General features: G+C 37.2%; 7 protein-coding genes across 11 annotated transcripts in view; 3 read left to right on the forward strand and 4 right to left on the reverse strand.

Annotated features, from left to right (window-relative positions):
- Nucleotides 1-2, forward strand: part of LOC121388295 (39S ribosomal protein L52, mitochondrial-like) — a 6836-nt gene extending 6834 nt beyond the window's left edge. The window contains exon 5 of the mRNA XM_041519578.1: nt 1-2. This exon is cut by the window's left edge and continues 1069 nt beyond it. The gene's annotated coding sequence lies outside the window, so the exon portion shown is untranslated.
- Nucleotides 3-2152: 2150 nt separating this feature from the next.
- LOC121388271 (alanine--tRNA ligase, cytoplasmic-like) lies at nt 2153-30888 on the reverse strand. The gene is made up of 23 exons (XM_041519545.1): nt 30797-30888; nt 29969-30132; nt 28365-28553; nt 26534-26679; nt 25826-26017; nt 24908-25052; nt 23186-23331; nt 21619-21727; nt 19712-19750; nt 19349-19460; nt 18175-18299; nt 17532-17676; nt 16143-16312; nt 14252-14365; nt 12446-12583; nt 11488-11628; nt 10332-10444; nt 9437-9545; nt 7416-7541; nt 6176-6295; nt 5218-5304; nt 4649-4762; nt 2153-3624 (listed from the first exon to the last, which is right to left on the reverse strand). Exons 2-23 carry the CDS (start codon nt 30110-30112, stop codon nt 3451-3453), a joined length of 2898 nt encoding a protein of 965 aa, XP_041375479.1. The 5' UTR covers nt 30113-30132; nt 30797-30888; the 3' UTR covers nt 2153-3450.
- A 7292-nt stretch (nt 30889-38180) lies between these two features.
- LOC121388692 (regulation of nuclear pre-mRNA domain-containing protein 1B-like) lies at nt 38181-55142 on the reverse strand. Of its 2 annotated transcripts, none has more exons than XM_041520146.1 (8): nt 54982-55142; nt 51740-51869; nt 48750-48856; nt 48355-48461; nt 47027-47153; nt 43964-44139; nt 42646-42818; nt 38181-40856 (listed from the first exon to the last, which is right to left on the reverse strand). In XM_041520146.1, exons 1-7 carry the CDS (start codon nt 55130-55132, stop codon nt 42672-42674), a joined length of 945 nt encoding a protein of 314 aa, XP_041376080.1. In that variant the 5' UTR covers nt 55133-55142; the 3' UTR covers nt 38181-40856; nt 42646-42671. The 2 variants fall into 2 exon arrangements, with proteins under 2 accessions (XP_041376080.1, XP_041376082.1); XM_041520148.1 differs by having other exon boundaries at nt 42628-42818.
- A 380-nt stretch (nt 55143-55522) lies between these two features.
- On the forward strand, nt 55523-85118 carry LOC121388113 (DNA-directed RNA polymerase II subunit RPB3-like). The gene is given in 9 exon segments (XM_041519335.1): nt 55523-55543; nt 55545-55609; nt 58102-58151; nt 58885-59006; nt 62092-62220; nt 79734-79782; nt 80715-80883; nt 82450-82487; nt 83193-85118. Coding segments are annotated over 9 exon segments (822 nt in total). The 3' UTR covers nt 83372-85118.
- LOC121388112 (serine/threonine-protein kinase Nek6-like) lies at nt 63101-87530 on the reverse strand. Of its 4 annotated transcripts, none has more exons than XM_041519332.1 (6): nt 87404-87530; nt 83632-83726; nt 78962-79091; nt 74913-75048; nt 69260-69440; nt 63101-65119 (listed from the first exon to the last, which is right to left on the reverse strand). In XM_041519332.1, the coding sequence occupies exons 3-6, from the start codon at nt 79048-79050 to the stop codon at nt 64488-64490; spliced, it is 1038 nt and encodes a 345-aa protein (XP_041375266.1). In that variant the 5' UTR covers nt 79051-79091; nt 83632-83726; nt 87404-87530; the 3' UTR covers nt 63101-64487. The 4 variants fall into 4 exon arrangements, with proteins under 4 accessions (XP_041375266.1, XP_041375268.1, XP_041375265.1 ...); XM_041519334.1 differs by having other exon boundaries at nt 87394-87491; XM_041519331.1 differs by lacking the exon at nt 83632-83726 and having other exon boundaries at nt 87394-87526.
- A 1865-nt stretch (nt 87531-89395) lies between these two features.
- LOC121389550 (type 2 phosphatidylinositol 4,5-bisphosphate 4-phosphatase-like) lies at nt 89396-110142 on the forward strand. Its single transcript, XM_041521220.1, has 8 exons — nt 89396-89621; nt 92570-92760; nt 98164-98270; nt 99433-99532; nt 100835-100884; nt 103955-104045; nt 106314-106368; nt 108650-110142. Exons 1-8 carry the CDS (start codon nt 89540-89542, stop codon nt 108733-108735), a joined length of 762 nt encoding a protein of 253 aa, XP_041377154.1. The 5' UTR covers nt 89396-89539; the 3' UTR covers nt 108736-110142.
- Nucleotides 110143-122460: 12318 nt separating this feature from the next.
- LOC121389307 (acyloxyacyl hydrolase-like) overlaps nt 122461-144179 on the reverse strand; it is a 46639-nt gene continuing 24920 nt past the window's right edge. The window contains exons 5-17 of the mRNA XM_041520903.1: nt 143372-143436; nt 142698-142758; nt 141605-141675; nt 140457-140505; nt 139418-139561; nt 137274-137351; nt 134264-134463; nt 132701-132776; nt 131078-131233; nt 127447-127506; nt 126567-126669; nt 126032-126108; nt 122461-123870 (exon numbers count right to left, since the gene is read on the reverse strand). Coding sequence (XP_041376837.1) covers nt 123736-123870; nt 126032-126108; nt 126567-126669; nt 127447-127506; nt 131078-131233; nt 132701-132776; nt 134264-134463; nt 137274-137351; nt 139418-139561; nt 140457-140505; nt 141605-141675; nt 142698-142758; nt 143372-143436 — 1275 coding nt within the window. The 3' untranslated portion in view covers nt 122461-123735. The remainder of the gene's footprint in view (nt 123871-126031; nt 126109-126566; nt 126670-127446; nt 127507-131077; nt 131234-132700; nt 132777-134263; nt 134464-137273; nt 137352-139417; nt 139562-140456; nt 140506-141604; nt 141676-142697; nt 142759-143371; nt 143437-144179) is intronic.

The raw sequence follows: 144179 nt of genomic DNA on the forward strand, positions 1-144179 counted from the left end.
AATAGTGTTTGAGATTCTAATGACCACTGGCTACCAAAACATTCTAAGACAACCAAACCCTTTTTCAATTTCACAGTTGGGAGTCACGTATTGATGAATAGAAATCTTGGATGTCAAGATACTAATAAACTAACCTGTGAATTGACCAAAACAAATCTGTATTGGCAGTTTTGTTTATTTATAGACTAGACATTTAATGTGTTCATGAGATGTTACTAATGGCCATTTGTTTGTAATCTTGTAAAGATAACCATATTGCAGAGTATGACAAATATTTTCAAAAGTCACTAGCCACAGGGCTAGTGGGTTTGTGAAAACCACTAGCCCACCAAAATAAAGCACTAGCCCAAATTCCTCCACAATTATAACTGGATTTTTATATAATTTTTGTAACATTACACATTTACGAGTATAACAGTAAAATAAAACAAACACTTAAATAATGTAACTTTCAGTTTTTTGTCGTGTCGTACGTTTGGTCTTTTGTCAAATTTGATCCATCGTCATTGTCCCGTTTTCGCTTTTGCCTCCCCCCCCGGGGAAAAATAATTGAACAAACTCATGGTTGGTATCTAAACCCACTATCAAACTAATTAAATTTAAATGAGGGTACGACAGTGTGACACACGGTAATAGATGGTTCAGTGTAGTTATATATTTAGTAATTGCTCAAATACAGGGCATTATGCCGTGTTAGACCGATATCAAAAGAATATAACGGCGACATCTAATCCGTTGTTAATTGATGAACAAAAAAGATATTATCTTGTATCGACAGCAGTGACGTATTATCCAAACCACTACACGTAATAGGCCAAGCCGAGTCATTGCATATGCGGTTACCATTAAAGTAAATTGTTTTCCTGATCGCCGATAACCACATGTCAGCGAAGTGTTAAATTAGAAAACAATAGATAAATAAAACAAACACTGAAATTCAAAGCATGGCTGGGGTTTACTTGATTGAGATTAACCTGTCGTCGCGATTTGTGATTTCCAAGTTCTTAGCCTAAAACATATGTGTGAGATTAACTACCACGTGACGTGTCTAACCAATCAAAACACGCATGTCATTAGACTTATTTCCTGTGCCAGAAACTTGAAAGGGAAAGGTAAACAATGCATGCTGTAACTGACAATGTAGAGATAGTATGTTACTGCAGTTTGCAGACCTAGCTCAAGTGGATTATTATTATATACCGATTGCGTTGTTGATATTATTCGATGACAAACGTCACAATCAAATTTATTAAACGAAATTTCAGCCGAGACAAAAAGCAGAAAAGGAAAACCCCACGATCGAGTGATAACGAGAGGAGGTGGTAACCACTAGCATTTCTCACTAGCCCGAACTTAAAAAACACTAGCCACGGGCGTCGGGCTAGCGGATTTGTCGAACTCTGCATATTGTATAAAGTATTGTACAACATTATACAATAAATATTTCATTTATATTGAACACTAAATGTACTACTAGAATTGTTTGTGATTTATTTCTTCGATTCCAGTTCACTTACTGGAAGACAAAGGTTTAAGTTGTGGTCAGAAGGATGAGGCTATTGGGAATTTATCTTCAGTGGGTCCATACATCCATGTTTTTGTATTGATCATGTTCTGAAAATGAATCCATCCGGCACATATTTCTGTCGAGTACCACACATTCAACAATGAAAAGTAATGACCAATGTGCCAGATGTTGCTCTACCTTTGATGAATAGATACGGCACATATTTGTTGGTACGACACATTCAACAATGAAAAGTAATGACGAATTTGCCAGACATTACTCTACCAACGACACACATTCAACAATGAAAAGTAATGACGAATTTGCCAGACGTTACTCTACCTTTGATGAATCGATATGGCACATATTTTTGTTGGTACCACATACATTCAACAATGAAAAGTGATGACGAATGTGCCAGACGTTACTCTGCCTTTGATGAATCGATACGGCACACATTTCTGTTGGTACCACACTTTCAACAATGAAAAGTAATGACGAATGTGCCAGACCTTACTCTGCCTTTGATGAATCGATATGACACATATTTATGTTGGTACCACACATTCAGCAATGAAAAGTAATGATGAATGTGCTAGACGTTACTCTACCTTTGATGTGGGACAAAAACTAGGCCAATACATCCCAGATACAAAATTTTATTCATAATTGAGACGAAAATAGTTTTAATAATTAAGAGAAATAACAAGAAATCTTAAAACCCCTGCAGAATGAATATGCCTAATAGTTCCAGCCATGTGTATTCATAAGTTATTTCAACAAACTGCAACAGTGCAGTGATCTTTAGTAGATGAAGTACAAGCAATTATCTGAATGAAACCAGTCGGTAAGCACAGCGTACAAATAAATATATGAATGTAACCCGACGACAAGCACAATGTACAAAGTTATCTGAATGTAACCCAGTCACTGGTTACAGAAGACGCTGAACAATGAAAGGAATCGAAGGTTAGGACAAGTATGAAACAACTTGCTGTCATTTACACTTCAAGATCTGGCCCCATTTCATGAAAGAATCCTCGCTAAGGTCAGCTGTACTAACGTATGGCCAGTTTTACGGCTTGCGCATGTAAGCATTACAACCGTTCACAAAGCAACATTACTGGTGTTGCAAGTGCCCCTCTAACAATTAAATCAAAGAAATTTAATAAACTGCTGATTACTATTTGGAACAATTCTGATTCATTCGTCAGTATATCCCATATTTTTGTGTGAAGGTTGTATGGTCTAAACTGTTTGAACACAGAGTTTTATAAAAGGTATGTGTAGATCAGATACATTTTTACACAAATGAGTTTGTATCCTTAGAAAATCATCATTTGCCATTTATGTTGGTGCCTCGAACCAATTTTAAATTTTCACATTTTACTATGACGATGGTAATCATAGAACGGGCCTAATTCACTAAACTCTCGCAACTTTGCGATCTCACAGTGCAATGCTAAAAGACTTACAAAGAGGATGCTTTGTTGTCTAGCAGAGCCTGAGAGACCTTTGTGAATTAGGCCCCTGGCTAGCAATAGTAACAAAATGTTACGGTGTGATGGTAGATATTTTTAACCATACTAGTGCCAAGATCTAAAATTCTTTTGTGAAACAAGGCAGTTTTGTAAATATTTCTCTTGGACCAAAAAAACTATTAAATCCACATAGTCACTGCTAACCATGTTTATTAATTTTTTCACAGCCAAATCTAATTATTGGAAACGTGAGCGTCAAGATTGTTTATTCAGGCCTCTGATAATTAAAAATGTAAGTAACCTAGGTTGCTAAAACCACAATGTAAATTGTGTCCAAATTTTAATATGTGAATGAGAAATAGGAAAAACTAGATTTGCGTAAATAATACTATCATTAGTTCAATTTTCAGAGGCCTGGTATTGCTGGAATTCTCCCATTGTTTGTTCTAGTCGAGACCCTTATCATGAGAGTTTGAGCTGTGCAAAGTTTGTTGCTAGTTTGATGGCTTCGTCCAGTCCCATCACATTTGAACCGGTTGCCTGAGCCGACAGCTCTCGTCCGCCTCCCTTTCCATTAATTATTGGCACAACCTGGTCGACCCAGTCCTTTGCAGAAAGACCATTTGTAGCTTTCCCCTGCAACAAAAAAGGCTTCCAATTATCTCTTGTGTAATAAAATTATACTTGATTTAAGGGTTAATCATATATCTACAGTAATGTTGAGCACACCACCTATAAACAAGACCCCAAGATGCGAACTTTGTGATGCGAACTTCCATAACAAGATCATCAGCATTAATCAGTAGGTAACAAGATCATCAGCATTAATCAGTAGGTGTCCACCTGGCATAAAGTACAATTATCGCTATCATCATGACGAAACAAATTTCAGATGATCAACACAAGATTTTTACTATTTCCTCCAACAGTCTTCACCAGAAAAGGTCAGTCATCACTCGTGCTTGCTTCCCCTCACCTGGTGCTGTTTCAGAAAAGTGATCTTCAGCTCGCCTTCAAGTCTTCACCAGGAGCAAAATCATGGCGAGTTGAAGATAGCTCCTTGAATGAGATGAAGTTTCTAATGAAATTCATTCATTTTGTTTATTCCAAGGCAATCAATTTGCAGCTCTCCTAAAACTTTCAAGGCAAGTGTGGAGGAGAGTGTGAGTGATCACATGCTTTTATTGGTGAAGACTGTTCTAAATCCTGTTTGATATCACTTAAGGATTGTCTGTTGTTTCTTTTGCGTTCATCAGGATATGAACAAAAAAAATCATCCGCAAACTGTGTGAATCGACGAAGCCATTCTCACATAAGTTTGCGGATGATTTTTTTTGTTCATACCCGGATGAACGTATAAGAAATAACAGACAATACTTATAATTAAATTTGAATGATACATGCTAATAATAAAACTAAAACGTCATACTTTATTTTGAATTCTTTTTTATCAATAAACAATAACTTGCCCATATAAAATGACGTCATCACATATGACGTTCCCTGACGACGTAATTTTTATGTTCATCGAAAAAAGGAACAAACTCCCGTTGCTACGTCTGGACCAATCGGATGACGTTACGTTGTAATGAATGTAACAGAAATTTAATTATACATACGTATTGTAAACTACAAACAACAGCCAGTCGGCAATTCCTACCTTTGGAACACAGCTCATACACAGGATTTTACCAGCATCAGGATCAGTGGAAAAGAAAATGGCTGCTGTTTCCGGACTAAGAGTTTTGTATTGTTTCATAGCTGCATCGAGAGCCTGAAAATATAGCATGCAATAGTATTCAAATGGAAGTGACGTCCAAAAATCAACAACAACTTTCATGTTTGCTTATCATTTAAGATGAGCAACAGAACTGCCCCAAGCTCAGCCAGCTAACATTTGCAAACTATTGGACTGGTTCCCGACGTGGCCATTTGGTTTACTGTGAAGAGCATAAACCAGTCTAGCGGACATTTTTCTATTCGTTTGGCTAACTCGGCATTGATGTTTGCTTGAAGAAAGCTTACATGTAATAAAAAGATACATTTCAAATTCTCCGCAGGGTAAAATTGACATGCATCATACAAAAGGGTGGAAACCATCACTTGTCAGCTAACCACAAAATAAAAGTAAAATATGATTTAAAACTTCATAGAAGAAACCTAATGTCACACACGTCGCAGACATTGACACTGGATCACACTTGTAAAACTACAAACTGAAACACTTACCTTTGCGTTGGAACCAGCCTTAAATTCATGCACAACAAATTTGGTGTTGGGGTTTTCCTGAATCATCTTCTTGGCTTCCTCGACCACCTGACAATTACAAAAAAAAGAAAAAAAGAAATGTTTTATTTAATGACGCACTCAACACACTTTATTTATGGTTATATGGCATCAGACATGGTTAAGGACTGTACAAATATTAAGAGCGGAAACCCGCTGTCGCCACTTCATGGGCTACTCTTTTTCAATTAGCAGCAAGGGATCTTTTATATGCACCATCCCACTGACATTGTAGTACATACCACGGTCTTTGATATACCAGTCATGGTGCTCTGGCTGGAACGAGAAATAGCACAATGGGGCCACTGACGGGGATCGATCTCACACTGACCGTGCATTGAGCGAGCCTGACAATTACAAGTCAGAGGAAAACATCAGTTTATAAATAAGGTTCCTTCTAAAATGAACTGTAAAAAGACACTCATTCATTCTCTCTCTCTCTCTCTCTCTCTTATCTCTTTTTCTGGGGTGTCTCTTTCTCTCATTTCCTATCTGTAAGTCTTTCTTAATCATTCTCGCAGACATGCACAATAATAGAACATTAAATTAATTTCCTACAGCCAAATTTATGAAGCCTGTTTTTCCTAAACGCAGGTGTTAAGCGTTGTAAATGTATGTAGTTACACACGTGTAAGTCTAATACAGGCTTTGTAAATTCGGCTGTCAGTGTTTAACTTTTTAAGCAATTCAAAATTAAAACTCGGCTTGAACTGCATTCTGTGGCTGTTGATTTACTATCTCAAGGAAATTAGATGAACATTTTTGAATGACAGTTAGTGAAAATCTTGACAACCCCCCCCCCCCCCGAAATCAGCTGAACAACTTCAAACACTGAAACATGATTAGGGTGTATGTCACATGCAATCTGCTAAATAACTACATGGAAACATTCTCATGTTACCTCATTTAAGACGGAAGCCTTCCTCGATTTGTCCAAGTCATCCATGACCTTCTTAAGACCTTTCAACTCTGACCTCAGACTGTCGCGCTTCCAGTAGGCAATACTAGACTGAGCAACTTCCTGTCAACACAATCAGGGGAGATAACACCATTTTGAAATCATATAATACCTTTTAGGGGTTTATAGTTAATATAAATTGAACTGTGAAGTATTAACACAAAGATTATATACTACTAAGTTTTGCTAGGAGTATTTGGAAAAACATGTCAAGTAAAGCAAATTCATTTATTGTGTTCGATGGATGATGTATCTAATTGTAGCCACGCCTTATTGTGGTGATCCAAATTGCAGTTTCATTGGTCACCTCAGGTATGTGGTATATTTCCTTGACAATTATTTAAAAGTTGCTCATTTAAACAACATTTTTATTAGCGAACTGTTGTAACTACCTTGTATAAACGTTAGCAATTGGTTAATTTATGTATGGGCAGGGTAAGCCCTTCACCTGTTTCACAAATTTAAGATGTGTACACATTGTGTATCATAACATGTCTGGTATATCTCTACCGGAAGTTGAGTAGTTTATATGGGATCAATTGTAGATTATTTATCATAAATACATTGTAAAAGTAACAAAATGTGACATCTGCAACTTGGATAATGCACCTTTAAATAATAGAAATATTCTCGAGATGGCAGCTACAAGTTTGTAAATGAGACAAAACTCACATTTTTCATCTAGACAAGTTTGGCGAGTTCTCGCTTGGACACCTCCATGGAGCATGGATTGTACATAAACCCACACAGAACAAAACATTTGTTTGTTTAATACTGAGTAAGTTTGTGAAATAGACAAAACTCACGTCATTCATCTGTACAATAAGTTTAATGAGTTCTTGCTCGGACAGTGCCTTGAAGCATGGACTGTACATAAACCCCACAAAGCATACTTTTTGTTTGTTTAATAAGTTTGTGTAAAAGACAAAACTCACGTCGTCCATCTGGACAATAAGCTTGGTGAGTTCTCGCTTAATACCAAGGAAGTTTGTAAAAAAGACAAAACTCACGTTGTCCATCTGGACAATAAGCTTGTTGAGTTCTCGCTTAATACCGAGTAAAGTTTTCACTTAATACCGAGCAAGTTTGTAAATGAGACAAAACTCATATCGTCCATCTGGACAATAAGCTTGGTGAGTTTTTGTTTAACACAGATTAAGTTTGTAAATGAGACAAAACTCACGTCGTCCATCTGGACAATAAGCTTGGTGAGTTCTCGCTCGGACAGCTCCTTGGTGCTCGGGTTTGTCTTCACTTTCTCCTTCAGCTCCTTGACCTCTCTCTCTAGAACGTCTGCTCGATGTACCGCCTGGAAATTGACACGACAGGTCAATCATTAAAAGTGCTTTTTTCTTTGTCCATTAACGTAAAGTTTGAGCACAAACCTCAGCTATATAGGTAGCCTGCCCAGGGCAAGTTAATGGTTCTCCAATACATCTGCCTGTTTGCAAGCCTAAAAAATTGAGATGACAAATCAGCCATTTAAAATCTCCTTTCATTCATTTCAAGGTTTTTGTACACACCTCAGTTGTCCGGGAGGGGGGGGGGGGGGGGGGGGGGGGGGGAAGAGGGGCAGCGAGACGTAGCCCAGTGGTAAAGCGCTCTCTTGATGCACAGTCGGTTTGGGATCGATCCCCGTCAGTGGGCCCATTGGGCTATTTCTCGCTGCAGCCAGTGCACCACGACTGGTACATCTAAGGCCATGGTATGTGCTATCTTGTCTATGGGATGGTGCATATAAAAGATCCCTTGCTGTTAATCAAAAAGAGTAGCCCATGAAGAGGCAATAACAGGTTTCCTCTCTCATATCTGTGTGGTCCTTAACCATATGTCTGACTCCATATAACTGTAAATAAAATGTGTTGAGTGTGTCATTAAATAAAACATTTCCTTCAGTTGTCAGGATAGCCTGGCCAGTACAGATAATGGTTCTGCAAAGTATCTGCTTATTCACTTACCCACCCACCACCCTATAATCAATTGTGTAACAGCCATGATGAGAAAAATGTTTCTGTTTTTTAGACACCACTAGAGCACATTGATCATCGGCTACTGGATGTCAAACATTTGGTAATTTTTTCATATATTCTTAGAGAGGAAACCTGCTAGATTTTTTTCATTAGTAGCAAGGGATCTTTTATATGCATCATCCTACAGACAAGATAACAAACACCACTACCTTTTATATACCAGTCTAGAACAAGAAATAGCCCAATGAGGATCAATCCTAGACTGACTGTGCTGATGGGGAGACTGACTGTAAGTGACTGGATTAGAGAGGTAAACTAAACCGTCCGGTTACCTTCAGGTCCAGTGAGAGCGAGGTAAACTAAAGGGTTTGGTTACATTCAGGTCCGGTGAGAGCGATGTAAACTAAACAGTCTGGTTACCTTCAGGTCCGGTGAGAGTGATGTAAACTAAACGATCTGGTTACCTTCAGGTCCGGTGAGAGCGATGTAAACTAAACAGTCTGGTTACCTTCAGGTCCGGTGAGAGTGATGTAAACTAAACAGTCTGGTTATGTAAACTAAACAGTCTGGTTACCTTCAGGTCCGGTGAGAGCGATGTAAACTAAACAGTCTGGTTACCTTCAGGTCCGGTGAGAGCGATGTAAACTAAACAGTCTGGTTACATTCAGGTCCGGTGAGAGCGATGTAAACTAAACGATCTGGTTACCTTCAGGTCCGGTGAGAGCGATGTAAACTAAACGATCTGGTTACCTTCAGGTCCGGTGAGAGCGATGTAAACTAAACGGTCTGGTTACCTTCAGGTCCGGTGAGAGCGACGTAAACTAAACGGTCTGGTTACCTTCAGGTCCGGTGAGAGCGACGTAAACTAAACGGTCTGGTTACCTTCAGGTCCGGTGAGAGCGACGTAAACTAAACGGTCTGGTTACCTTCAGGTCCGGTGAGAGCGACGTAAACTAAACGGTCTGGTTACCTTCAGGTCCGGTGAGAGCGACGTAAACTAAACGGTCTGGTTACCTTCAGGTCCGGTGAGAGCGACGTAAACTAAACGGTCTGGTTACCTTCAGGTCCGGTGAGAGCGATGTAAACTAAACGGTCTGGTTACCTTCCGGTCCAGTGAGAGTGACGTAAACTAAACGGTCTGATTACCTTCAGGTCCGGTGAGAGTGACGTAAACTAAACGGTCTGGTTACCTTCAGGTCCGGTGAGAGTGACGTAAACTAAACAATTTGGTTACCTTAGCACCTTCAGGTCCAGTGAGCGCAATGATTCTCCGGATGCCCTTGGAGATGGCTTCCTCTGAGACGATAACGAAGTCACCCACATGGCCGGCACGCAGCAGATGTCTGTGGGTGAAAATTACACAGATTAGTTCACAGTAACTAAACGGACACTGACAATATGGCTTCCTCCAACATAGAAACAAAATCTCTTACATATAATTATATGTAAGAGATTTTGATGTAAACTGATGAACAAAAGTAAAACTTATTTTCAAATTAAAAAGATTACTTCTTCCAACATGATAAAATCTCCCATGTGACCAACTTGATGAAATAAAGAGTTCTGTAGAGTAATAATAATAATAATAATTAAATTACATTAACAGGAATGACATACAAATTCTTACATCACCACACCCCACCTTCTTGTCACCAGACTGCACCCTTAAGTCACACCCTCACATCACCATACCCCTCAACCCACATCACACTCTATAGTCTGTCCCACAAGGAACGTCTTTTTTCATGCTATGGAATTTACTACAAATTATTTATTTCTGAGCCGAGTGTTTTCTAAATTGGACACAGATATAGTATATTTTTGTTATTTCATAAAAACATTTACTTTTCTTCTTACATCAAACAAAACTGAAATTATTTACACAAAAAAAACATTTTTATAGAAGGATGGGACGGACTATAAGTCCCATCATCACATGTCACCATGATATCTACCCTCCTAACCATCACTTCACCACACTTTAATTACACAAAACCATATCATATAGAATTGGACTATTTTCTACATATTCACAGACCAGTGACCATCAAGAAAAATAAAATATTCTCAGTTTTAATAACAGCACCATCATACTTGAATGTATTTATCAAAATAGCCAGAAAACTTACGTTCCTCCACAGAATTCTACAGAAGTGGAATCTCCTCCAGCTCCCATGGGGTCGGTGACAAGTTTCTCGACCGGAACCCCAATCGATACAACTCTCACAGGGTCAGGGTACACCTTGAAACAGAATCAACGAAAATTAACTTTAATGATGGAACCAGCATTCTCCAAATTATCTTAAATGAAATTAAATGTGAACAGAAATAAAACCTTTAATTCCAATTCACCTGTTACAATGTTCATACCAAATGTATGTTTCCATACTTTTAGTTTACAAAATGCTTTTACTAATTAGATCAACTTTGCACCATATGATGGCGAAAGAATATTTTATTTTTAATCCATAAAAAACCATTTAGTGCCAATTTAAGCCTGTGTTTCTTAAAGGATGATGTTTAAGCCTGATAAATGTATGTAGTTTCACATGTACGATAAAACAGACTTGGTAAATTAGCCCCTTTGTTTTTAATTAAAGCTGTAATCTTGTCTCACTATATTATAACACCATTTTCTACCGGTCAGAGTGATGTAAACTAAACGGTCTATAATTAGGAGTGGAAATTGGTAAACTGTAAAAAAGAGGAAAATCTAGAGGAGTCCCGGAAATTCTTGAAATCCTAGGTTAAAATCTGTGCCATCTGACACATTTTGGAGGAAAGGACGATTAAAATGCAAGGAAATGCAATGTTCCATGGAGGAAAACAGCTTATCCAAGAAGAATTCCCACCCCTGATAATATAAAACCCACTAGTTTTATTAAATTCATGTGTTATTGTTATTAACGGTTACTATCAGCTGCCATCATACAATTACAGGTCTGTTGCCATGTGAAAGGTTTGGAAGGAAGGAAATCATGTTTTATTTATAGATACACTCAACACATTTCAATTTTAGTTCTATGGCATTAGACATACAGTTATGAACCACACAGATAATGTAAGAGAAACCCAATTAGCAGCAAGGGATCATTTATATGCACCATTCAACAGAAAGGATAGTTTATACCATGGCCTTGGTTATACCAGTTATGGAGCAATGGGCCCATCAATGGGAATCAATCATAGATAGGATGACTACACATCAGGCAAGTTCTTTATCACTGAGCTACGTCCCGCCCCGTGTAAAAGATTTGGAGTTTAGTTCTAAAACAAAACACGTACCTCATCAAACACTGCTCTCAGACCCTGCACAGCCTTAGCGTCGGTGAGTGCGGTTTCTTTAGCAAACACTTCTTCATTCTTCTCAGCCATCTTTAGAACAATGTTTTCGACAAACTTCACTTCCTTCACAGACAAGGCACCCTGGGTGAAAGGCAAGAAAACTAGGTTTTACTGACACCTCATCACATTACAAACTTCGGATATTTGGTTGAGACATAAGAATGGAAATAACATCTGCCTCAAAGGTTACTCCTACCAATCCTCTGTAAGCATTTTCCCACAGATAGGACAGTACATACCACAACCTTTAACCCCTGCAATTATAAAAATATCCACGGCAAAAAAAAAGAAAGAAAAAAAAAAAGAGTGCCGCAGAAATTAAAATATCCATGTAACTGCCGAATGCTGTGGGCAACTCCAGTAGTTGCCTTTGGGGTACCAGTTGTATAAAAACTGGTTGGGATAGGAAAAACATTCATCAAGGAAGGAAATGTTTTATTTAACGACGCACTCAACATATTTTATTTACGGTTATATGGCATCAGACATATGGTTAAGGACCAAACAGATATTGCGAGCGAAAACCCACTGTCGCTACTTCATGAGCTACTCTTTTTCGATTAGCAGCAAAGGATCTTTTATATGCACCATCCCATAGACATGATAGCACATACCATGGCTGGAACGAGAAACATTCATCAATTCTATGACTCATTGCAAGTCAAGGTATGTCCTCAACTTTTTAGTGAGACTTATCACTTCCATTCTTTTACAAAGATCCTTTGCTTCACACACAATTGCTGATGTATAATTTGTCCTGAATATTCATCCATCCATCCTTTAACCACTCTTTCATCCATTCATTCACTCATTTACATGGGTAATAATACTGGTATATAGTTGAACATTTTACTCACTTACTAATTCACTCATGTTGGGTAATAAATCACGTATTTACCTTGGCTGTAAAATCGAATCGGAGTCTGTCTGGAGCGACCAATGAACCTTTCTGATCAGCCTCCTTCAAGACCTCGCGCAGCCCGAAGTTGAGCATGTGAGTTCCTGTGTGGTTCTTCATCACTGAACACCGCCGCGACTGTAACATGTACAAACAGAAACACTTACCTCAACTATTATAATAGGATTAACATTAAATGATTGTTACAGATTTTATATTAACCATTCATATTATAGATTATCATGAAATAATTAAATTTTCATTGCGTCTATATACTTTACGGCAATCTGATTGGTCTAGAGGTGCTTACTTTTTTTCGTTCATATCTCGATGAACCAAAAAAATTTAAGCCACGCCTACTACCCCCTTCCCACTGACTCGCACTATTTTTGTGCAACAAGCCTGAGTCATACAATGTGCACATAATTTTTTCGGTTCACACTTGCATGAACCAAAAAATAATTGTGGTAAATTCTTACATGTTTTGTGTCTTGTGACTTCATCACACATTTCTGCTGGATCTGTCAACTTGTTCAAAAGGAATAATTTGACAAATAAAAAAACATATTGTAGCAAGTGTAGCAGATACGTTTGTTGTTTTCAAGTCAGTTGTGGTTTTGTGTTTTTGGTTTTGGGGTTGTAGTTGTTTCTTCAATTCAAAATGAAGAAAATATTATTGACAACAAAGTGGTCATGGTAACGCAATTCTAGATGAATGTGATGCTTTCTAAGCTATGACAGGGCTTCTAGAATTTTCATAAAATCCACCAGCTATGGGATCAGTGATTTTAAAAATTTACTAACCACGATTAAAAATTCACTAGCCCTACAATTTTTCTAAATAATAGTAATAATCAGATATGTCACCTAAAGAGGGAGATAGAGCTTAAAAAACACTAACATTTGGGGGTTGGGGTGGGGCAGGATATGCATAATTACAAAATAGACTTAACTGCAACATTTGACACATTTTTTTCACTAGCCATTGGGCATGGCAATTGTAGTTATTTACTAGCCCAACACTGAATAGCACTAGCCATGGGAGTGGGGCTACCACAATCTAGAAGCCCTGTCTGGCATGGCAATTGTAGTTATTTACTAGCCCAACATTGAATATCACTAGCCATGGGAGTGGGGCTACCGTAATCTAGAAGCCCTGTCTGGCATGGCAATTGTAGTTATTTACTAGCCCAACATTGAATATCACTAGCCATGGGAGTGGGGCTACCGTAATCTAGAAGCCCTGTCTGGCATGGCAATTGTAGTTATTTACTAGCCCAACATTGAATATCACTAGCCATGGGAGTGGGGCTACCGTAATCTAGAAGCCCTGTCTGGCATGGCAATTGTATTTATTTACTAGCCCAACATTGAATATCACTAGCCATGGGAGCGGGACTACCGTAATCTAGAAGCCCTGTCTGGCATGGCAATAGTAGTTATTTACTAGCCCCACATTGAATATCACTAGCCATGGGAGTGGGGCTACGACAATCTAGAACGCCTGTATGACATTCACCACATACATATTATCAGTTTACTTTGTATTTTAGTCACATGTTAGTTAGGCCACATTTAGCTTTATAATAGTAATGGAAACTACTGCAAAACAGTGCTTCAAGTTTTCTGTCCCGGATCAGACCACTGGCTATCCAGAGACCGGACCGGGGACAGACATGCTCGAAACACTAGTGGCATATGATCATGTAAAAAATATTGGACTTGGACTTTGCTTCAGGTTTGCAAGTCATGTTTATGCAAAATTCAACTGTGTAATTAGACATACTTTAATTTTACAAAATATACCTCATCCAATACGAGTTTAACTGTATCTCCAACTTTAAGGACGCCCTCGATAACACCGATATGAAGAATATATCCACCTCTGACCTGTACGTTTTTAACCGTAAACTCAACATCCTGAAAAAAGAAAGACATGTTTTATTTAATGATGCACTCAACACATTTTATTTACGGTTATATGGCATCAATCATATGGTTAAGCACCACACATATTGAGAGAAGAAACCCGCTGTCGCCACTTCATGGGCTACTCTTTTCAATAAGCAGCAAGGGATCTTTTATATGCACCATCCCACAGACAGGGTAGTACATACCACAGCCTTTGATATACCAGTCATGGTGAACTGGCTGGAACGAAAAATAGCCCAATGGGCCCACCGACGGGGATCGATCCCACACTGACCGTGCATCGAGCAGGCGCTGTACCACTGGGCTACGTCCCACCCCCCAACATCCTGGAATTAATATGATAACAATCAGTATTTAACTAATCACAAATAATAACTAATAATACTAGTATTAAAATAATCAGATGTTATAAAACTTCACATCCTGCAATAAAAATAATAACAGTATTAAACTAATCACATACTTCAGAACTCGGCTTCCTGTAATGAAAATAATAATATAATTTATCATGCAACCACTGTTTCTATTGGCCGATTATGATGACTGATCCAGCAACCACTGTTTCTATTGGCCGATTATGATGACTGATCCAGCAACCACTGTTTCTATTGGCCGATTATGATGACTGATCCAGCAACCACTGTTTCTATTGGCCAATTATGATGACTGATTAAAGCAAAGTCATACATGTATACAAGCAGATAATGACACAAGTACAGTTACATTACAAAATCGCTCATTAGACCTGAAATAATAGAAATAATAGCTTTTCCCCACAATGTTTATGGACAGCAGGATAAAAATAATAACTATAGTCTGTCCCACAGGGAACGCCTTTTTTCATACTAATGAAATTTACTACAAGTTATTTATAACACTTTATATAAATTTTCTTTGTACATCAAACCAAACTGAAATTATTTACAAAAAAAAATAAAAAATTGTAGGAGGATGGGATGGGCTGGTTAATGACTATAGTTAATGTTCGGGCCTGATAATCAGGCCAATATCCTACATCATTATCTAATCATTCTTTATATTATCAGTATTAATAGTAATAGTATAAACAAATCTACACTGATGTTATGTTATTCCAACTCATTCATCAAGGAAAAGAATGTTTGTTTAAAACACTTCAGCACATTTTAAACTACAACCATTTGGTGTCAAACTGGTTGAGAGACAAAAAGGCTATTTTTACTGATAAAGTAGCAAATTATTTTTATGCACTTCCCATAGACAGGAGAGAACACACATACCATGGCCTTTGATGTACCAGTCATAGAGCACTGTTTGGAAGGAAGGAAAGAAAGAAATGTTTTATTTAACGACGCACTCAACACATTTTATTTACGGTTATATGGCGTCAGACATATGGTTAAGGACCACATAGGTATTGAGAGAGGAAACCGGCTGTCGCCACTTCATGGGCTACTCTTTTCGATTCGCAGCAAGGGATCTTTTATATGCACCATCCCACAGACAAGATAGTACATACCATGGCCTTTGTTACACCAGTTGTGAAGCACTGGTTCAAAGAGAAATAGCTCAATGGGTCCACCTACGGGGATCGATCCTAGACCGACCACACATTAAGCAAACACTTTACCACTGGGCTATGACCTGCCCCGTGTTTGGAATGAGGGGGAAAAAAGACAATCCATTGAGGTCAATCGATCCACTGAACCATCACACCTCAGATGACTCTCTACCACTGAGCAGCACCCAGACCTGATTTAGTGATCAGTGAGAGTAACTGGATTACCTGGTCGTCTTGTTTCACAAGGAATCCCTGGTCGTAGATCTGTCCGCCCTGCTCCGCGTAGAAACACGTCCTGTCTAGAAGAACTCCGCACTCCTGACCGGACGTCACTTCCTGTACAAACCGCTTACTGTGTCTCAATGCCAACACGGTACCGGTACATGGTTCAAACTCTGTCAAAACAAAACAAAGAGAGTGCTGCCGACGTCACTTCCTGTACAAACCACTTGCTGTGTCTCAACGCCAACACGGTACCGGTACATGATTCAAACTCTGTCAAAACAAAACAAAGAGAGTACTGCCGACGTCACTTCCTGTACTAACCACTTGTTGTGTCTCAATGCCAACACGGTACCGGTACATGGTTCAAACTCTGTCAAAACAAAACAAAGAGAGTACTGCCGACGTCACTTCCTGTACAAACCACTTGCTGTGTCTCAATGCCAACACGGTACCGGTACAGGGTTCAAACTCTGTCAAAACAAAACAAAGAGAGTACTGCCGACGTCACTTCCTGTACAAACCACTTGCTGTGTCTCAATGCCAACACGGTACCGGTACACGGTTCAAACTCTGTCAAAACAAAACAAAGAGAGTACTGCCAATGACATTTCCATACAAACCGCTTACTGTGTCTCAACGCCAACACGGTACCGGTACACAGTTAAAACTCTGTCAAAACAAAACAAAGAGAGTACTGCCAATGTCACTTCCTGTACAAACCGCTTGCTGTGTCTCAATGCCAACATGGTGCTGGTACACGGTTCAAACTCTGTGAAAACAAAACAAGTATTCTGAGAGTACTGCTAAAGCAATACATGTCCCTTACCAAGTCCAACATTTCAACTTATTTTCGTGCTTATATCCAATTAAAGTTAAAGCACGCGGTCCTGGGCACACTCCTCAGCTATCTGGGCTGTCTGTCCAGGACAGTGGGTTAGTTGTTAATTGTTAGTGAGAGAGAAGAGGTGTAGTGGTCTTACACCTACCCACTGAGTCATTAATACTCGCTCTGGGTGGGAGCCGGTACCGGGATGCAAACTCTGTACCTACCAGCCTTATGTCCAATGGCTTAACTATGACGCCACCGAGGCCGATAAGCTCAAAAAATTTTCATATCTGAGTTCAAGGGCCATAACTCTTGTCAAAAATGAGAAAATTCTCATGAAAATCAAACTTGGTGTGTAACTCTTTAAGACAAAGCTATCCGCAAACATTCAGCTCCATATCTTGAGGTGGACAGATGAAGACAAAACCTAACGTCCCCTCTGGTTGAACTGGCAGGTGACTAATAATTTTGTCTCATATTTATTCTTTATCTTAACTCAGCAAACATACTCTAGTTTGGCTGACATTAACAGAGTAAATTCACAGTGTGCACTAAACACGTACCGTAATTTCCGTGGATGTCGGCAGTGTATTTGTATTTTGGAGAGTCATCGGTGGGTGCCAAGTTTTTATTCTGCAGTTCGTTGATTGCATGAACATCAAGATTAATCTCGTCAGCGGTGGCACTTCCTCCTCCTTGAGACATCAGCTGGAATACACAGATACTAATATCTCAAAAACTGGTATTAAAGGGAGTGGAGTAAAATGGAGTGGAGTGCAATGCAATGCAGTACAGTAAAAAGAATATTTTTAAGCATACCAATAGGCCCAAATCAGAAAGATCTGATTCTGGTCTTTTAATTTTCAAAATTACTATCGTAACAATGATGCTTTTTTCCCCTCCACATCCCCCACAATTACATTATTACTATCCTACAAGCAATGCAACTACAATACAAGTTGTGAATTTATTTATATTATTTAACTTAATTTTTGTGCTTATATATTTAAGATCTAAGCACCCTGTCTTGGGTATAAACCCCAGTTATATGGGCGATTTGAAATATTTGAAATGACACATGCAGACTCTAAAATAAAAATTTTCCTTGACCTTGTGTACTCACCAATTAAGCTTCATATGCCCCGATCCTTGTGTCAGTATGGACTCCCAGTTTGTAATGTTACAAAGAATGCCAAAGAAACTTACCAGAGAATGTTGTTTGGCCTTTTCAAAGGCTTCCATATCAACAGAAAGTCCTTTTTCTTCTGACATGAGCAACGTGAGATCTACCGGAAATCCATATGTATCGTACAACCTCCAGGCTATATCACCTAAACACAACCAACAGAAAACTTCACTAACACTCACAACATAAGGGCAGTTTTAGAAATGACCATGGGTGGGTAGAGGCATGAGGCATTGCAATTATTATTTTATGCCTTGTTGGTCTCAGGCATCAAAGTAAGCGTGTTGCCTGGTAACCCACGTATAGGTTACATAAAAAGCAATTTGTGGAGTTCTAATAAAGTGATGTTCTCGACTTTCTAGACAGGCGGTAACCTCCTGGTAACCTGACAGACTGTTGTCAGCTTATTTTGATGCCTGGCCTGGTGCTTATAAAAGTTTTAAAGTCTAGACTCAAGACTAATAGAACCTGAGGCACTAATGTCATGACAACGCCATACAAATTCTATGTGTGTGACGTCATTAGAGATTGAGTCTGGACTCTAAAAGTCTGTTTTCAATTTTTCTCTATGCATATATAGGACACAAAACAATTGCCTCTAACCTCCCCCATGTCATTCTGGAACAACCCTAACATATTCATAACACACATAAGCTATATTATTCAAAATAACAAACACACTAAAGTCATGGTCTTGTGAACTATTTGAGAAAATCATTTGAAAATTGAAGATTGTAATCAGCTAGTATGTAAGACATTAGCTGCAGTGTAGCTGCTTCCAAATTCAAGTTTTAATTAACCAAACAAAGATAACAATATTAAGGCTCTTTAAAGTCTTGCTTTTATTTAGAAAATTTGTTTCTAATTTTCCTTATTATTCATACTTACCTAGTGCTAGCACAACAAATATGCTATTCAACCTGAGTCATACCTTCACATTGAAGAATGTGTAGTGATATCCTTGTATGGGCTACCTGTAACCTCATTCTCATATTTGTTGTGCTAGCACAGTAAGTTGAATAAGACTAATGATTTTCTAATTAGCTTTTTGACTAATTTAATAAATTATGAAATATATTTTTGACAATTTCAACTTTATTTTGCAAGTTGTTGATTCAGCAAATGACAGCTTGCACCCTGGCAGCGATGTTAAAGCAGAGACAGGGAGTTTATTACAATGAAAGTAAACTGAACCTGGTAAAACTGTGGACTCATTCAGCTTGGTAATGGTGCGTTCGAGCAGGCGGTGACCTCGGGTCAAGGTCTTCAAGAACTGACTCTCTTCTTCGTTAATTATGGCTTTCACCTGAATCAGAGCAAATATACTATTACACACTGGAGCTTTTTCTTACTGATTTTACCTAAATCATATAAACATCAATTTTATAAATTGTACATTTTTAATCATTAATGTAGGCTTTTTATAAACAAAATTTATATTTAAAACTGCAAAATGTTCAGTAAAAATGTCACTACATTAAATATGGATGTAGCCATTTTGGTCAAAATTAGCAATAATTCCAGGGGCAATAACTCTCTGAGATAAATCCTACTTACAGTTTCCGGATCCTTCTTTACTTCTGGAAATGCTCCACCCTGAAAAAATGTAACAATAAACTAAACATCTTTTCTTCTAGATAAACTGATAATTTTACCAAATGCTGTTAAAAATGTCTGTCAGTGGTTATAATAGCAACTGTTTAAATAAAAGGAAAGGATATAACAATTAAATCAACCCCTACCGAGTTGGATGTGAATCAAAGAATCTCCACATAATAGAAAGCTACATAACTTGGACATTAAAGGAACATTCCTGCATTGTAAGATGTTTCCGACTAATAAAATAGTTCTACGATTAAACTTACATATTAAATATAGTCTCTTGTTTAGAACATCAGTTTCTGTATAGTCAATGAGTTTATGGTCATCTTAATATTTGTAAAAAGCCCAAATTAGATTTTGTCTTCGTATGAAATTTTTTTTTTTTACGAAATCAAATGAAATTTAACTTAGTACCAATATTAGAACGATCAGGAACACATTTAATATACAGCCACTAATATTTTATGCAGAAAAATATATTTAAAAGTCTCTGTTAGTCGATAACATCTTAAAAATTGCAGCAAACTCTGGAATGTCCCTTTAAGTATGTACACAGAGATTGAGAGGAGAAACCCGCTGTCACCACTTCATGGGCTACTCTTCCATTAGCAGCAAGGGATCTTTTATATGCACCATCACACAGACCGGGTAGTACATACCACAGCCTTTGATATAGCAGTCGTGGTGCACTGGCTGGAACGAGAAATAGCCCAATGGGCCCACCGACGAGGATTGATCCCAGACCGACTGCACATCGAGCGAACGCTTTACCACTGGCCCAGAATAACTAGGGATGGCGTGGGGTAGTTGTTTGGTTCAAACACATCTATAGAGCATGTTTAGTTAGTAATTATTGGCTATTGGATGTCAAACATTTTGTCACTATATTTTTCCATTAGCAAGAAGGGACCACTTATATACCCGGTCCCACCGATAGGACAGCACATACAGGAACCTTTTATATATCACTTATCAGTCGTGGAGCATGGTTGGGTCGGGAAAAAAGGGACAAAATCCGAGAATAGGTTGGAGGGGATTCAATCATTCAACCCAAACAGCTCAGGAGAGTGCTATACCATCCAAGCAAAATCCCGCACAGTAAAAGAAAGAATTAGGGTACAGTAGTACGGTGTTCTCCCGCAAGACAAAGGAAGGAAGGAAATGGTTTATTTAACGATGTTTCAACACATTTCATTTACGGTTATATGGCATCGGACATACGGTTAAGGACCATACAGATATTGAGGGAAGAAGCCAGCTATCGCTACTTCAATGGCTACTCTTTTCAATTAGCAGCAAGGAATCTTTTATATGAACCTTCCCATAGACAGGATACTACATACCACGGCCTTTGATGTACCAGTCGTGGTGCACTGGCTGGAGTGAGATATCATCACAAAGAAGCATTTGTGAACTAAATTTTTTTTTTTCATATTGAGTTACCCACCCTTCTCCTTCAAGAGACTACCCAGCATACTAACAAATATTGTTTGTATTTAGCTCATCATCACCATATTTAGAAATGATATAAACAGCGATAGAAATAAGCAGAAATTTTCACTAGTCCACCGGACAAGTACATGTAGAAATCTTCTTGTCTGCCAATATTTATACTTGTCTAAGTAAGTGGTTGGTTTTATTCAATTGCAAAGACAATATTTTTGACTGCTTAAAATGAAATTACACTAAAAAAATTCATTTGTCCACTGGACAACCATTGAGGTACATTTTGCTTGTCCGAGCAGATTTTCACTTGAGACAAACGGACTAGTGGTTATTTCGAATACTGATAAACAGAATTTTCTAGTTTTGTGTAAAGAATAGCTAATTGTTTGCAGTGGGCAAGAGTGACCAGTACGTACCAACAAATCCACCACAGTATCGACGAGGTTGGCAAACATTCCGGGTTTACCATTGAGCTTCTCCGTCCCGTATCGCACAGCTCGACGTAAAATTCGCCGGAGAACATATCTGGAAATAATCAATAAGATTCAATTTCAAATTTTAACTCTCAATGTATTTACAAGACATCTTCAAATACTTATTTTTGTAAAATGGCTTCTAGCTAAGACATTGCTGATCCATTAAGAAAAAATGTACAAAAACAAATTATGGCCACAAGAAACAATCACCTTTACGGTTGCAGAGACAAGGACCGAGATGTGCAGTTAGACAGCAAAAGAAGTTGTTAGAAATAAGAGGGGCTGCCAGATCGGTAAGAAATAAAGTGGAAATAATAATAATACTATTACAAATACTCTCCCATATGGCCTTTTCTAAGTTATAGCAAACATTTAATATACATGTACATTAATAAACAAAATGCTCTAAAACCCCAATAACATAATAGTTACAAACATCACAAACATATTAAATGTAATTCACATACTACAGTGGTCTCAAAGGAAAACAAGGAAAGAGGGCCAGTGGTATATAGAACAAAAAACATTATCTCGCCTTCATGTAAAATTCTTTGATCTCATTGGTTGTTTGCCGTTGGACAAATCCCGTATCCCCCTGTGGGCGGAGCCAAATTCTCTTATACCCCGTCTGTAATTTCCAACAGTTTCCAGCCGCCCCAGTTAATGCTAAAGCAATAATTAGATTATAAATAACATTGATAATCAATCAAGTATACATAATTAATTTTATTTTTACTATAAAATACAATATTTCAATACTTTTAAAAGCTGCAATGTTGAACTCGGCCACCTAATTACAGTCGTGGTGTTATTGTATTAATGCGCGATTAGCAACAGTTGTTTTTATTTTTTATTTTATTTTTATTTTTTATTTTTTTTACTACATACATTTCTGATAAAAAAAAGTTTTTTTTTTATTCTATTTTTATTAATATCTGTTTCAGACAATTTCGTATTACAAACATTTGAAGTTAAAAACTCGTTTATCGATGGAACTATTTTTCGTCACTGGCAAGTGGTTTCGTTCGCGTCCGCGTGGTATGGCTCCGTTAATAAATTGTTAACAATTATTGTCTGGCGTTATTTTGATTATTTGGCTATATGGTTTAACATGTCGGCAAGATAAATTCGTTGTAGAAGCATCTCTCGGGGTATATGGCTTTTTATGTACCCTTTGTGTGCTCTTTTACCCCCTCGCCTTCGGCTCGGGGTAAAAGAACACACAGAGGGTACATAAAAAGCCATATACCCCTCGTGATGCTTCTACAACTTATAACAATCAACGTCTGAGCAAACTTTAATATAGTGAATTAGTCCAACATCCAGCAGACACTTACCCTCGGCCAACTCTTACCCTCAGCCAACGCTTAACCTCAGCCAACACTTACCCATGGCCAATGCCCACCCTCGTCCAATGCTTACCCTCGGCCAATGCCCACCCTCAGCCAACACCTATCCTCGCCCAACACCTATCCTCACCCAACATCTACCCTTGCCCAATACCTACCCTCGGCCAGTATTGTCCGGTCTCCCTCCGTCAGACAGGGCTATGGTCAGCGTACGTGCGTGGTCAGCCAGGACTCTGTATGCCATGTCGATACCATCAACATCTTCTTTTCCTACCTTGCCCGAGTACGGCCTCATGCCAGTTGCCTGTGTAGAAAAACAACACATAAACAGTGAGACAAACATGTGTCGCTTGGACAATATCAATCAATGGAAAAATAAGCGAACTTGAACTATTTGCTGTTAAATATATTTCTTTTGTCACTTGGTCAAGTTAAAGTTTTGTTGTGATTAAAGGCACACTGATTAATCACAGGATACTGGATGTTAATCATTTGGTCATTTGGACATATAGTCTTAAGTACAGAGGAAACCTGCTACATTTTTAATTAGCAGCAAAGAATCTTTTATATGCATTTTCCTACAGGCAAGACAGCACATACAATGTCATTTGATGTACCAGTCACGAGGCACTGGTTGGGATGTGTGTGTGTGTGTGTGTGTGTGTGTGGAACCCAATCAGATAATGGATCCACCAAAGGGGTTCAATCCAATAACCAAAGCATCTCAGCCGAGTGCTCTACCTACTAAGCCAGATCCCAACCTCGTGTTCAAGATACAGTAATGAAATACACTGCCACCACACAGGCTACTCCTACAGAAGAGCAGCAAAGGTTCTTTTATAATCACTTAATCAAAAAAAAACAAAAAAAGTGGGCGGGACATAGCCCAGTGGTACAGCGCTCACATGATGTGCGGTCGGTCTGGGATCTATCCCCGTCGGTGGGCCCATCGTGCTATTTCTCATTCCAACCAGTGCACCACGACTGGCATACCAAAAAAACCTTTGTTTTTGTTTAACGACACCACTAGAGCACAGTGATATTTTATTAATCATCGGACAGTCATAGAGAAGAAACCTGCTACATTTTCCCATTAGTAGCATGGGATCTTTTATATGCACCATCCCACAGACAGGATAGCACATACCACTGCCTTTGATATACCAGTCATGGTGCACTGGCTGGAACGAGAAATAACTCAATGGGCTGTGGTATGTACTACCCTGTCTGTGGGATGGTGCATATAAAAGATCCCTTGTTGCTAATCGAAAAGAGTAGCCCATGAAGTGCCGACAGCGGGTTTCCTCTCTCATTATCTGTATGGTACTTGACCACGTTTGATGCCATATAACCCTAAATAAAATGAGTTGAGTGCATCGTTAAATAAAACATTTCTTTCTTTAATAAAAAAAAAAGGACAGTGCATACCACGTTTGGAAGGAAATCTTTTATTCAACGACGCACTCAACACATATTATTTACGGTTATATTGCGTCAAAGATATGGCTATGGACCACACAGATAATGAGAGAGGAAATCTGCTGTCGCCACTTCATGGCCTACTCTTTTCGATTAGCAGCATGTTAGATGTACCAGTCATAGCACAGTGGTTGGCACAGGAACAAAAAAATAACCCTATGACCTGAGGGGTGCAAAATACAACCTACTTTAAAGCCATTTTTTTTAATTGAGAGAAAAGAAATTTTATATGTGTAATAAATTGGAAAAAACACATTATAAAATTTAAGAATTAACCAAAATATTTGACAAATCACTATCTCTTGATTCTTTCCCAAATACTAATACTATTCAATATTGTTTTACTATTTCAATGGCTTCAAAGGTATAAAAAGATTGGTGTTACTGTTACTTTGTTTTACCTTCTCAATGGCCTCAAACAGTGGGATGAAGAGATCGGTGTCGTAATTTGACATCTTTCTCTGGATCACAGACACAAGGCGCTCCAACCCCAAACCACAGTCGATGTGTTTCTTAGGCAGAAAATTCAACTCCGTCTTCGACTCTCTGAAATCATCATAACACAACTGACATTAGTACACACTTCATTTCATTCTCTCATTTTATTCATATGTTTATATCTAATTAAAGTTAAAGTATGATGTCCTGGACTGCCTGTGTTAGTTGTTAGTGTTGGCGCCGGGACAAGGATGCGAACCCAGTAAGAGTTTGTTTAAACTTTTTGTTTTGTTTAACGACACCACTAGAGCACATTTATTTATTAATCACCGGCTACTGGATGTCAAACATTTGGTAATTTTTACATAATATTCAGGGCTAGCTCTGCCACTCGCCCAATTCACCAATTGCGAATTTAAGGAACAACTGACGGATTTTATTTTAATTTGGCGAAAAAAATTCATGCAATAATTGATATTTGCTGCAAAAATAACCAAGTTTTGCATTTTTGGACATAATTTGGCAAAATGTTTTGCATATCCAGAGCTAGCCCTGATATTAGTAGCAAGGGATCTTTTATATGCACCATCCAACTGACAGGATAGCATAAACCACGGTCTTTGATATACCAGTCATGGTGCAATATTATTGACATATCAACAATATCTGCTGTACTGAACATGTTAAAATATCACTTAATGATTTATTAATCATCAGCTATTGGATGTCAAACAAATTTTGAGTCTTAGAAAGGAAACCTGCTATATTTTTCCATTAGTAGCAAGGGATGTTTTTATGCACCATCCCACAGACAGGATAGCACATACCACGGCCTTGGATACACCAGTTGTGGTGCAACATTACTGACATATCCACCTTACCTGTTGTACTGAATGAAGACGAGGTTCCAGATTTCCAGGACATCAGGATCATCCTGGTTCACGAGGTGCATGGCGTTCCGTCCCCCGATTCGGTCGTAGTGAATCTCTGAACACGGACCACACGGGCCGGTCTCACCCATCTCCCAGAAGTTGTCTTTCATAGAGCCTGGGATGATCCTGTCTGGGGCCAGTCTACAACACAACAGACAGCTCATGTTACAATGTGTTTATTCTCTTTAACAACAGGAGAGTGATCGAGAAAAACAGGCAAATAGATCTTCAGAGAATGTGCAGAGAGGTGTATAACTATAAGTATGTCTACTAACAAACATTCTAATGTAACAGTTATACTTTGATCACCTAGTACTGAATAATTTTCATCTCGAGTTGAAAATCCAGATAAAACGTACACACCTCTAAAATAATTATTAGAATAATGCTTTTTGTTACATGGTTATTAAGTATGGAGTCAATAAAGAAATACCTTTTTTGAAAATAAAATAAAATGTACTTGCAGAAATATCTAAATTATGTTCCTTTGTTATAGATATGCGATATGGAGCCAATATTTAGACCAGCAATTTAATAGCTTTTATTTAACCATCAAACTGTATGTTAAGAGAAATTAAATATATGTTCCCAGGTTCCTGTCCCATAAAATTTTAATTCCAGTAGGAACACTTCACACTGAAACTTTTGCACACTTACCCGAGATTTTGCCAGATTTCTTTTGCCTCATTGTCTGGTTCGAGTCCGGTTTCCTTATTGCCGCCAAAGTAGGTCACATAAAGACGATCTTTTTCTAGTTTCAGTCTGTCTGTTAACAGTTCCCAAGCCCAGGCACATATTTCTTTCTGTAAATGTTGGTAAAGAAACAGTGTATCAACTCACTCGCACTGGCACATCCTCACATTCTAAATAAATACAGAGAATATTAAAGAGGCCATCCTGAGTTCGTAGCCATTATTAAAAATAGACAGTCAAATAATCTACTCATATGAAAAAGTAAAGTAAAGTTTGTTTTATTTAACGACGCCGCTAGAGCACATTGATTTTTTATCTTATCATCGGCTATTGGATGTCAAACATATGGTCATTCTGACACTGTTTTTAGAGGAAACCCGCTGTCGCTACATAGGCTACTCTTTTTACGACAGGCAGCAAGGGATCTTTTATTTGCGCTTCCCACAGGCAGGATAGCACAAACCATGGCCTTTGTTGAACCAGTTATGGATCACTGGTCGGTGCAATTGGTTTACACCTACCCATTGAGCCTTGCGGAGCACTCACTCAGGGTTTGGAGTCGGTATCTCGATTAAAAATCCCATGCCTCGACTGGGATCCGAACCCAGTACCTACCAGCCTGTAGACCGATGGCCTGCCACGACGCCACCGAGGCCGGTCTACTCATATGAAATACACATATATGGGTAACATAAGTTATTAAAATATAATGCACTAGACTGATAAATACATTCGGGAAGAAAAAAATATACATTGTTACATATAAAATTACTAAAGACATAATGTCCATATTGGGGCACTACAAATACATTAAAGGGACATTCCTGAGTTTGCTGCACTGTAAGATGTTTAAGACTAATAAAATATTTCTACGATTAAACTTACATATTAAATATATTTTCTTGTTTAGAATATCAGTCTGTATTTTCAATGTGTTTTTGGTCGTCTTAATATTTGTAAGAAGCGCAAACTGAATTTTGTCTTCAAATAAGTTCGTATGTACGAAAAAAAATATTTTAGGAAATAAAATAAATTTAACCTAGTACAAATATTAGAACAATCAGAAACACGTTTAATATACAGCCACTAATATTTTATGCAGAAAAAATATATTTGATATGTAATTACAATCGTTAAAAAGTCTCTGTTAGTTGATAACATTTTAAAAATTACAGCAAACTCAGGAATGTTCCTTTAAACCTATGATCATTGAGAGAGATCCCACCACATATCAGACAAGTACTGTCATTGAGCTACATCTAGCATCCTCCAGCTTATGGAACACTTTGTTCAGTACCATATCATGATTCATAGCCAATTTCAAAGACCTCAACACAGTAACCAGTATGACAAACGTGTGTCATAATGATTTCATGTGCACAATGAATGACATAAGTTTGTGAAGCGACGTCATAATTTAATGCGGCTTCTCCAGTGTTAGATCTGTGTAAACGCCTATCAAAATGACGTCATTTCTGAAAATGATGTTGTTTCGTCCTCTCTGTTTAGTTACATTTGAAACGTTTTGACATAGTCCTAGGTTGTTATTCGTCAAAATGATATTTTGGACAATGTGGATCATAAACATATTATTACACTCGTGTGTGAGTTGTATGGATTTTACGAAACTCGTGTCAGGATTCATGCATTACCCGAGCGAGATATCCTGACACTCGTTTCATAAAATCAGTACGACCCACAAGCTTGTATAATAATCTCTATAAATAATAGTTGTTGATAAGACTTTTAAAACAATGGTTTCTTTGTAGCTACTGAATAAATGAGAAACTCAAACCTTATAGTAATCGCCAAACGACCAGTTTCCCAGCATCTCGAAGAAGGTGTGGTGGTAGACGTCTTTACCAACATCGTCGAGGTCATTGTGTTTACCACCTGCTCGGATACACTTCTGAGAGTTTGTCGCTCGAACCCACTTAGCCATGTCACTGTTCGGATCCACTACACCCAAAAATATGGGTTTAAACTGAAAATATATGACAAAAGACAATGTGAAAATGTTATAAAACATTGGCGGTCTTCGAGAAATGTTTGAAAAAGTCACAAGCCCTCACAAAAACTTTGGCTAGTGCCCTATGTATTATAGTAATACAGTTGATAATTTCCACTAGCCCAGACAGAAGATTCTCTAGCCAGGGGCGAGGGTTAATGGATTTGTCGAACCCGGACATTGGATAAAACATAAACCTGCAATACAGAACAAAAATGTGATAAACATACAGTCATGTATTATTGGGTACTCATTTGATAGTAGCTGTTTGTAGGGAGGTGTATCAGAGTGCAGTAATGTATATAATTGTATTACAAGTAAGTCTACTCATGAACACTCTATATCAGAAGACTACCTGCCCATGCATTAAACAGTCAATAAAAATAATTTTACTTCATCATTTCTAATTTTGTAAATTAAAAAGTTGTGTTGGATCAATGAACAAAATGGCACCTGTATTATAGTTTATATACCAAAAAACACAGGCCTCTGGGAACTGAACATTTCTGTAACCTTTTCACAGGTTTCAATAAGTAAATTCAAGTAATCCATTCATGGTTCATATAGACATTTCAAACCTAAATTTAGGGGCTTTTTAGGGTCCATATAAGTAAAATTTAGGGACTAAAACTTCGCTCTCCGCCATTTGCCATGATCTTCAAACTCGACCAAATAATTGGAGTGTTCGAGTGGGCTGTCGGAATTGACAGAGAACTGTCCTATACATTTTCATAAACATAAATATGTAGAACCCACATAGGCATAAATGTCCGATTCAGTTCAGATAATTTTAGAATATTCCATTTTATTTAGTTTGAGATTAAGACTCTTGATTAGTATTTTAGAAATGTGTTTCATTTTAAAATGACCAATCAAGCACTCCCTGAAAGTTACGAATGAATCCTTCTATAAAAAATACATTGACGATGCTTTACAAATGAATCGTTGGCATAATTTTGGCATTGTTTACACACCAACATTCGAGTGAGCACAGAGATCAACGAAATGAAAGTAGATATAAAATTATTTTTGGCAATTTATTTAATGTTTCCGGAAAAAGAAAATGTCTATTGATTTCAGGTCTTAATCAGCCCAATTTAGGGTCTTTTGTGAACTTGCCCATAAAATATAGGACTTTTTAGGGCTAGATAATCAAAATAATGACTTTTTAGGGGAACCCTTCAAATTTAGGGTCTTTTCAAGTGTGTGCGAACCTTGCCATTTCTATTTTGCATGACCAATTATGTCCATGTAACTGATGTCTTATATTTGATGCACAAACAAAAGATAGGTTAATGACTCATGAACAAAACAACAACGTACTGTTCTTGTAATTTTCATAGGCTTCAAAGTTAAAAATATAACATTAATATTTTTAAACCTAATCTTACCTGATTCATTCCCGCATTTGTGAAAAGTAGTGTTGGATCATCAAGTGGAATGGTTGAAGAAGAGTGGACGTAAATGTGATCCTTCTCTTTGAAGAAATCGATGAACAGTTGACGAATCTCCACTGCGGTTAGATTCTCGTTCATGGTTGTGATCTAGCTGTTACCTACAAATTGGCATTAATCATTAACAAATACTATTACATGTGTACACATTTTAAAAAGGAAAGGAATGTTTGTTTAACGCAACCTCAGCCCATTTTAAACAGTAAAGCTATTTTGTGGTTAACATATGGTTATTTTGACAACTGATTATGATGATTTTTGGACAGTTGGTGCAATTAATATGCAGTACATGTACAGGTTACACATTTGGCAATTAATTTATATTTTGTCAAATGTTCTGAAATTCATTTTAGAAGTCCTAATTAACATTTTTAAAAAAGATCAACAAAAGCTAGCAAGTGTTTAATTAACAACCCAGTCTGTCAAAGGATTAATCTGAATACTGAGGGGATGAGTTTTAAGTCGGCTTTAAATTAATGTTCCCATGTAACAACTATGAAACGATTGGCAATCTGTTAACACCATGTAAACAAGTGATGCAACCCAAAAGTATTCTAGGTGTTTAATCTATGTCAACACAGTCACTTGATATACATGGCCTAGATAATCGAAATCCATGCCAAAACTGAACAAGTTTCACTAGCCGGTTTAAATAATTTTCTGTAATAAAATAACGTATTTTTATTGTACTTTCAACACTGCTACATCGATCAATATTTGTCTTTGTCACATTTAGCTACATAAATAAATATATAGACAACATACGTAAACGATGGGAACTATTGTCACCTCCGTAGTTGTTAGTTTCACAGCAGTCACAAAAACGTGGTGACCGGTGTTAAAGTTATTTGTTATCCGTGAAAACTAATGGGCCTACTGAACATTGCGCTTGTGTACCATTATTCCTCATTACGTAGATAATACCAGGGGCATAGGCTAGGGGGTTCGGACGAACATACACAAGTTTACAAGATAGCACATACCACAGTCTTAGTCCACTAAAGCAAATGTATATGGTCCATTACAATATGTGTATAGTACAGTGACCTAGTAATAGTATGTGACACACTGCCATCCCAAGTTGTTCCTACTTGTGAGGTTTGATGGTCCTGTATGCATCTGTATGTATGATATGGTCCGGACAAGCATTTACTGTTATGTGCATTAGACTGAAAAGTAGGTCACAGTGACCTACAAATAATATGCAACACACCACCATCCCAAGTTGTTTCTACATGTGAGGTTCGATGGTCCTGTATGCATGTGTATGCAAGATATGGTCCAGACAAGAAAAAGTTAACAGATGTACAGACATATAAATGGACGGATCGACAGACAACGCCATACCATAATGTGACCCATAGATGGGTGTATAAAAAGAGCTGAAATGTTTATGTTAAAGAACTAATCTTTGGTTATAATGGGATAAAAAAAAGAGAAGGCCTAATTCACTAAACTTACAAAGTGCAAAGCAAGAGATGTGCTGGGACAATGCGATTCTGCTTAAGAAAGAATGCATATAAGTCTAAACATACCATCAACTGGAGGGGACAGTTATATATTACCATAATGCACCTTTCAACTGGGACAGGTGTAAGCATAGCCATCAGTTGATAGGGCTGGTGCCATCCTCTCCCCTCACCCCCCACCCCTTCCTTAATCTACTACTGAGAACTACATGCAGTTTGCCTCAATTTATCATCGGATCAACTTCTTTATTTGTAACGTCTTTCTTTTTTTTCAAATCAAATAGACTTAAAGCAGAAAAGGAATATGATAAGTAGATGGTAAAAAAGTTTTGTTTAAAGACATCACTAGAACACATTGATTTATTAATTAATCGGCTATTGGATGTCAAACATTTTGTAATTTTCAGTCTTAGGAAACCCGTGACATTTTCCCATTAGTAGCAAGGGATCTTTTATATGCACCATCACACTGACAGGATAGCATAAACCACAGCCTTTGATATACCATCAGGAGAGTGCTTTACCACTGGGCTACATCTCACCCTTCAAGTAGATGGACATTGTATACCAGTATGGACAAAATTTGATGGATGAGATTTTTAAAATTGGTCGACAGTGAACACATTATACTACAGCCCAACCTTCCATATTGTACTCGCACCAAGTTTGATAATCTTGAGGTAGCATGCTATATGGAAAATATTCTCTTTTCCCCCCATTTTTCTTCAAAGCAGCAAGGGATCCTTTTTATAAATTTACAATCCATACCACAACCTGTCTGGAAAAAGTTTTTTTGTTCAACACAAATAGAGCACATTGATTTATTAATCGGCTATTGGATATCAAACATTTGGTAATTCTGCCTAGCAGTCAGAGGAAACCCGCTACATATTTTCATTAGCAGCAAAGGATCTTTTACATGCACTTTTCCCACAGACAGGAAAGTACATACAACGACCGTTGACCAGTTGTGGTGCACTGGTTGGAACAAGAAAACACAATCAGTTAAATGGATCCACCGAGGTGGTTCGATCCTGCAATGCAAGCACTCAGGTGAGCGCTGAACCGACCAAGCTAAATCCTGCACCTATCCTAATCAAAGGTGAATTTACACAACCCACTTCATCTTAGGCTCATTAGCTTGCAAAAAGTAATATAAAGTTTGATGACCATGGCTTTTGATATATCAGTTGTGGAGCATTGGTTGGAACAAAACAAAACCTGATGACCCCATTAAACAGGATGATGGAATGCCACAACACAGTCAAAGAAAAGCAGTGTAGAAACACCATTAATAAAGAACAAAAACACCTGTTCACATGTAATTTTTAATATATTTTCATGAATCAGTATATACAAATATTATATAACATAAAGGCCTTGAGCTATGATACTCGAACAAAACAACCATCTCGACAAAACAAACCTGATTTTGATAGCCTTCTCTTAACCACAAATTATGAGAAAAGTCAAGTCATCCACTTTTAACATCCTAGTCCGATTAAAATTAAATTTTATCCTTCAGTTTGTTAGAGAGATTTTAGAAAATGACAATAAGATTCAATCCGAATCAGATAATGGAAATTAGGACTCACAAAGGTATACATAATTTTTAAAAACTGCATATACATCTGTATAACTATTTAACACAGCTTATTGCTGTGTTCACAGTAAAAGCTATTTGAAACCAAGTTGCAAATATTTACAGTAATAATTTTCAAACCGCACTCATTGTGAATATACATGTCTTTTCATTGGTTGTGTATTTGAAAATGTTCTGGTGCAGAAAATGTCTTCCTAAACATTTTAAGAACAAAAGTACATACCATAGCCTTTTGATATACCGGTTGTGAGCAAATGGTTGGGATGGGGGGAAATCCAGTCAGAAAATGAGTCTGAGGGGATTCATTCCTAAGACCAATGGACTCCAGAGGAGCATCCAATTATTAATTAATACATGTCGAAGATATATATACACTGTATATACATTTGGTTTTTTTGGCAGGTGGGTAGACATAAATAAACCACAAAATAATTTCCTATATGACATGGTTTTTTGTTTTTGTTTTTTACAACCTATAGGTTAACCACAAAGTTTGTGCTAAGACATTTATCAAACAGGGTTTTAAAATGTACCATTTTCATACTTGCCATCACTTACAGAGGAACCTAAAACTACAAACGGTGAGATACAAATTGCTAGTGAATGTTTTCAGGTGATGGTAATGCAGGTGACTTGCCCTTGTCAGATAGGTGTTTACTTATAAATCTTATCACAACACAACGCTAAACCAACTGATACAGTGGCCTCTAAACACATGTAAAGGTTACACATGCAGCAATATGATTAAAATAAAAACAAATTTCACATGATGCTTGATATATGCAATTAAATGTACTGTAATAACTGTACAACTGTTGAAACATGCAATTAAATACTGAATACTTTTAGGCATTATTTTTATGTAATAAGGCCCACTTTCCATTAACACAATTCCACGTTTCCATGAGAAGAAATGTTTTTCCATATCTGCATTTTCGCAAGCCGATTGTCGGAGTGTACTTTAAACTGAAATAAAATGCTTCACGTTATGACCTTGCTGAACTGAATGCCCGTGCGTTGTTCATGTATATGGAAAAGGTACTATGTAAATGCATGGAAATGCATGCAAAATCGTGTTAATGCAAAGCGGGTCTGAGGTAGAAAATCCTCACGAAATGCAACTTTGATTTATGACAGTAAATGTAATATGGTTGATTAGGAGTCATTAAAATTTCAACATATCACTAAAATTTTCTGAACTTAAGTCAGGTAGATCAGGGCTCACGCGAACGGGCGAAGTGAGCCCAAACTTCACTTTGACCAGCTTGACTTCACCGTGCCAGTCACTTTAAGGTGAAACTGGTGTCACTTTAAAAAAAAAATTGTAATCACTTGCAGTGTACAGAATCGCGGATGAATGGTGAAGAACTTGAGGAACACCTATTCATAGATAATAATTAGGTCTTACATGTCTTGAGAGTTTGATGCAACACTGGCTCCATAAAATCATGGAACAGGCTCACAGATAGGCTGTCTAGCTCAAACACCACCTGTGTCTGGCACTAAAAGTAGGCATACATGTGCTACCAACTGTTAAAGCGTGTAACTTTAATTCTATTGTCAGGCGTGTGTCTTTGAAATTGTACATGGGTGGGGATCTAGACTATGGTGAATGAATGTTTTAGGGAGGTTGGGTCATGCTTCACTGGAAAATATATATATTTTTTAAATTTGACGTGGGGAAAATAGGGGAATGATTTATTAGTTTCAAGCAGACTTTTTCACAATGAATAAATTCAATGTTCAAACAAAGATATCAAAATTATAAAATAATACACGCAAACCTGTCCAAATGGTCACCTGTAATCAGCAATCTCTTGCAGTAGGCGGCCAGTTTTTCCCTACCAAAAGATTTTTAATGTCAATGCACTTGTTATCAAGTGGTCACTTTTTCTAATGCACCTAGCAGTTACCTAAACTGAATCCCAAGTTACTAAAATGCCTGTGTTAAGCTGCCACTGTAAATTAAAAATGTTAAATTAAACAGCGACAAAGTGCAGCAAATAAGCAATCTTCCCACCTTCACGGATAGCAGTACCCATTCAGTCCAACATTTCCCCTGTATATCAATTATGAAATTGTTCCTGTAGAATGCATTTAATTGCCTCTGGGTAATCTAAGCTTGACTGGTAGATTAATCCACTAGGACAATATTCTGCAGGAGCAGATCCAGGATTTTTTAATAGAGAGAGTGCTCAAAATCTGTTGTTGTTTTTGAAAATAGAATTTAAAGGTCCTTGACAGGTGGATGGGATAACTTTGCATTTTTGTGTATTTTGTAATATATATTGTTTCACCAAACATAGGGAGAGCCCGGGCCCCTAGGGCCCCCACCTGAATCCGCGCCCGCTCTGCGTGGAGTAGTAGTTAAATGAAAAGAGAAGACTAACTTATGAGATAATGAATTCCAAACGGTTAAATTAGTTACATTTCATTATTTCTGAAGAAGACGGCATGTGGAAAAGTGATTTTTTAAAAACTGTAGAGCACTTCCATCAATTAGCTCTACTGACAGTAAAAAAGACAAAAAAATACAGACAGTAAAAGTTGTATGTCAGCAGCCACTTGTCTTAAGTGGTTCCTTTTGACAATTACTGATTGTTGCCGTTTAAGACAGGTTTGACTGTATTGGGTTAATATAAGTCTTTTTGCTTATTTTAAAAACTTCGCCCTCACAAACATTTGAGAGAGAAGTGACTTTGCCCTATGATTTTGATAAAGGGCATGCAATAATAATAATAAAAGTTACTGTGAGAATGGAATGTAAAATTATTAAACCACCGTTGACATTTCTGGGAGAGGTGGGTGGGGTTGTTGCTGTGTGTCATGATTTGTTTCCTAATCAGATAACAATTTGTTTAATAAATACTTATGAGATGTTCTTTGACCCTAGTTTGTACTGTTATGCTGTTTTGGAAGGTCTTTCTCATGAATAAAACAATACAATAAATAAAAACAAAACTGAAGATGCTCCTTCACTAAATGACAAGACCCTGCATGTTAATAATATTTTCTAAACATTAAAAAATGAAACATTTCATTCATGTGTTGAGTCTGAAAGTTGAAATACAGTGAAACCCCTCTAAACCGGACACCCCCAGGGCCTAGTAAAATGTCTGGTTTTAAGAGGTTATTTTCTGTACTGATTTAAAAAAAAAGGACTGTGGAAAATGTCCGGTTTTGGAGGAATTCCGGTTTTGAGAGGGTCCGGTTTTGAGACGTTTCACTGTATATTATAACTTAAACAATGTACTTCTTGTAGTGATGTTATGAACAAGGTTTTAATAGTGTATGCACTTGGTTATGTTGAAACATTTTAAAGCGAGAAATAAACATTCTTCATTAAGATTTATCCATGCATGAAAGCCGATTATGCAATACATCATTCAAACAGTAATGCTTACTCCTGCTGCAATTTTTTTAATAAAACAACTGAAATTACAATTTGAATAACCACATTGTGTTTTCCAAGCTACCAACTCGATGGTTATATATATATATTTTTTTTTAAATCCTATTTTATTGTCTACACTTCAGCATTGCAAAAAACTAAACCTTTTCAACAGTAAAACCATCAATACATGTTGACTAACTGAACAATACAGTAGTTATTCTCCAAAACATCCAGAAAATATAGCAGCATAGGTTATAATCCAAAATGTAAGTAAGTTTAAAAGCCAATGACTTTACACCAATGTGTGGTTCTCACGACAGTGGAGGAATATAATATGTAAGAAGAAAAGGTATGGCTGTATTGAGATGCTTCAGTGCATACAAGTAGATTTCAGCAAATAAAATTTATAGAGACTATTGCTTTGGTGACATGATGCAAGGACACTTATCTAGTATGCATTTATGGACGACATATAGTTACATAAACCGGTATATACAAACGATGGAAATTACACGAAGCTGTAATATCAACAAACAAAAAACCCTCATCACTTATGCACTATGAAACACATGCAAACAGCATTATGCATACTGAAAATTGATACTTGAAAGACCACGCTTAGACTGGTATGTTACGTAACAACTTCAGAATAATATCTCTATTTTGCTTATTGCTCAAACAAAATCATAAAAGATAAAAAGCTAAAAAAAAAATACATCCACAAATTTCTCACTTCTTACAGATATAATAAATTTTCCGTTAAATTCATTAGCACATAACGTCATCCCACTGGTCCAGACGTAGCAACGGGAGTTTGTACAATTTTCAATGAACGTAAAAATTACGTCTTCAGGGAACGTCATATCTGATGACGTCGTTTTATATGGGCAAGTTGTCTTAATGAGCGTTATTGTTTATGGACCAAAAATAATTCAAAATAAAGTATAAAGTTTGAGTGTTATTATCAGCAAGTATGATTCAAATTTAATTATAAGTATTGTCTGTTATTTCTTTCACATTCATCTGGGTATGAAAAAAATAAAAACCTTCAAAAAGAATAATGTGGGAACGGCTTCGCCGATTCACAGTTTACAGATGATTCTTTTTGTTCATGTCCCGATGGACGTAAAACAAATAACAGACAATCCTTTATAAAACCTGATGTTAACTCTTTCACTTCTAATTTCTATTGCAGTTCTTTGTCCTGAAGAGGTTCACCGGTAAAAAGGGTTAAGGCACCAATGTTATGTTCCCATCAATTACAGGTGCTTTCTCAAAGTTGCAGTGCAATATTTCACTATTTTAAACATTTATTACTAATGAATAACTACAAATTAATGGATCCCATATATTATTTTTGTGTATAAAAGTCAGGAATGTCCAAATTGTACTGTGCTTTAACCCTATATAAACGAACACATTCGGTACTACTAGATACTAGTTTCCTGTCTTATCATATCTCATCTGGGTTTCTACCAGAGGATATGAAGGGTAAAATTACATATCCTAAAATCTTGAAAATTAATGGATAATTTTTTTTTTTAGAAAGATTATACAGGGGTGGGAATTGGTGAACTGTAAAAAAGAGGAAATCTAGAGGGATCCTGGAAATTCTTGAAATCATAGGTTAAAATCTGTGCCATCTAACACAATTTGGAGGAAAGGACGATTAAAATGCGAAGAAACGCAATGTTCCATGAAAGGAAAACAGCTGATCAGAGGAGAATTCCCACCACTGATTATAGTCAGAGAACTGCTGTTTAACATATGTCAAAGTACATGAAAGGCAGTGTCCAATTTCAAACCCAAAAACATCTAGTAAGGGCGCTTATGATCTATTTTATTTTTATTACATACCCAAAATTTGTCAGAAAGCCTGATTATAAATATGGAGAATCCACAAAATCTGTCAAGCTGACTGTCAGCAGCTAGAAAGGACTAACAGAGACAGATAATTTTTACAAAGACAGCAAACCTGATGACAATAGTGTTTCTGGCCATCCTAGTATTTCTAATACCACAAAATGTGTTTTCCATATTTTATAAATCACACATACCTCTGAGAAGTAAACAGTTATGGAAACAAGTTCTAGTCTATTTTAAAGGGTATTTCACTATTTCAACGTCACAGACTTTTGTTTTCTCTTTTGTAACTTTATATCCAAATGTATTACAGGTTTGTAACCAAACTTACTGTTCATTTTCACGAGGTGAGTCTGTAACTTTAAAACAAAATGTGTACACAGACTTGTATAATGTATGAAGGCAGCTGATGTTAACCACTAATAGCAATAACACATAAGTTTACTAAACAATCGGAGCTGCCAACCCCTAGCCACAAGTGAGAGTAGCATTCATGACAAGCTGAGCGTAACAAATGATATTTGAGCGTAGCATGGCCGAATGTCGTAAACAACAGCAAAGGAAAAACCAAATAACTATGTCATAGTAACTGCAAACGACTGGGTCATGCTATTTTTAGCATAGATAACACTTGTCGTCGGTTAAGGGATACAGAAATACCCGAAATGTAACGGGCGATTTAAATAGGATTATGAATGACTAAAATCTTGTTTTTAAAATGGCATCAAAATGTAATAAACCCAAAATTAACTGTTATGCAATGATGTGATCAATACTAAATTTGAATGCTTATATTCTTATTTCAAGTTAAAATTAAAATTACTCTATTCCTAACTGGCATACATTCAAACGCAATTTTCTATATTCATTGTATGCAAGCGTAACATAAATAAAGAACAGTTCTTTGAAGGTTTTATAGTACGCTACACTGGGGTCGGACTACAGTAAAACTACATGTCTGTTATTGAATGTATCTTACTATAACTGTTTTACAATGGTTCTTAATTCGCAAATTATACTTTTATATGTACGAATAAAAATTTAAAAAAAAGCCACAGAAATGAGGAATTCAGTTTTTAGTTACTGTATTCCAAGATTACGTCCAATTTTTAGTATAACTGCCAGAAATCGCCCGCTTTTCAAGTTCAACTGTACTCTGTAGACCTATAATTTGTGATAAAGATAACATATAAATGCTTGCCAAATAAAACATAATTTGTTAGTAGAAACTTTGGCCAAATACACTAATCAACCAGTTATGTTTATCTGTTGCAAAGGTTATTACTGGTTTTCATTAGCGTATCATACTGGATTTGTTTTCAACTGAGCGTAGCAATTTGGGCATGAGCGTAGCAAACGTCGACTAAGCGTAGCAAACTACGCCCAAAGCATAGCAGTTGGCAGCTCTGAACAATAGTTGTTTGTATTTTGCATTAGTAAATGATGGTTACTAGTATAATACAGTGAGGTGGACTGTATCTTTAACTTAGAAAACACACAACATATCAGAATAAAACTCAACTGGATGATCGCTACTAAATTATTAAATATTACAAATACACTTGACACTAGTGCACAACTCAATGTGAATGAATGAACGTTTAACAACACCCCAGCATGAAAATAACCCAATATGAAATGATGTTATTAACACTGTTAACCCCCCCCCCCCCACCATCTGGCAATTGCTCATTTTTATACAAAGTGGCTACAACATGTAGTATTTGGCTAATCAAATTTTGTTTAAATTAGTTACTTTGTAGTATTTTTCCAAGAAATATTCTACATATCTGAAAATTGGCTCAAACAAAATTACTCCCAGTGTGATCCCTGCAACTGTGGAGATACTGTTCTCTGCAAGAAGACCAAATATTCCTTGACGACACAATTCCATTTCATTATGACGAACAGTAAATTTGTTCCTCACTATATAATTACTTCAGCACAAGCCATGTGTTGCAAAACAGAACTGTAATTGGTTCTATCAAAAGGGTTATAACCCTACTGTTATGAAATTCGCATATTATGAAATTCACAACAGAAATCTTATTGGATGTATTTAAATAGTTATAAACCAATTAAAATTCTCATACTGTTGAATTCAAAACAGAAATCTGATTGGATGTAGCAAAAATGGCTATAAACCTAATAAAATTCACATATTGTTGAATTTACAACAGAAATCTGATGTATCGAAATGGTTATAAACCTAATAAAATTCACATATTGTTGAATTCACAACACATATCTGTTTGAATGTATCAAAATGATTATAAACCTGATAAAATTAATGCCTTTTTCCTCCTGAATTCAAAACAGAAATCTGCTTGAATTATTATAATGGTTACAAACCATATGACACCTTGATGATTTCAAACCAGAAATCTGATTGGATGTATCAAAATGGTAATAAACCTAATACAATTAATGTCTTGTTCAATTCACATCCGCTGACCAGAGACGAAGGAGAATGCCCGCAGAAATATGCACAATAATCTGAAAAGAGAAAAGAAACCAATTCAAAATATATAGAGAATAACTGGTTACCGTCTTAAGATATCGGCTTTATCCTGCGAAGGTTAGAATGGCGAATGCAGCGAGGCTCTGTCGACCTGAGCAGGATAAAGCCGATTTCTTAAGACAGTAACCAGTTATTTCTTTTATCCTGCAATCCTACAGGAATATTCAGAAAATCATTATTTATTCAAGTTTTGTGTACACAAATCGAGTACCGTCAACCTAGCAAGGCTTTTGCCATAGGACGTCATACAAGATACATGACGTCATTATATGTAAGACGCTAACTACATTCTGTCATATTAAAAAAGTGTTTCTAAACTCTAATTCACAAATAAATATACAGGTTTTGTATTGTTATCGCCAAACTAAAAGTTATTTGTATTTACTGTACTTCAACAAATGATTTAAAGAGTATGTTTATTGACAATCTACTCTGAAATACTCGACTCGAGTCGAGTTGGGCTTATGTCATATGATCTATATTTTTGGTCAGTGACTGAAAATATAGAGATTTATCTAGTCATCATATATTGCCAATATATACAGTGATTGCTGGATAAATAAACATTAAACATTTGCATGATACAAGTCAAGAATCCACTCTACCAATATTCACTCAACAGTAACACACTACGTTTTGTCGCAGCAATACTGAAATTAGGGATATGATAGATAAACAAGAATTATGCAGAATTAATGTCTCACTTATCACCACACTGTGGTGATCACAGGCTACTGATACCAACAGCAACAAAATATTTTTTTATAATCACGTTTCCATAAAGAGAATGAAAGAAGGAATCATTTTTTTTAAATAACACATTTAACATATTTTAATTAATGTTACATTGTGTAAGACCATAAAATGAAATGCCATACCATAGCCTTTGATATACCAGTTAGCTAGTTAGAATGAGATAATCAGTCCTACAGCCTATTGCACTTCAGACGAGAGCTCTACCACTGAACTACATCCTGACCTACTAAGGCTGGAGTGAGACCTCTTGTTAAAACTTGAAATGTGTTTCTCATGTATTTGAAACAGTTCTAAATGGAAGGAAGTAAATGTTTTATTTAACGATGCACTCAACACATTTTATTTATGGTTATATGGCGTCAAACATATGATTAAGGACCACACAGATATTGAGAGATGAAACCTGCTGTCGCAACTTCATGGGCTACTCTTTTCGATTGGCAGCAAGGGATCTTTTATATGCACCATCCCAGACAGGATAGTACATACCTCAGCCTTTGTTACACCAGTCAGTTCTAAATATTCCGAAAAGGCAACAACATGTTCGTGAATGCATTTCCATTATCCCACTACTTCACCTGGTGTTGTGATGACAATGGGTTCTCAGCCATTCACAAACAGTTTTGAATACAAAGTGCATTTCCTCTTTTATACAAGCCAAAATGTATACATCTCCTGCACCATTTGAGTTGCTGGAGTACTAATAAACTAAATATACTGATGGAAAGAAATAAAGGATCACACAGATAGCAACAAGAAATAATGACTGCATCAAAAATCAATTTATATTGGCAGAAGTCGACTGGGAACATATAGGCAGCACAATCAACACTACAGACAGTCAATCCCACATTACAACTGGTATGATATACAGACATTACTATGCTAGTTGTGAATTAAATTTGGTCTACAATTTGAGGTGTTCCCTTATATTTTTCCATCAGTATATTATAAGTGGGTTTTTTTTCTCTAACTTAAACCAGTGCTTACTGTGACAAACACTACTACCGTTATTCTCTGATCAGATGCCAGTGTTACAAACTAAACAAATCGCCTGCTGATGGAAGGGGAGCTAATCCGCCGGTGACGTCCGGCAGTAAGGTGAGATCAGGTAGATTCTGTAAATGCGACTTCAGCTCGTTCCGAACAGCTGACACTTTCGATAGTTTAGACTGGTACTCCTGAAATTATAATACAAAGTATGACAGTAGCTTTATGCAATATTCTGGTGATTAATAGTATTCATAATAAACACTCATAGGGCTAGCTCTGGCACTCGCCAAATTCACCAATTGTGTATTTCAAAAACAAATGACACATTTTATTTTATTTTGGCGAATTAATTTCATGTAATAATTTAAATTTTGTTACAAAAATAACAGGGTTTCTGCAATTTTTGAAGTTTAATAAATAATTTGGCGAAATTTTCTGTAGACCCAGAGATAGCCCTGACTCACATATTCAAAATATGTAATGAGTCTTTTATTATATACAGTGAAATCTCTCTAAATCGAACATCCATTGGACCAAGTAAAACATCTGTAATAAGGGGTATTCGGTTTAGAGAAATTCTGTTCTGTACAAAAATTTAAAAAAGGACAACGAATGTCCAGTTTTGAGAGGTCCGGTTTACTCAGGGTCTGGTTTTGAGGGGTTTTATTGGATAATGGAAGGTCACTTGTTTTATAGCCGTTCTTTCTTGGGAAATGTAGTGTTGAAGACGGTACAGTTTACTGATAAACAACGATGTGGTGAGATTAGGCTGATCGTGTAAACATGACTTTTATCATGTTAAACATAGCAGACAACTTGGTAATCAGATACTTCTGAGATTGTACTGGCTCTAAAAGTTTTAATACAAGATTAATTATTTCCAATTACAAGTCTAGGTATTCTGCTAGTAACGTATGAATCCGAGGTCCAAGTCAAAACAAATTACTCAAATATGTTTTCATAAAGCAGATTAAGCAATCAAGCAAACTGATATGTAAATATTACAATGTAAATATTACAATGTAAATATTACAATGAAACGGGACTTGTGATATTTCAATCTGTATCTGAATGATATACAGTCTGCTTTTCAAATTGTGGAGTACATTGGTAGCTATATAATACCAGTCATTCATTAAATGTTAACATTGATAATCCATGCTTATATTCAATTACGGTTCAAGTATGACAGCTTCAAAAATATGCCACCAAGCCACCAAGGCTAGTACAGAAAGCTGCCCAAATTAGTTTTAACCTTTGACCCGACCCCAGATTTAAATGACATTACATGCAGTTTGACATATGACCCGACCCCAGATTTAAATGACATTACATGGAGCCTGCTCTCAGACTTCTGCAGCTCTCCCTTCTGCTGTTTGATGAACTCCCGCAACATTTTGGCCACCTTCTTCCTCTCCTCGAGTTCATCCGTCAGCCGCTGGTTGTAGTCCGTCAACAACTGACACGCATTGTCCACCTGCTTGACTAGTTTTACACCCGACTCCTTGTCTGTACATAAACAATACAACACTGAACATTACACTCTTATTAACTAATACTGTAACATCACTGGTTGTAGTCTGTCAACACCCGACTCCTTGTCTGTAAATAAATACAACACTGAACATTACACTCTTATTAACTAATACCGTAACATCATTGGTTGTAGTCTGTCAACACCCGACTCCTTGTCTGTAAATAAACAATACAACACTGAACATTACACTCTTATTAACTAATACCGTAACATCATTGGTTGTAGTCTGTCAACACCCGACTCCTTGTCTGTAAATAAACAATACAGTACTGAACATTACCCCACTCATTAAGTTGCAATTCACTATACAAATTTCAGATATCGCTACACAATTCTAAAAAGTTGAATATTAGTTGCTACTCAATTTTGAACTGATCACTAACTGTCGATAAGCAAAATTTTAAAAATAAAATGTTTCCCGATTATGGATGAAAATAATTTTGGAAAACAAGTTAAAAAACACCAAACTCCTCGCCTCCAAATAAACAATACAAAACCAAACACTACACACTTATAAGTAATAACACCACTTATGGATAAAACAAATTCAAAAACACCAAACTCCTCGCCTCCAAATAAACAATACAAAACCAAACACCACACACTTATTAAGTAATAACACCAATTATGGATAAAACAAGTTCAAAAACACCAAACTCCTCGCCTCCAAATAAACAATACAAAACCAAACACTACACACTTATTAAGTAATAACACCATTTATTATGGAAAAATTGATACTAAACAAAACTAAACAGAAAATTTAGCAGGATCTTGAAAGGTTGGGGTTATCAAGACCACACCTAGCCAAAAATTAATTAGGAGTGCAGTTAAAAACAACTGGGAACAGTGGTAGTGGGACATCTCCACTTAATAAAAAGGGCTTTTATCAGGGGTTACAGACAAATGCCTCATTGCCATTATTACAGCCATGGGCATCTAAAGGGGTGGGGAGGGGAAGTGGATCTAGATCTAAGTTATTTTTAGACGTTTCAGTAAAAGTATATGTTAGCTTTACAGATTACATTGCTAATAGTACATTTAAAAAGTATTGCATTAACCTTCTGACTACTGCAGGCGAGATATCTCACCCGACGTCACGCCAGTCGACATACTGTACAGTGTATACAGTGCATTTCCCAATTCATATTTCCCGCCGTTTTGCACACGACACTCACTGGAAACTTTTTTTCTTAACAGGAAATGGTTTATTCTACAGTATGATAGCTTTTGGTTTTAGACAAGTATTTTCGCGTACAACAATGGCGGCACGTCGCAGTCATTTTCAGGGATCGATAGCTGATTGTGACAGCTAATTTGATCGTTTTATCAACAACAAAAATCACCAAATATTGCAATATGAATCAGAGTTCGGTTTTTTTTTTTTAATCTGGTCAGAAAACCACTTTTATCGGGAATAATGGACATAAATACTGGACAGCTGTCCACAAATGCCTGTAAGTAAACGCAACTTTTTCTAATTTTAATTGCCATTAACTGATCTAAAATATTATTAAAATTATAAAAACCCACGAAAATAATACTTACCGATTCATATATGAACTTTATTTTATGTATTTATAAAAGTGAATATATGTCAGTAAAAATTATAAACTTGTACCCACTCAACGTAGTTTTTGTCAAAAATTAATCCAGTAGTCTAAATGTTAAGTGTTCAGCATTTGGAATGGTGAATTTCACTTGTAGAATGCAGGAAAAAGCATTTCAGAACATCTAGCTTTCAATATGTCCCCAGAAACTCAGTCAAGTGGACCTTCCAATGGTCACTCGTTTTACCATGCCTGTGTATGCCAAACTATGCCTACACGTTATTATGTGCCCCCTCTAAAAACATTCCTGGATACAGACCTAGTCTGTTTGAGTGAAAAGGAAATTGATGAATTGGCATATAACTCTATGATGAATAAAGTTAAAATTCATATTAAAATATATTATTAAGTTTTAAACCCAAACCAACTCAAATAACATTTTATGAAAACAAATTCAGTGTAAATAAAAAATGTTTCTTTACAAATTATCATCAAATTACATAAGCAAAATCCGTTTACAATGCAGGTATGAAGACAACTGATGGAACAGCCAACATAGAGAACACACAGCACTACCTTTAGTCTCACTTTACAGCATTATTGATTATTTAATGCAGTTAAGGCTGTTCTGGGATTTTGTCTTCACCCATGTATTAAAAATGACATTAATCTATATAATTTGATGGCAGTTTGTTAAAAAACTTTTTTATTTGCACAGACATTTAAAAAAAATAATTTGAGTTGGTAATGGTATGGGTTTAAAACTCAGTAATATGTTTTAATATAAGATTTAACATTATTCATTAAAGCTATACCCCTTCATAGTCCATTCCTTGACGTGGTGAGGGGGCTTGTATGTCTCAATGACCCAGAGAGCTATGCCAGCAGGAGCTTTGGCTTCTGTTAGGGACACTCAAGCTGGACTGGTCAATGGGTAGAGGCTAGACTTATATGGACTAAGGGTGATGTAACCCTAACAGAAACCTCAAGTGCTGAAGTCAGAGGTATTGGGCCACATGGCACACTCTAATAGACCACAATACCATGCATCAACAGCTATTATGACTACATTAGAGCTATATGCCAATTCATCAGTTAACTTTTCATGCAAACAGACTATAGTTGCTGTTATTACTCACTAACTATTAGTCAAAGAATAAGGATGGAAACAGATTTAGGGTAGAGGCTTAAATCCAGAGAATCTCCGACTCATGAATGACATGAGAAAAATTTTTTTTACATTTTGCAAAAACTGATCAGATTGCAACGTTCACCTTCAAATTTGTAATAAGGGGAGACAACTACTGACCTGATATTTTTTCAAGGTGAGATATATCGGACACTTCTGGCGGTAGAGCTGCAATCTTTTCTCGTACTGCTGCATCACTCGAAGCTGACGTTTCCAGATCACACAAGCGTTTTACCAGCTCTTCTGCCTGCAACGCAACCAAAAATATATTTCTAGAAATAAAGTCAATGATGCTAGTGGTTCTTTCTGGTATTTGAAGAAAACCTGGGACCTAATTCACTAAACTCTCGCAACTTTGTGATGTCACATTTGCAGTGCTAAAAGACTTGCAAAGAGGATGCTTTGTTGTCTAACAGAGCCTAAGAGACCTTTGTGAATTAGGCCCCTGGGCCCTGTTCCACGAAGCGACCTTAGCCCTAAGATCACATAACTGCACAGCTAACATATGCACTTAACGTGATTTAGCGCTAAGATCACTTTGTGGAACGGGACCCTGGGCATTAAGTCTTCAATGCATCTGTTGTTATGTTATACAACTGTGTAAGAGATGACCCATAGTAGATCAATATCATGGCCAACATACACTGGAGTCCACTTTTGAGACTTGTGGTTGGTTGCTCCATGGTGATAACCCAGTCACTGTCGCCATACCATCCAATAGTATACTGATGGAAAGAAATAAGGGATCCCATAAATACAAACATCAAATAAAGAGTGCAACCAAAACCATAATTCATAGTATCAGGAAATTGACTGTGTTACTGGCAGTCATTCCCACAGAATTGGCTTTCAGTCACACATGACATCTTTGGATTATATACCGATATTACTACAGTAGTAATTCATTAAAATTTGATTACATTTCAAAGTGTTTTCTTAATTCTTTCCATCAGTATATAAAGATGACTGAAATTGATAATTCTGTGATGTGAGAGTTAACCTGAAACTAATTATTGTGTGACGCACATGTGAACATCCGTGCGAGTGCCGTAAACAGGTTTTAGTTGAAAAATATGTTTAAATTTATTTGAAACCTGGTTTTTGAGGATGTGTAAGAAGGAGAATACTACACGTACATTCATTCCTATTGGTTACCATTTATTTTACAACAAATTGTTTAAAAATGTATCAAACTCACTTTCGTTCATTACATATGCTTTTTAAACAACTTAGACAAAATAAATGGTATTCAACGGTCACTCGTGTAGTATATCGACATCGAGTTTGGTTGTAATATGCACCACAATTTTATTTCGCTCAAACATTCGCCAAAATAATTCCACTGTTTCTCACCAATCTACAGGTTCTCCAATATTAGTCTTACAAACTGTTATAACACTGCTGGTCATGAATAGTAATCTTTATGTAGTAAAAACACTGGAGCTCACATGTGGAGGGTCAAAAACACCATCCATTGCATCTACTTCCTGTCTGAGAGTCATGAACTGGTCTTGTTTCTTCTTCTTCGGTGGCACAGGCTCCGGAATGGGTGATTCTGAAAACAAGCATCATATAAATGGCTAACAGGATGATAAAAAAAAGATAGCAATTTAATAATTAAATTTCCATTATTCATTACAATATAATGTCATCCGATTAGTGCAGCTATAGAAAAATGAGTCTTTTTAAATTATGGGTTTGATTATGCATTTATTTTCAACACAATTAGTAGCAAACAGGAACGTATTTATTCCTACACGGCATAATTTTCAACTTGAGCCTACTAAAAAACAAGAGTTTCCATCTTCTTTTTTTTAAATGCAAGACACAAGTTGATGATTACCTAAATGTCGTTTGAGTCCTCGAACAAACTCTTTATCATACACGCCGCGTTCCAACCATATCCCCAAAACCCGGCCAACCCTCTCCTTCATCTTGTCATCAGAATTCCTACAAAATAAATATAATCATGTTAATATACAGCACAGGCCAACTATTTTCAACTCGTAAATATATATGAAATTAAAAGCTTTCTGAAAATCAGTCACCTAATGGTTACTCCCTGTATAACAAAAGATGCAAGATCCATAAGCAGGGCTTCTAGAATTTTCTTAAAATCCACTAGCCATGGAATCAGTGATTTAAACAATTTACTAGCCACGTTTAAAAATTCACTCGCTCTACTTTACTTTAAGTTAATACAATTTTACTAAATAATAGTAATAATCAGATATGTCACCTAAAGAGGGAAATGAAGCTTAAACGAAACATGACACGAGACCATATTATAGCTCATTTTAAAAGAAAAATGATATAAAAATAATATACAAATAACTTTATAACAATAAAATACGTGTAGTTAACTTAAAATTAAGAAATTACGCTAATCAGTATCAAAGTACGATTTATGCATATTTCTTCGTGAGCGTTCGGAAAAAAGGGAAGTGACGTCAGAGCCGCTGTACTCTTCCATTGTTGTTAACTGTTTATATATGGAGTAAGGGGCTTACGATCTTTTCAGTCCAACAGTGCCGTACTGCGCGGCCTTTGGGTGTAAAAATAAACAGTTTAAAACGATCGGGATTGTCTTTTTATGGTTTTCCAAAGGATTGTATCCGAAGAAAGACGCGTGTATTTTATCGCAAAAGAAAAGATTGGACACCAACACCGCATAGTACTTTGGTGTCAGCCTAATTACAGCCCGGAGCCCCGAACGTTACCCGGAGACAAAAACAGTACTCGGTTGCGAATGCCGAGTTGTACATTGTACATATTTGGCACAAAGATACACCTCAGCATGATGTATTTATATATGTTAAAACAAAAATGTAGAATTTTTTATTTATTTATTTTTTTGGAAAAAAATAGATTTTTCATGTTAGGGCTGTAGGCCTACATAACAAAATCTGTATTCACCGTCCGAAGAAGGAAACGGCAATAAGTAATTAAATATGGCATATACAAACATGGGATTTGGCATGAGGATACATCTCAGTACGATGTATTTAAATATGTTTTTAAAAAACGTGTAGAAAACAATAATAATTTTAAATAATGTTTTTAATCTTCGGGCGGAATACGTCACAAAAACGTTCCTCATCGCCCGAAGCCCCAAAGCAACACGAAGTTCAATACAAAAAAACCCACTACTGTCGGTGTCGAAATAACTATTATGTTTCATCCACGGGGCTGACTTGAGAATCGGAGTGTTGTTTTAGTTAATTGGTCCTTTCTTTCCGTGGCCTGCACATGTGATTCCTGATTGGCAGGTGTATATTGCAGGGTATCGACCAGGTAAGTGATTACCACGGTCTAGACATACGTACAAAATACGTGCCAGTTTTTTTAAGATCACAGGGTATTGTGGCGTAACCTGTCGCGACTATAGTACAATGTTAATAGACATTATCAGCCTCCCTGCTTCATTACTGTAAATAATGCTGTAAAACCCTTGATTAAGTAGACTTTCCCATCTAAAATTACAAAACTGACCAATTACGTAGTACCAAAGAAAAGAAAATTATCACTTGGGTATCGTGAGTGGTCGTTTTTACTCTAACGCACCCTACCAATAGGCCTAATAATATGCTACTTTTTTTATGAGAGAAAAATACTTAACCCCATTTCGTTCTATTGATGCAAATAGAAATATATTTTTTAGTTTAAAAGTTGATTATACTCTCAAGTCATTTATGTTGTTTTACAAGCCAGGTTAATGAAAGTGAAGCGCCTTGTCGTAAATTAGAGCGTTTGTTTACACTGTGCATACAGATTTCATTATGTACAGCCCGAACATAAAAAATGCGACATTTTCTTTTAAAAAACACCCAAAAATGTTTGTCCTACATTTATATTTTTTACATATTTAAATACATCATATCGAGGTGTATCTTTATGCTAAATATGAACAGTATACACCTCGGCATTAGCATCCGAGTTTTGGTTTTGTCTCCGGGTTGCTTTCGGGCTCCGGGCTGTAAATTGGTCGACCGGTTTCTGGCACCATCAGTTTCTCCACCCTCCGACTCGCTATCCGTTTTTTCTTCAGTATCACTGTTGTAAGTAAATGTGTGTCTTTCTTCATTTACTAACGGCTCATATTGATACGGCAAAACGTTTTGCGAAACGAACACTCATTGTTTTTGGTAAGCTGTGCAAGTCTTAGATTCTTTATGAGTGGTACGGACTAATGCTTTTAAGTGTAAGGCTTCAGATCAAGCGACGCGTCTCTGACGTCACGGACCTCGTGATTGCCCTGCTTATTAAAGATCGGCAATTTCCGCTAAGAGCTCGTATCTGGGGTTCTTTTATGGAGATATTTTAAGTAATTAATTTTTTATAAAAAAATTTTTTTAGGTGATTCAATTTATAATTAATTGTACATGGTTGATGCCAAATATGGTTTACGTGACATGTTTCCTTTAAAAACACCAAAATTTGGGGTTGGGTTGGAATGGGGTCATGATATTCATATTTACAAAATAGACCTAACTGCCACAATTGACCAAAAACAAATTTCACTAGCCGTCAGGCATGGCAATAGTAGTCATTTACTAACCCAACACTGAATATCACTAGCCATGGGAGTGGGTCTACCATAATCTATAAGCCCCGATAAGAATTATTCTTATGCATTCATATAGACAGTAAAGCACCATTCCCAATGACCTAAATTCTATTTTGATCTTTTAATTAAAGAAAATATATATATGAATGTACTATATATAATAAAATAATTTAAAAATTTAAATAGCTAATGTCCAGTCCATTACATGTATAGTATTTATGTAGATGTATAACTAAGTAAATTCTAATGGTTGCAATTTAACTTACTTTCCTGTGCACTTAATTGCATCGGACAAAACTGTTGCAAAATCTCTGGACAACTCTGGACCTTTCTTCTTACTGTTTTGGATGACATCATTTGCCAGGTAGATAAATATCAACCTCTTTGCAGGTTTAGCTGAAATCACATAAACAAACAATATCATCCCAGTAACACAGTGTTCGACAAATGTCTGAAAAAGTCACTAGCCCTCACAGAAGCTTTGGCTAGTGTCCTATGTATTATAGTAATACAGTTGATAATTTTTACTAGGCCAGGCAAAAGAGTCACTAGCCGGAACTGAGGGCTAGTAGATTTGTCGAACCCCGTAATAATATATATACAGGTGGTATATGATAAAGTAACTACTATTTAACATGTGACTGGTGGTGTTGCATGGACATCATCAGTAAACATATCCCATGTATGGCATTCCTGTTTATTCAGTGCATGTACAGGGCTAGCTATTTCACCAAATTATGTTAAGCTTCAAAAACTGCACAAACCCACTTATTTTCAAAACAAAATATCAATTATTATATGTAATTATTTTCGTAAAAATTAAAATAAAATTTGTCAATTGCTTTTAAAATTTGCAGTTGGCAAATATGGTGAGTATCCAGTGTTCGAGATTAACGGTATCCCAATATCCCGGGATACCAGAATTTAATTTTGAATACCAGACTTCAATAACCCAGTATCCCACCGGGATACCCTATAATGTTGGGGTTTTTTTTTTTTAATCCTGCGTTTAATTTTCGCATGAAACAATGAAAGTCTTCATTTATTGGTGAAGTTAAATAACAATATTTTTGAGCTCGTACTCAATCCAATGCTATGCCGTAACAGTATCTCCCCCAACTCATACCCAGTCTAATGCTACACTGGAGCAATAACGGGGTAGCAATACACTGGAAACTGCTACGTCGCTACTGTTTTTGTTGGACGTTTCCTCCCTTCAAATATTTGAGATATTGATTCCACATCAGTAATGTCAGAAACACTTATAGAGTACCGCTAAATATTAATTTATGTCAATATTACTCAAAAATAGATGCAGCAAATCATTTTGCTGATTCCGTTCGATTGCTAATTTCACGAATTCCGCAATTTCAATTGCGGCGTAGCAATAGATCGCGAACGAGAACAGTGTCCTCCAAGTTTGTTACGATGTTATTTATGAATTTCATTTATAGTCCGTTCCATCATTGTATAAAAATGTTTCTGTAAATAATTTCAGTTTGGTTTGACGTAAGAAAAGTAAAAGTGGTTTGGAAATAGCAAAACAATACTATTTTTCTGTATAACTTACAAATCAATCAGTCGGCTCAGAAATAAATCATTTGTAGTAAATTCCATAGCATGAAAAAAGGCCTTTTCTGTTAGATGGAATATAAGTGGAATACTAAATTCTCAGGTGGGATACCAGATTTTAAAATGTTACTATCCAACTGGGATACTGCCTAAAAATGTTAATCTCGAACACTGGTATCAGATCTAGCCCTGGGCCGCGTTCAACCAGACTGAATGGAAAAACATCCGCTGTACTGGTTTAGACGCCTCACGTTAAAGCAAATGACCACGTTTGGAACCCAGGGCTTCTAGATTATGATAGCCCCACTCCCATGGCTAGTGATATTTAGTGTTGGGCTAGTAAATAACTGCTATTACCATACCAGGCAGGGCTTCTAGATTATGGTAGCCCCACTCCCATGGCTAGTGATATTTAGTGTTGGGCTAGTTAATAACTACTATTACCATGTCAGACGGCTAGTGATTTTTTTGTCAAATGTTGCAGTTAAAGGGACATTCCTGAGTTTCCTGCAATTTTTAAGATGTTATCGACTAACAGGACTTTTTAATGATTGTAATTACATATCAAATATATTTTTCTGCATAGCATATTAGTGGCTGTATATTAAACATGTTTCTGATCGTTTTAATATTTGTACTAGGTTCAATTTCATTTTATTTCCTAAAAAATATCTTTTTCGTACGTACAAAATTATTCGAAGACAAAATCCAGTTTGTGCTTCTTACAAATATTAAGACGACCAGAAACACATTGAATATACAGAAACTGATATTCTAAACAAGAAAATATATTTAATATGTAAGTTTAATCGTAGAAATATTTTCTTATTCGAAAACACAGGAATACACGTGTTCCTTTAAGTCTGTTTTATAAATATAAATATCCTGCCCCTACTTTAAGTAAATACAATTTTACTAACAGGAATAATAGGTTATGTCACCTAAAGATGGACATACAGCTTAAAAACCATTAGATATTGGGGAGGACAGTGACAGAAATAAGCAGAATTTTCCACTAGTCCACCGGACAAATACATCTAAAAATCTACTTGTCCAAGAATATTTTTATTTGTCCAAATAAATAGTTTGCTTTATTCAAGTACAAGGATGATGGTTTTCACTGTTCAAAATGAAACTTCTTTTAACATTTTTACTTGTCCACTGGACAACCACCAAGGTACACTTTGTTTGTCCGAGCAGATTTTCACTTGTCAGGACAAACGGACAAGTGCTTATTTCGAACACTGGAGGGGGGAGCAGGATATTCATATTTACAAAATGGACTTAAATGCATTTGAAACCTTAATTGTTTGGTTTTTTCACTAGACATTGGGCATGGACATAGAAGTTATTTACTAGCCCAACATTGAATATCACTAGCCATGGGAGTTGGGCTACCATAATATAGAAGCCTTGGTGAAACGTTTGCTGGCTGAACTTAAAGCTGATGTACCTGTACATGGAAAACTATTACTTACACCAAAACTGGGGGGGGGGGGGGGGGGGGGGATGATCATGTAAATAACACTTTTAAATATAAAACTTAAGTTCTAAGATTATGTATTACTTTGTTCACAGCCTTTAAAATGCAAACCATGTTAGACATTGTGCACAGTCACAGACTCAGAATGACTGAATCACAGTGAATGAGTTGAATGACTGGTACTAGTGCCAGTAGTGGTAGGCCTAACAGTAACACATGCTGATCACTGATCAGTATGGAAAGAAAATGTTTCTACAGCCATGATTCAGATTTAAACAAACACCATGCAAAACAAATACAACCACTGATGATGATGGTGATGATGATAATAAATAATAATAAAAATTTAATAAATATTTAATAAATATTTATTTCACTTCAAAAGATTACTACTAAACTGAAAACAAAATAACCAACTTCTCCCTACGATTCTTAAACAGATTTGCATTTTACCTTTCTGAAGTTCTCTCTGCCACACCTGTACGATAGATTTAGAATGTTTTCGGTGGTGTATTAACCACAGAGACAGGGTCTGGATGCTCTGCTGAGTGTTGTTTAGTTCGACGAGCTTCTTGGCAAAGTTGGCATCGGAAAAAGACGACATCTCGTCTCTGTTTTCGTTTACCAACACAACACTAAATGGTCCCCAAGCGGAAATGTGTTGGGAAACTACCACAACTAACATTATAGGGGTGCACTATATTATACATTTATTATTATATAGACACGCTAACTCTCTGTATAAAATATCCTTGTTAAGTAGCTATATTTCGTTTTGTACATGTTAACATTAATAGTATAAGCTATCTTAACGTTAATAAATAAACAATGTAATTTTGTCAACAGTGTTTTGACAACCTTACATTATACAAAAATAATAAACTAATCCAAAGTGCACACAGATGGCGCAATCTACTTCCGATTTTATTTCACGTTTTCAGGAGTAAATTCTTAAACGTAATTTTCATAGTAAAAGCTGTTGCTTTAATCAGTCATGCCGTATGCTAACCAGCCGAACCGTAACAATAACTCAGTTGACAGATGAAAACATAAAATTTATTATTGAAGACACCGATTTAAGGTGATTTGTAAATCAATTTGTGCTAGGATTAGGAAACTGAAACTTGTGAAAGCAAAAACATAACGAACTTGAAACTTAGGAACGTTACAATGAACTTTACAAAATCATAAATCGTGTAGACAGGCTCAGTGACTGCGGAGACATAGTGAACTCTGGACGTTAAAAAAACATTTCTTAAGTTAGGGTTAGATATATAGAGGATATATAGTGCAAGAAAATTAACATAACAATGCAGTGTTGCCACTGTTTGGGTCGAGCATATTCATTTTGTTCAAAACATTTTGCCGATGAGCCTGATTCAACCCACATATAAACTTCTCTCACCACACCCTAGGATATCAGGTCGTTTCGCCCTTATTCCCGATCGCCTCGTGTCGTTTCGCCCCCATACCAGGTCATTTCGTCCTCTATACAGGGTCGTTTCGCCCTCATGTTTATGTTTGTGAATGATGAATAAATTTGTTTACGTGACTAGTTGCAAATCAGATATAGGTTATCAATTTGTAACCCTTTATCAACCATAAACACCATTTATATACATGTATATGTTATTATGTGCAATATTTTAAAGAACCCCTCCCCTCACACCATCCCAGTTCCTACGGGCCTGATGTATTTTATATTAATAAGTACAAAGACTAGCCTACACAATGATATTGTCGATAGGACATATTGGTTATAAAGTGCTTTGGTGTGTGTGTGGGGGGTGCGGTTTTTTTTGCGAAATTGGCCTCTGTAATATCCATTGATGTATCATGTTTACATCTATGCTGAAGAAGATTTATGATGAAATATTAAAAGGTCCATTTGCTTCAGTTTACATTTAAATACATGCAGTTTTCTGCTGTCTGCCATTTTGGGTTTTTATGGAATACTCTTCAAGAGGGGTGAAAGACTCTAAAATATTAATATAAAATCAATGATCTCTAGTGGTATCTTTAAACAATCAAATAATATTAATAATAATAAAATAATATGATGTCATCACATTTGCATTTATATCATAACATGTTATTACATTCAACGGTTGTTAGATTAAGACATATCCTTTCACCCCTCTTGTCGAATATTCCATAAAAAGTCAAAATGGCAGCCGGCACAAAATTACATGCTTTTTGCCCAATGCGATCTCAGCGAAGTCGATACAGGTGACATGGTTATCATCTAGTATGTGGAATCCATGCCATTGTAATTGTTTTTTCAAGGTTTCTGTCTGAACAAAATGTGGGTAAAATCTAACGAAAAATAAAGGTAGGAGCAATTTATTGTAGTTGTCCACATTTTGTTTCGGACTTTACGTTTAAGTCTACAACCTTGTTGCCTGTTAGGTGACTATTACGACAAAATTATGGGTAAAATTATTTTTATATACCAAATTTTGCATACTAGTATCACCCCAATACATAGGGGCGAAACGACTCATAATGGAGGACGAAACGACTCATTCTAAGGGCGAAATGACTCTGGGCGAACAGGAATAAGGGCGAAACGACTCAGGGTCGAATAGGAATACAGGCGAAATAACCCGGATTCCACTCTAGACCCCCTCCAGTGTGGAAATTCCTGCACACATACCTGTAATGTTTATCTTGTACCAAAATAATGTTCTGGCACATCACCTGTACTAGTCGTACTAAAGTCTGCACCACATTGTTAATAACTACTATAAATTACTCTCCTACCTTTAATTAGTTAGATTTCCCCCAATTTTGTACAGACACAAATTGTGAAACAACCATTACAGTGAGACTAGTGTAACGATGTCACCGATATCGACTTTGCTGAGGGCAAAATACATGCAGTTTTCTGCAGTTTGTCATTTTGCTTGTTTATGGATCGATATGACGTAATCAAACAACATCATGACATGCGCTAAGATATAATGCACTCATCATGATGCCAGATTAATTACGTCACATACTTAGGAGGCTCCCACCCCTCTTGATGAATATGCCATAAAAAAGAAAAATAGAGACTGAAAAATTGCATGTGTTTTGTCCTAGGAGATCTTAACAGAGTCGATATAGGTGATATGGTTTCAGTCTCAGGGCTAGCTCTGCCACTCGCCAATTGCGAATTGTAAAAACAATTGGCAAATTTTATTTCAATTTGGCGAACAAAATTGGGTAACTTGATATTTTGTTTGAAAATAAAGTATGGTTTTGTCCTTTTTTAAGTTTATTGGATAATTTGAGGAAATTTTCTGCTCGCCTAGAGCTAGTCCTGAGTCTAATATGTGGAAGCCATGTCAACGTAATGGGTATTTTTACGATTTATGTTTGGACAAAATGTGGAGAAAATCTAATGGTAATTCAAGGTAGGAGAGTAATTTATTGTAGTTGCTAACAGTTTGGTTCGGACTTAGTTAGTTGTCACTTAGCAATGTCCAGGTGATAGATTTATTTTAGGCCTTTTATCAACATGGACAAGCATTAACATAGAGCTCTGATTGGGTTTCACTTTGATTATTTCTTTCTAAAATTATTTTTCAGTGTTGCAAATGGTTTGCGAAGAGTGTGCCATGCTGAAGTTCCAACCATTGGTAAGCAGTCATGTAACCTGGATTAATTTAGATAAATTTTGTTTTAGCATATATACACGTTTTATGTTTACAAGTGCTGGAACATCTAGAGGTTTGTTAATAATTTTTTGACTGTTATATGTGTAGTTTATGTCTATTTTTTTTGTCAGATGTATATTTTAATTGTATTTTCACATTTTGCAGTATCTTACATATATATATGTGTGTGTGATAGAGTACTTACACACTGGCGTAGGAAGTGGGGGGGGGGGGCAAATATTTTGCTTTATAATAGTGTAAAAGTGTGTAAATATAAAAGTGTGTCCCCCCACTTTTTGGCACCTTCCCACTTTTCAGATATTTTGCTTTATATTTGCTTTATAATAGTGTAAAAGTGTGTAAATATAAAAGTGTGCCCCCCAACCTTCCCATATTTTGCAATAGTGTGCCCCCCACTTTTTGGCACCTTCCCACTTTTCAGATATTTTGCATTATATTTGCTTTATAATAGTGTAAAAGTGTTGCCCCCCGGCCCCCCCCCCCACACTTTTGGCACCTTCCTACACCACTGTTACATGTTTTTAACTTCATTATATATATATATATCATGAAACTTTTTGTTCTGTTTCTTATCAGGATTTGCTACGCAAGTTGTACAGAACTTTCTAAAATTGTAGTTGGTAATTAATTGTTTTTTAAAACAAAATGTTTCATATATGTTAAATAATTGTTTATTATGTGTATTTATTTTCAGCTATTGACTGGGTTCAGTTTGAAGCCAACTCAACTGTAATGTTTGACGAGTTCATCTCACATCGACTTGGTCTTATTCCTCTCACCAGTGATGACGTTGTTGACAAAATGCAGTATTCAAGGGTATGGGTGCACATCGTTGTTATTTATGTGTACTTTGATACACACTCAAACAGCAGAGTTCGACAAATCTACTAGTCCTCTGTCCCGGCTAGTGAAGTTTTGGTCTGGGCTAGTGGAAATTATCAACTGTATTATTGTAATACATAGGGCACTAGCCAAAGCTGCTGTGAGGGCTAGTGGAAATTATCAACTGTATCATTGTAATACATAGGGCACTAGCCAAAGCTGCTGTGAGGGCTAGTGGAAATTATCAACTGTATCATTGTAATACATACGGCACTAGCCAAAGCTGCTGTGAGGGCTAGTGACTTTCTCAAACATTTGTCAAACACTGCAAATGGCTGGGTCTGTGCTTATAAAACATTTAAAGTTCAGGCTACACATATTCGAAGCTATCTTAGTTTTACAATATACCATAAAACCTACATAAGCTATGACTTAAAAACGATGCATGCCATAGCCTATGACGGTTTTATGAAATCATAGTGCTAACATAGCTTTGGAAATATAGGCCCAGACTACTAACTTCAGTAAAGTCTTCAAACTATACTTAGGAATCAAGACGGGGACAATTTTGGCGAAGTAGTCACTCTATACATTCATAATTCATTAAAATGTACACATTCATTAACCACGGTTTTACATTTGAGATCATTTTGTTGGACCCCTTTTCATTTTATTCAAAATGTACATTGTCATTCATTATTGAATGGTGAGTCCGACGGTTTTTACATTTGAGATCATTTTGTGATGGAACACCTTTTCATTTGTGGCCTCCGCGTGTGTTACAACTATAGAAGATTATGACGTCCCGGGGGATGGTGGCCCACTGAAGGCTGCTGCCAGCTTGGGGCTGTGTTGTCGCTGTCGGATTTTCCGAAACGAGTGTCATAGATGCTCAATTGGGTTCAAATCCGGAGATTTCGATGGCCAGGAAGGACATTAATGTTGTTGTTCTGTAGGAAAGCCGTTGTGAGACGTGCTGTGTGAGGCCTGGCGTTGTCATGTTGGAACACTGCGTTGGCGTTGGCCATAACTGGAACGATGTGTGGCCGGAGGATGGTCAATGTAGCCCTGTGCATTCAGGTTGCCCTGCACGTGGACCAGGTCAGTTCTGCCAGTGTGTGAGATTGCCCACACCATGACACTACCCCCGCCGAATCTGTCCACTTCCTGCAAGTTTGCCGCATAACGTTCACCACGACGCCTATACACGCGACATCTTCCATCATGACGTCGGAGCAGAAATCGGGACTCGTCACTGAACCACACCTGTCTCCATCGCAGTTGAGGCCATTGTCGATGAATCTGGCACCACTGCAGTCGGAGTCGACGGTGTTGTGGTGTTAAGATGACACCTCGAACTGGACGTCTGGCACGAATTCCTACCTCACGTAGGCGGTTCCGTACGGTCTGGTCGGATATCCTGCGCAAACCTGGTATTGCTGCGGCTGTGGAGGTGGCAGTAGTCAATCGTTCCCGAAGGTGGCGTACCCGGATGTAGCGGTCCTGCCCGGGGGTAGTGACCCGTGGTCGACCGGATCTAGGGAGGTCATGTGTTGATCCATGTTGCTGGTAACGGTCCCACAGTCTGGAGATGGTGCTTGGGGACACATGGAATGCCCTGGCAACGGCCGTTTGGATTCGCCTGCGTCTAGTCGGCCGATGGCATTGTTTCTCTGCGGTTCACTGAGACGTGGCATGTCCTGGATTGTCAACTGTCGGCCAGATACAGAGGCCAGGCAAGCGAACACCCTGCACTTTTATACTGTCGGTGTTCATGTTGCACGTGCAGACAACGCACGTGCAGTGGTGACATGGTTTGTACGTGGCTGCGTTTTTGCGAATATTCACATTTTGGAACTTTATTGTACAGTAGCTGCGTTTTATCGAATGTAACCGTGGGAATGTGTTTGGGACATGCAATGACCTTATATTCACAAAGCATGAACCGGTAGGAAACATAAAATCGGAGTTATAACCCATTTGTACCCTTTTGCGTTTCTTTTTTTGAAGAGTATATATAGAGATTACTATATGAGCTTGTGTGTCACACTGATTTTACGAAACGAGTGTCAAAAGATTCTTTTATTACATACCTATTCAATCTTACTATAGTGATAAAGACATTTTTAAACTGTGTGATGAATTTTTTTTTGTATCGCACATATGTGCGATTTGGACTGGAACTTTTAAATGGAGAATTCCCTTTTTATTTTTACTGCAGTTTGCACCTTTTATTTACTGACATCATATATGATTTACAAATTACGTCACGTCATATTTGAAAGGCTGCCGCAGAGTATGATTCTGACCGTTAAGCAAATCCATGAAAGGAGTTTTGATCATAGATTTAACAAAGTGTTGTTATGACATTAAATTAAAAACTCTTTTTGTAAAACATAAAAAGTATGTAATAAATACAGAACTTCACATATGTTGTTTTAGCTTCCTATTTATTGCACTTGTTTATTTTGCGAAAGAACATACCACTCAACTGCTACGCAATTTCGTGGCATATATTCTTGTGCAAAATAAACTCATGTAATAAATAGTAAGCGAAAACAACATGTGAAGTTCTGTATATGTATTGCCTGAGTGAGAATTTCATAAAATAGGTGCGATTCACATGTGAGCTTGATAATTTCTTTATTATACATATTATCCATAATATTATTTTTATGAATAATAAACCAGAAGAAGACGACGAAATGACATCATTTTGGTAAGTGATTACACAGAGCTAAGACTGGGGAAGTTGCATTAGGATATGACGTTGTTTCCCAAAATTGTCATTTGTTGTGCACATGAAATCATTCTGACACGTTTGTGTCATACTGGTTATATTTTCCTGGTATATGTGGATAATAAATTGTATATATAGACCTGTGGATCTGATAAATGCAAAGTATTTGTATCTGAAAAGTATAGGGCATCTGCACTTGGTAACTGTAGAGTATTTACAACTGACAGATGTAGATTTTTGCACCTAATAAAGATAGAGTATTTGTACCAGGTAAAAGTAGACTATTTGCGTGTGATAAATGTTGAGTATTTGGACTGATGTGTTTTTGTGTTTTGTTAGGACTGTACTTGTGACGAGTTCTGTCAGGACTGCGCAGTGGAATTTCAGCTGGATGTCAAATGCCAGGATGACCAGACTCGTCATGTGACCAGTGCCGACCTGATTTCATCAAACCCCAAGGTTATTCCAGTAAGTTAAGTGTAACTAGTGGAAATAACCACATATTACTGTATTTTAGATAGTGACACTGTATCTTAAGTTCTAGCTTGATGTTTGTATACGTTGTTTTGACGATCTTCACATTATATCATACATAATCTTATCAAAGTGTTTGCACTGAAACATTATTTCAATCACTATTCTTCTGCAGGCCATTATGGCATAGGATTTAAAGTTTCATGGGAAACACTTTTTCAGTTCCGTGCTTTGTGATCATGGGAACCCATCGGAAACTGTTCTATTAGATATGTGTTATTTTCGTTGAATGGTCGTACTCGATATAATAATCGTGGGAAACACTTTTTCAGTTCCGTGCTTTGTGATCATGGGAACCCATCGGAAACTGTTCTATTAGATATGTGTTATTTTCGTTGAATGGTCGTACTCGATATAATAATCGTGGGAAACGAAATTTCGGTGCTGTAATTTTATCGACACGGTATCGGAAACGATCGTTAACGTGAAATCTGAAGGCCTGTTCTGTGATTTTGGAACGCAACAAATTCACTGAATGCAAGATTGTTCCACTTGTATATCAGGCACACATGCATGAAATAATACAGGGATGGAGTGTAGACTGTGGCTAGTGAAATTCCTAGGTGGGTTCAGGTCATACTGCCCTGGAAATTATATTTTTAAAAAGAAAAATGATTGTGAACAGAGCGAGTGAACCCCCCGAAAGCCTCCACCTCTGAACACACCTATATATTTCTATGCTGGAAGTCAGAAATAAACATTAATTTTTCACTGGCCACAGTGACAAGAGTTAACATCCTGTACAGACTGAACCCATGAAGAATAATAAGCAATACCCTTTGTAATTGATAGCCTGATAAATAACAAATTCATATTTTGAACAAGCATGTATTGCACTTGTTTACTGAGATGAAATAACAAATAGATTTTTAAAACATATATACAGTAGTTGGCTTAATGCCAATGACACATAAACAAAAACAAAAGATTTTTCAAAATGAATGTTCTACAGTTTGTTACATAAATAGTAACATGATTCAAATAACATGAACAAAAATCAATAAATTGTCACATTTTATTTCATACTATTTTCCCCACTGGCATACTCACTAATACTGGCCAGTAAGATCAAGCAATAGGTTCACTGAGTTCTATGCGGTTATCTTGCGACAGCCTTTTGTAACGGCACTGCCGATTGCTATCGCAAATTTCAAGGGCTGTTATAGATAGCTGCAGTTACATATATTGATCTTATCTTTCATTTATTAAATAGTGTGCAGTTAAAGATTAGGTGAATTCAACTTAAAACCATCAAAATCATCAGCTATTGGATGTCTAAGTCCAAACAGGTTTTTCTCTCTGAATTCTATGACTGATTGAATATTTCACAACAGTGAAGGAAAAGGAAGGAAGTTACAATAACATGACCGGAACAGGAAGGGGTATGCAGTAGAAGAATTTTAGGCTATCCCATTGGCTGTTGGAATTTTCAAACCAGACTACTTAGGGGACTATGCATTTTGTTTGAGGACAGGTGGAGTATTCATGAAAGAGAAAACACCTTACGTTTTCTACATTTTGTTTGAGGACAGGTGGAGTATTCATGAAAGAGAAAACACCTTACGTTTTCTACATTTTGTTTGAGGACAGGTGGAGTATTCATGAAAGAGAAAACACCTTACGTTTTCTACATTTTGTTTGAGGACAGGTGGAGTATTCATGAAAGAGAAAACACCTTATGTTTTCTACATTTTGCCTGCTGTAGCATCACCTGTCAGCTGCTGGGTTTTCAAAACAAAACAAGGTGTGGGGAAAATAGTATGAAACATGATTAACAACTTCATCTATGTACGTGTCACAGTTTTTTAAATATAATAAAACAAAAACAACAGAAACAAATAACTTTTTGATTAAAATGTGATTATAACTAATACTTAAAACAAATCAGAATGTATTTACATATAACAGGTAGTGCCGAGTAAAAAGTATTTCAAATCACACTTACATATCGAACATCAGAAACAGCAACTATGAACAAAAGGGGAAGCAATTCAGATGTACATAAACTGTATAATATATTAAAAATATATATATATATTATATATATATATGCAAATTAAGGAATATTGTCTGTATTAAAAAAAAAGAGAAAAAAAAAGACTTTAACAATTATTCTAACAAACAATATTTATATACAAGATATGTCGAATATTAAGTTAAAAACCCAACAATATTATTTGTTATAAATGGAAATGACAGAATCAGTCCGAGCCTGGTATGTGACTCTTGGAAAGTGTTACCAGGTATTCAAGAGTGGGTCGTAGTCCCGGCTCCGTTCTCATGCAACTTGAGGTCAAATCCTTTAGTTCTGTGCTGCCCTGTAGATTCTGGAAGGACGGGAGTTCTCCTTGCACGATATCCATGTACATCTGGAATGGATTGATTCCCTCTATGTCGAAGAACGCTGGTTCGAGACAAAGAAGCTCGTACAGGATACAGCCCAGCGACCAGACAAAAGCCGTACTGTCAGGGTTATTGTGTGTGATGACCTCCGGGGCGTCGTATATCGGCTCGGGTAAACCCATGTTGAAAAACGTGATGTCCTCCTCGTCAGGTTCCGTTTCCTTGACATCGAGGAAGATCTTGTTATGGGCGAGGAAGATTATCACGCTGGGTTTGATCTTGGTGTCTGGCCGCGGGTTGGTCAGTACGAGCTGGCTGCACACTGCGTGGATGACGCGCCACACAAAGGTGTCTTCGAAGGACTCCCCGTCTTTGATGCACCGAGCGATCTTGTCCTGCAGCGAGTCGGTGCTGTTGTACACACAACACAGGTATCCCTGCTCGCCAAACACAGTCAGGTAACTCGGGTGGCTTGTGTCCAGTTGCACCCCTGGAATAGAATCATTCAACATGCTTAGGCTAAATACCATATACAGTAGAGAATATTTTGTTCAGTATCGTGCAACCCCTGCAATTGCATCACTGCCAGTGCACCATGACTATATCAAAGACTGTGGTATATGCTATCCTGTCTGTGGGATGGTGCATATAAAAGATCCCTTGTTACTAATGAAAAAATGTAGCGGGTTTCCTCTCTGTGACTCAAAATGACCATATGTTTGACATCCAATAGCCAATGATTAATAAATCAATGTGCTCTAGTGGTGTCTTTAAACAAAACAAACTTTTTTTTTTACTAAGTGATCTTGGCGCTTAAAGTGCTTTTCCAGACCATACACTAAAATTTCAAATTCAACAATTAAATGCTTTCTTAATTCATTGCAATAATATTTTACACCGATATGTAAATCAATAATTACGAAAATGCCCCATAAAAGTATTAAAACATCACTCCTGTAGAACACTTCCGGAAACACCGAGTAAAATTCTCGGTAAAAACATTTGCTTGTAAATAGCCGTGACGTCATGAAGGGAATGCGCTTCACAGAAACCTACCACGAGATGACTTCCAGGTCAAGCGAAAGTGGGACTGACAGCGACTGCCAAGCTCAATTATCATGCGATTCTGCTTTTGATGATGAATAGTGTAGTAATGACGACTGGACTAATATTTGTGCAACACAACAAATAATGCCTTATCAGTTTGAACCTGGAACATCTTCCGATGAACCACCGGCCTGACAGATGACGATGAAAATAGTCGTGGAGACAGCTTATTACTAATTTACAACTTTTATTCTTGTTATATGTTGTTTAGCTTTTCGTGCAAATTATTTTGCTACACTGTATGTTCTAATAATTGTGATGTAGTAGAAAAGACGATAAATAACTCTTGAATTCTACGAGCCAAGTGGACCCGATATCGGTAATTTTAAGAAATAAAGAAAAACGACTTTTAGTCCGTCCCGTCCCTCTATTAAGATGTTTTTTTGTGAATAATTTCAGTTTAGTTTGACGTAAAAAAAAAAAGTAAAAGTGTTTTGGAAATAACAAAACAGTACTAATTTTGTGTGCAGTTGTGAAAACAATCGGGTCAGAAATAAATGACTTGTAAATTCCATAGTATGAAAAAAAGTGTTCTCTGTAAGGTATAGTAAAATTAATTTAATGTATTTATAGTCTGTCTTACAGGGAACGCCTTTTTTCATACTATGGAATTTACAAGTCATTTATTTCTGACCCGATTGTTTTCTAAGATGCATACAAAAAGAACTGCTTTTTTTATTCTTATTTACAAAATTTATTTTTACAAAAAATTGGTAGGATGGGACGGACTAGGCTATAGATACTTACTTGTCTGAATTTTATTGTTAATGAAAATGTTCTCGAACTGTAAAGAAAAACCTCATAAACGAACGAGATGCAAACGACGACAAATCGGATCTCGATGATTGCAAGAACCGTGCATGAGAAAACAAACTGACCGGAGTTGGAAGCATAACACAGTTTGGGACATTGACGATATGCACCCCACGGTCGTTTTGGTGTGGATCATCTGGATGGCGTCGGCTTGTTGTCATTTGTTTTGTGTCGCAGAAAAATTGTTGGTATGGCATCTTTTTTAAAAGCCATAACATATGGTATTCCCAAATCTCGCTTAAGCCGACAAGCCAGTTCGGATGAATCGAAACTAAAGTGTCTGCTATCACAACGGTCTCCGGCATTTTCTTCCTGTCCAGTCTTTCCACGTTGTTTTAATTAATTCACACACAGCTTTCTCACAGCAACATTACTAGGAAATGCTTCAGCCGCCAACAACACGCTGTTTAAACATAATAAACACACAAGAAGCAATGAACAATGGCGCTGACTATCAAAAGGAGTCTTACGAAATCTTACTCAATCTTACTCGCCGCTCTTGCCTAGCAGGATGACTTTGTGCTTGTTGAAGAGGCAGGTGGCGGGGTATGTGCGTGTTATGTATTCACCACTCTTGCCTGGCAGGATGACTTTGATGAAGACTCTGCTTGTTGAAGAGGCAGGTGGCAGGGTATGTGCGTGTTATGTATTCACCACTCTTGCCTGGCAGAATGACTTTGACATAGACTTTGTATCTGTGGAAGAGGCAGGTGGTGGGGTATGTGCGTGTTATGTATTCACCACTCTTGCCTGGCAGGATGACTTTGATGAAGACTGTGCTTGTTGAAGAGGCAGGTGGCAGGGTATGTGCGTGTTATGTATTCACCACTCTTGCCTGGCAGAATGACTTTGACATAGACTTTGTATCTGTGGAAGAGGCAGGTGGTGGGGTATGTGCGTGTTATGTATTCACCACTCTTGCCTGGCAGAATGACTTTGACATAGACTTTGTATCTGTGGAAGAGGCAGGTGGTGGGGTATGTGCGTGTTATGTATTCACCACTCTTGCCTGGCAGAATGACTTTGACATAGACTTTGTATCTGTGGAAGAGGCAGGTGGTGGGGTATGTGCGTGTTATGTATTCACCACTCTTGCCTGGCAGAATGACTTTGACATAGACTTTGTATCTGTGGAAGAGGCAGGTGGTGGGGTATGTGCGTGTTATGTATTCACCACTCTTGCCTGGCAGAATGACTTTGACATAGACTTTGTATCTGTGGAAGAGGCAGGTGGTGGGGTATGTGCGTGTTATGTATTCACCACTCTTGCCTGGCAGAATGACTTTGACATAGACTTTGTATCTGTGGAAGAGGCAGGTGGTGGGGTATGTGCGTGTTATGTATTCACCACTCTTGCCTGGCAGAATGACTTTGACATAGACTTTGTATCTGTGGAAGAGGCAGGTGGTGGGGTATGTGCGTGTTATGTATTCACCACTCTTGCCTGGCAGAATGACTTTGACATAGACTTTGTATCTGTGGAAGAGGCAGGTGGTGGGGTATGTGCGTGTTATGTATTCACCACCCTTGCCTTGCAGGATGACTTTGATGAAGACTGTGCTTGTTGAAGAGGCAGGTGGTGGGGTATGTGCGTGTTATGTATTCACCACCCTTGCCTGGCAGGATGACTGATGAAGACTGTGCTTGTTGAAGAGGCAGGTGGTGGGGTATGTGTGTGTTATGTACTTACCACTCTTGCCTGGCAGGATGACTTTGATGAAGACTGTGCTTGTTGAAGAGGCAGGTGGTGGGGTATGTGCGTGTTATGTATTCACCACTCTTGCCTGGCAGGATGTCTTTGATGAAGACTGTGCTTGTTGAAGAGGCAGGTGGTGGGGTATGTGTGTGTTATGTACTTACCACTCTTGCCTGGCAGGATGACTTTGATGAAGACTGTGCTTGTTGAAGAGGCAGGTGGTGGGGTATGTGCGTGTTATGTATTCACCACTCTTGCCTGGCAGGATGACTTTGATGAAGACTGTGCTTGTTGAAGAGGCAGGTGGTGGGGTATGTGTGTGTTATGTACTTACCACTCTTGCCTGGCAGTATGACTTTGATGAAGACTGTGCTTGTTGAAGAGGCAGGTGGTGGGGTATGTGCGTGTTATGTATTCACCACTCTTGCCTGGCAGAATGACTTTGATGAAGACTGTGCTTGTTGAAGAGGCAGGTGGTGGGGTATGTGTGTGTTATGTACTTACCACTCTTGCCTGGCAGGATGACTTTGATGAAGACTGTGCTTGTTGAAGAGGCAGGTGGTGGGGTATGTGCGTGTTATGTATTCACCACTCTTGCCTGGCAGGATGTCTTTGATGAAGACTGTGCTTGTTGAAGAGGCAGGTGGTGGGGTATGTGTGTGTTATGTACTTACCACTCTTGCCTGGCAGGATGACTTTGATGAAGACTGTGCTTGTTGAAGAGGCAGGTGGTGGGGTATGTGCGTGTTATGTATTCACCACTCTTGCCTGGCAGGATGACTTTGATGAAGACTGTGCTTGTTGAAGAGGCAGGTGGTGGGGTATGTGTGTGTTATGTACTTACCACTCTTGCCTGGCAGTATGACTTTGATGAAGACTGTGCTTGTTGAAGAGGCAGGTGGTGGGGTATGTGCGTGTTATGTATTCACCACTCTTGCCTGGCAGAATGACTTTGATGAAGACTGTGCTTGTTGAAGAGGCAGGTGGTGGGGTATGTGTGTGTTATGTACTTACCACTCTTGCCTGGCAGGATGACTTTGATGAAGACTTTGTGTTTGTTGAAGAGGCAGGTGGCGGGGTACGTGCGTGTGATGTAGTTCTCCCGACACAGGTCCTCCAGTTTGATGAGGAAGTCGTCCAGATGAATGTTACTCACCGACTCCACAAGGATGCTGGGCAGAGGAAGATTCATTGCCTGAAAGTTTACTCATCTGTTTTGGTGTTATATTTTCACAAACATATTTAGTCAACTGCTGTTTTGATATTATATTTTCCCCAGACATGTGGTCTAAATGGGTGGGGTGAAGCTTTCTGGTAGAAAGAAAGAAATGTTTTATTTAACGATGGACTCAACACATTTTATTTTCGGTTATATGGCATCAGACATATGGTTAAGGACCACACAGATTTTGAGAGGAAACCTGCTGTCGCCACTACATGGACTACTCTTTCCGATTAGCAGCAAGGGATCTTTTATTTGCGCTTCCCACAGGCAGGATACCCCAAACCATGGCCTTTGTTGAACCAGTTATGGATCACTGGTCAGTGCAAGTGGTTTACACCTACCCATTGAGTCATGCGGAGCACTCACTCGGGGTTTGGAGTCGGTATCTGGATTAAAAATCCCATGCCTCGACTGGGATCCGAACCCAGTACCTACCAGCCTGTAGACCGATGGCCTAACCACGACGCCACCGAGGCCGGTATTTTCTGGTAGATAACTTGTATGAGGTGCAGTGGGTCATGAGAATGATCATCTTGACATCAGTTTTTTCCTGTCCTAACCAATGAGGCATGACTGGTACATCAGTGTCCATGGTGTGTACTGTCCTTTCCATATAAACATGGATATTAACATTCTCTAGACCAAGTGATTAAATAATCATATGTGATAGCCATAGTTTTAAAATGTGATGAGGTGTCATTAAACAAACGTTCCTTTCCTTTTGAAAGTATACCCCAACCCTCTCTTAGAAATAGGTTTTTCTTAGAGAGTGAAAACGTTCTGCTTTTATTTTATTAAATTATGTTTAATAGTGTACATTAGCCATAACCGTCACTGTACCTCACCCCACCCACACACAACATATGGTTTGTAAATCACTTTATCTCTCACCCACCACATACTCAGACTATCATGGTTTGTACATAAACCCTCACCCCTTTCTTTGACAGCTGGAACATATAGTGTGTACAAAAAATAACAACTCACTATACTTCACTCCACTCGCACACAAGTAAAAAACACACCAAAAAACTTTAAATAAAACAACGTTTAAAAGGAAGGAAAGAAAAAAAAAAGGTGTTTTTTTTGCGGGATAAGAGTAAATTAGTTAGATTTTAATGAGCTTTTTGGGTTCTAAAAGACGCATTTGTTAAGGATTCTCTCAAGTGACATGTGTGTTAATAGTCTGGGCGAGATAGGGTTTGACCTTCCAAAAAATATACCAAAGCTGATTTTTGGCTCACTGATGCCATATCATATGTACATTGATATATTAGGAGCCTCACGCTGAGGTTGTTGGGGATTTATTTTTAATTGGATTTGTTTCAGGGGTAGTGGAGGGCCCAATTTACATTAAAATGCCATCAAGAATGAGAAAAGTGAGTCACATGCAACTTCACTAACAAAACTTTAGTACTAACTCTTACAGGTATAGGCGCCTATAGTATGAAACTATACATTAGTAGTGCTTTAAACCTTAATAAGTTGAAAATATGCTGTTAACATAACTATTTCCTGAATCACGGGGGACTAAATGTAACATCGTACGATATAATGGTATTCGGTTTAAGACGGGTGGTATAAGGCTCCTAAATAAAATTTCTACAATGTAAGGACACAGCATCAATGTTATATAGAGTCTGCACTGTATAAAAGGAAAGGTTTTTAATTGAAATTCCAACAAAGATCCACGAACAAAAGCAAGCCAGTTTACACATTTTCGAGTGCATCACCTTCTAAGATGGCGTCTGTTTGTCAGCAGAAACGTTATTGCAAGAGACACCCCGGCAATCAATGCATGCAGGAACACATGCAAGTCCATTTTCCTTGCAGCTACACACCATTGTACCGCATGCATTTCTTGATGTTGATTTGCAGCTTAACACACAACCTAAAAAATAAACTCTGGCGCAGCATCAATGTCAATCTTGATTGGAAGGAGGAGATTATTCTCGAATCTCCATCCCCACTTAGTCGGATCTAGGCATTCTAGGTTCAGCGTGGCCCATTGACATACCTGAAGATGCACCTTGAGTGCATGGAAGTATACTGTACGCCCAGATGGTGTCAGAGCTTCCGGTGTTAGCTTTTTCTTGCCCAGTACCATCAAATGCCAGTCAGCATGACGCAGTGTTGTGAGCGTATCATCCTCTTTTCTATTGTAGACACTTAGCATAAGGGTGTTACCTGCAGTGCCAATTTGTTTTTGAGTGACATCTAATTTGCAAAGCAAGAACCAGCTTCCTGAATAATATCAGACTTCAGTGTTTGCAGGATCTTGAGCTTCCCTTTGCTATAGGTAGCAGACGTTGTGTCACAGCCTCCCCAGGTATGAGCTAACAGGATAAGTTCTGAAGGAATCGGCAACTTGTCCACGAGGGTTTGAATATTCCACCACATCGACACTGCTTTGATTCTTGATGCTTTACAGGCCATTTCTCTAGCACGCTCTTTCATTGATGTTGTATAGAACACATTTTCCATAGTTGTGTTTACATGTTTCATCAACATAATACATACCTCTGTGTCATCGCCACAACTACAGATTTTCCAGTTTTGGCAAGACCAATCGCAGTTTTGACAATGAGAGCATCAGCATCACTCTCACTTTGAGAGTTTCCTATACGGTGCTCAGTCAGTCTCTGACGTAGTAGCTTGATCAATTGACTCTGTTGACACGTGCGTGCTTCCATCTATAGTGATTGTAAAATTAGCAGCCACCCTACCACTAGTTTGACGTTGTTGCTCTTCATTTGTTTTTATCGAACGATCAAACTTGTAAGCATCGAAGACCACGTATATTTCGTAGCTGCCGTGCAATGTGAAACAATGTGTTTGATGAAGTTAGAAGCCAGATCATTGTAGGCACATTGCAGAACCCATGGAGATTGGTGGAGAGCTGCACCACCGTCCACAACACAACAGTCAGCATTTGGCTTTTTAACGCGAAGTGATTGCTTAAGTAAACATGCGTAATTCCGACTTTCGTGTTTTTCTCATGAACCCATTTTTGAAAAGGGCAGTGGGCTCTGGTGTGAACTCATAGTTGAAGTTGTTGATTTGGACTTTTCAGTCTTGACGAACAGTACAAGTGGGTCAATGTGCACCACCTTTTTGTCCACTTTCACTCTCTTTTTGTAACCATTCAAGCGTGCATATTTGGTCTTTTCTACTAATTGAGGCATCTTCAAAGCACACTCCATCTAGCTTCTGCTGTATCTTAGCTCCAATTGCTTCGGCATCGTCACAACTGATACCGTCATTCTCCCCAGCAGTTAAACCATTTGCGAGACTTTTCAGGGTTGGGACGTCAGGGTCAAATGGATTGTGGTTTCCGAACCACACAGCCAACTTTTTCATATCCGACCAATCTCGTGATCTCCGACTCGTGCTTAGATTTACGTGCTGTTCACTCGTTCTGTGTTCCATCTTTGTGAGTGCACTCATCGCATTGTGGATTGCAGCACATCGGTGCATGCTGTTGATCAAGGTAGTGCGTACTGACTCTGTTACTCCTCGCCCCCGTGTTAGACCCCTTCGACTTTTCAAGGATCGCATCAAGACCTGTTCGATGATAAGGTCGGTCCATAACCCTGCCCAATATCTATTACTCCGACGCTCAGTATGATATTCATGCTCATGGAAACTTCCATACACCCATGGATAGTCTGTATTCAATTGAAGCATCTGCTGCAGGTACATCCTTGTAGACTTGGCATAGTGCACATGTCCAGCTGCTGCAAATAGATTGATCATCTTGCCAACTGTTTGCAGATGCAGACTCCAGTTACTGGTCCTCTCTGCGCAAATGAATTCTTTGATGATGCTGACATACCAAGGCATTGTATCGATAATTTGGCTGTATGAGACGATTTTCCCAACTCTTCCTTCAGTTTGCCAAGATTTTCTCCCAAGTTTTTCAGTTCTAACGACTTGGTGATCTCTTCTAGTCCACCTTGATAGTCTTCTTTGATGGCGCCACAAAGTAAGTCTATGTTCTCAACTTCCACATAAGATAGTGGCTTCAGGATACTGTTCCCCATACTAACGAGATTCTTACTCCTGTCATCATCATCGTCTCCTACGTCATCGCTCTCATCATCGCTGGCATCATCATCATTCATGTCTGACTCGCTGTTATTGTGCGAATAATCTTCTTCACTACCAGCATCAAACTCAGTTTCACCTGATTCAATAGTGATCGTTGCTGGGGAAAACTAAGACAACAGTTTGAAGTTAACACAGACTCCAACATGAAAAATGCTCTGAGAGTGACTGCAATTCCTTCCCCAGTGAGAATGTGTGTTACCACAACCTTTCAAATACCGTTTCGAAAGCAACGCTGAGACCAGACTCTGACATGATGATGGCTTTTTTATTATAACCACTTATAAGCTAATAGGTACTTTAAAAGAAAGTATATCTTCAAAATTACCTAATTTGGGCATTCATAAATTTCCCGTATTTTACCGCGATACCCCCTCTACATAAAGTAACATAAAATAATTTCCCCAACAGACTCAGAGTGAGGCTCCGAGTATGTTAAACTGCATAAAATTCTGCTTCGAATGGTACCAAACACAGCTTTGGTATATTTTTTGGAAGGTTAACCCTGTTTTGGGGCTATCTCGCCCGGACTATAAGTTTGCTGTACCTGATCCAAGCCTTGAGTGTGATGGCAGCCAGCACCGCTTGACGACTACTTTGTTAAGTTTGTTGTACCTGATCCAAGACTTTGAGTGTGATGGCAGCCAGCACCACATGACGACTACATTGTTGTTAAGTTTATTGTACCTGATCCAAGCCTTTGAGTGTGACGGCAGCCAGCACCACATGACGACTACATTGTTGTTAAGTTTGTTGTACCTGATCCAAGCCTTTCAGTGTGATGGCAGCCAGCACCGCTTGACGACTACATTGTTGTTAAGTTTATTGTACCTGATCCAAGCCTTTGAGTGTGATGGCAGCCAGCACCTCATGACGACTACATTGTTGTTAAGTTTATTGTACCTGATCCAAGCCTTTGAGTGTGATGGCAGCCAGCACCACATGACGACTACATTGTTGTTAAGTTTATTGTACCTGATCCAAGCCTTTGAGTGTGATGGCAGCCAGCACCACATGACGACTACATTGTTGTTAAGTTTGTTGTACCTGATCCAAGCCTTTGAGTGTGATGGCAGCCAGCACCGCTTGACGACTACATTATTGTTAAGTTTATTGTACCTGATCCAAGCCTTTGAGTGTGATGGCAGCCAGCACCACATGACGACTACATTATTGTTAAGTTTATTGTACCTGATCCAAGCCTTTGAGTGTGATGGCAGCCAGCACCACATGACGACTACATTATTGTTAAGTTTATTGTACCTGATCCAAGCCTTTGAGTGTGATGGCAGCCAGCACCACATGATGACTACATTGTTGTTAAGTTTATTGTACCTGATCCAAGCCTTTGAGTGTGATGGCAGCCAGCACCGCTTGACGACTACATTGTTGTAGAGATGGTGGACTTTTCGGCTGATGGAAAATCGTTATTGTCTGTGATATTGGATTGAAGATGTGATACATCATGTTCCTGAAATGTAATAGCAATAACAAGATTCTTGGAAAGTCATGGAAAGAAAGAAAGAAATGTTTTATTTAATGACGCACTCAACACATTTTATTTACGGTTATATGGCGTCAGACATGTGGTTAAGGACCACACAGATATTGAGAGAGGAAACCCGCTGTCACCACTTCATGGGCTACTCTTTTCGATTAGCAGCAAGGGATAGCACATACCACGACCTTTGTTACACCAGTTGTGGAGCACTGGCTTGAACGAGAAATAACCCAATGGGTCCACTGACGGGGATCGACCCTAGACCAACCACGCATCAAGCGAACGCTTTACCACTGGGCTACGTCCAGCCCCTGGAAAGTCATGGAATAATGTCATGTTTTTTTGTGCCTTGAAAAGCCATCAGATTTTGTGGGTTGGATCAGAGAAAATGAAAAATGATTTGCATATTATTTTCTAGTGCATTCAAAAGTGCTAGAAAACCATGTTACAAAAAATGTCTAGCACATGGCATTACAGAATAACCCTTTTCATTTGTTAATTGGTTACTGTTTACATATAAAAATTTTGTGACATAATTTATATTAGCTGAGAGAACGAGTGATGTCACATTAACAAAATAAAGTGCAGTGAATTTTATATAATAATTAAATCAAAAGTATAACAACAATTGCACTAGAAAATAGTTCCTGGACTTATCCAATTATAGATGTTTTTTCTGACATTTGTCTCAAGAAAGTCAATCCATGGAGCTTGCTTCAAGGATTGATTGTTTTTTTAGATGTGTGTCAGAAAAGTCATCTACAAAAGATCTTTTTCTAGAAACTTATTCTCTCATTTAAAATAACACGAGCAGAATTCTGCATCAAAACATGTTGATTATTACAGAAATTAAAAAATATATATATATACAGTCGAACTTGGTCTAACGGTCACCTGTATATAATGGTCACCTGCCTATAACGGCCACTATAAATTCCCCCTAATGCATTTCCTTCTTTATTTGACCTGTACATAACGGCCAGCGGCCACTATTTTTCACCCAAAATCACAGGTTGAACCTGCTATAACAGTCACAAAATGATCGTCGTGAAGATGTGTTTTTGGTGGGGTTTTTTTTAACCCTGATTATGTCTTTACTTTTTGAATCATCTTAAAAATTATAAATTAAATGTGTTTATTTGGCCATGTCTGTAGCTTTGGGTTTATTTTCCGTCAATGTAAAGTTCCATTGTAATTCTCTGATCATAATTGAAAAACAAACGGACCCTCGGTAACTTCTGTGACACTGAACAGTAGACGACTTCCCATTGGCTGTACATAATGTAATCTGTATGTATGATCACTCTATTCATTCTCAAGAAACAAAACAAATGAAGTGTTAAGTTAGGTGTCTGATTGTTTCTAGCTAGAGATGATTGGTAAATAAACATGAATTGCTGAAGGCAGCGGTCAGTAAAGATGCCCCATGTTAGGATTATTTAATGACTCGTGATCTTATTCAGCTGTAATCAACGGTCATACTCCACTGAAGGATTAGCAGTGATATGAAACAAACACATGAGTTAAACATGCCACATGGGTAATAACCTTCAATTAAACAAAATATATTCTGAAAGTCAATGTCAGTGTTTGCGAAATGTATTAACGAATACGTCTGCATGCAAAATGCCCGACAAATCGTACTGTTTTAACATTAGAACAGAGAATCGACGTTATCAACAAATCTGAAAAAGGCAATTTAAGTGTGCGAAAGATCGCCGATCATTTTGGTGTAGGGTGTTCTCAGATTAATTCAATTTTAAAAAGAAAAGCTGATGTTCTGGCCGATTTTGACACTAATATTTCATCCGAAAGAAAAAGGCAGAAGAAAGCAACAGTCAATGATGACATAAACAAGCTAGTGTGGGACTGGTTTAAAAATGCGACATCTAGAAGGATAAATTTGAGTGGGCCGTTGATTAAAGAGAAAGCACTTAAATTTGCCGAAGATTTGGGTGTCGCGTCAAATGGGTGGCTGGACTCTTTAAACACCGACATAACATTGTTATGGGCACTATGAGTGGCTAGAGAGGTGATGTCAATAACGCTACTATTATTGACTGGAAGGCAAAGCTTCCGACTGTGTGCGAGGGATACACACCACAGGACATCTTCAACATGGATGAGACAGGCCTTTTCTACAGAGATACAACAAAGAGCACATTCAAAGTTAAAGGAGAGGAATGTGCCGGTGGGAAGCGATCCAAAGAGAGCTTGACTGTTGCGTTGTGTGCCAGTATGACAGGGGAGAAGCTTCAGGCTCTTGTAATAGGGAAATGTAAAAAGCCACGTTCTTTAAGAAAATAACGCCCGAGGCTCTACCTGTGATATACACAAGTAACAAAAAGGCTTGGATGAAAAGTGCTTTGTTTCAGTGGTGGATAGAAAAATTCAACCGAAAAATGAGACGTCTAGAGTAGAAAAGTGCTCCTGTTTGTTGATAATGCGCCTTCCCACCCAACAGTAGAACTTTCTAATGTTAAACTTGCTTTTCTTCCTCCCAATACAACTTCCAAATCCCAGCCATTGGACCAAGGAATCATTCAGACCATGAAACTCAAATACCGCAAGCGTCAACTGCAGCATGTTATTTCTGCCATGGAACAAGATGAAAGCAAATGTGGCACACAGTTGTTAAAAGATATTAACGTCCTCCAGGCCATTTATTGGATTCACAGTTCCTGGAAAGAAGTGGAATCTTCAACAATTAAAAGGTGTTTTGAAAGGTGTGGATTTCAGTCTGTCGAAGAGAATACATCAAACGGAGACAACAGCGATTAGGACGACGGTGACGACGATGTACCCCTGTCCATCATAGCCAAGTCAAAGGAATTGTTTGGGTTACCATTACATGAAGTTGCTGACTGTGATACACACGTCAAGACGTGAGACGAGTCTGTTGTTGATTGGGCTAGACCTGCATCGGTTCTTTTGAAAGAAATGGATAGCAATGAATCGGGCCAAAGTGATGATAGTGACGAAAATGATGATGGGAGTGATGAAGGCGAGATTGAAAGTAGGAAACAAAAGGTGTGTTCAATAACAGAAGCGGAGAAGTATGTGAGTTACATTGAAAGAGTTTGCTCTATTTCATGGCAGGTGTGACATTCTAAGCGCTACTATGGATATAGAAGAACATGTGTCTTCGATGCGAGTGGAATGCTATGGGAAGCAATCCAAAATTGGCGACTTCTTTAAAAAGTGAATAAACAAAATAGGTGTGTTATTTGTGTACTATCATTGTATTGTGTTGTATTGACATGGACAGTCTCATGTAATAAAAAAAAACTTTATTTATAACATGTGTATCTTCTTTTTTTATGACAGTTGTGATATGTTTTAATATATGTGTTCTAATTTTGAACCTGTATATAAGGGTCACCTCTCTATAATGGCCACTTTTGTCAAGTCCCTTGGGTGACCGTTATATACAGGTTTGACTATAAATTGTATGGTGAGCTAGTGAGTTACGTATTTTTGTTATATCAGTCAGTTATCTGATCTTGTACAACCAGTTAGTGAGTTACCTGCTCTTGCATGGTGAACTAGTGAGTTACCTAGACTTGTATCTAGTGAACTAGTGAGTTATGTGCACTTGTATGGTGAACTGGTGAGTTATCTGCTCTTGTATAGTGAACTGGTGAGTTACCTGCTCTTGTGTGGTGCACTGGTGAATTACCTGCACTTGTATGTGAGTTACCTACACTTGTATGGTGAACTGGTGAGTTATCTGCTCTTGTATAGTGAACTGGTGAGTTACCTACACTTGTATGGTGAACTGGTGAGTTACCTGCTCTTGTATGTGAGTTACCTACACTTGTATGGTGAACTGGTGAGTTACCTGCTCTTGTATGTGAGTTACCTGCTCTTGTATGTGAGTTACCTGCACTTGTATGGCCAGTGGAGCCAGTAGAATGGGTGGAGTCGTGAGGACACAAGGAAGTTGTTGAGTCCAATATCACTGAACAACATGATCCACAAGTGCTGGTGGCATCATTTGTCAAGATCATCATCTGGAATAGGAAAACCTCCTGTTAATTAAAACTTCAGTAGACTACAGGATGGCATATTTTTATGTTTTCCTTACGAAGGAAGGAAATGTTTTATTTAACGACGCACTGAACACATTTTATTTACAGTTATATGGCATCAGACATATGCTTAAGGACCACACAGATATTTAGAGGAAACCTGCTGTCGCCACTTCTTGGGCTACTCTTTTCGATTAACAGCAAGGAATCTTTTATATGCACCATTCCACAGACAGGATAGCACATACCACAGCCTTTGTTACACCAGTTGTGGAGCACTGGTTGGAACGAGACATGGCCCAATGGGACCACCGACGGATCGATCCTGGTCCGACCGTGCATCAAGCGAATGCTTTACCATTAGGCTACGTCCCGCCCAGTTTTCCTGATGAAGTGAGACACTAACTAGACATGAACATAATTCTATCACAGTTTGTTTTTTAAAGTATTCTTTTCACTGTGTAATAGATCTATACTAATAGACATATACACAGATTTAGAAGTGATGGTGGTTTTTGTCATTTTGGTACATACGGTGTCCATCCACAGGATGGGGAATTTAATGTTTTGGGCATTTGTAATGAATTTTTTTTTTTTTTTTAAAATGTCTTCTTCTGTTGCCAGGTGACGTCCAAGCACAGGGAGGAAGCGAGTGAATATGAAGATACCGATGGTGAGTCTTTAACTTATGTTGATATAGGGAACCTGGTTATGTGAGACTCAGGACTAGCTCTGCCACTCGCCAAATTTGCCAATTACTAATTTTAAGAACAATTGGCGAATTTTATTTTAATTTGGCGGAAAAAAAATTGTCTGTCATAATTGGATATTTTGTTGGGAAATAGCTCTAGGTTTTGCATTTTTTAGATAATTTGGCAAAATTTTCTGATCACCCAGAGCTAGCCCTGAGACTACTTAGTCTATTCAAGGATCAGTCGTTGGCTTACCTGAAGAAACTGCTGCTCATTCTGTACCATATGTTTGTCATTAACATATTAAGGGGGTTTAGCATATCGGGGTGGCCGGGACGTAGCCCAGTGGTAAAGCGCTCGCTCGATGCATGGTCGGTCTGAGATTGATTGCTGCCAGTGGGCCCATTGGGCTATTTCTCATTCCAGCCAGTGCACCACGACTGGTATATCAAAGGCCATTGTATTTACTACCCTGTCTGTGGGATGGTGTATATAAAAGATCCCTTGCTACTAATCGAAAAAAAGTAGCCCATGGAGTGGCGACAGCGAGTTTCCTCTCTCAATATATGTGTGGTTCTTAACCATGTGTCAGACGCTATATAACCGTAAATAAAATGTGTTGAGTGCGTCGTTAAATAAAACATTTCTTTTTTTCTTTCTTTCTTGCATATTGGGGGAGACCACTGCTTGTTCTATACAGGGCTTTCGTGGTCAAGTTTCAAATTGCAAAAAGTACACATGTGCAAATAATACTCATTATACAGTATCTCTTTAAAGTTGGTTATGTTACCTAGAGGAGGAAGAAGGCTCAATGTTTTTTTTTTAAATCATATATTTGGTTTCAGAATATATAGTTTTGTGTCTTGGTCCTATTCTTATGAGTGTTATAAAACATTCTGTTTTGTGCTTCCAGACATTCTGATAGCCAAACTGAGAAAGGGACAGGAACTGAAGATCAGAGCGTTTGCCAGGAAAGGTTTTGCCAAGGAGCATGCTAAATGGAATCCCACGTCTGGTGTGTCATTTGAATATGACCCAGACAATGCCCTGCGACACACACTGTTCCCAAAGCCAGAAGAATGGTACGTACATATTCGATTCTGTTAATGCCCTCTGACATATGCTGTACCCAAAGCCAGAAGAAGGGTACGCACATATTTGATTCCGTTAATGCCCTGCGACACACGCTGTACCCAAAGCCAGAAGAATGGTACGTACACATTCAATTCCGTTAATGCCCTGCGACACGCGCTGTACCCAAAGCCAGAAAAATGGTACATACATATTGGATTCCGTTAATGCCCTTCGACACACTGGACCCAATGTCCGAAAAATGGTATGTACATATTCGATTCCATTAATGCCCTGCGACACAGCTGTACCCAAATTCAGAGGAATTACGTACATATTTGATTCCATTAATGCTCTGTGACACAGCTGTACCCAAATTCAGAGGAATGGTACGTACATATTCGATTCCATTAATGCTCTGTGACACAGCTGTACCCAAATTCAGAGGAATGGTACGTACATATTCGATTCCATTAATGCCCTGCGACACAGCTGTACCCAAATTCAGAGGAATGGTACGTACATATTCGATTCCATTAATGCTCTGTGACACAGCTGTACTCAAATTCAGAGGAATGGTACGCACATATTCGATTCCATTAATGCTCTGTGACACACACCTAAATCCAAAATCTCGAGCATAGTATTTATTTGTCAAGTATTAGAGCGGTGTGATGTTTTAGCTTGTTATCTGACTTTAGCTCTAATTTGTTTTGTTTTTTGGCATGAAGATATTTTCTTTTTTCTAGAATCAAATATTGTCAACCAGATTAATATTGCGACATGTTTTTTTTTTTGTTAGTAATAATAATAATAGTATAAACCTTAGCAGAACTGTTGGTATCTGCATTGAGTATCTGAGGTTGGGCACAAATGACACAAAATGTATACACATGCATTTGTTTTCCCCAGAATACAATAATCTTTTAGTTTTTAAATGGGTATCACATGAATGGGATAAAAAGTTTGATGTATGTTTCTCTTGAAGGTGAGTTGCATTCTGCCAGTTTATATTGTTGATGTTAGGTCTCACTACACAGACCACTTCCGGGTGAGAGTTCATTCATCACGGTCCTCTATAGTTCCTGATTGTGACACAAGTTATGGTTCACATATTCACTTCTAAGAAATGGTGAAGAATTAAAACAATATGTATGTTTAATGGCAAGCCTTCTGGCTGTATTTTGCCCATATTATTTTGTAATATTGTGCATTGATCTTTTTGGGACATGGGTGTATAACGCAAGAGACAGCTGGTAGGAATCGGTTAATGAACCACCTGTTCAGACCGGTACTATAGCCAGATGTGGTCATATAGCAAAAAACTGAGATGGAAATGTTCTCAATTTTGGAGTGAAAATAAATGCTTATTTAATGTATGTTCGCAATGGTATATGTTGTTAATGCCGGCGAGAACCCATTCTACTGGCAATCTTCATTTGAAGTTGGGCAATTTAACATGGGTTTCAATGGCAGATGACATGTATGTAGTGAGACCTTAAATCACTGTACTGTACCTTCCCTGATGTAAAGATTTTAGTGTTAATAAAATAATCATTTTTACTTTTCACTTTCAGGCCAAAAAGTGAATTTACTGAATTGGACGAGGAGCAGTGTAAGTTTCTGTGTTTATGTGTATAAAATTGACTCTCACATAATAGGTGTCACATTTTTCACTGGGCTTTTAATGTTAAATGTTTGTCATTTAATTATGAAGGGGCAGGATTTAGCTCAGTCGGTTGAGTGCTCGCTTGAGGTGCCTGTGTCACAAGATCGAACCTCCTCAGTGGATCCGTTCAACTGATTGGGGTTTTCTCTTTCTAACTAGTACACCACAACTGGTCAAAGGCTGTGATATGTGATTTCCTGTGTGGGAAAGTGCATATAAAAGATCCCTTGCTGCATTAAGAAAATGTAGTGGGTTTCCTCTATTGACGAGTCAGAATTAACAAATGTTTGACATCCAATTAATATATCAATGTGCTCTAGTGGTGTCGTTAAACAAAAAAACTTTACTTTATGAAAATTGTTTAACATCTCATTGTTAAAACTGACCTTTTAATATACTGTTTATTACGTAATCAAATATTTGAAGTATTGTTTTGTAAAATGTTATCTATATTCACAGGTAATTGTAATAAATTAAACATTGTATTGGGGTGGGGAGGGGGTCCATTGATATTGAATACTTTGAAAGTAGTAATATCAGCTTAAACCATTTATAAGTGCATAATAGAAATACAATATTTTGGTTACTTATAAAAACATCTTGGTTTTATATGTCAACCTAGTTAATCTGTAACATGTTATATTATTTTAGACGAAGCAGAATTTGATGTGTATGGCAAGCCCAACAAGTTTTTTGTCAACATCGAAACCTCAGGATCATTAAAACCTGAAGGGATTGTGTTCTCTGCCTTGTCTGTCATCAAGAAGAAACTCAGTGATTTACAGACCCAGCTCAGTCAGGAGATTGCACAGGACGCATTGACAATATAGATTTGACTACACCAGATTACTGACAATATAGATCTTACTACATCTCACTGCTGAGAACACAGATCTGGTTGTAGTACTGACAATACAGGTCGTATTACGCCACATTGCAGACAATACAAGTGTTATCTGACAGCAGACAATACAAGTCTTATTTGATCTCTGACAGTATAGGTCTTATTATACTACTGACAATACAGGTCTTATTACACCACACTGCGGACAGTACAAGTGTTATCTGACAGCGGAAATACAAGTCTTACTTGATCTCTTACACAGGTCATGTGTCATTGCTGACAAAGAATTTTTGATTCATTGAACAGGCTTAAAGCTGGATTTTCATGAATGAGGTCACAATCTGTAGCAAAATTCAAAGTTAGGTATCAGCCAAACAGTGAAAATGGATGTAGATGTACAAAGAGCATGCAATTCTTTAATTAGCTTTTTGGTGAATTAATAATGACATGTATTCGCTAAATTGAACTTAATTCACATTTGGTGAACATCAGGTTAAACCATGATTGAAAATACACATCATATTCTGTCATTAACAGTATTCATCATATTCCATGAGGACAGTATCAGTTTGGGAGTTTGGGTGTATTTCTTGAGCAAGAATGCTGGGAATAATTCTAGTGAATGTTATTTGTGAGGATGACGTATCACAGACAAGTATCTCACATTGTAAAGATAAAGGTATTTCACACTATGAAGATAAAGGTATCTCACACTGAAGATAAAGGTATCTCACACTGTAAAGATAAACTTGCACTGTAAAGATAAAGGTAACTTGCACTGTAAAGATTAAGGTATATCTCGCACTGAGAAGATAAAGGTATCTCACTGTAAAGATAAAGGCATCTCGCACTGTGAAGATAAAGGTATATCTCGCACTGAGAAGATAAAGGTATCTCTCACTGTAAAGATAAAGGCATCTCGCACTGTGAAGATAAAGGTATATCTCGCACTGAGAAGATAAAGGTATCTCGCACTGTAAAGATAAAGGCATCTTACACTGTGAAGATAAAGGTATCTCTCGCTCTGTGAAGATAAAGGTATCTCGCACTGAAGATAAAGGTATATCTCGCACTGTGAAGATAAAGGTATATCTAGCTCTGTGAAGATAAAGGTATCTCGCACTGTGAAAATAAAGGTATATCTCGCTCTGTGAAGATAAAGGTATCTCTCTCACTGTGAAGATAAAGGTATTTCACACTGTAAAGATATGTGAATCTTTCAATTTAAAGATGGTGTCAATATATTTTCTCACTGTGTAAACATATAGGTAACTCAGTTTAAAGATACAGGTTACTGAAGTATTTCAGTGTAATGATATTCAGTATCTTCCAGTGTAAAGATATAGGTATCTCACAGTGTAAAGATATAGGTATTTTACAATGTAAAGATATATGTATTTCACAGTGTAAAGATATATGTATCTCACAGTGTAAAGATTATTTTGTATATTACACTGGAAAGATATATGTATCTAGCAGTGTAAAGATATAGGTATTTTGTAGTGTAAAGATACTATAGTTACCTTGCATTGTAAAGATACTAAATTATTTCAGTGTAAAGATATTTTAGTTATCTCACAGTGTAAAGATAAGTAATTTAACTGTTAAAATATCTTGAAGGAACTAGTAAAAAAGAGAAATGGAAATTCAAAAGTGGATTTATATTTAATTTGTTCACCAAGTTGTAATGACTTAAGCTGGATTTTGTACAAATAAAGATTGTGAGGAAATAATTGTAAGTGTTGTTTATATGAATATTCGCCTTATAACCAGACCTCACCCTGTCTTTAGACAAATTCGTCAACTAGTAATTTTTACATTTAGTATTTTGCTAATGCAGTTTTGTTTAAATGAGCCATTTTTAAATAATTTTAAAAACATTATTTATGTAACGGAAAATTAGCTATTTTAAAACTAACTCTTTGCAGTGTAAGCACTGCATAATGTACTATTTGTCATCATGACGTAAGTTTTCCTTGTGCAAATATATTTAACAATGGATTGGGGAGAGCAAGAAATCTTTTTACGATGATTATCTTTATGTCCAGTCTTGTATACAGATGGGAAATGTGTACAGCCTCCGTTTTGTACTGACACTAGATCTCATGGTGGTGGGATGGGGGGGGGGGGGGGGGGGGGGGGGGGGGGTAAGACAACTGTCAGAAACTACAAGAACAGCACACTCTGTCTCCTACCTTCACCATCTGATCTTTGTTAGATTCACTACAGCCCACAAAAGGCATGCTTTTTAATATACATTTCTCCAATTTTGATTAAATCTTTATTCAGACCTCCCATACTTCTTGCTGCTAATAGGTAATAATAGTCATGGTTTTTTCTTTGCTTTTGCTCCCCTCCAATCACTCTCTAAACCACCTTTTATTCTTGCCTATATCCCCATAACACTGCAAAAAGACCGTTTGGACCCCCCCCTCCTCCCCCCCCTCCCCCAACACGCATACGCATTTTTGTTCGGAATTGCACGAACATGCCTCGTGGATTGCAACCATAACATTGTGAGTAGAATCATACCATTGGTGGAAATACGGTACATGGTGAAACAGTTTCAGACCATCTCATTTTGCCTGAACGTCTTTATCGGTTTTGCCGGAATGTGAAGATTTGTTTCAGCATTACGGGGGGGGACATTGTATTTGCTGTCATCGAGTTATGAACATCTACTATCTACCGTTGCACTATATTGCTGGGGGAGGGTAGTGGGCAGGTCTGCAACTTTTAAAGGAGGAGACTTGTAATATTCTAATTTCATCTAGAACCACACAGCTAACGAAGGAAGGAAATGTTATATTTAACGACGGACTCAAAACATTTTATTTACGGTTATATGATATCAGACATATGGTTAAGGACCACACAGATATATAGAGAGGAAACCGGCTGTCGCCACTTCATGGGCTACTCTTTTTCAATTGGCCTCAAGGGATCTTTTATATGCAGGGGCGGGACGTAGCCCAGTGGTAAAACGTTCGCTTGATGCGCGGTCGGTCTGGGATCGATCCTCATCGGTGAGCCCATTGGGTTATTTCTCGTTCCAGCCAGTGCACCACGACTGGCATATCAAAGGCCGTGGTATATACTACTCTGTGGGATGGTGCATATAAAAGATCCCTTGTTGCTAATCGAAAAAGAGTAGCCCATGAAGTGGCGACAGCAGGTTTCCTCTCAATATCTGTGGTCCTTAACCATATATCTGATGCCATATAACCATAAATAAAATGTGTTGAGTGCGTCGTTAAATAAAACATTTCCTTCTTTTATATGCACCATCCCACAGACAGGATAGTACATACCACGGCATTTGTTAACCAGTTGTGAAGCACTGGCTGGAACGAGAAATAGCCCAACGGGTCCACCGACGGGGATCGATCCTAGACCAACCGCGCATCATGCACGTCCCTAACAGTTTCAGAGGACATTCTTCCAGGATACATTTTTGAAGTTCAGGCCTGGTGCTTATAAAACCTTCTAGACTCGGACTCTAATAAAGTCTGAGACAGTAACGCCATGCACATTGTATGCGTGTGACGTCATTAGAGTTAGAGTCTGGACTTAAGTCGTAGCGTTAAGTTTACCGTAAGTGCATAACTACATTTGTACATATGCACTTAAGTCTTAAGGTGATCTTAGTGCCAAGATGACTTCGTAAAACGGGGCACTGTTATTTAAGTACAGCATTTTCAAACTTGAACACAATAATATAGAAAAGTGGGGATGGCTCCCGCGGGGTGGGGTATGGTGGGAACTTGCGAATCACAGAACATGTAGTGGCGTAGCCAGGAATTTTATATGGGGAAACCACCCTTGTTGGGGGGGGGGGGGGGGGGGGGGGGGAGGACGACAATCAGACTGTACAAGTCGTGTTCTGTGGGTAGTGGGAAAAACAGAGATGAAATTGGGGAAGGGGAGATTCCCTGTTCCGGCTACGCTAGTAACAATTAACGTGGACCGCACCGAAAATGATAGATAAAACTTAAAGTACATCATTACCTGTACCCACCTTGAAGTCGCCTTTCATTGTGCTGAAAGCGTATTCAGTGGCACAACACTCTCACAGCTGTTTGGCTTTTTCGGTGTTATGATAGTTAAATGACGTCATAGGCGACATCGCCAATTAATTTTGTAATGAATTGGTTACCTGGAAATTAATTTGGGTAGTTTTCATGTCAAATAAAAACAAAAAACAAATAAAAACATACACTAAAACATCCCTAAAAACCCCACAAAAAACAATACAAAATAAATAAATATTTATAATAAAATTTAAAAACAACAACAAACAAACGCCTTAAAAATAAAATGAGTCTGCGTGGCCCGTAATACCCATCTGATATTTATTATAGACCCTATTTTGTTTTTAAATATTTGAAAAGAAAGCAGTTTTATTTATTTATTTAAATGTTATTATTATTTCAACTTATTTTCGTGCTTATATCCAATTACGGTTCAAGTACGCTGTTCTGGGCACATATCTCAGCTAACAGGGCTGTCTGTCCAGGACAGTGGGTTAGTTGTTAAACAGGGCGGTGCTAGAATATTCAATGACAGGTGTCGGTTACTAAAGAAGGGAGTTGAAAGCCTTTCAGTATGGGGGGGGGGGGGGGGGGGGAGTCACCCTATACAAAGCATTTCTAATTATTCATCACTAAAAGCAATATAAATAAAGATATCTTTATTTTTTAGCAATATCATCCAAAAATTTGTCATCTCTTCGTGACGTAAATACAGTACTCACAAAAGGTAGGGGACATTGACATTAAAATTAGGCTTACAATTAAAAAATGTATACAAATTAAATACATTTTAATTAGCACACTCTATACCGAGAGAGAATACATTTCATAAATGAGTTCTCTTGTTAGGGATACTTCAATCTGGAAGGACGCACAATATACAGCACAGCAATTGCAAGTTTCGCAATCTGTTATCAGTAGACTTTGGCATCGGTACCAAACTATTGGTCGCGTTTGCAAAATTGCGATAGACATCGTAGTGGATGTCGGAATGTAACAACCCGTTGCCAGGACAGACTTAATTTAGGCTACTTTGGTTCTACGTAATTGTAAGATCGACACTATTCAACTTAAGCAACTGGGTTGAAGTGAGTGCCTGAATTGTGAGAAACCGTCTCCATCGAGCCAGTTTGAGAGTGCACCGACCATATAACGGGAGAGACTAAATCGTAGACACTCTTTACCTCACTGCCAGACATCAGCAACAGTTACTTCAACTGGACTTATAAATCCACGGTTGACATATAGCATTGGGTAGAGGCACAATGCTCATGTATATGCCGGGGCGGCACAGTGTAAAAAAAAATCTGGTACGGTTCGTGGTTGCCAGACTCGCCTTTCAATTTTACGTGTACGGACATTTTCACAGATAGGGGGGCGGGACGTAGCCCAGTGGTAAAGCGCCCGCTCCATGCGCGGTCGGTTGAGATCGATCCCCGTTGGTGGGCCCACTGGGCTATTTCTCGTTCCAGCCAGTGCACCATGACTGGTATATCAAAGGCCGTGGTATGTACTACCCTGTCTGTGGTATGGTGCATATAAAAGATCCCTTGCTGCTAATCGAAAAGAGTAACCCATGAAGTGGCGACAGCGGGTTTCCTCTCTCAGTCTGTGTGGTCCTTAACCATATGTCTGACGCCATATAACCGTAAATAAAATGTGTTGAGTGCATCGTTAAATACATTTCCTTCTTTTCACAGATATAACCAATACCACACACACACACACACAACACACACACACACACACCTCTTTGAAAAGTGGTACGGCCATGGCCGTACCATCTGCGCCGCCCCTGATATGCAACTTTCAGTGATGAATCGAGATTCATGCTAGATTTTAATCATTTTAATGACAGTCACACGAGTAACAAAGCGAAGTTTGGCGTCATCCTAGCGAATGTTTTCAATGAAGCCAGTCTTATTGAAGAGGTTCAGTAATGGTGTGGGCAAGAATCTCAGTAACCGGAAAAACTGATTTCCGTATTTGTCAAGGACGAATTGCAATTTAACTGTACAAATCAATATCCCCTACTTTTTGTGAGCACTATATAAGTTCAGATCGCCTCGTAATGGGTCACATGATAGACAATTGTCACATGACTTTGACAGACGGCATCAAACATGGCGGATGCGGAAGAAAGGACACCACTGTTGAAAGAAAACACTGGCGTGAATGATGCTCAAGAACCACCGCCTTATACGCGTAATGCCAAACAACTGCCAGTACTATTAGTTAGCGATTCCCATGAAATATTAGCTGTGTTATGTTTGCATTTTGTATTGTAGATTCATTTTAGTATACTATTTGCATGGCATTTTTTTTGGCTACCCATATCTATGTAATTTCGTGATAACAACGCATATCAGTATTAGGGGCTGAATGCCAGACAACTCGGCCCCGAGGACAACTCGGCCCAGACAACTCGGCCCACGTCGAGACAACTCGGCCCAGAGTTCTGAGACAACCCGGCCCACCGCGAGACAACTCGGCCCGGAGTCCAGGGACAATCTTGTCTATTGTTGGACAAGTGTTGTTTTTTAAATTAAAGTATTCTCTCTGAAATAAAAGAATGTGTTTTTGTTAGTATTGAATTAGTCCCACCTTAACCTAAACGTCCCGAAACGAAGTGTCATGTCGGATTGATAAATTGCTGATCCATTTATCTTTGAAGATAGTTTCCGCTGTTCGAATAATTTGTTTTTGTTCTACAGTCGGTGACCTAAATATTGGAGTTGATCCCAGAAAAAACATGCAAAAGTTCTTTATCGTACTTTATCGTAGTAACAACACTCGCGGATATAGCCTCCTGACTTGTTGTAGTATGAAGTATTTTCCTCCTTCCAATTTCTGACTCAGATTCCACTTCGGCACAAAGATCAAGCAAATGATATCACGTATGACATGCACAATTGTCATTCTTAATGGTGACCATATAGTTAGCGGTATCTATCAGTATAATGCATTAATATTACTATAGTACAATACTACGACATGGCCAACTATCATACTTAACACGCATATAATGTGTCGCAGCATGCCCCGTCTATCAGTCTAATAACGGCCCCGAGGCCGAGTTGTCTGGTCCCCTTAGGGGCTCCAGGTAAATCTGGAATTATTAAATAATTTTTGGCGATAATGGAACCATTGAAGCCTACCGTAATGTTGATATATATATATATATTTTTTTCATTTAGATAAAAAACCCAAACCCAAACCTGATTTGTGTTTATCCTCAGCCTATCAAAAACTAGTTCATCAAGATAAACCTCGCATGCAAAGCACAACGGCGAGGTATATCCTGTCTATCCATTCCGCCATTCGCAGTTTCTGGACAACGGTTCCGAGGAATTTTGCTCGGAACGAAATTGCGGTCAAAATAACGATTACCATCACATTTCCCCACCCTAATCATATATTGTGATCTATTTCGAGCTCACTGAGACCAAGAAATACTTACTTTGAAACGATCTTCACTTTGAATTAAAGGAAAAAAGTCTGACTTTACCAAGCGGATTCTAGTAGCCACTTTCTAGCAGCCAATTACGCTGGCAGACAATATCAGCTGACACGCAGGGCGACGTTCTAAACACCGGAATCATACACCTTTCGAAGACCTTTAAGACATAAAAATGAGTCTTGGTTGCTATTTTGATTTTGTGTGTTTTTCTATATAAAGATACTCTTTTAAACTCTGAAATTCTTAAGTTATAGTGAATACTAATAATTAGCATATGATTATCAGTGTGTTTAAAAGTGTGGGAAATACAAGTAACAATTGAAAGGCGTATGATTCCGGTGTTTAGAACGTCGCCATGCGTGTCAGCTGATATTGTCTGCCAGCGTAATTGGCTGTTAGAAAGTGGCTGCTAGAATCCGCTCGGTAAAGTCGGACTTTTTTCCTTTAATTCAAAGTGAAGATCGTTTCAAAGTAAGTATTTCTTGGTCTCAGTGAGCTCGAAATATATCACAATATACGATTAGGGTGGGGAAATGTGATGGTAATCGTTATTTTGACCGCAATTTCGTTCTGAGCAAAATTCCTCGGAACCGTTGTCCAGAAACTGCGAATGGCGGAATGGATAGACAGGATAAACCTCGCCTTTGTGCTTTGCACGCGAAGTTTATCTTGATGAACTAATCAAAAACCATCCCATTAAGCTACTGCACATGACCATTGCATTCATCTGATTCATTTAGCGACATTGTTTTTGTGTTTTTAAATCTAAGGTAATATCAACTAACAACAAATCGATACTGTTTTGCTTAGTTTAATTACTTATGACATGAAAAATCCTATGATGGTAGGGTTAGTAAATGTTATGTTTCTTTGTAATTAGCCCAAGTACTCTGCCATTAAACAGGTGGACAGTTATGATTGCTATTAGTGTAATTATAAAGGCCCAAATTCTGTCTAGCTCTCTAATGGCAGAGTATCGTACTCGGCCTGTTGTGTAACTAAGACTGAAAACCATCCCATGTGGCAGACAAGAATTTATATGTAGGCCTACCATCCCCAAAACAAGATAGCACATACTATAGTCTGTGATATACAAGTTGAGATGCGCTGGCTGGAACGGGAAATAACCCAATTTGTCCACCAAGTGTAGTAGACAGTGACATGACTATCTAGAAAATGTGTCATTTGAACCTGTCTTGGGCAGAAAACACTCACAAAGTCAGAGGTGGTGTCCACAGCAGGTGTGATTGAACAGTTCTCTGGTGGAAAAGAAAAGTTACTTGTTTGCCAAGCCTAACTAAATATAAACAAAGACGTGTCATTCAGTCGATTAATTTGTAATGCTGTTGTGTAAGACAATCAAACTTACTTTGAAAGTGTTTTATATAGAATATATTATCAGATTATTTAATCCATGAAATACATAATATTATTTTCTGTCACATGCTTGTGACCAAAGACAGCATTGAGTTTCTTTCCATCAAGACAGTTATTGCTTTTTATTTTTATTTTGGTTTGTACCATAACATTTGTTACTGATCAGGTTTATATTATAAGACTTAAAACACAGTCAGTTGATAATTTAACTTCATTTATGTAGCAATGTAGTAAATGTTATGAGAATGAACGTAACAAACTACTCTAAATGGTTTGATTCCTTTGCTTAAATCAACTAATAAAAATCTTTTTGCAGAACCGCTTACCTCATCTCAACAGGAAGTGACCATTCCACCGATAGGACCAGATGAACTCCCTCCCCCATACACTGCCACACCTCAAGGGGGTCTGCCGATGATCAACTGTAAAATATGTCAGGCTATGATCAACATCGAGGGCAAAACTCATCTTCATGTAGTGAAGTGCTCAGTGTGTCATGAAGCTACAGTGAGTATTAACATCGCGGGCGAGACTTAATGTAGTGAAGTGTAGTGTCGTGAAGCTACAGTAAGTATTAACACCAAGGGCGAGACTTCATGTAGTGAAGTACTCAGTGTGTCATGAAGCTACAGTAAGTATTAACATTGAGGGCAAAGACTTCATGTAGTGAAGTGCACAGTGTATCATGAAGCTACAGTGACTATTAACACCGAGGGCAAGACATCATGTAGTGAAGTGCACAGTGTGTCATGAAGCTACAGTAAGTATTAACATTGAGGGCAAAGACTTCATGTAGTGAAGTGCACAGTGTATCATGAAGCTACAGTGACTATTAACACCGAGGGCAAGACATCATGTAGTGAAGTGCACAGTGTGTCATGAAGCTACAGTGAGTATTAACATTGAGGGCGAGACTTTATGTAGTGAAGTGTTCAGTGCGTCATGAAGCAACAGTAAGTCAGGGGTGCACAAATCGGTTGTCCGCACGCCCGGGACAACCAAAATATGTTGCGGGCAACCATTCTTTATCAAACAGTTGCCCGACGGGCAACCAAGAAAATCATAAAAGAAGTAAAATGAAAAACAAAACTTCCCGACACTTAGACAGTCACGGGCAATTCCAAAGTATCGAAACTGATAATTTGACTGACAGGCAATATAAATATCCACCCTAACACTGCCATCCACTCAGCGTCCACCGTGCATGATTTTGACAAGTTCAATGCAGACAGATACGTTTCAGAATGGTGGCTATTAGCAAAGGGCACAAGACATGTGAAAGGCCACAAACTACACCAACAACCATCCAGTTCTGAGCAAAAAATTTGGCTAAGCCATTTTCTATCTTCCGATGGGAACAATCAATTACATAATCTATCCGACACCTAACATATAATAATAATACCAAATATTAACAGGGATCTCGCGACTGGTAATGAGAAGCGGTGTCATCAAGAATTCAGTATAACAGTGTTTGCTTATTTTAATAATCACAATTATTAATTTTAACGGCAACATGTATGCAAGAAAAGTCTGAAAAATCTGTAGCGTATTATTTTAACTCTGTCTTTGAGCCAAAGTAATAAAAACAGACCGAAATTGCGTGTCAGTTTCAATACACATGCTAGTTCAGGGCCAAAGACAAGTAGGCTAGGGCGGAGTTCAGCTAGACGAAGCAAAACAAAAACGTCCGCTAAACTGGTTTATGCGCTTCACGTTAAACCCAATGTCCGCGTCTGGAACCAATCGCATAGTTCGCGAACGTTTGGAAAACGTTCGTTGGCTGTTCTCAGTGTGCATATAGGTCACGCTTGACAGTCAGCCGAGACTGTTGCACATGTCAAAAGACATTGTTGCAGACATTAAACAATACGATTACACGCAAGTAAATCTTGATGTAAATTTGTGAGAAAAACCCCACCACCAAATAGTTGTTCGCATCAATGAATACTTAATTGCTGTTTCGTTTGTTTATTTCCGTTGTCTTTGTTAATTTCGCGATTGCGGGAAAGAAACATGCAGTATTTATACAAATTGCGGTTAAACGTACACTGAATACAATACAATAATCATGATATTTGTTAGATAAAATATATAAATTTGTTGACTGTGAGGTGACATCTCAAAAGTTAGCTAGATTTTAAAAAGACCGTAAAATTTGAATTCATTATCTTTTTAATCAAAACCTTTTGACGTAAATGGATAGTTGTCATAACGTGAAGTCAGCATTCTTAGGCTACGTATTTTACAAGCTGAAATCAACAACAAGCATTTAACATGACGCGGAAATCAACAAAATGGCGCAAATTACGAAATTGTTGGGGTGTGGAATAGATGGGTTATTTTAAAATACAATTAAAAGCAGTTCAAACCAAAATAAAGATTGCTATTTTACAGAAATAATGAGCACTGTTTAAAAAACAGAAGAAGAGTATTGGCTCTCAGATTTGTATTAATGCCATAGCTAGACCTTAGAATTTTGGGTGTGTTTGCAGAGGGCATTGGCTTCCAACGCTGCATATCTCCCCTCACCCACTGAAAAATCAAAGTAATATATTAACTGCCCCTACCCCTATTGCTGTCTTTGATTTTGATCGGGGATAATTTTGTTATTCAGATGTATTCCAGTTTGTACATAATTAGCTGAAAAAGATACATTTTCATATTCATATATAAATACTCTATACAGTACTACACAAAACAATTTTGGCTAAAACATTTTCATATGGCAAATAAAAATCCCATTTGGCAATTGTTTTGGCAACAGGTATTTTTAATCCTTGATGAGCCCTGAGTTCATCAAAGTATTATGACTGTGACAGCCCAAGCGAGATCGAACCACCTCTGTGAATCCATTCAGCTGATTGGGTTTTTTCTCGTTCCAACCAGTGCACAACAACCGGACAAAGGCTGTGGTATGTGCCTTCCTGTCTGTGGGAAAGTGCATATAAAAGATCCCTTTCTGCATTAGGAAAAATGTAGCGGGTTTCCTCTGATGACTACGAATCAGAATGACTAAATGTTTGACATCCAATAGCCGATGATTAATTAACCAGTGTGCTCCAGTGGTATCGTTAAACAAAACAAACATTTTTTTCAGCCTAAGCGAGGATGAGCTGTAGATAAATAATGTTAAAAAAGAAATAAAACTAAACTGATAAGTAATGATAATAATAAAAACATTTTAAATTTCAGCTTCATTTTAAAGACAGTTCAAAATTATATTCATAAAATGTTTTAAGAAATATGTGGGCAACCAAGAGATGATGTTGGGCAACCAAACTTAAGCTATTGGTTGCCCACCGGGCAGCTATCACAATTTCACATTGTGCTCCCCTGTAAGTATTAACGTCGAGGGCAAGACTTCATGTAGTGAAGTGCTCAGTATGTCATGAAGCTACAGTAAGTATTAACATTGAAGACGAGACTTAATGTAGTGTAGTGGTTAGTGTGTCATGAAGCTACAGTAAGTATTAACATCGAGGGCGAGACATCATGTAGTGAAGTGCACATTGTATCATGAAGCTACAGTAAGTATTAACATCGAGGGCGAGACTTCATGTAGTGAAGTGCACATTGTATCATGAAGCTACAGTAAGTATTAACATCGAGGGCGAGACTTCATGTAGTGAAGTGCTCTGTGTATTATGAAGCAACAGTGAGTATTAACAATGAAGATGAGACTTCATGTAGTACAATTAATATTGACAGCAAACCCAATCTTCACATAGTTAAGATATTGGCCTTTTATGAAGTTAAAGTATTAAACTTGAAGTCAAGACTTCATGTTGTTACATGTTTAGGATCATGAAGTACCAGTAAGTAATAATACTGAGGGCAAGACTTTAAGTAGTGAAGTTAATAACGAGGGCCTTTTATGAAGTTGCAGTGTTAATATCATGAGCAAGACTTAATGTAGTGAAGTGATCAGTTTGTCATGAAGCTAAAGTGAATATTAACATTGAAGGCGTGACTTAATGTAGTGAAGTGATCAGTTTGTCATGAAGCTAAAGTGAATATTAACATTGAGGGCGTGACTTAATGTAGTGAAGTGATCAGTTTGTCATGAAGCTAAAGTGAATATTAACATTGAGGGCGTGACTTCATGTAGTGAAGTGATCAGTTTGTCATGAAGCTAAAGTGAATATTAACATTGAGGGCGTGACTTCATGTAGTGAAGTGATCAGTTTGTCATGAAGCTAAAGTGAATATTAACATTGAGGGCGTGACTTCATGTAGTGAAGTGATCAGTTTGTCATGAAGCTAAAGTGAATATTAACATTGAGGGCGTGACTTCCTGTAGTGAAGTGATCAGTTTGTCATGAAGCTAAAGTGAATATTAACATTGAAGGCGTGACTTAATGTAGTGAAGTGATCAGTTTGTCATGAAGCTAAAGTGAATATTAACATTGAGGGCGTGACTTAATGTAGTGAAGTGATCAGTTTGTCATGAAGCTAAAGTGAATATTAACATTGAGGGCGTGACTTCATGTAGTGAAGTGATCAGTTTGTCATGAAGCTAAAGTGAATATTAACATTGAGGGCGTGACTTCATGTAGTGAAGTGATCAGTTTGTCATGAAGCTAAAGTGAATATTAACATTGAGGGCGTGACTTCGTGTAGTGAAGTGATCAGTTTGTCATGAAGCTAAAGTGAATATTAACATTGAAGGCGTGACTTAATGTAGTGAAGTGATCAGTTTGTCATGAAGCTAAAGTGAATATTAACATTGAGGGCGTGACTTCGTGTAGTGAAGTGATCAGTTTGTCATGAAGCTAAAGTGAATATTAACATTGAGGGCGTGACTTCCTGTAGTGAAGTGATCAGTTTGTCATGAAGCTAAAGTGAATATTAACATTGAAGGCGTGACTTAATGTAGTGAAGTGATCAGTTTGTCATGAAGCTAAAGTGAATATTAACATTGAGGGCGTGACTTCATGTAGTGAAGTGCTTAATGTGTCATAAAGCTACACTAAGTAGTAACATTAAGGGCAAATCCAATCTTCATATGTATTAACCGTTTATGATGTTACAGTATTTACGTGGATTGTGAGACTTCATGCAGTGAAGTGCTTGCTGTGTCATGAAGTTGCAGTACATATTAACATCAGCCATAAGCCCAATCTTCATGTTGTGAAGTTATTAGCATATTATTATGTTACAGTATTACCATCGACGGTGAGACTTCATTTAGTGAAGTGCACAGTGTTTTATGAAGCTACAGTAAGTATTACTTTTGAGGGAAAACTTCATGTAGTGAAGTGTTCAGTGTACCATGAAGCTACAGTAAGTATTAGTTTTGAGGGAAAGACTTCATGTAGTGAAGTGTTCAATGTACCATAAAGTTATAGTAAGTATTAGTTTTGAGGGAAATACTTCATGTAGTGAAGTGTTCAGTGTACCATGAAGCTACAGTAAGTATTAGTTTTTAGGGAAAGACTTCATGTAGTGATGTGTTCAATGTACCATGAAGTTATAGTAAGTATTAGTTTTGAGGGCATGAATTCATGGCAAAGACTGAAATGTTGCAGGTAAAGGACCTCTGGCTGGTGGCAGCAGGTTTCGTCTCGCACTAAACATTAATTTAGCATACCACTGGACACATGTATGTCCATAGAAGCAGAATATGATAATCAAGCCTCTTGCTTATTAAATATTTAGAGTCTAGACTGAAGACTTTAACATCATGACAACGCCATACAAACTGTATGCACGTGATGTCATTAGAGACTATGCCTAGACTCTAATAAAAGTGTTATAAGCACAGACACAGATGCTTAACAAGACAACTATTCTCAAACATTAACATGGAGGGTTGTTATTTGATTATTTGAAGTAATGTATGATTCACCTGGTAGATACATTAGTTATTACATGTGTCATACTAGTATGTAAATGTTCTTCTTACAGCCCATCAAAGCTGCTCCACCAGAAAAGAAGTATGTCAGGTGTCCGTGCAACTGTCTGCTGATTTGTCGCAGTTCTGCTCAACGAATAGCTTGTCCTCGACAAAACTGGTAACTATCTTTCTTCAGATTTTTGTATGCAGTAGACACTGAAAATTACTGGATAACTAAGAATTTGTTAAATTCACAGACCCTAATTTTTAAGCACTATGGCATACATTTTACAATTAGAGCTGTTATTTATTATTGAAATCAGTCGTCTTCTTCTTCTTCTTGTTCTTCGTTAGTCAGATCATCAGACCAGTCATTCCCACAAAAGAGGCGGTGTTCATTAGTTCAGTGACTGTTCCATGCAGTTTTGTGGCGAGTGTTGTTGTGTTTGGCCATGTTAATTGTCTGGATGTGTTGTGTAGTCGGTCATTACTTAGATTTTAGTGTATATTGTTTCCATATGTCCGGAGTGTTTCTGGTCATCCTGGTGTTTTTAATACTACAAAATGCATTTCTCTTAGTTTTGAAAATATTCATACTTCTGATAAGTCACGCATATGGAAACACGCATTAGTCTACTTTTTAAATGTATTTGCCCATTTCAGTGTCACATACTCGATTCAATCTGTGGTAACTTTATCCAAATGTGTGACAGTTTTGTGTATTAAAGGCATACTGTCACAGATTTAAGGACCTTATTTCTCTAAAAATGGATAATAACTAAAAATTACATTAATTGTTGGAAACCAAATCTAGCTATTGCATCACCTTAACTGAACCATGGTGGAGTGAAGTCCATGTCAACCCTCTTGGCAATTTTAGTTTTTGAATTATGGACCATTGCCCTAATTCAATTATTTTTACAAAATATCATTAATAAATAGAGATGGTGGTTATGAAGATGGTTGAATAAAGTACATTTAGGGACATATCAAATTATTTTTGTTCAGGTAATACTTTGTTAGACCATTAGTCAGTGGTTTGTGACAATATGCCTTTTAACCAAACTTCATGTTCATTTTCACAGATTGAAACTACGGTATTCCACTTTAAAAACCGTACCTCTGAAATCATTTGTCAAGATCAGTTGGAATATGATAAGTAAGACCATCATTAGTGTATTAAAAATAACATTTACCAAGTTTTGTTATCCACATTTAGAAAGGAAAAAACTACAAGTTTTGTTATTTAGATTCTGTGGACTGTACCTGTATAGCACTTTTTGACATTTGTGAGTTATTATCTTTAGTTATAAAATAAATATGATGCTGATTTTTTTCAGTCGGCGTGTGATAAACCTGAGTGGAGAAATTCCTTCTGTCAGCATTCGGACCCCAGGTTCCGGGAGAATAGCCTGTGCTTACTGCAACCAAATCTTCATAGTACGTCTCTAATTCTCATGTATTTTATCATCGGATCATAGGGGGGGGGGGGGGGGGTGTGTGTGTGTGTGTGTCATCTCTCTTTTTTTTTATATTGCAAGTACATGTGCATTTTGTTCTAACTGTTGTGTTTTATCAGATCATAGTGGGTTAGTTGTTCATAACTTTGTGTTTTTACTGCGAGACATAATTTAGCTTAGTTGGTTGAGTGCTCACTTGAGGTGCTTGCGTCGCAGGATTGGACCACCTCAGTGGATCCATTCAACTGATTAAGGTTTTTCTCATTCCAACCATTGCACCACAGCTAGACGAAGGCCGTAACTTGACACAGGTTGTGGTATGTGCTTTCCTGTCTGTGGGAAAGTTCATATAAAAGATCCCTTGCTGCATTAGGAAAATGTATTGATTTCCTCTGATGACTACATGTCACAATTATCAAATGTTTGACATCCAATAGCTGATGATTAATTATTCAATGTACTCCAGTGGTGTCGTTAAACAAAACAAAATTTTAATGTTTTGTGTTTATATTGCAAGCGGATTTTTAACAAAAGCTAGAAATTGCAAAGCAGTTCTAAATTACTGCAACCCAATCTTCATAAATAGTGGTTTAACAATTCTATTCAATCAATTACAGTGGGGTTTAAACTGAGGTATTGCAACTTTGCGTCAGTCAGTGATATTTCATCAATTTAAATTACATTTATTCAACTCACTTTCATCATGTAGAAGTGGGTACCACTACAATTTGATTTGATTTTCAAGATTTATCTGATTTCAGCTCTTTTATTAATTTTTTTGCATCACATAATGTTCACATGGTTGATAATATTGAATTTGAATTTAAGTGCTCAAGACTAAACATTCTTTTTCTTCTTCTCGTTCTTTGTTAGTCAAATCATCAGACCAGTCATTCCCACAAAAGAGGCGGTGTTCATTAGTTCAGTGACTGTTCATTTCATTTCAACTTATTTTCGTGCTTATGTCCTGTTAGTGGTTAGCAAGAGAGAAGAGGGTGTCATGGCCTTACACCTACCCACTGAGCCCTTAAAAACTCGTTCTGTGTTGGAGCCGGTACTGGGCTGCGAACCCTGTACCTACCAGCCTGTAGTCAGATGGCTTAACCACTGCACCACCAAGGCCTGTAGTGACTATGTTGGCCATACTAATAGTCTGGATGTGTTGTGTAGGCTGCAGTGTTGTAGGATATGTTCCGGTGTTTCAGCCGCTTGTCCACAAGGGCAGTCTTAAGAATCGCCAATTTTGAATGTTCTGTGCAAATGTTTTCTTTTCTTTTTTCAGTTTGAAATAAACACCCGAGCATTGGCAAGATGTCCTCATTGCAGGAAATTGTAAGTGTTAATATAAGACGTTATTACTTCAATACCACCAGGCTGTTGCAATGCAAGAATTAATGTAGCTTGTAAAAACACTTTTGTTTCTGCTAAAACTTGACTCAAGTCACCAAATTATTATCATTAGTGAGAACTGGACCTAATCCGATTTTAAAAACAAAATAACACTTCAGACGTAGGCCCCAATCAAGTTAAAATCTCCGTAATATTTTGGACTTAATACGTTTAAAAAACCTCAAAAAATGCACATATCAAGACCACTGACTACTTGTTTATTAATATTGTCATAGCAGACTGAGCACATTGTCTGTACCTTGTTCATATCAGAATGAGCACTTTGTCTGTACCTTGTTCATAGCAGACTGAGCACTTTGTACCTTGTTCATATCAGACTGAGCACATTGTCCTGACCGAGTCTGTACCTTGTTCATAGCAGACTGAGCACTTTGTACCTTGTTCATATCAGACTGAGCACATTGTCTGTACCTTGTTCATAGCAGACAGAGCACTTAGTAGCTTGTTCATATCAAACTGAGCACATTGTCTATACCTTGTTCATATCAGACTGAGCACATTGTCTGTACCTTGTTCATATCAGACCGAGCACTTTGTCTGTACCTTGTTCATATCACACCGAGCACTTTGTCTGTACCTTGTTCATATCAGACCGAGCACTTTGTCTGTACCTTGTTCATATCAGACTGAGCACTTTGTACCTTGTTCATATCAGACTGAGCACTTTGTCGGGACCTTGTTCATATCAGACTGAGCACATTGTCTGTACCTTGTTCATATCAGACTGAGCACATTGTCTGTACCTTGTTCATATCAGACTGAGTACTTCGTCTGTACCTCGTTCATATCAGACTGAGCACTTTGTCCTTACTTTGTTCGTATCAGACTGAGCACTTTGTACCTTGTTTATACCAGACTGAGCACTTTGTCTGTACCTTGTTCATATCAGACTGAGCACATTGTACCTTGTTCATATCAGACTGAGCACTTCGTCTGTACCTTGTTCATATTAGACTGAGCACATTGTCGGAACCTTGTTTCGCTTTAGCTTCCGACTGGACATTATCTTATGTAGCAGCGTTTGCAAGTAATCAGCCAAACATTGGTCTGTTCTGATCCAGATTCATTTCCGTAACGTAGCCCAGTGGTAAAGTGCTCGCATGATGCGCGGTTGGTCTAGGATTGATCTCCGTCGGTGGGCCCATTCGGTTATTTCTCGCTCTAGCCAGTGCACCACAACTGGTATATCAAAGGCCATGGTATGTGCTATCCTGTCTGTGGGATAGTGCATATTAAAGATCCCTTGCTGCTAATGTAAAAATGTAGCTGGTTTCCTCCCTAAGACTCACTTTTACCAAATGTTTGACATCCAATAGCCGATTATTAATAAATCAGTGTGCTCTAGTGGTGTCGTTAAACAAAACAAAGAAATAATTTCCATAATGCTAGAACATTCTAATTATTTCCTTCATTTTAATATAACATTAACTACCAGTTACTTAACACTATCATGCTTTAATGGAAATATTCAGTTGTATTACCAAAAGTAGTAGTATTTGTAAACCAAATATTACGATTTGGACTGACTGTATAATTTATTATCAGTTTATGAGAATTATTTCAGTCATCTAACCATAAATCACAGGTAAAGCCAACATTACCATGGATTAATCTAGGACTGAAAAATTTGAAGTGACTTCTCTCTTCCCAGAAGAAAGGAGAGAAGTTTGGTAAAAAAACCCATGGTGAAGTGAACATTTATTGGTATCATTCATAGTGTTTTGTCATGTTCCGCATGCATTTGGAAAGGTTATGTTAATAAGAATTATTTGTCTTCTTTTTTCCTGAATTTATCGATGTATAACAGTAACAAATTGTAAAAATCGTGTATTTACTAAATTTATGACTGATATACATCGATAAATTAAAAATAAATTACAAACAAATTTTATAATTAAAAACAACACACATTATTTTGTTAAAAATACACATTAATCAGTTTTTTTTAACATCCTTTCCATGCCTGTTTTACACTATAACATCCCATTAGACGTAATGACGTCATTTTCTGAAGTTTATCAAAGGATAGCATTCAGTATTTTAGTGACGTCGTCCAATCAGATTAGAGGGGCGAGATGTAACCCAGTGGTAAAGCACTCGCTAGATGCACGGTCAGTTTGGGATCGATCCCTATCAGTGGGTCCATTGGGCTATTTCTCGTTCCCGCCAGTGCACCACGACTGGTATATCAAAGGCTGTGGTATGTACTATCCTGTTTGTGGGATGGTGCATACAAAAGATCCCTTGCTGCTAATCGAAAGGAGTAACCCATGAAGTAGCGACAGTGGGTTTCCTCTCAATATATGTGTGGTCCTTAACAATATGTCTGACACCATATAACTGTAAATAAAAATGTGTGGAGTGCATCGTTAAATAAAACATTTCCTTCTTCCCATTGGACGTAATGACGTCATTTTATGAGGTTTATCAAAGGATAACATTTAGTTTTTTAGTGACGTCCAATCAGAATAGAATAAATTGCATAATGATGGGAATGTTGTAATTATTTATAATACTTTTAGTTTAACGTGGAAACATTTAAGGTACAAATAATTAAGATCAAGACTGGTATATGTGTAAAATAAAATATACACATGATGATTAAAGGCATACTTTCACAGATTTAAGGATCTTATTTCCTTAAAAATTTATAATAAATCAAAATGACATTAATTTTTACAGACCAAACCTAGCTATTGCATCACTTTAACTACACCATGATGAAGTGAAATCCATGTCAACCCTCTCAGCAATGTTAGTTTTTTAATTATGGACCATTGCCGTAATTCAATTATTTTTACAAAATATCATTAATAAGTGGAGTATGGTGGTTACGTAGATGGTTGAATAAAGTACATTTAGGGACAAATCAAATATATATATTTTTAAGTAATACTTTGTTAGGTCATGTAATAGGTCAGTGATATGTGACAATATGCCTTTAATGTTTCTAAAATAAAACATAACTGGTTTTTTCTTCTTACTGTTTCAGGTCATCAGTGGCGAGCCATTACGCTCGTACAAGAGGCACTATCTGTCTAGCACTTGGTATTTTGTTTTTAGCTGCGGGAATTGGTGTCACTGTAAGTATATATTTCTTTTCAACATTACCTGTTCTCAACAAGTGCAAACACACACACACACACACACACACACACACACACACACACCAGCCGACAGGGAAGAGAAAAAGAAGGAAGTTGTAGTCACATGACCGGAACTACAGGGAGCATACAGTGAAGGATTTTAGGCCATCCCATTGACTGTTGAGATGTTCAGGTGGGAGGTGCACTTGTTGAATGACAGGTAATGTATCTATAAAAGATTAAACACTTATAATAGCTGTTGATGCATGCTATTGTGGTCTATTAGAGTGCATCGTGCCACCCAATACCTCTGACTTCAGCACTCAATGTTTCTGTTAGGGTTACCGTACCCTTAGTCCATATCAGTCAGCCTATACCCATTGACCAGTCCAGCTTGAGTGTCCCTAACAGAAGCCAAAGCTCCTGCTGGCATAGCTCTCTGGGTCACCGAGACATACAAGCCCCCTCACCAGTCAAGGAATGGACTATGAAGGGGGATAATCAGTTATAATTGGTTTGCACCAAACAGTCAACGTTTGACTATACAGTAAGTTAAAAATTTTAATTATTAGCAGCATGCAACTATTGTGACCCTACACATCACTAAGTTTATCTTAAAAAACTATTTGATATAATGTTTGTATATGTACATGTGAAAACAAACCCCAACCCAAACATCTGAATTGGAGGAGCAATTACAGTTAACATTTTCTCACACAGTCGATTGTGTATTTTTATAATTGATTAATGCATCGTTAAGAGTCGAACCGATCAATATTCGATTATGATTGATAACTGAAACATCACTAATTTTATATTGTGACGAGGTGTCATTAAGCAAAAATTGGGGATCATAAAATCATTAAAAAAAAAAATTGGGGATCATTTTGTTTTCAAAATCTTGATTAGCAATATTTCTAGTCAACTGAAAATTGATTAGCAACTACTGTTTAATGTTTCAAAATTGTGTTGCGATGTCTGAAATGTGCATAGCGAATCACGACACTATACTGAACAAAATGTTCCCTGAATATTCCTTTCCTTTTGCATGTAGCATGTTGTGCTTAACAGGTGTTCTGAGCAGAGTTTGTAGGGATTCTGGAAAACCTTGAAAAGTATGGAATATTGAAAATCCATTTTCCAAACCTGGAAAAAGTATGCAAATTCATCTTTCAGTTGCTTGAAACTGGCGGAATCGGACGACGTTTACCGATCTCGGCACTAACATACATTTGGGAAATTGAGACTAACAATTGCTGACATTTACCGAAGATTTGAAGTATGCGCTTGCGCAATGCATATGACAAAAAGATAATCCATTTTATCAAATTTTCCGAAAATATGGGGAGATGTATTTACTTGACGTGAGTCTTGAAATTATTTGTTTTGTCTGGAATTTTTTTGTTTCCAAGGTGTACGAACCCTGTCTGAGTGTCTCTGTGTTCACGTCATCTCCACATAAGCCATCGAACATAAGGCTGGTAGGTACTGGGTTCGCAGCCCGGTACCGGCTCCCATCCAGATTGAGTTTTATCGACTCAGTGGGTAGGTGTAAGACCAACTAACCCACTGTCCTGGAAAGACAGCCCAGATAGTGGAGGTGTGTGCCCAGGACAGCGTGCTTGAACCTTAATTGGATATAAGCACGAAAATAAGTTGAAATGAAATGAAAATGTTCTGAACTTGATGCTGTACAGTTGTCTTACAGCTGTCTTGCTGCTGTCTTGCTACTGTCTTGCAGTTGTCTTGCAGCTGTCTTACATTTGTCTTACAGTTGTCTTGCTGCTGTCTTGCAGTTGTCTTGCTGCTGTCTTATAGCTGTCTTACAGCTGTCTTACAGCTGTCTTACAGTTGTCTTGCTTTGTAATTCATGTCACAAAGTAAGAAAAACATGAACGTATGACACGACAAGTAGTGATTAGAAACCTGCATTCCTCTGTTTGCAGGGGCAGTCTTAATGCACGGTCTGTCTAGGATCGATCCCCATCTGTGGCCACATTAGGCTATTTCTTGTTCCAGCCAGTGCTTCACAACTGGTGTAGCAAAGGCTGTGGTATGTACTATCCTGTCTGTGGGATGGTGCATGTAAAAGATCCCTTGCTGCTAATCGAAAAAAGTAGCCATGAAGTGGCGACAGTGGATTTCCTCGCTCAATTAACCATATGTCTGATGCCATATAACCATAAATAAAATATGCTGAGTGCATCGTTATATAAAACATTTCTTCTTTCCTCTTGTTGCTGTAACAGTGGATTTATTTTTCAGATTGGAACCTATGAACTTGCACAAGGGAATGGTGGCATTTATGTTGTTTGGATAGGTAAGTCTGTTGTAGTGATAAATGGAAGATTGTAAAATATTTCTGGCAAAACCTTAAATTAGGTCTTCTGTGTTATATTATCAGTCGATTCAGCTGGTACCAATACCAAACTGGACGTCTGTATGTATGGTAATCACATGCACTAAGCATTTTTTAAATTTCTCAGAACCATACGGCTAAAAGAATTATCTCCCTTATTGATACAGTAAACTTTCTAAAAGATTATCTCCTTTTATAGTACTAAGATTATAACAGGATTTGTTTCCCTTCTTAATACAATAAAATTATTTAAAGATTAATCTTTCTCAAAAAGTGTCATGTCATAGTTACAAGTACATATTTCTTTATTTTTACATACATTTGTTATACATATTTACAAATTAATTGACCCCACATACTATTTTTGCGTAAATAACATTGGAAGTTCTAAGTTAAATTATTTGGCTATATTATGGAACATAGTTGAAGGTGTATAGTTTTCAATTCAAAGTAAAAGATAATAAATACTTTTGTTGGAAAGCCTCTATTATGCACCTTCGATATAGCACCTTTAAGTTTGTAAGATATTTTGTCTCTGTTGTTGCATCTTTTGTATTAATATTAATTCCATGATAAATATTCTATCTTTTGTATTAATATTAATTCCATGATAAATATTCTATCTTTTGTATTAATATTAATTCCATGATAAATATTCTATGTAGAATTTTCAATTACATTTGAGATAATATTATGATCTCAGTATTGTATAGTTATTATTATGATATATAAGTATGAGAAGTTACAACAGAATGTTTAAAAAAAATTAAGGAAAAACAAAACATTCCCTCACCACATTTAAAAAACAAAATGGTGATACTTCGAACTATGATGACTTAGGGCTAGCTCTAACACTCGCCAAATTCACCAATTTTAAAAACAATTGCCAAATTTTATTTTAATTTGGTGAAAGAATTTTATGTAATAATTGATATTTTGTTACAAAATCAACTGGATATCTATAAAAATTTAGAAGATTAATAAATAATTTGGCTAACTTTTCTGCAAACCCAGAGCTAGCCATGCTTAAATGAATACTAAAGCAAGGCTTTTGGACTGGTGTGCATATTCAACGATACATAATGCACATTATTGCTTTATATCGACAAGTATAATCGTATAGTTAATAAATAAAACGGTTAAATGTGACGGCTATTATATATAACGGACGCAGCCATTTTATACCATCCCAATGAATACGCCCTCTGGTGAGCTGGTGGTTATGTAATACCTAACGTGTCACGTCAGGAATTAGTCTTCGAACTGAAGAAACAAAACATACCTGATTTTTGACGGATGCATCACAATGTTCTGTAATGATATCTATCCCAGTAACACAGCAACGTGTATATGTGGTTTATTTTTCAATACAAAATAAACCACCATTGTCAAAGTGTTGAAATAACTGTATTATATTTTGTATATAAATTAACCCACGTACTGAAATAATAGTCAGAGTGTTTTTTTGCTTAATTGGTATTTTCTTTCCGTGGCCTGTACCTGTGATTCTTGATTGGCAGGTGTAGATTTAGCCGGTCCCTAGACACTGTGTCTAGACACACTAAAAAGACGTGCCTCTTTTATTAAGATCACAGGGTATTGTGTGATAACCTCAAATCGTAATGGACTTTACCAGCTTTATTACTGTAAGTAATTCTGTAAAACCCTTGATTAAGTAGACTTTCCCATCTAAAGTCACAAAACTGACCAATTACGTAGTCCCAGAGAAAAGAAAATTATCACTTGGGTATCGTGATTGGTAGTTTTTGCTCAAACATATCCTACCAATAGGCCTAATAATATGCATTTTTTCTTTGGATTTTTTAAAAGAAAAAAATACTATAACTCCATTTCGTTATATTGATGCAAATTGAAATATATTTAGTTAAATAGTTTATTATACTATCAAGTCATTTATGTTGTTTTACAAGTCAGGTTGATGAAAGCGATGTGCTGTGTCATAAATTAGAGCATTTGTTTACACTGTGCATAATAGAGAAGTTGGACCTGAGCTGACGTCACTTCGCCCCAAGCTATACCACCGGACGTCACAAAAACAAAACAAAATAGCTGCCCCCAGTTAGCAGGAATTATCACGGTTTTTTTATTAACTCTAAAATTACACGTTTTTCATTTGTTAAAGTGTCAGTATGTGTTGGTGGTCCGGGTATGCATCTTTCCAACACATAAGGCTCTTGTTGGAGTTTAGTCTACCTTTAATGGAGTATTGTTTTATTTCCAGGTGCATTTATTAGTGGGATTCTGTTGCTGATTCGAGCTGCATATTACTACTCCATCAAAACAAGCTTCCCAGTGAGCGCGTCGTAATGTGACACCGAAACACGCACGTGGTCACGGTGTTGATGTGCAGGGGACCAAACGTTTAACCCACCAGTAATATTACAGTTTTAAATATCTTTCACGATTACTCCCCATAACAATACAGTTATATTGATTATTTATCGAAGAATAACTCCCACCCCGTAACATTACAGTCATATTGATTATTGATGATCACCATCCTCTGATTGACTATGGTAATATGTTAAAAACACAACTTATGAATTAATAATGTTTTTCATGAAACAAATTCTGAAACGTATGATAAATCATATCTGAGTAAAATTTTCATTTAAATAATTTATATTACAGTATTAACATTGTTTATCTTTTAGTAGGAATTTACTCAAAGACTAACAATTTTCTTGATTTTGAAAACAGGCAAATGTGTTAATATATACCTTGTTTTGACAGAGAAAAACTGATATTTTGTCTGTCAAAACTGATGTACATTAACCCATTTTTAATAATAATAAAAAAAGAAAAAGAAAGAAAAAAAGGTAGTGTTACAAAGTATAGACTAAGTAGACTTAATACAGTGTATAGAACATATTGTATTGCTCAGAAATACACTGACCTTGTTGAGGATCAAGGCCACATCATTAGATTAAAATGAAAAGGAAATCAGTGAGTTTCATTTTGTTTAGACAATATTTATTTCTGCTAATGTTTCGCGGTTGGGATTGGTCACCAAGCGTCTCCTGCATAAAGACCTTTCTCTACAACATACAATTGAAGTAATGTATACAATTAGTCAGCATGGACAGCATTATTGCACTTACAGCTGAGAGCTGTAAATATTACGTTTGTAACCTAGTTAAATATGTATCTAAATTAAAGCCAGAGAAACAAAAAACCAAATGGTTAAAAATTGTTTTATTACATTGAAAAAATGATAATAAAGAAACTGAAAAGAACAAATAACATAGAAACAAAATGAATTTGGTGTATTTTTTATATTTGTGAGATTACAGGAAAGAATGTATATGTTTACGGTTGACCTTAATGTTACAGTTATAGTTACCACTGAGGTTCAATTAAAATGTTTTGGGTGATACAATAGCAAGGTTTGGTATTCCAAAGTAATGTAATTGTTATTTATAATCCATATTTAGAGAAATAAGGCCCACTAAATCTGTGATTGAGCACCTTTAATGTTACAGTCAGTTAAAGAGCCACCGAGGAGTATTCGTCGACTGAGACTAAAGCATGTGTCAAAAATTGAGGTTTCACTCATCTCTACTTAATCTAGTTTATATTGGTATCCTTTAAGTTCTTAAAGGCATACTGTCATAGATTTAAGGACCTTATTTCTCTAAAAATGGATAATAAATAAAAATTACATTAATTGTTGGAAACCAAATCTAGCTATTGCATCACCTTAACTGAACCAGGATGGAGTGAAATCCATGTCATCCCTCTTGGCAATTTTAGTTTTTGAATTATGGACCATTGCCATAATTCAGTTATTTTTTACAAAATGTCATTAATAAATGGAGTATGGTGGTTATGAAGATGGTTGAATAAAGTACATTTAGGGACAAATCAAATTATATTTGTTCAGGTAATACTTTGTTAGAGAATTAAATAGGTCAGTGGTCTGTGACAATATGCCTTTAAGGTTTATTTTTTAATAAATAACATTTTGGTTTCACATAAAATTTAATTACTGTAGGTTTTTACAAATAATAATTTTTAGTCATATACATGTATTATATTTCAATATAGCAATGTCTTCATGGTATTATTCCAGTACATGAATTAAAAAAAAATTAAAAAAAATGAATGAGTTAAATATACACGTACCAATATCGAGAACAAATTGAAAATCAGTAATGTTTGAGATGTAAATATTAGGCTTTTGTGATGCACATTGAAAATGGATATAGACAGGTACTTTACTATAACATATTTGTAACTTAAGGGTTATGACCACTGAAAACACTGCTAGAGCACATTGATATATAAATCATTGGCTATTAGGTGTCAAACATGTGGTAATTTTGACATATAGTCTTACAGAGGAAACCTGCAACATTTTTCCATTAGTAGCAAGGGACAGCTTTTTATATACCAGTCATGGTGCACTGGCTGGAACGAGAAATAACCCAATGGGCCCACCGATGGGGATCCATCCCAAACCAATTGCATCAAGCGAGTGGTTTACCACTGGGCTACGTCCCACCCCTGCGAATGAGTTACATGTTATTGTAAATGCATCTTCATAAATCAAGGCTAATATTCGTTACTCGTATTCAGCCTTGATACAAGAAATCATGCCACAAAATGCTTAAATTTCATTGGATGCGATGAGATCTGATTGCAACGAATCGCAACGCTTCTTATAGATTCCCTTGTTATTGTAAACAAAGATGGCAGCGTCAGCGTCCGGCGGTTAATTTTTTATATTCTTTCAAGATTGTCACATGTTACCGATGATGTGATTGGTCAGCGATGTCATCGTGTAAGGGACGTAATCGGTGTTACAAATTTTCTTCCAGTAGAAGGCGCTTGTAGTGGATATCAGTAATCTTGACTACATGTATCAAGGCTGAATATGAGGAACGAATATTAGCCTTGATTTATGAAGATGTTGTAAATAATAAATCCCATTTTAGACATACTTTGTTAATGTTTTATTTTTTAATTAATGCGAGGCCACAACAAATACTTAGATGTGATGTAGCACATTGTATTGTTATTGATACAGAACACTGTAATATTAATGCTAGGAATATTAATGTATAACATTCTCATATTTATTGGCATGCCACATTGTAATAACATTATTGTATGGAACATAGTAATATTATTGATGTAAAACATTGTAATATTATTAGTGTAGAATATACAGTAGTAATATTAATTAATGTAAAACATTATATTATTACCAGGTACTGATGTAGATCATAGTAACAATTCAGTGATCAACTTGTGAATATTCATGTACATTGTATGTACAATAATTGTATGATAGCCATATTTTAAAATGACTTCTTTGACGCACAGAGGGTTGGGGGGTGTAGGATATAGTTACTAAAATGTTTGTATTAAATACATGTAGTAACAAGTTGTTTTCAAAAGACTCAAAGCCAGTGTTAGTAGAATACAGTGACAGAATGACATTTTAAAATGCTAGTGGTTGTATAAATTTACTACATATTGCTTTTCCACAATAAATGGCAAATTTCATATTTTGTTATGGGATTTGTCATTCAAATGCAAAACAAAATTAGTATAATATTTTTTGTATTCTTAATCACATGTTATACTGTTATACATGCTTGTTGTTTAATTTTTTGTTTTAATATAATATTATATATATTTGATGAAATTTTAAATAATAATTTCTTATTAACTTATGCTAATGACCTTAATTTGATTCTTAATTGTTGTGACGACTGAAGCCCTCTGAATGAGAATGTACGGTAATGACACTGAGATTGCCCGAGTTACAGACACAAGGAAAATATTGTTTTCATAATCCAAGATACCATCAGGAACATTTTTAATGGTTTTATTCACGTTTCTGTAGAAAGTACCTGAAGGTAAGAATGGGAAATTCTACGAGGCTCTGTTGAGCAGAATTTCTCATTTGGCCTGAACAGGATAAAGCAGATATCCGACATCATTAACAAGTTACTATCCTTATCCTGCAGACCATAAATATTTAAGTGCAAAAGCTATTATTTCTGTTATTTCAACCACATTGTACGATGACCTAGAGGTTAAATGAGCAATTTTGTAATGTAGGCTATGTGTGTGACGTCACACTACTTCTAGCAGGATACGACTGCTTTATCCGTCATCATATTCTGTCAATAGAAACGGTTGTTGCAGGATAAATAGAATTAAATGTAAAATAATACAATAATACTTTTAATGTAATTATATCAATTACAGTAAATATTTGTCATCAGTCAATTTGTAAATAGAAAATTTCAGCCTTTTAACAAACTAACTGGAAAATCGGACCATTTTTTAAAAATAGATTTTTGACAAAATGATTGATTTTTGGACATTGACTGTAACTTATCCAAAATCCAGTTAAGTACGGTTACTATATATGGTCTCTTAATACAGGTGGCTGTTTAATACAGCTTAATGTATACTATATTAGAAAATTGTTACTAAAATAAGATGACGAATTAAAACAGGTGGTTTTTAATACTGGGTAATATATACTATATTAGGTGATTTAAAAATGAAATGAGATGGACTCTTAAGAAAAGTGACTGTTTTATACAGGTTAATGTATACTATATTAAGTAATTTTTACTAAAATAAAATGACAACTCAAGTCAGGTGGCTTTTTAAGACAGGTGGCATTTTAAGACAGGTGGGTGTTTAATACAGGTTAATTTATGCTACACCTGTATTAGACGATTTGTAACTAAAATGAAATGACATTTTAGACAGGTGAGTGTTTAGTACAGGTTAATTTATGCCACACCTGTATTAGACGATTTGTAACTAAAATGAAATGACATTTTAGACAGGTGGGTGTTTAATACAGGTTAATTTATGCTACACTTATATTAGACGATTTGTAACTAAAATGAAATGACATTTTAGACAGGTGGGTGTTTAATACAGGTTAATTTGTACAGCATTAGATGATTTATGACAAGGGTAAGATGGCCTGTTAAAGTGGCTGACACCACTTGAACAAATATAACTGTTTAAAAGCTTGTAAATTAATATTTTTACAATAGATTTTCGTTTGGAATCGATGTATAAGTCACAGAACACCTTAGTTTTAACTGAACACCGAATTATATTGAAGAGCATATTTATACTTAATACATGTACAATGTACAGTGAAACCCCTCTAAACTGGACACCCTTGGGACGAAGACAAATATCCGGTTTTAAGAGGAATCCTGTTTACAGTGGTTAGGTTCTGTCCTGGTTTTTAAAAAGGGACTCTGTAAAACGTCCGGTTTTGAGGAAATTCTTTTTTACGGAGGGTCTGGTCTTGAGAAGTTTCGTTGTAGTTGATGTTTTTTTTATGTATGTAATAAGCTATCATCTGTATTGTGTATTATATTTTCATTGTATTTGGTCAGATTATTTGTATTGAAATGCTTGTTTTTATGCATTTCGCACAAAGTGAATTGTACATTATGATATATGTATGAGACTGTGATCTTTTCATTCATACTATAGCAAAATATGTTTCCATTCATAATGAAATTATCAAACAATAAAATGTATGTCCAAGATTTTATGCTTTTTTTATAATTGAATAAACATTTGTCAGATATTTATGATGTCTGTAGATGCATGACTATGTGAATATGTTCAGTGCCACATCTTAATAGTTTACGGTAATAGAAATGTATTTTAACAAATTAATTATACTAATTTTGTTATGCTCTAAATATTCCATGTTAAGAAAACTTGAAATGTTTGTATTCATGTGGTCTTTTAATTTGGTACTTTAAGTGTTTTTCTTTTCTTTCTTTTTTTCTTCTGTTTTTGTGTAGGCCCTATGTTCTTTTCCCCCTTGTTTTTAAAAACAAGATTGCAGGTGAAAAGGGTACTTAAAATCCAGTCAAAGATGTTGTTAATTTAATAAATAAGGGGAAAAAACAACAACAGTGAACTGATGTCTTTGAATATCTTTGTTTTGTGGTTTATAAACATTGTTTATAGCAGGAGTTCCTAAGAATTTCAAATGGGATTTTTCTTGAAGTGATGCTAATTAAGGTGTTTTTGGTGCAATGTTTTTAAAAAGAAAACAATTCTTTGGCAAAGAATTTTTTTCATTAAAGCTGCAATCTGGGTTGTGTTTGTATTGCTTAACCTTTTTAAACAGACCATCTATCATCTATGTGCCATAAAAATATATTGCTATATATTTTAACAATCGGTAGTGGGGAAGTATTCCACTGTTTTTCATTGTAATGCAGAGTATTAAAAAACCCATACAAACACACAAATTGGTATTGTATATAAAAGCAGTTAATAACAAGTGTTGGTAACGATACCACCAGTTAATAACAAGTGTTGGTAACGATACCACCAGTTAATAACAAGTGTTGGTAACGATACCACCAGTTAATAACAAGTGTTGGTAATGATACCACCAGTTAATAACAAGTGTTGGTAACGATACCACCAGTTAATAACAAGTGTTGGTAACAATACCACCAGGTTTAGTGCTATTTTGAGGCGAGATTGCAGCTTTTGTGTTAAATGTATTATTCCTTTTTATGTCAAGAGCTTTTGTTGCTTAGGTGACGATAGTTTGTCTAAATGTGTCTTAATGATTGGCGATTCAAGGCCTATTAGCTCTGCTGAGGTGACAATTGGGTATAAAATAAGTTAATTTATGAAGTGTAGTATTTAAAATAAGTACCAAAATATTACAGCCAAATACCAAAGAAATATCCAACTACTTAAGAAGTTTCTTTTGCTTTGTTTTGTTTAAAACCACCACTGGGGCATATTGATTTATGAATCATCGGCTATAGGATGACAAACACTGGGTAATTCTGACATATACATGTAGTCTATCATTAGTAGTAAGATATATTTAATGTCACTTTCCCTGCATGCAGGACAGCACTTACCATGGCCTTTGATCTGCCAACTGTTGGGTCCTGGTTAAGAGGAAGAAAAATACCCATTCACAGAATGGGGGTCCACTGAGGTGATTGGATCCTACGATGCAAGCACCCCAGGCGAGTGCTGTACCAACGCAGCTAGATCCTTCACCCTGCTTCAAAAAGTCTTAACCCTATGGATAATAAGACACAAAATATGGGGGGGAGGGGTTTTTCTTCTAAAAATTGTTAATTCACCGCTTACTGTATGTAGTGTTTCCGGGTATTCCACTGTGTGTCAAACATTTTCCATGTTCTCTGTACAAAAATTACAAGATGGGTTTGGCTGATACTTGGCATACATTCTGAATAAGGATCACCACTTTAGACCATTGTACAAGCCTAAACCTAGGGCCAATCTCTGTACCCCAATTGTTTTTATTTGCTTTTTTTTTTCATAAACCAATTTCATCTCGGGCTGTATAACGTGGTAAACTATATACAGTTCCAACTTCACCTGTAGTAGGATTACCACTTTCATAGCTCATGTCAGTATAGGTGCCAACAAGCTTTCTACTGTTTTCTTGGAAGGGACTGCCCTGATCGAATTTGCTGCTATTGTAACGTCTACATTTTATGTATAAAGTGATTTTTTTTTTTATCCCACTTCACTTCCCTCTTTCCTTATCTCATATATTCCTGATCTGGCAACTCCTATCTTTCAAGTTTTTTCGCTGTTTACCTCCACATCCCAGTCCTTGTCTCTCTAACCAAGACAGGTGCACAGTGATTCTAATAGCCTGATTGTTTCTTGAAGCGAAAACTGGATTTTACTTCCCGATAATTTCAGATGTACGAAACAAAATATATTGTGAAGTAAAATGAAGTGTTATCTTCTACAAACACTAGAGTGACAAGAAAATGTATTTCATACTTAATTTTAGTTGTTAAAAAGGATGTGTTAGAAACATCTTACAATCACAGCAAACTCAGGACAGTCCCTTTAAGCAAAGAGAAGTGTGAGTGTGCTCATGGAAGTGTATTTAATAATAATCCAAGCATGGAACTGTATTTGGCAGAAATATTTCTCAAATGGCGATCTTGGTGCTAAGATCGCTTCATAGAATGGTGCCCAGTTTGAGAGAATACGAAACGTTAGACAAGGTCGATAAGAATGTGTGGTTTTGATTACATGATTGTGAGGGTGATTTTTGTAAATATATTATTGTGGAACACATTTTCGTACATTGTACAGATTTTAAAAGATGTTCAGATTCAAATAAATGATAACACGTACACGTGTTTATTTTAGTCACAGCATTTAATTGTATACAGTTTGTCATTAATTGTCATCATGACTATAACTATGAACAGATTGCCATTAATTGTCATCATGACTGTATAACTATAACTATAGACTGCCATTAATTGTCATCATGACTGTATAACTATAAACAGACTGCCATTAATTGTCATGACTGTATCACTATATATAGACTGCCATTAATTGTCATGACTATAACCATATACAGACTGCCATTAATTGTCATCATGACTGTATAACTATATACAGCCTGCCATTAATTGTCATCATGACTATCACTATATATAGACTGCCATTAATTGTTATCATGACTATAACTATATACAGACTGCCATTAATTGTCATGACTATAACTATAAACAGATTGCCATTAATTGTCATCATGACTATAACTATAAACAGACTGCCATTAATTGTCATCGTGACTGTATCACTAGCATTATATAAAATACTTATGAGACTTTCAATATCTTACACAGGGGAAAATATAAATGTGTATTGGGAAATAAAATAACTGATATTCTAAAGAAGAAAATGTATTTACTATGTAATATCGGTCGTTAAAAGGGCTCTTATTACGTCAGAAATATCTTCCAATAACAGTAAATCCTGGACAACTTTATAAAAGATAACTGGGTAGCAGTTCTGCTACCCCCCACGCCTGTTATTGAATTCCGGTCTGGCTGCTGGTTATCTCTTGCACCTGCCAGTGCAGGTGGTCCCTTCTCCCACCCACCCACCCACCCCAACCCTTTCCTGTTCTTGTCCTGGACGGAGGAGCCGGCTGAGGCAGGCACCTACACCCATCACAGGTGTGCACTACAAGTTTAATCTAAATGTGCATGTAAAACCCTCTGACCTGACCTGACCTGACCTGACCTGACCAGTCCACCTATCGACAAAGCACGAAGGACGTATCGCCCTGGGAGTGGCAGTTCACTTATAAACAAATTGAACACACAAGATGTATCGTCCAGGGCTGCCTTTTACTAAGCGATATTAGTGCTAAGATCACCTTTAGTCCATGCGTATCTTGTACATTAAAGGTGATTTTAGTGCTGACATCCCTTCATAAAACGGGGCCATGGGAAGTGGCAGGCCTCTATAAACGAAGCACCTGACAGCAGCCAATGGGAGTATTTGCCTTGTAAAAACATCCTTTGTACTTTGTCTGTTGCAGACAATAGGCACGATTTGTTAATTAATGTTAAATACTGTTCAGATTACTTGAACCCGACATTAATTTTAATATGAATTTTAAGTAATGGTAATAATAAAAGACATCTAAAAATGTTTGTAACTTTCGACCCTCGTGTGCATCCCAGTTTAAAATTATATTCTTTCGGCTAATTACAAAGATGAATCGAACAATACGGTGGAACAAGACGTAGTCCAGTAGTAAAACGTTTGCTCGATGTGCGGTCTGTTTGGGATCGATCTCCGTCGGTGGACCCATTGGGCTATTTTCGTTCCAGCCAGTGCTCCCCAACTGGTGTAACAAAGGCTGTGGTAAATGTATGTACTATCCTGTCTGGGATGGTGCATATAAAAAAGATCCCTTGCTGTTAATCGAAAAGAATAGCCCATGAAGTGACGACAGTGGGTTTCCTCTCTCAATATCTGTGTGGTCCGTAACCATATGTATGACGCCATATAACCGTAATAAAATGTGTTGAGCACGTTGTTAAATAAAACATTTTCCTTCATTCCTTCCTTCAGCTGATTACAAAGATGACTCGAACATCACGTACTGGGTTCGTATCCCAGTACCGGCTCCCACCTAGAGTGAACTTCAACATCTCAGTGTGGAGGTGTAAAGCTGTTAAATCAACTTCTTTCACTAACGGGACAGGACGTATCCCAGTACCGGCTCCCACCTAGAGCGAACTTCAACATCTCAGTGTGGAGGTGTAAAGCTGTTAAATCAACTTCTTTCACTAACGGGACAGGACGTATCCCAGTACCGGCTCCACCTAGAGCGAACTTCAACATCTCAGTGTGGAGGTGTAAAGCTGTTAAATCAACTTCTTTCACTAACGGGACAGGACGTATCCCAGTACCGGCTCCCACCTAGAGTGAACTTCAACATCTCAGTGTGGAGGTGTAAAGCTGTTAAATCAACTTCTTTCACTAACGGGACAGGACGTAGCCCAGTGGGAAAATGCTCACTTGATGCATGGTCGTCCTATGATTGATCCCAGTCGGTGGGCCTATTGAGCTATTTCTCGCTATAGCCAATGCACCACGACTGGTATATCAAAGGCCGTGGCATGTGCTACCCTGTCTGTGGGATGAAACATAAAATATCCCTTGCTACTAATGGAAAAATGTAGCAGGTTTCATCTCTATGAATGTGTCAAAATGACCATATGTTTGACATCCAATAGCTGATGATTAATAAATCAATGTGCTCTAGTGGTGTCGTTAAACAAAACAAACTTTTTTTCTTTCACTAACCCACTGGACAAATAATGTAGCTTAAATAAGACTTCTCTCTCACTAACCACTAACATACTGTCCTGGACAAACAACTCATATAGCTGAGATGTATGCCCAGGAAAGCGTGCTTGAACCTTAATTGAATATAAGCACCAACATAAGTTAAAATTAATATCAACTGACATCCCCTAAATGGACCTTGCTTTTGCCTGAACCTTAGGGGAACATGGGGCAAAGTTAAACAGCACTGAATCCTGAAACCAATTGACAATAATAGCCAGTATTGTTGGTTTGGTTTTAACGACACCACTTGAGCACATTGATTAATAAATCATTGGCATTGGATGTCAAACATTTGGTAATTTTGACATTAGAGAGAAAACCTGCTACATTTGTTCATTGGTAACGAGGAATCTTTTATATACACCATCCCACAGATGGGACAGCACATACCATGGCATTTGATATACTAGTCATGGATTGATAGCCATAACCTATCTACCCTTTTTTATCTTGGGGAAAACAACATATACAGGTCTGAGATCAGTGCAGGATCCAAGATGTTGGTGTGTGTGTGTGTGTGACACAAATTTAAAAAGGGCAAGTTTCAAGTGGCGAGTGGTTACGAGATGCTGGTGATCCTTCCTGGCTTGGTGCTTGGTCCGAGACAGTAACATGACAATGCCATACAAATTGTATGCGTGTGACGTCATTATAGAGATAGAAAGAAAAAAAGAAATGTTTTATTTAACGACGCACTCAGCACATTTTATTTACGGTTATATGGCATCAGACATATGGTTAAGGACCACACATATTTTGAGAGGAAACCCGCTGTCGCCATTACATGGGCTACTCTTCCGATTGGCAGCAAGGGATCTTTTATTTGCACTTCCCACAGGCAGGATAGCACAAACCATGGCCTTTGTTGAACCAGTTATGAATCACTGGTTGGTGCAAGTGGTTTACACCTACCCATTGAGCCTTGCGGAGCACTCGCTCAGGGTTTGGAGTCGGTATCTGGATTAAAAATCCCATGCCTCGACTGGGATCTGAATCCAGTACCTACCAGCCTGTAGACCGATGGCCTGCCACGCCGCAGGTATATAGAGATAGAGTCTGGACTCTAAAACTTTTATAAGTGCGGGCCCTGAATCTGCCAATGGACAGTGTGTGCTTGGACTTTTGATGCAGGTACAGACATGAAGTATACGATGACTGTCCTTCATTAATGTATTTATTTATTTCAACTTAGTTTAGTGCTTATATCCAAATAAGCTTCAAGCACGCTGTCCTGGGTACACACCTCAGCTATCTGTGCTGTCTGTCCAGGACAGTGGGTTAGTTGTTAGTGAGAGAGAGATGAGGGTGTAGTGGTTGTTAAAACTCGCTCTTGGTGGGAGCCGGTACCAGGATTCAAACCCGTGTCCAACCAGCATTATGTCCGATGGCTTAACCATGACACCCCCGAGGCCAGTTTTATTAATGTAAAATATTCTCATTCGATTCATCTATGCAAAAAAAAACCGAAGAAGTTTTTGCTTAAGGACACCACTAGAGCACAGTGATTTATCATCAGCTATTGGATGTCTAACATTTGGTCATTTTGACATAGTCATAGAGAGGAATCCCTCTGCATTTTTCCATTAGTAGCAAGGGATCTTTTATATGCACCATCCCACAGATGGGATAGCACATACCATGGCTTTTGATGTACTATTCTTGGTGCACTGGCTGGAACGAGAAATAACCCAATGGGCTCACCGATGGGGATCAATCCCAAACCGACAGCACATCAAGCGAGCGCTTTACCACTGGGCTACGCCACACTCCCTTCTATCTATACAAAGACAAAAACATTTATCAATTTGCTACTACAGCACTGAACTTTAAAAATAAGCTACATTCAACGACATGAAGGTTACGAATTTCATTTCGTATTGAAAATCACCCATTTGTTATATATTTATAGTTATACTGACAAATAATGCAGCAATTAAACAAAGTGTCTGAATTCACTTTAAAAGCCACGAGTTTTCGGTTATTTAAGCACATTTACCAAATTGCTAAACTTTTTTTTTTGTCTGAATACATGTATGGCTGGGTTTTTTTTTGTTAATTGGTTCAATAAAACTAAGGAATTTCTGAAGTTCACATTTAACTGTACTGTTTTGCTTGTCTGTGTTATGCAATTCATGGTATAGCATGACCGGCCTCAGTGGTGTCGTGGTTAAGCCATCGTAAATAATGCTGGTAGGTACTGGGTTCGCAACCTGGTACCGGCTACCACCCAGAGCGAGTTTTAATGATGCAGTGGGTAGGTGTAAGACCATTACACCCTCTTCTCTCTCACTAACCACTAACAACTAACCCACTGTCCTGGACAGACAGTCCAGATAGCTGAGGTGTGTGCCCAGGACAGCGTGCTTGAACCTTACTTGGATATAAGCACAAAAATAAGTTGAAATGAAATGAAATGAAAAGGTATAGCATGTTTGTTGAAATAAAATAACAGACGAAGTAAACAAAAATAGTTTAATTCAAATCATAGATAACATGATATAATGGACATAATATGCTTGTGCTGCATAAAGTGTTAACAAAATAATTAATTTGATAAAATTCAGTATTAAAACAATACCGAGCATGAACAGAAACTTTCACAAATTTATATATATTAACCAATTATATATATATATATGAGTCAACTCTAAATAACGTTTATACATAACAATCATTTAATGAATTTTGCAAAAGTCTAACCAACATAAATACTGCATCATTTCCACTGGAATGTAAAAATAAATAAATAAAAATAGTAAAACGAAATTCAGTCTGTAATTAAGCTTTGACAGAGGTCGAACTAAGATAACAAAAAACACTGTTCAATCTTGCCTAAGAATAATTCATATCTATCCAAGAGTGAATGAATTTATAATCATTTCACCAAAAACAGACGCCGGACTAGAGCTTTTTTTTTTTTTTAGATATACCCACCCCCCTCCCCCAAGTCAAACCGTAAACCCATCACATATAACAACAATACATATATGCCTATATAGTTATAAACATAAAAAATAAGGGTTTTCAAGCATGTCCCTCTCTGTTTTGCATAAGCTGGCCAAGGTAAAATAGCAATGAATTAGCAGTAGAGACATTACTTAGATTTCTTCCATGATCGAAAAGGTTTACAAATGTAGTTATTTGCAGAAAGCAAAATTATAACATGCCTGGTAGGTAGGGCCTCCATGAGTCCAAACTATTGGACTCGGTACTCAAGGGTCAAACTCGACCCGGACCCGAGTACCCGACACTTACACTGGATGACTATGAGACTAAGGAATAACGTAAAATAGCATTATGCATCTTAATTTCAGTGCTGAACATGGATCCCACCAAATGATGCCATTGTATTGCATTCCACACTTCTGTCTGTGGGATGGTGCATATAAAAGATCCCTTGCTACTAATGTAAAAATGTAGCGGGTTTCCACTCTAAGACTATAATATATATATATATTATTTCGGATATAATAATCCAGCCAGTAAAATCTGAATGCAACCCCGGCCAAAGGGCAAATACCCAGAAATAAGTAAAATCCAAATCAACTAAAATTTGACCCAACCCATGCCAAAATAATATATTATAATAATCAAATACAATCTGAATGCAACCCTTGCCATAAGGTTATCACCGGAAATGATTTTAAAAATATAAATATGAAACCCATCAATGCGTATTTTTAGATATAATAATCAAGTAAAATCCGAATTAGACTCCTATCAAAGAGGACCAACATCCTAATTAAATAAATAAATAAAATATAAGTGACATAAACAGCATCATCACAGTAGATATATCAGTGAAACATCATGACAAAACTCAGAACTGTTTGTCAGGAAATAACAGCAGGTGCTCAGACCTAAAAATCAAACAGTGTATCTTAAATCTACTTTTCTTAATCTATTTTAGTTGCGAAAGTACGTTCAAAGTAGTTATTAACATTAAACTAGATTAAGCTATTTAAAAATGAAAAAAAGAAAGACATTGTTTTTAGTAGCTACAATCTTAATGTTATTTATATTTGATACGTTTCTCTGTTATTTATATTTGATACGTTTCTGTTATTTATATATGATACGTTTCTCTGTTATTTATATATGATACGTTTCTCTGTTACGTTTCTGTTATTGATATATGATACGTTTCTCTGTTATTTATATTTGATACGTTTCTCTGTTATTTATATTTGATACGTTTCTCTGTTATTGATATTAAAATTTTGATATGTTTTTCTGTTATTCCTATTTGATACGTTGCTGTTGTTTAAATTTGATACGTTTCTGTTATTTATATTAGATATGTTTCTGTTATTTATAATTGATGTTGCTCTGTTATTTTTTTTTAAACATTTTTTTTCTGTTATTTATATTTGATACGTTTTTCTGTTATTTATATTTGATACGTTCTCCGTTATTTATATTTGATACGTTGCTCTGTATTTGTACTGTCACATTACATTCTAAACATCACATTGCCCTTGGGGACTCACACCCTGGCCAAATTACTCCTTGCCACCACTCCCATCTTAATTGATCATGACTGCATTAATGTTGTGTAGTAATATTTTCACCGAGTATTGCCACAAAGAATCTGACAGTCCAAAAGCTGACTTAGTTTCTATAGCCACCCTGTTGTCCAAAGATTCTCTCGATCTCAGCGTTGTTAGGGTTAATGCTTCCAAGTATTTCCGGATGGTTCTTCTCAAAATAATCCCAAGCTATTTGGGCTGTCAGCGCCTGGCCAAACTACATGTAATAAAAGAGAAAGACAAAAATGTTGTTAATAAATGATAATATTACTTGTCGTAAACAGGTGTTTTGATTTCAATAGAACTCAGGATGATGAGAAATTGAAAATATTATTAAACAACTACTACTTGCACCACCATTACGAGAGAGAGAGAGAGAGAGAGAGAGAGAGAGAGAGAGAGAGAGAGAGAGAGAGAGAGAGAGATGGGGGAGAATGGGGTGAACCTACACGTAACACCACCACATAGGCTACCCAATACACAATTGTTTATATATGCAGGACATTACATACCACAGCCTTTGGTGTACCAGTTGTAGAAAATCCGATTGACAACTGCTGCTACTTTACTACTGCTGCTGCTGCGACTGCTATTACTGCGACTGCTACTATTACTGCTGATACTCCTATCGCTACTGCTACAGTACTGCTACTGATGCTGCTGCTACTGCTACTATTACTGCTGATACTCCTATCGCTACTGCTACAGTACTGCTACTGATGCTGCTGCTACTGCTACTATTACTGCTGATACTCCTATTGCTACTACTACTCCTATTGCTACTGCTACAGTACTGCTACTGATGCTGCTGCTACTGCTACTATTACTGCTGATACTCCTATTGCTACTGCTACAGTACTGCTACTGATGCTGCTGCTACTGCTACTATTACTGCTGATACTCCTATTGCTACTGCTACAGTACTGCTACTGATGCTGCTGCTACTGCTACTGCTGATACTCCTATTGCTACTACTACTCCTATTGCTACTGCTACAGTACTGCTACTGATGCTGCTGCTACTATTACTGCTGATACTCCTATTGCTACTGCTACAGTACTGCTACTGATGCTGCTGCTACTGCTACTATTACTGCTGATACTCCTATTGCTACTGCTACAGTACTGCTACTGATGCTGCTGCTACTGCTACTATTACTGCTGATACTCCTATTGCTACTGCTACAGTACTGCTACTGATGCTGCTGCTACTGCTACTATTACTGCTGATACTCCTATTGCTACTACTACTCCTATTGCTACTGCTACAGTACTGCTACTGATGCTGCTGCTACTGCTACTATTACTGCTGATACTCCTATTGCTACTACTACAGTACTGCTACTGATGCTGCTGCTACTGCTACTATTACTGCTGATACTCCTATTGCTACTGCTACAGTACTGCTACTGATGCTGCTGCCACTGCTACTATTACTGCTGATACTCCTATTGCTACTGCTACTGATGCTGCTGCTACTGCTACTGCTACTATTACTGCTGATACTCCTATTGCTACTACTACTCCTATTGCTACTGCTACAGTACTGCTACTGATGCTGCTGCTACTGCTACTATTACTGCTGATACTCCTATTGCTACTGCTACAGTACTGCTACTGATGCTGCTGCCACTGCTACTATTACTGCTGATACTCCTATTGCTACTGCTACAGTACTGCTACTGATGCTGCTGCCACTGCTACTATTACTGCTGATACTCCTATCGCTACTGCTACAGTACTGCTACTGATGCTGCTGCCACTGCTACTATTACTGCTGATACTCCTATCGCTACTGCTACAGTACTGTTACTGATGCTGCTGCCACTGCTACTATTACTGCTGATACTCCTATTGCTACTGCTACAGTACTGCTACTGATGCTGCTGCTACTGCTACTATTACTGCTGATACTCCTATTGCTACTGCTACAGTACTGCTACTGATGCTGCTACTATTACTGCTGATACTCCTATTGCTACTGCTACTGATGCTGCTGCTACTGCTACTGCTACTATTACTGCTGATACTCCTATTGCTACTGCTACAGTACTGCTACTGATGCTGCTGCTACTATTACTGCTGATATTCCTACTGCTACTGCTACAATACTGTGACTGCTATTACTGTGACTGCTACTATTACTGCTGATACTCCTATCGCTACTGCTACAGTACTGCTACTGCCAGTACTACTGCTATAGCTAAGTAATGACCATGATGATGATTACTTTATTATTATTATTATATTATTATTATTAGTGCACGCCTGTCCTGGGCGCAGGTGTCAGCCTAGGCCGGCTGCTCCGTCCAGGAAAGGAAAGGGGTTTGGGGTGGGTGGGAAAAGGGGGTATTAGTATTGAAATATTTTCTCATTTACCTGGTTGTCATGGAATCCGTCGACGGGTTCTATTAGTTTCCATGTTGGAAGGCCATATTTAGCCCAGAATCTGAAACCTGTAATATATATAATATAAATTATGTTGTGGCAAGACTAGTGCTAGCCCCAGACTACCAATTTTGTTTAGCCTTAAATATGTTTATAATATTGTTTGTGTAAACTTCATAGATAAATGTGTGGCGCAGGAATGCAAAGTTTCATTGATAAATAGCTAAATAAAATGAGCAACGTCATTTTCCCGGTCTTTAATCTGTGCATTTTCATGTCTTGTTTAATTATTTTGGAAGTCATTTTGTGCGATGTTTGTTCATTGATGTGTAGTAGAATAAATAAAATACTATAATCGTTCCCGTGTGAGACCGTTTATATTACTATTCATGTGTTTTTAATCGTACATCACTCACTTTCGCTCATGATGTAAGATTAAAAACACTTGTTGTAATATAAACGGTCTCACACGGGAACTCGTTTAGTATTCTCTCTATAAACAATGTTCGTGCTACACATAACATACCAATATTAAGTGGACATTCCATGTAGTACAGTTTGAAATTGGTAAACAAAGATGCGTTGTTATTGGCTAAATCTTGTAAAGCAGCGCTGAGCTGTTCCGCTCTCTGAAACACAACAATCACATGTATGTCACAGTGGTATGGTCGATTTTCACTTTTACTTTCACTCTAAGCACTGTTACTTTAACTCGGTGACATTCGCAACTTTATCCATCATTACAAATTAGTTTAATTTGTGGGGAAAAATGTAGTTTTTTTTTTTTTTTTTTTACCTACTCTATATAAAGCAAAGAAAAAAAATCTGGCTTGTGTCCCCAACTAGAGACTATGCACCCTCCACTAGAAACTGTACCCCCCACCACCCATTCCAGATGTTGTTCGAACGGGCCTGTTTGGAATTGTGTATCCTGGGCAAGACTTCAGACATGTCATGCCCAGGGTGAAGTGTCCGAACTGTACTTTGATAGTGACCTTAAAGTTTGTTTTGTTTAACGACGCCACTAGAACACAATGATTTATTAATCATCGGCAATGGGTATCAAACATTTGGTAATTCTGAGCGACACAGTAATTTTTTAATCAGTTGCAAGGGATCTTTTATATGCACCATGCCACAAATCGGATAACACATATCATGACCTTTCATATACCAGTTGTGGTGCACAGGCTGGAGCGAGAAAATTAGACCTATATGGGGATGGATTCTAGACCGACCGCGCATCATGCGAGCGCTTTCCTGCTGGGCTACGTCCCACCCATTTGAGACACGTAAATAAATAATCTAACCTAATCTAACAAAAAATAAAACTGTGTAGTTTTTAAAGAAAAATGACCATCAAAAGAAGAATATCACTGTCAGTCACAAAACAGATATCCACTCACCTCTGAGGTCATGTCGCGGACCGTCTTGTTCGTATTCATCCACCCAGTACACGGTGATATCTGGAGAATGTAAACATACTCGAACACATAATACCAAGAACAAACACAACGCACGTCTCAAATCTAGGTAATATTATAGGTAATATATCTACATATACATCTACATATACATCTACATATACAGTCGAGCACTGTTGTGTCGATATCATGGGGATCACAAAACATCGAATTAACCAAGTATCGACTCAAACGTTAAGTGAAATATGTTTTAAAAAAACCCCAAAAAACAAATGTACAAGCAAAAGAAGTCATATTTAAAATAGATATAAAAAATATTTTTATCGAATCATAATTTTTTTTTTATTTAAGCCGATGAAAATTATTATGGTATAAAAATAAATTAATCAATCTAATAATTAATCAATCTACCATGGTGCACGTTCTATTAAAGTTTTTTTTATCTTTTAAAATTCCTATAAATTGTGAAATTAAAATCATTGTGCACTTCACGTTAGAACAATCTAAATTTTTTTTTTAACAAATATGAATTCATAAGAAAGTTATATCAACAAACTACAGTTACACGAAATGTTTTGCAGAAGAACAAATAAAAAATTCCCACACCTAATTCATAAAGTCTAGGAATAATGTTTGTCGTGCATTGGTTCGTGGCACCAAAGCTGAAGAGCTAAAACGTTTACACATCGACGTCTCATCAGTTTCCGTGACAATCCTTGTATCAACTTCAGATACAACAGGGCCACGTGAAGTTAACAACTCTTTGGTCATGCTGTCATCTGACATGAGAGCGTAGGTGATAAAATGCTTGGCTGTCATCGGCACGTGCATATTCCTCTTAATTCACACTGTTGGTCACTGATGGAACATTGTCGTCTGGGTCATACCGGAACCTCAGTTGCCATAAGGAAGTCAGCATAGCGGAAACAGTGGCATCACTGAATAAACACCGAGAACGCCGACTTCTTTGTCAATTACAGTAACAACTAGTAAACCTATCGAGATGAATTAATCCTACTTTTCCCAGTCCACAATTTCTCAAAGCCACAAGTAACACGACTAGCTGCATTCTGTAATAATAATACTGCTAGCGGGGTTTTTTAAGCTCGATAAGACCATTTTAGTACCTAGTTCAATGGTTTAGATAATTTCATTCGTTCATCTTACACATGAACTGTTACAGTAACTACATGTACAAATCATGTGTTTACAGTCAAATGTTGGCAAGTCTTTTGATGGTTGGTAACATGCTCACAATACCGGTACGGCACTGATTGTAAATCACGCAATTGACATCTACCTTTTTAAATATTTTATTTATTTTAACACATAATATTAATATCGACACATAGAGATGTTTTTCCATTTAAAAGTCTATGTTGGACGAAAAAGTATATCGACACAAACGTTATCAACTGAAATGAGATAAAAACATGATAGTTAAATACATGTTTTAGCCGGGACCGGCCAGTCATATCGACACAAGCGATATATCGACTCGAGCAAGTTCGACACAACGGTGCTCGACTGTATATATTATACATATATGAAAAATACTTTTAAAATGAAGTTTATCGAAAAATTTTTTATTGCCCCAGCAAAAACAATTTGATAATGTCAGGGATGGGGCCCTGAATCATTACGTACACACATGTATAGACATAACTGCACCCCCCCCCCCCCCCCCACAAACAAACAATGGTTGGACAAAAAAACCCAAAACCCCCCCCACCCCAATATATCAACCAAACTGTGACCCCCCCCCCCCAAAAAAAAAAATGGTACCTTTCATGGCTCATTATACCAAGGCAAAAACACTTTTTTTTACAGGTCCCCAAGCACAAACTCTCTCTCTCTCTCATGTTCGAATTAAAATTTAAAAAAAAACACCTCCACTTGTCTTAAAGATACAGTATGTATATATTCCAATTGAATAGTGCTTTCACCCATTTTAAGGCCTATTCAATTGTACATACAGTAGAATCTCGTTGGCTCGACCTCAGAAGGGTCGATCACACTGCAACGCTCGAACCAAATACGAAGTCCCGAGGTTTTTTTTAGGTTAACTCTTGTATTAACTGATGATGGGTCGAACATGTCCAGGGTCGACTATAAGCCTTCGCTCGAATTAAATTATCGGTCCCGTCTGTATTATTAGCTGTATTTCCCTCGAACTGGTGATCCATCAAATATCAATTGGAAAGCCATCGAAAAGGACCAACAATTGCTGCGCTTGCACAGTTGGTTATTACAACCTTCGGATTAATTATTTAGGTGGAACGAGCTATAGATGAATCGGAGAATCGCAACCTTAGCCATGCAAGCCTTTCTGTGCCATACCTGTCATGTTGTGCGTTAAGTGGCTATCAGTAATGATCTTTCAAGTACAGCTAGTGTTACGGTACCTGTTCGATGAACCGTGATACCAATCAAACAATTAGTGCACAAAATGGCCTCGGGGTGAAGCGTTAGTCTCGTTCAGACCATGCGGCTTCTCAAGACTTATTTCAACCACACATTTAATTAATACCGACAAGGGGTTTTCTTAAGGGATCAAATTTGTAATACCCAAACCTTTCAATCTGATATTTCGATGCTATATAAACTTTTACCTTGATGAAAATTTTAAGTTTGCAGTTACCAAAATAATATGTGATCTCTAATTCAATTTTGGACTGTCCCTTCTAAAATCTATCCGATGTTTAACCGAATGGTTCGGTCGACCTACCCTATGGGTCAAACACCTTCTTGAACACCGACAGGGTTCGAGCCAATGGGATTTTCAACTGTATACACGCACACACACACACACACACAATGTAACACAATAGTCAGGCACATATCTTATCGGAGGTCGGATATATATATATATATATATAAAAGACAAGTGGAGTTGTTTAAAATTTTCATACATCACACAGAGAGAGAGAGTTAGAGAGAGAGAGAGAGTTATCAGAGAGGAGAGACCCTAGTGAGAGTCCCTAAACTGTCGAGAACATCTCCACACTGCATCGTTTCCTGATGAACACCAATGAACAGCAGAATGACTAGCAACAACGTTTGTGTCATTCTAACCTCAATCATACCCATTGTTGGAAGAAATTCAATTTTCATGGAGGCATGGCATCACACTGATGACGATCAGATACCAACAAAAGTATTTTTCTGAGCGATTAGAATCCATATAATAGTTTTAGTATCCAATGATAAGAAAAATGACGTCAAACAGGAGCATGTGACCAAGAATGCTAGTAATGCAACTTTTGATCACAAAGCATGAAGCTCGTGCAATTGACAGGACACTGCTGGAATATCGAAGGCAGTGGTTACACATTCATTTACTGAATTTTTTATGACCAGATTTCAAGTAAATTATATTCTATATGCAATTATTTGGTGCACAGGAACTTTTTCCGTGAGTATATATATATATATATTATATGACGCCATTATCTAATGAACAAAAAAACCTCCAAAAAACTTCAATCAATCAGCAAACAAACCAACAAACAATAAACAAACAATTAAAAAAAAAAATAATAAAAAAAATAAAGCTGTTCATTTGTACTTGACTGGGTAACTGAAACGGTGAATACACAGTGTATTTGATTACCTCAAGACAATTGAAGTAATCGTATAAGTCCGGATACGTGACGTCATTGTGCAGCCGACCAATCGGGTGAATCCTATCATGAAGACTGTCGTAGAGAAAACGTCCTTCTGCGAGACCGGTCATCATGACGGAACTGTTAGGTGGTAAAACTTTATCCTAGATACACAAATATCAAAACATATTGTTATCTTAATTACGACGGAACTGTTAGGTGGTAAAACTTTATCCTAGAAACACAAATATCAAAACATGTTGTTATCTTAATTACGACGGAACTGTTAGGTGGTAAAACTTTATCCTAGAAACACAAATATCAAAACATGTTATCTTAATTACGACGGAACTGTTAGGTGGTAAAACTTTATCCTAGAAACACAAATATGAAAACATGTTGTTATCTTAATTATGACGGAGCTGTTAGGTGGTAAAACTTTATCCTAGATACACAAACATCAAAACATGTTGTTATCGTAATCATGACAGAACTGTTAGGTGGTAAAACTTTATCCTAGAAACAAAATATCAAAACATGTTATCCTAATCATGACGGAACTGTTAGGTGGTAAAACTTTATCCTAGATACACAAATCATGGGCAGATCCAGGACATTTTTTTTGGGGGGGGGGGGGGGGGGGGGAGGAATAAACCAAGAAAAAAGGAGCACATTAACTCATTAATAGGGCATCTTAATAAAAGCTTTAATATTTGCAGTTAATATGAATGCATTTGTGTATATACATCACAGTGTACGAATGGAAGTGTACACTAAATGAATAGCTGCGGTTTTCTGGACCGCTAGCTGCATTAATAGAGATCATTATATATGAGCCTGCAGGCCCGTCGGAGCATTTGTTTCAAGTGGGGTGGGCTAGTGATAAAGGTCGTTGTGAAGCATGGCACGATGTGCTTTGCCAGAGTTGGGGGGGGGGGGGGGGGGGGGTCCGGGGACATGCTCCCTCAAGGAAATTTTAAAATTGGATGGCTTTAAACGCCTTTCCTTGGCATCTGAATCGCAAAATTAGCCATTTTTAAACAATAATTTTAAAACAATTTTAAGCATTATTTTGCAAGTGTTATAGCCCAAGAATGTTTTTGTTTTTTCTTGATAACAAAATTACCCATTTTCAGACAGTGATCAGTTCCTCTTTTGGAGTTTTATAACCCAAAAATTATTATTTAGAAGAGTTCAAACCCGTTACTCTTAGATCTCAATCACTAAATCATGAATTTTAGCGTTTGACCAGGGGTGGGAGAACGGGTGAGGAGGACCTAGGAAAAAGCCATAGAATCAACTTTGGTTCGTATATAAGTATAACTATCATATATTTCATTGTAACTTGACTTTGATCACCTTTTTTAAAGAGCACTATTGTAGGGACGGCTCTGTCTAGGTAGGGCAGATATAGGGCCTACATGAAAACGATATAAAGGGGCACTTGTAAGAACTTGTAAATTAAAACTTTAAAAGGTACTATTCTAGGGACGGCTTGGTCTAGGTAGGGCAGAACTCTGTTTTGGCATATATCACATCTATAGGAACTCCCACATCTGAAACAGGGTCTCTGAGACATTTTCCCTTGCCTCGTTTTGCCAGACTGTGTTGTATTGTTTTAAAACACGTACCAGATACAGCATGGTTTTGAGGGCATTGTCGTACATTTCCTGCGGCGTCGTCATGTGAGCGAACGTGTCTGCGTGTCTGAAACCAAGAAAACAACGTCACAGTGAGGCAGTGTTTTATATTCTATACCACATCACAGTGAGGAAGTGTTTTTAAAGTGTGTACTCCCTCACAGTGAGGCAGTTTTATATGCTGTTCTACTTCACAGTGAGGCATTATTGTCATATTCTGAACTATGTCACATTGAGGAATTGTTGTCTTATAATATTCAGTACTACTTCACAGTAAGGCACTGCTTTCATATTCAGTACTAAGTCAAAGCGAGGCAGTGCTTTAATTCTTATTCAGTACTACGTCACAGCGAGGCAGTGCTTTCTTATTCAGTACTACGTCACAGCAAGGCAGTGTTTTCATATTCAGTACTACGTCACAGCAAGGCAGTGTTTTCATATTCAGTACTACGTCACAGTGAGGCAGTGCTTTTATATTCAGTACTACATCACAGTGAGGCAGTATTGTCATATTCAGTATTACATCACAGTGAGGCAGTGTTTTCATATTCAGTACTACGTCACAGTGAGGCAGTGTTTTCATATTCAGTACTATGTCACAGTGAGGCAGTACTTTATATTCTATATCACGTCACAGAGGCAGTGTTTTCAAAGTGTACCACGTCACAGAGAGGCAGTGTGTTCAAAGTATACGTCACAGTGAGGCAGTGCTTTTATATTCAGTACTATGTCACAGCAAGGCAGTGCTTCATATTTAGTACTACATCACAGTGAGGCAGTATTTTCATATTCAGTACTACGTCACAGTGAGGCAGTATTTTCATATTCAGTACTAAGTCACAGTGAGGCAGTGTTTTATATTCAGTACTATGTCACAGTGAGGCATTTTTTTCATAGTCAGTACTACGTCACAGTGAGGCAGTGTTTTCATATTCAGTACTACGTCACAGTGAGGCAGTGCTTTATATTCTATATCACATCACAAAGAGGCAGTGTTCAAAGTTTACTACATCACAGTGAGGCAATGTGTTCAAAGTGTACGTCACAGTGAGGCAGTGTGTTCAAAGTGTACGTCACAGTGAGGCAATGTGTTCAAAATGGACTACATCAGTGAGGCAGTGTGTTCAAAGTGTACATCACAGTGAGGCAGCGTGTTCAAAGTGTACTATGTCACAGTGAGTTCAAAGTGTACCATGTCACAGAGAGGCAGTGTGTTCAAAGTGTACTACATCACAGAGAGGCAGTGTGTTCAGTGTATTACGTCACAGAGAAGCAGTGTGTTCAAAGTGTACAACAACTCCGTAAAGTCATGTTTTCTTATTCAGTACTACACACATTACTGTTATTTACATTAGTAATTAACAGTATGTAACACATAATTACTTTGTTTTTAAATGTTTTATAATTAGCAAGCTATGAATATTATACTCATTATTACACAATATTTACAGTAATGTAAAACAATATTATTTTAGCCCGTGTGTTTTATATTTAGCTAATGATGAAATGTTTTTTTAAAGAATATTTAATTAGTAACCTTGACAATAATCTTACCCGTTGCAGACGTCGTTTCCAACCAGTGAGTAGATGATCAACATGGGGTAATCCTTTAGTTGATTTCGACGCAGACTGTGAATATTAAATGATTTAATGATATTACATGGGATGATTAAAACGAGTCCACATTTTGAAGTTGAATAGAGTAGAGTATGCAGAACACTTAAATGTAATTTTGCATAAAAGCAGTTTATGTGTGTTATGCATTGATAGTACAATTTTTATTTTTACATGTGTGTGACTCTTACTTTTAACATGGCGTTCTGCTTTGCATATTTCCACTGCAATTCAACTCTAAAAAGGGGGACGTAATCTTTTGTTTGTTTTGTTTTTTTATTAATTGTCAAATATATTTTATATCCTCTGCATATCAAACATATATAAGGATTTAAAAAAAAAAAACAGTAAATAAATAAATAATTCCCTAAATAATTTAAAAAATAAGATTTTTTATTTTTTATTTCGTATGTTTCAGTTTATGAAAAAAATAAAATCTAGTAATAGCAACATGCTACTATTTAATAATGGCTATGACTAGACTACTTGTACTGTGGTATGAGTGTTTAACTGACGAATTAGTAGCTGATGAAGGTGATCGTAAGATAGATAGATAGATAATTAGTTTAACGTGCCCATATACCACTAGGGTTTCGAACACGCCCATCCAGAGTCCGACCTCCGATAAGATCGATGACCTGACTCGGGATGGGGTGGGGGATAGAGTTGAAAATGTGCAGAATTTTTAAAATAGCAATTAGTAAAAAAGTTCGTAAGAAGGATGTTGGTGGGAGGGGGGCAGTAGGTGGTTGGGGGTCGGTGTTAGGAGGTGGGTGAGAGAAGAGCATGGGTAGAAAGAGGTTCTAGTATGCCTACTGGTGATTAGAGGAATATTGTCAGCAAGAAAAGCTTCATACGGGAAATTGGTACGAATATATAAGGTCTGATTTTCATATTTCAGTCTGACGAATCACCGAAACCAAATGAAACACACCTTGCTAAACTGAACAAAATGGGACGGGACAAAATCGGGATGCAGCATAAGTGGGTTTTTTATTATCTGTTTTTTTTTTGCTTTTTTTTTGACTGAATTATTGTTTTAACCAGACTTCACACAAAATAAAAACCTATCATAGAACTTTAATAGTTGTTAGATTATCATTGGTTAGGTTGACTAGCACTGTTAGTCGCAAGCGTAACAAACCTGTGTACAATATTGTCAGCCATTGAACTAGATCTTGCACCTTCAATAACAAAAATATTACCAAACTATAGCAGGCCTGAATACAGCCCAAATATAACACTGTATACACAACATACATACATGTTACACACACGTGTGATAGGTTCGTGGCAGAATGATAGTTGGCAGTATCAATATTCAGTTTCAGAAATCACAAATATATGTATTTTCATTACAAACATTAATTAAGGATTGTCTGATACTTCTTTGAACCCCCCCCACCCCCCCCCAAAAAAGAAAAAAAAAAAACAAAAAAAGAACCTCAATAACACCCCCAGCCGTTTTAAAAAAAAATATAAAAAAAAATTTTGTAAATATATAGAAACATTTACTTGTCTAATAATACAAATGTATAGGGATAGTGTGTATTGGTGTGTCACAAAAGGCAGTAGCGTGTTGCTGGGGATGAAACATTAGATAAATTCTGTAATGTGAAACTATTTGTGCATAGTATGGACATAAATCGACACAAACCTAGTAACAAACGTGTTCATGCCACCAGATGCCATACCTGCAAATTATCACCAAAACTGCACAAATGTTTATAAGATGAAAAATGCATCGAAATCACTAACAAATTTATACTTTTAATAAATATTGTTTAAAAGTGACATTGTACACAATAAGACCCCCTCAAATACAACTAAATAAAGAATGCATACATGCTATTATTCAGGTAGAATATTTCTTCTTGAATTAAATAAATACATATTTTCGAATTTGTAAAACATAATCTTAAAACAGTATCTTCATAAACATCAAAAGGACCCCCTGTTAACAAAGTTTATAAAGAATGCATACAATAGCCATTATTACCGTTAGCTGCAATAGTTTTCTTGAATATGGTTACAAAGAAAAATTTTCGAACAGTCGTTTATAATTATTCCACTGGAACAGTATGACTTCCAAAGATCAAAAACCTGAAAGGTTAAACCAAGTTTAAATCACATACAGATAACCACGAACCGTTAGGCCAATGCGATATTTTTTGGTATATACTCTTTTTTGGCACCGATTTTGCTTGTTTGTTTTTTGTTTTTTGAAAATTTTACATACGATACTGTATGCATATATACTCCAATGGAAAAAAAGAAGTTCAGTAAAACCTGTTTTTATTTAATCATCTAATCAGTTCATTGATTTTTTTTTATCTTATTGGACGTCAAACATATGGTCATTCTGACACTGTTTTTTAGAGGAAACCCGCTGTCGCCACATAGGCTACTCTTTTATGACAGGCAGCAAGGGACCTTTTATTTGTGCTTCCCACAGGCAGAATAGCACAAACCATGGCCTTTGTTGAACCAGTTATGGATCACTGGTTCATACAAGTGGTTTACACCTACCCATTGAGCCTTGTCGAGCACTCACTCAGGGTTTGGAGTCGGTATCTGGATTAAAAATCCCATGCCTCGACTGGGATCCGAACCCAGTACCTACCAGCCTGTAGACCGATGGCCTAACCACGACGCCACCAAGGCCGGTCTACTTTAATGGAAGTACGTGTCTTATATGGTGGCCATCTTGGATTATGGTATTTTATCTAAAAATGTGAAAAGTTTTTAAAAGTGAGGGGGAGGGAGGGAGGTTCCTAGGCTATAATGAATGAATAGAGAGTAGAAATATTCCATGCTAACTTGATGTTTTCCTTTGTGTAGAGACAAAATATACTATATACTGTTTGTATCTTTGACAGAATGCAGAAACTTTTGTATATTAACATACAGGGAAGAACTTGTCAGAAATAAAATGTCTGACTAATGTTCAGTTAGTACCTGTAACTGAAGACATTTCTGGCCAGTCAATTTCGTTTTCGATGATGAAAGGCAAGTTCTCAAATACTTTCTGTTAAAATATGAAAAGTACATTATTGTTATATGCATGTAAGCCTATGTAATTGCCTCGACTTTGTATATAGCTACATATATACGGTATGCATGTTCTACACAAAACTAATCATACATTATAAAACCTATATACCACAACGTTTTCTTCTAGAAATGAAACAACTTTTAAATAGCATAATTTGAATAACTGACATAAATATTCTAGTTTTAATAATAATAATAATGATAATGATATTATTATTATTATTATTGAACAAAAACAACATTCTGATCTCTATTTCCATTCTAATAGTAATACAGTCATTATTAAATTTAAAGGGTCAGATCCTAGTTTTTAAACATTACAGCATATGTTTTTCACTATTAGAGCCTTAATGATCACTGAAATCAAACATTACTTATATTTTATTGTTTAGAATATCCATTTCTGTACAACCAAAATTGTTATGGTCATCCTGGTGTTTCTAATACCACAAAATGCATTTTAAAAATATTTTTAAAAACGCATGTGCGTCTGGGAAGTAACAGTTATGGAGTGGAGTTTTAGTCTATTTTTAACGATAGTTCATAGTTTCAACGTCACAGACTCTTTTTTCACTCTCTTGTAATGTTATACAAATGTGTTACAGGTTTGTAACTTAAACCAAACTTAGTGTCCATATTTTCGGGCTGAAACCAGGGTCTGTGCCTTTAAAATGCATGTACATGCAATCTATGGGTCATATGGCATATTGACCCACCGACAATATGACCTGTTGGAAAGAGGACTTACTGGAAATAAAACATAACACCCATTCTCACCAATGTTGCACAAATTGACAGCGCAAAATAATCAAAATTCAGAACATTTGAATGTTTACAAAAACAACTATTATTAAAAGATCAATATTGAGAGAGTCAGTATTTCAAATTTCAGGACTCAGACACAGAAAATGTCAAAGTTGCGAATATTCTAACATAACGCTATAAAATGTTAAAAGTAAGTTACGTGACCACAGTCAATGGTATTACATGACGGTTGTGTTATTTCAAATAATTTACAAAGTAATTACACATATTTTAATCGATTGTTATTCGATAGATTTTTATTAGTTAAACAAAAGCATTTACATGTAACGTTGATTACATCACGTAAATTACTTCAAATGCTTCTCCACCCACAATAATAAATTAAAATAATGCCACATGTATACCAATGCATTTTGGAGACTACTTGCTATTATCGCATTACATACACAAACCTATGGGTGATTGGCACTACTCACGTGTATGATAGGGGCGGTCTCGTAGATTACATGCTTAACGCAACACTTCGAAATTCGCTACTATTTTGCAACATGGAGACAGTAGTTTGTATTAAATGTAACAAGTATACTTGTCATCGATTTGGTCATGTTAGGGTTCTGAAATATGCATTTGATATTTTATTTTGCTTGGTTTTAGTAACAAAATGTACAGTAGATTACTCGAATTTGGGCGACAATGTTCAAATTATTAGAACGTTTTTGCTTCAATAATAATTTGTTTCAAATTTTCACATAAATAAAATGGAATATTATAGCATTGTTGCAACACATATTTATCGCAATACCTATTGCAAATAGTATGTTATCATCGTGTTAGTTTTGCATACTTTCCAAATGACAACGTAAAATTGCTTCTTCAGGCAGGTAAATTTAGTAAAACATCTTACGGCTCCCAGTCTGTTTCTGACTGACAACATTAGTACTGGTTGACAGCTTTTAGAAAGCGATAATATTTTTATCCTATCACATTATTTGGAATGACAAATCGACGACGACAGCAAATTGTTTAAAGTGTGCAACATTGGTGAGAATGGGTGATAAGCTGGGTTTCCATAAATTCGGTAATGAGAAAAGTTGACGCAGTTGCACTGCAGCAGATCTGTAAGTAAAGTTAAACATGTTTCTGCTCTCTTGATCCGTTGCGGTCCGCGACTATATCCATAAAAAGTTGTGTTTTTTTGGTCTGCATCGATCTGCGTTGATCGCCAAAATGTTACATAGTTTATGGAAACTAATCTCTACCGGCAGTATGACTTACCGGCGACAGTTTCCTGGAATCGAACCATTCCTCGGGGAGGTGGAAGTGAGCGCCGACCGAATCGCCGAGCACTGCTATGCCTCGTGGTTGTGTCCCCCCACACAACACGTCTTCATACGGCCGAGTGCTGGTTGGGTCGGAACCCTGGTTTATGGAATATTACACAGTTTAAACATAATAGATTAATCATAACATTAGAAATGTCCTTTTGTCAGATCGGGAAGGAAGAAAATGGTTTATTTAATGGCGCACTCAAAACATTTTATTTACAGGTTATATGGCGTCGGACATATGGTTAAGAACCACAGATATTGAGGGAGGAAACCCGTTGTCGACACTTCATGGGCTACTCTTTTCGATTAGCAGCAAGGGATCTTTTATATCCACCATCCCATGGACAGGATAGCACATACCACTGTCTTTGATGTACCAGTCGTGGTGCACTGGCTGGAGTGAGAAATAGCCCAATGGGTCCACTGACAGGGATAGACAAATACAGAACGCGGGACAAAGTGATATAGAGATCAGTAGATATATAAAAGAGAAGAGGACAAAAAACTAGAAGGTAGAGAATATGGAGAAAGGACGGTTAATATAAACAGCGGGATAGAGAGGCAGATACAGAAGCCAGAGAGAGAGAGAGAGAGAGAGAGAGAGAGAGAGAGAGAGAGAGAGAGAGAGAGAGAGAGAGAGAGAGAGAGAGAGAGAGAGAGAGAGAGAGAGAGAGAGAGAGAGAGAGAGAGAGAGAGAGAGACAGAGAGAGAGAGAGAGAGAGACAGAGAGACAGAGAGAGACAGAGACAGAGAGAGAGAGAGAGAGAGAGAGAGACAAAGAGAAAGGGAAGAGAGACACACACAGTACAGACACACAGTCAGAGAGAGAGAGAGAGAGAGAGAGAGAGAGAGAGAGTGAGAGAGAGACACACACACAGAGAGAGAGAGAGAGAGAGAAAGACAGAGAGAGATTGTGATACAGAGAAAGAGATAATGAATACATATCATCATCGATACGGTAGTTTATTATCTGATGGTCAACGTACGTAAATTCCATTACAGTTGGAATCAAACGTCACATCGGAATCGACTGGTCTGAAATGTCATATTAACACATTACATTAAAACATATTCTTTGTCATTATTTTTATTTAGAATGGATTTATGGAATAGTAATAGAAACAATTGGAAATGTTCTATACAATTCTGTACAGTTCTATACAGGTTTCTAACTGTGGTTAATATGTGGCTGTTACCCTTCAGACCTAAACTAGTTTTCAGTCAATGTCAGTTAATGTCTTATTAAGGTTCAAGCTTGCTGCCATGGGCACACACGCACAGCTACCATTATTACAAAGAACTTGGATGTTTTAATACGTGACTGAATTCATGTAACAAAATAATAATTTTATTTAAATATTACCTAAAAATAAAACGCCATCGTGATGTCAACGCTTTTCAAAGATGCCAAATAAGTTCTTCCCTTGCATGAATATGCATGAGATATAATCACTACATATTCAGACGGGCGTGGTAGTCACGTTATGTTAGCATCGTTTAATTAGTGTCAAAGGACTATATTCATTAATGACAGGTAATGGACAGGTGTTCAATGGTTTTTCTCTCGTCCTCAGTTATATAGGACAGAACTATCCCATGAAAGAAAACTATGCATGAAATTTACATCCTACATAGGATATCACACGCACTCGTTTAACATGACGTCGTTGGTAACATATGAGGTCATATTAATGTGAGGTGGTAACGTGAGGTCATTTGACGAAGTTTTAAACTAATATTTTGGTATTAAAACCTTCATTATAAAAGCTATCTTGTTAATTTGTAGTGTTCAATTTTATTTTTATTTAATACATAAAACAAACACAATAAATATGATAGTGTAGTTTATTTATGATAAAATAGTCAAATAAAAAAAAAGTTACTTGTTAAGCCATCGCTGTCTGTTCGTGTAAAATAATGGTTTATTTACTGAATGAATGAGAGAAAAAGACTCCATCATATGCGTTCATATGGGATAGAAAACGTAACACCTCGGTGGTGAAAATTTCAACAATGGGACTTGGCAAGCCTCGTCCCAGGTTGAAATTTCCACCACCTCTGGTGTACTAGCTTTCCCACATGACCGCATGTGATGGCGAGTCTTATAAACACTACAGGCGTATTATATTCATACCTGGTACCGGGGTGGACGTCACTTCTGTCATCATTGCAGTCCGCTCCTCTCCAAGAATACCCGCGTAACGTCTACAAGTAACAACACATGTTTCCTCCTGACAAAGTTCACTTGCCCATTAAATATTCTATATCGTAGTTACGAGTGAATATATCGCTATGTTTACATTTAATTGAGATAAATAACTACAAACTAATCGATCTCACACATAATATTTGCATAAATAACTTGGGAAAAGTTGAAATTATAATGTGCTTTCAAACAGCGCTACATTCAATAATTATAAGATTAGATTCAGGTTGCAACAAATGTTATGAAATCCACAAAATCTAGGAAATTGGCTGCCAGGAGCTAGATAGAGCCATTAGGTCTAGATGAGTTGCACAATTACAGCAAACGTGTCGGCAACATCTGCGTGTATAACGTCACGGAGTGTTTGCCTCAAATGAACGCACCCAAATCCGTTGATCACCCTATAAATATTTTCCTCCTTTTTTTTTCTCTTTCTACTAGTAAATTAAATTGTGTGGTTGTAATTTTTCATGGGCGTATAGTTGAAAGTATAATGTTTACATTTCAAAGCAAAAGTGAATAAATAATTTTGGTGGCAACCCGCCATTATATAAATTTGAAATAGCACCTTTAGCATTTAATAATAAACGCATGTACTAACAATTTATAATCCAGGCTCAAATAGTGAAACAAAATAGTACACATACTCATGACTATTTGTTAATTAGATATGTATTTCAATTTTGTAGGTATGTATTGTAATGTATTTTTGTGTGCAACACACGGTGAAATGAGTGGAAATCCAAATATTCGTATTCATAAATTTACATAAAAAGTAATCACCTATATTCGTATTCGTATTTATATATTAAAAGAAGCAATTACCTATATTCATATTGATATTTATATTTAATAAATAGAGGTAAACACCTATATTCGTATTGATATTTATATATAATAAATAAAGGTAAACACCTATATTCGTATTCATATTTATAAAACATAATCACCTATATTCGTATTCGTATTTATAAATATTTATTTTAAAGGTAATCACCTATATGAATATATTTTCACTGACCTGCACATTGGAGAACCCGTCAACATCCACATCAAACGAAGGTAAGTGATGTCCAATCGTCCTGTGAACACAATTCGAAATTAATACAATAAGGGCAGTTCCAGAACAGATCACATGCAGGAGGTGGGGGGGGGGGGGGGGGGGGGCTATATTTATTGTTTTACATCTGGGATGGATCTGCTGCAGTTTTTTCTACTTTATGTATAGGTTGTTTAAACACAATTTCTTTTGGAATGAATAAAAGAGGTGTGATTCGAAGGGGAATGACCCCTGGCCATGCAAGTGGTTTCATGAGTTTAGTAACTAGGACAATCACATTGGATTTTTCAGAATGTATTTTAAAAACAGAAGTTGTATGCAATTAGTAAAAAAACTAAAATAAATTTTAAACTGTAATAGCTGAAAATATTATACAGTAGAGGTGGATTTAAGTGGTGGGCAGGGGCCAGCCCGGAGCCTCCCCTAAATTTCGCGACAGTTATAATTTTATTATACACAAATGTATATATTTTTTTTATGACCCCCCCCCCCCCCTCCGAAACCTCTCCTAAAATTCCCTTGGCATTCTGCCTCATGTATATATTTGCCACCCCCTCCAAATGGATTTTCTGGATTTGCCACTGTACAGTGTCTCAAAACAAGGGTCAGTACCTATAAGACTGACGTTTACTCACGTGTCTACCCAGGCACAGATCTCTTTAATTCCGGGCAGCTTGCAAATACTTGGTTCCAAGAGTTTCTGATAAAACAAAACAAACACATCAGAAGCATTATGAGCAGGGCTGGCCTAATTATTGCCAGTGGAGTCTGGTGGTGGTCGGGGGAGCTGCAGGAATAAGTAATTCTCAGAATTCTCGTGCTTATCGTACCAAGGCATTTTCGGGGTGAGCAAAACAATTCGCCAAATTATCTTCAAATATGCAAAATCCACTGTTATTTTTCAACAAAATACCAATTATTACATAAAATATTTTCGCCAAATCAAAATAAAATTCGCCAATTGTTCCTGAAATTTGCAACTGGCGAGTGGCAGAGCTAGCTCTGGGTCGGGAATGGGTTGGAGGGTTACTGGAAACAGGTGTTGTTGGTGTTGCAGTTGTGTAGATGCATGTGTATACGTGTGTATATTACACGTACATGCGTAATATTAGATGATAATAAACGAGTTACCAGTTAGTATCAAACTTATGTCCTGAGTGAAAATTATTTCATGAGGGACATAAATTTGATAATAACTGGTACTGAGTTTGTTATTATATTTATTACTTATTATTAATTTTTTCAAAGCCTTTATTTTCGATATAACCTACATCGGCTACATGTCCATGTAGGGGAGAGTGGGGCTAGTTGTCTCTAGTGCAAAAGTAAAAGATGATATGAAGAAGACTATTTACAGTTATACTCTACAGTACATCTAGTCTTAGAAAAACGTAAACAAAAACCACTCACAGCATTTCTTTTGTAACAAATACTTAATCAAAA

This window comes from Gigantopelta aegis, chromosome 14, assembly GCF_016097555.1.
Source record: "Gigantopelta aegis isolate Gae_Host chromosome 14, Gae_host_genome, whole genome shotgun sequence".
NCBI classification, from domain to species: domain Eukaryota; kingdom Metazoa; phylum Mollusca; class Gastropoda; order Neomphalida; family Peltospiridae; genus Gigantopelta; species Gigantopelta aegis.

What these genes read in the sequence shown, in the direction of transcription:
- LOC121388692 (XM_041520146.1), bottom strand. Translation starts at nt 55,132, where the DNA reads ATGTCGTCTTTTTCCGATGCCAACTTTGCCAAGAAGCTCGTCGAACTA. An exon ending in AGGACTCAAACGACATTTAG is followed by an intron (nt 48,462 to 48,749) that starts GTAATCATCAAC and finishes GCTTGTTTTCAG; the next exon opens with AATCACCCATTCCGGAGCCT. An exon ending in TCACCTTGAAAAAATATCAG is followed by an intron (nt 44,140 to 47,026) that starts GTCAGTAGTTGT and finishes GTTTATGTACAG; the next exon opens with ACAAGGAGTCGGGTGTAAAA.
- LOC121388112 (XM_041519332.1), bottom strand. Translation starts at nt 79,050, where the DNA reads ATGTTGTTCAGTGATATTGGACTCAACAACTTCCTTGTGTCCTCACGA. An exon ending in CACTGGCCATACAAGTGCAG is followed by an intron (nt 75,049 to 78,961) that starts GTAACTCACATA and finishes ATTACATTTCAG; the next exon opens with GAACATGATGTATCACATCT. An exon ending in CACTCAAAGGCTTGGATCAG is followed by an intron (nt 69,441 to 74,912) that starts GTACAATAAACT and finishes GTAAACTTTCAG; the next exon opens with GCAATGAATCTTCCTCTGCC.
- LOC121389550 (XM_041521220.1), top strand. Translation starts at nt 89,540, where the DNA reads ATGGCGGATGCGGAAGAAAGGACACCACTGTTGAAAGAAAACACTGGC. An exon ending in TGTCCTCATTGCAGGAAATT is followed by an intron (nt 100,885 to 103,954) that starts GTAAGTGTTAAT and finishes TTACTGTTTCAG; the next exon opens with GTCATCAGTGGCGAGCCATT. An exon ending in CTGCGGGAATTGGTGTCACT is followed by an intron (nt 104,046 to 106,313) that starts GTAAGTATATAT and finishes TTTATTTTTCAG; the next exon opens with ATTGGAACCTATGAACTTGC.
- LOC121388271 (XM_041519545.1), bottom strand. Translation starts at nt 30,112, where the DNA reads ATGAACGAGAATCTAACCGCAGTGGAGATTCGTCAACTGTTCATCGAT. An exon ending in GTCTTCATTCAGTACAACAG is followed by an intron (nt 25,053 to 25,825) that starts GTAAGGTGGATA and finishes TGATGATTTCAG; the next exon opens with AGAGTCGAAGACGGAGTTGA. An exon ending in GATTCGATTTTACAGCCAAG is followed by an intron (nt 11,629 to 12,445) that starts GTAAATACGTGA and finishes CCTTTCACCCAG; the next exon opens with GGTGCCTTGTCTGTGAAGGA.